This window comes from Dermacentor andersoni, unplaced genomic scaffold (assembly GCF_023375885.2).
Source record: "Dermacentor andersoni unplaced genomic scaffold, qqDerAnde1_hic_scaffold ctg00000042.1, whole genome shotgun sequence".
Classification (NCBI taxonomy): domain Eukaryota; kingdom Metazoa; phylum Arthropoda; class Arachnida; order Ixodida; family Ixodidae; genus Dermacentor; species Dermacentor andersoni.
The window spans coordinates 2,087,795-2,214,872 of NW_027314756.1; the positions used below are offsets into that span (position 1 = coordinate 2,087,795).

At 45.9% G+C, this 127,078-nt stretch overlaps 1 protein-coding gene and 1 long non-coding RNA gene across 5 annotated transcripts; one reads left to right on the plus strand and one right to left on the minus strand.

Moving 5' to 3' along the window:
• Positions 1-25,755: 25,755 nt before the first annotated feature.
• LOC140214415 (uncharacterized) lies at positions 25,756-104,359 on the minus strand. Of its 4 annotated transcripts, none has more exons than XM_072285786.1 (18): positions 103,894-104,359; positions 103,407-103,559; positions 93,903-94,046; positions 88,541-88,598; positions 87,980-88,105; positions 79,959-80,097; positions 74,033-74,216; positions 68,551-68,577; positions 68,242-68,347; positions 61,872-61,901; positions 60,773-60,917; positions 51,334-51,441; positions 49,718-49,881; positions 46,731-47,053; positions 38,957-39,169; positions 37,990-38,081; positions 26,882-27,243; positions 25,756-26,595 (listed from the first exon to the last, which is right to left on the minus strand). In XM_072285786.1, exons 2-18 carry the CDS (start codon positions 103,525-103,527, stop codon positions 26,460-26,462), a joined length of 2,478 nt encoding a protein of 825 aa, XP_072141887.1. In that variant the 5' UTR covers positions 103,528-103,559; positions 103,894-104,359; the 3' UTR covers positions 25,756-26,459. The 4 variants fall into 4 exon arrangements, with proteins under 4 accessions (XP_072141887.1, XP_072141888.1, XP_072141889.1 ...); XM_072285787.1 differs by having other exon boundaries at positions 79,959-80,091; positions 103,894-104,358; XM_072285788.1 differs by lacking the exon at positions 68,551-68,577.
• Positions 104,360-104,917: 558 nt separating this feature from the next.
• On the plus strand, positions 104,918-121,018 carry LOC140214418 (uncharacterized). The gene is made up of 2 exons (XR_011891355.1): positions 104,918-105,334; positions 119,378-121,018. It is a non-coding gene; the product is annotated as an uncharacterized lncRNA (long non-coding RNA).
• Positions 121,019-127,078: the final 6,060 nt, after the last annotated feature.

Sequence of the window (127,078 nt, forward strand, 5' to 3'; positions counted from 1 at the left end):
CGCTTTCACGGTGGTTATGCCGCACTTGTACAGTTATGCATAATTAATGCGTAATACATCTGTGCAAGATAGAGTGGGATGCTGGAAACACCGTACAGAACGATGCGACAGGTGCGTTGTTGGGCGAAACGCTTGATGTGCTGGAGGCCAGCCGAGACAGGATTGGGGGCGAGGGCTTACGGAGTCGTCATCTGTCGGTAGCGCCTCGCTTGCGTAGTATGACGGGTATAACGCGGCGCGCTCCTCATAGGTTTGGCTGTAGGCGCTCAATAAAAACAACACGCGGGCGCCCTCCTGGACATTTATGTAAGTACTCTCGAAACGAGGGAAGTTTATTTACTGTCAAAACAATAATCTTAGGGAAACAGAAAGCACAGAATGGTTTAGAGACGCTATCTCGTACCGCGAACGCCCACTGCGCGTTGGCACCGCGATGGAGTCCCCCGAACCGGCTTATTGCATGAAAGGTAGGCACTCGCTGAGAGCGAACTATGTCGACTGGCTGTGTAACCGAATGGGGCATAACAGAATGAAGCCTCAATGCGTGCAGCGATCGCACTGGTTAATAGCGACCGACTGCGCGTCTGCATGCATGTCCGCGCACAATGTTTCGCTTCGTGTCGTGAGCATTAGGCCGCAGCATATGAGCATTTCACAGTACACGAGCAACCATTGTTGCGTGGGCTATCAGAGCTGCTCAAAAATAATTTTGTTATAACTAGGGACTTCGGGCCCTACGGCAAATTGTGATGTGCCGTCGCGACGATTCAATATTTTTTTTCTTCTAAATTCTTGGAAGCTTCAACATCATTATTTCTCAAGTTGCGCCGCACTGTATGTTTATCGGTCTCCTCAGCGAGCAATTTCCCGCTGCTTCTTTTTTCTTAATCCAGAACATTCATTGATTGGTACGTGCTAACACAAACATGAGCATATGTCATGACTTTTTTTAATGTGCTTTTCACTGTTCCCTTTCCATTGCAGTGAACATGCCAGTATATAGTATCAATAAGTTCATAGACCAAAGCTTCATGACATTAGCCGGGCAGCGCGCGCGGGCTAAAGTATCAGTGCGCGCTTTCTGTTACTCACCGCGAACATCGCAGCCCCGACGTCGTAGCAGAAATCTTCCTCGCGGAAGTGCTTGCTGCACACCTGAGTTGTAGCCGATGGCTGCTTGCCTGTTCTAAGTTTCGCGATCCAAGCTTCGCCCGACTTCTTGTCCTACGGGTACGTCTGAAGGCTGACACCGGGCTCCGTTGTCTGTCATGTTGCACACCTTCAAAGCTATTCCTATTCAATACCTTCCTTCAATACCTATTATAGGGCTTTCAAGTGTTGTCAAGCGAACACCCGAAGTGGGAAAAACCTTTCCACTTTATCAGAACCGCAGCGCAGGTGGGACTTAAAACTTTCCAAAAAAATTTACCACTACCCATCTTCCGCCTCATATACTGTGGGGATCGACGTCCCTTCCCACGCCTGGTGCCTCAGCTCGCGCGTTGTGCTTAGCTCGATCTCCCGGAACTGCCGCCGCCAGGACAACATGGCGGACCCGGCTGGCGTACCGGAGCTAATTTCCTGCACAAACCGTGCATCTCCCTCTTCAGGGGTCGAGTCACCGCGCGAGCATACGTCACCGGGACGAGTATTTACAAATGCTAGTAGGTAAAACGGGGCGTGGCACTTGCGGAGACGACGGACATTTGCGCGCCATGCGCGAGTAGCGGGTGCGAGCGATGAAATGTGGGGACTTTTGCTCTTTGAATATACGACTCTGCCTAGGCCCTCCGGAGGAGTTTCTCAGCGCGTGTTGTATGCATTTGTCCCTAGGCGTGCCGGAAGAAGTCGCGGGGCGTGGTAGTGCTGCACTTAATAGCAAGTTGGCGGCTGGACGTAAATATATTTATTCAATCGTGTTTTTTTACTGATTAGAACAACGTGTCATTATTTATTTATTTATTCATTTCAAAATACTGCAGGCAGCAATGCTGCCCTAGCAGGAGAGGGTTACATCAAGTGCAATGACAAAGATTTCACAAAGGAATCTACATTTGCACAATCAACAACAGACGCTAGCAAACAATTCCACTCTTCGATTGTGAGCGGAAAAAAAGACTTCTGAAACATTTTCCTCCTCGCAAAGTACGGGCGGATAACATCCGAGTGATTAATTCTAGAAGACCTGTGTTGTGAGCGGGAAAGATAAGTTTCGCGCGGGAGACCGATCTTGTTCTGATATATCAAATAAAGCATTTTTAGTCTCGCAATCTTTCGGCGGACACGGAGGGCTTCCAGATTCAGTCGCTGCAACATGTCAGTAACAGATGAAGAAGACCGATAGTCAGATACAATAAATCGGGCAGCGAGGCGCTGAATTCGTTCTACTTGTGCGATATCTTTAACGTAGTATGGGTCCCCTACTGCGGAAGCGTACTCAAGGACTGGTCGAACCAAAGTGCGGTGTGCCTCGAGTTTAACACTTGACGGAGAGTCTTTTAGTTTCCTGCGCAAAAAACAAAGTTTATTGAACGCTGCTGTACAAACAAATGCTTCTTTCATTTTAAGTTGCTTGTGATAGTCCTAGATATTTGACAGACGTTACCGATTGAATAGTTTTATTAGCAATGTGGTACGTATTAGACAGTGGCTTTTTCTTTGTGGTTATTGCCATGGCAACTGTTTTATCAAAATTGATTTACCGTTTCGTTCGCACCAGTCCGCGAGTTTACAGAGGCTATTGTTCAGTAGTGTTTGGCAAGAGGAGCTATTGACAACACTATACATCACGCAGTCGTCAGCGAACAATTTTATTGTAACAGAATTATCGATGTTAGAAGCAATGCCGTTTATATAAATTAAAAACAACAGAGGACCAAGCACTGAACCTTGTGGAACCCCAGACAATACCGGCAGATCAGTAGACCTAACACCCGCACACTCCACAAACTGTGACCGATTACTCACATAAGCCCGCAACCACAATATCAATCTCTCAGGAAGCCCGGCATCCCTTAATCTGTCAATGAGTAAAGTGTGTGGCACACGATCAAAAGCTTTTGACATGTCAAGAAAAACCGCATCTATCTGCCTACAATTATCTAGAGCGGAAGCAAAATCATGTATAACCGAAATTAATTGAGTAGTTGTTGAGACAGTCCTCCGGAAACCATGCTGATACTCAACGAAGAATTTTTTTTATTCAAGGTGTTGAGATATATGGTGAGCTACTACATGTTCCAGCAATTTACAGCATGTGCTTATTAGAGAAATTGGTCTGTAGTTACGAGCTTCTAGCCTGTTTCCCGATTTAAATATGGGAACTACTCTTGCCGTGAGCCCATCTGCGGGTAAGGAGCATTGGTTGAGTGATGCGTTAAACAGAACATAAAGGTAATGGGACACAATCTCTGAGTACCGTACAAGGAAGGCATTCGGTATACCGTCAGCGCCACTTGACTTTTTCATTTTTATATTTAAAAGAAGAGAAAGTATTCCTTCGCGACCAAGAACTAGGTCAGGCATTGAGTTTGCAACGGGCGGTGGGTCAGAGTTTTGCGTTCGTAAATATTGAACATTTGGTATTGTAAACGCTTGGTGAAAAGTAGTGTTAAATTCATTTACAACAAAAGTAAGGTTTGTACACATGTTACCATTAATCTTTAGATAATTCACGCACGGTTGGGAACCTGACAAGTAGCGCCAGAATTTCTCAGGAGATTCCTTCAAGAAAGCTGTAAGATTTTGGCCATAAAATTTACTACGCGCAAGCTTCAATTTAGTAACCAGCTGTTCTTGAAGAGCGGTTAATGCTGACGTAGTTTTACCCTTCCTTTTTCGTTTAATACGTCGCTTTAGATGGATTATGTCCCGACTAATCCATGGGTTCCGACGCTTTGTAATCTTTCTACGCAAAGGAACAAGCCTGTCAATGCATGATGACACTAATTTCTTGAACTCGTTCCAAAGATGAGAAACATCGCCACCATGCTCAAAATCAAAAAGTGAGAGATGCATTGCATCTAGAACAGATTCATCATCTGCAGCAGAAAAGTCATGAAAAGTTGCTACCGAGGGAGGTGTTTTTGTGCTATTGATTTTTAGAGTAACTTGAACAATCTTGTAGTCCGAGATACCAACGGCAGTAATAACTGAGTAATATTCAGGAAAATTTTTCAGAAAAACAAGGTCAAGAATCGATTGCACAGTTGCAGTGGTGCGAGTCGGAATAGTGAGTATTTGTTTCAAGTCATGAAAAAATGAAGAATCGAGAAGTAGGCGTGCATTGTCAGCATCATCGGGCTCCGAGATAGCGAGTACATTCCAGTCTATGCTTGGCAAGTTGAAATCGCCAGTGAGCACCAGCTTGTGATTTGGTTTGAGCATGCGCTCTAGGTAAGCGGCCAGTGCTTCCAGGTATGACACATTGCTTTTTGGTGGCCGGTAAACCACGCCAAACAAGGTAGAAATATTTTTGTAATTGATTTTACACCAGACACTTTCATGGTTTCGAATGCCCTCAAGCTCGACACATTGTACTTCATTTTTTGTTATTATAGCCACGCCCCCTCCTCGTCCTTCGCGATCGCGTCTTATTATTTTGTGGGAAGGCGGTATAATTTCGTAGTTAGGTGTAAGCCACGTTTCAGTTACGGCAAGTATATGAGGGTTGTGAAGAAAAAGAATGTCTTCAAGCTGATTAGACTTATTCGCAAGACTTCTGGCATTAAGCAAAACAATTCGGAGTTCTTTCGTTTCAGGTCAGTTGGATGTCCGTGTAGATCGGGATTTATGAAGCGCGACAACCTGCGAGCTTACTTCGTCCCATTCGTATATATTGTCGTCTACACGTAGACGGTCATAGTCCAGTGAAATTTCTCGCGCCTCATTTTTAAATTGCTTACCCTACCGCCAAAGATGAGAACGCTTAGTCAGCGTAGCCTTACAGTAATCGTGACAGATCGGTATACCTGTGTTCTTGAGCTTAAAGCAATTCTTCAATACAGACACTTTTTAATTGTAGTCAAAGAAATTAAGCAAGACAGGCTGTAGGGGTTGAGGGACAGAAATCCCACCGCTGCCACCAGATGTAGGGGTTGAGGGACGGAAATCCCACCGCTGGCGCCGGTTGTAGGAGTTGGGGACGGAAGTCCCGCCGCTGGCGCCAGTTGTCGGGGTTGAAGGACGGACTTCGGCATGAAAACCAAACTTGGGAGGTTTATTTTACATTATATACAGAGAGGTGAGAGTCAAGTAACAGTCGTACAGTCATTACGGGCCGGCAGCAACTCGGACGCTGCGGCCCGCGGCAAGAAGTTCGAGAGAGGTGAATCAGGGAATGCTCTGGTCTCTCTGGAATGCTTCTTTTAAACCCTTCGAGGACTGGAAGTCGCGTCAAGTTCGGCCAATGGGAGAGCCCGCTCAGATGACGCCACCTTCGGCCAATGGTAGGCACCCGTGCGGTGATGTCACACCCGGCGGCTCCCCGCAGTCTTGCCTTGCTGTGGTGCAATGCTCTCTTCAAAGGCGGAGAAGGGGCACGATTGGGCCCCATTGTCCGAGGCTCACCTGCTCCCGGTGGTACGGCCCCGCTGAGGTGGCAAATGCCCTCTTCAAAGGCGACCGGTGCGACGCTGCCAGGCCTTCCCGGAACATCGCAGCCGTCATGTTTCGGGACCCACTTTCCTTGCAAAAATGCCGGGCGATCCCTTCGTTTTCTGGAAAACTCAAGCATTGAATAGCTACCGCGGCGTACGAACTTGTTGGCACGTGAACTTGTTGGCTCGAGCGATCCTCTGGAATGTGCTGCGATTCGATGTGGTCTGGGGAATTTGAAGCAGGCTCAGGAAACAGCCCCATATCTAACAGCTCGTCCTCGCCCCGGATGTTCTGAATGGCCGGTGAACTCAATTCGCTGGCCATGAGGAACGCCGAAAGAACCTGCAGGGTATTGGTGTCGAGCCTCGTTTGACGAACTTCGGGATCCTGGGCCCTGGAGAACATACGTCAAACAAACAAAACAACACAGCGCTGCACCACGTGCAAGCGCAGGCTCTTCACCCCTGACTCGCCAGGCTATTATTGAGTCAAAATGAACCCTGATCTTTTATTTCCCCAATTTTGACTAAACAGTTCCAACCACCTTTCCAAACCGCTATCCATTTCTCCTCGAATGCCGACAAGACCAGAGTACTATTGTTGTTGCAAAACAAAGGGTCGTTGACGATGCAAACAACAAATGAAAACAGCCGAACATAACTTAAGTGGCCTAACTACACGAACAGCATGTTTCCAATCTATCGCAGTGGCGTACTTATCGCACGTATTGGTGCCACTGAACAATCTGGTCAACCTCACAAGTACGTAATCACAAGCGCACTAGCCTTGTGGTCACTAAACAGAACGCGTACTTGCGTTGTAGGCAAACTTTTCATTTACGCTTACTCACGTTTCTTCCTTTAGTCCCTCTAGGACACGTGACTTAAACGAACAATTAAACTCGCGGGACTTACACACTCCGCAGAACTCTTAAAATGATGCGTCTTCTACTAAATCTTCCCACGCACGCTCACTAAAGAAGTCAGAATACGGCTGCCCTCAACACACACCAGCAACCCAGCCATAAATCTGCTTCCTTCCGTCCACACAGGACACGCGCTAATGGAACTAAGAACGCTTCTCAGTGCAAATCATGCACTCACTGAAAACCTACGCGCTTAACCTTAGAAAATTCAAAAACACTCAAAAAGAAAGAAGGTTAAATACCACACACGCGCATTACGATAGGCCTTTCAACAATAACCTTGACCCTCAGGTTACTCACACACACAAAAAGAAAGCCTATTTACTCATTAACTAACACTCGCGAGACTACATGTTTCATCTTTCAAATCTCCGAGCTTCTCAAACGAAAACACAAACAAAGCTCAAACCTTACATATTGAAAGAAATCCTAGTCTCAAATCGCGAAAACTTTCCGATGCTCAAAATAAAAAACAACACACTTCATTTCTACGGAAGGGCTCTCGGCCTCCCTTTCCAAACGCTTACGTCTGACTCATACTTTGAGTCGTACCCGAGGTGGTCGCGGTTTGAAAGCTACTCTGGCTGCCGAGGAACAACAAAAGGGCTGACTCACTATCAGCTCCCCCAAGACGTTACGGTCTCCTGCCAATTTGCGTCCTGGCGCCCCGCTTTCCTCACAAACTCGATTGACCGCGTCGCTACTCCCCACCTGGTCTCGTCTTGCCACCTTGCGCTTCTTCGTACTGCACGCTGAGCTTTGAAAAGAACTACGGAACGACGAGGAGATTAACTGCCCCGTGCCCTTTGTCCGCGTCCGTGCAGAACATGTTTCGCGGTCCCCCTTTGACCGGTGGCTCGAACGTTTTCGATGCGTCAACATCGTCAGTGACGACCGCACCTTTTTCCTCGCGCCCTGCCCTTTTGGGTTTCTCGCCATCTTTGGCGGCGCTACATTAGTTACCGACTTGCGGTCTTTACCGCGCTTCTTTTTACGACGCTTTCTCTTTGCACTCGCTTTCATGTCGCCTTCTCGTGCCTCGTGCTGGCCGGTACACATTTCGTCGGCCCGGATCGGTCTCTTACCCGCACAGTCTGAGTGATTTACATTTAAATCTACTCTCACTTTGCCTCGACTGGCGGACAGCCCAACCGACTCTGGCACAATGCAGCAGGCTTTACTCGGGTTAGACAAATCGCACTCTTGCGAACTGCCCTCTACTACATTGCCCAGCTCACGCTGTGCATCGGCACACAGCCCGTCGGTATCGATCGCTGTCTCACGCGCACAGTCCGAATGATTAACAACTGAATCATCCCTATCTAGGCTATCTAGACTGGCGGAGAGCCGCACCGATCCCTGAACAATGCAGTTGTTCTCTCGTGAACTACGGAGCTCGCCATCCCGAGAACTACTCTCAACTGCATCGTCCAGTTCGCACTTCACTTCTGCACGCACATCTGGCTCTACATGGGTGCTCGCGTCTGTCGGGTCAGCAGTACCCTTTTCTTCGCTAGCAACCTCGCTAACGTTACAAGCGACGCACACGCGCGGTAACTGTGCCAATTTGTTCGCAGCTGGCCTAGCTGTCTCTACAGTCATCTGTTGGCACAGCACCTCGTCGCTCTCACTCTGGCCTTTAACGGCCTCTGTTGCCACTAAGGCATCGTTAGCAGCTAGCCTTTTCCCTTCACTTATGAATCTGCAGCCAATCTCACAGGTACTACTCTTCTCGTCGGCTTTTGGCGAAAATCCGCTCGATTCTGCCTCATTCTTTCGCTCTGTACTACCTACAGAATTCTCAGACAGCCGTTGTCTCTGTGCCATTAACTGATCACAATACTGTATCTCTTTGATCAGTGCTGCCTTCTCTCTCTCATACTTTTGCTTACGTTCGTGATACTCGCGTTCGCGTTCATTCTCGCGTTCTTGACGCTTACGCCAAAGAGTAAGTTCTTGAAGCTCACGCTTCTGTTCATTCTCGCGCTCTTCACGCTTACACTTACTCTTACTTTCACGACGCTCACGCACACGTTCACGACGCTCACGCTCCCGTGGCTCCTGTATCACTTCCCAAGCAAGCTCAATGCTTTTATCATCATTGCCACTATCTTCAATCGCCTTTATGATAGCTGGCGTCTTCATCCGTTCGTGCGCCTCAACTCCCAAATCGTCGCACACTGTTACGTTTCGTCTACGACGCGCGGTATAGCCGGCGCGGATGCAACGGACGCCGGGGCTTCGTTCAAAGCGGCGGACATTTTGGCCCGTTCGGAGCTGCCGCAAAGCCTCCCCGCCAAGCGCGTCCAGGCGTGTTTCAGTGCCACGTGTCTTCGTGTGTGCGTGTGTGTGTGTGTGCCCACGCTTGTCAAAGCGCGGCAGCCGGGGAGAGGAGCTTCCCAAGTGTGAAGCGAGGAGGTCTGTCCGGCGCCGGCAAGGCGGATGCGTCACTACACTCGTCTCAACTTGTCTCTCAGCTCGTCCGTGCCCCGCCGTCACGTGGTCTCGTCACGAGGCCTTCCTCTTGCCCTCAACTCCGAGAGTATACGAGCAGCTGCCCCCGGACGCCGGGAGAGAGGCTCCGATTTCTTCCGTTGAGTTACGTGCTCTCCCGTCTCTCCACTTCGGTCGACCTGACCGCCCGCTCTTTTGCGATGTTAGAATAAACAAGTTGTTCTGTTACCAGTCGACTCATGCTTTGCCGGGACCTTCGGATGCTTCCAGTTGTGCCCCAGGCCGCCAGGCCAACGCTACCCTTGGGGCTTGCGACCCATTTGCAACAACGGGCGTCAGCGCTGAGATTGCAACAACTCGTGCCAGCGGTGCGATATCCAACAACTGGTGGCAGCGGTGGTATCGCGACAACGGAGGCCAGCAGCGAAGAAATGCGGTTGACTGTATGCTGAGCAGCACAACGACCATCCGGGAGCAGTGCAACGAGCCCTGTGTGATGACTGGTTGCCTGCAGCGGAACGACTGCGCTGAATTCTTGGCTGCGAGGTTTGGTGAGTGCGGGACTTTCTTCTTCTGAGTTTTGCCAGGCTTTTGTTAGTGTCAGAAACAGAGCTGGTAATTGTGGTTGTCGTTGCTGCCGGGTTAGTTTGCGGCAAGACAATAGTAGGCAGTAGAGAAAGCAGCATTCAGAGCAGCCATGGATTTGAAGTCGTTGCGCAAACCGAAATTGCTGGAGCTTGCAAGAGAGTTGGGTCTGGATGTCTCAGACAAACTCAGAAAACCAGAACTGCTAAGGGCTATTCTTGAGTTAGAAGCGGAGGATGACGAGCTGTCGGAATGCCTTGAGACCATTGAGGAGAGGGCAAAAAGACAGGAGCGCAACCTTAAAGAACAGAAAGAGAGACAGGAGCGTGAACTTAAAGAACAGAAAGAGAGACAGGAGCGTGAACTTAAAGAACAGAAAGAGAAAGATGAGCGCGAACGAAAAGAGCAGAAAGAAAAAGAAGAGCGCGACCGTCAACACGCTTTGGAAATGAAGCGTCTCGAGGTAGAGATGGAACGCGCTCGTAATGGAAGTCAGGCACACGGTGCAGGAGAACGAGTATCGTTCAAAATGACTGATCTGATGCGGCCGTTTAAGCTTGGAGAGGACATTGGTTTGTTCCTGGTGAACTTTGAGCGAACGTGCGAGAAGCAGGGGTTCTCTCGGGAAACGTGGCCACAGCGCTTGCTCACTTTGCTACCCGGCGAGGCGGCCGACGTAGTCGCTCGCTTGAATAGAGAGGAGGCAGAGGATTTCGACAAAGTGAAATCGAGTCTGCTAAAAAAGTACAGGCTGTCAGCGGAGGCGTTCCGTCGGAAGTTTCGGGAAAATGAGAAAGGCAGAAGTGAGTCATATACAGAGTTTGCCTACAGGCTAATGTCAAACATGCAGGAGTGGCTCAAAGAAGAGAAAGCGTTTGGTGACCACGAGAAAGTTCTGCAGTGTTTCGGGCTGGAACAGTTTTATAGTCGGTTACCTGAGAACGTGCGGTACTGGGTCTTGGATAGGCCAGACGTTAGTACGGTGGCTAGAGCCGCTGAGCTAGCCGAAGAGTTTGTGACGCGTCGGGCTCGTGGAGCTAAGGACGGTCAAAAGGGTGAATTTGGCTCCAAGTTTGAGAGGCCAAAGTTCACGCCCATGAGAGCAAAGGGGGACACACGTAGTGCGGGTGCGAGTGAAAGCAGTCCGACCGAACGTAAGGAGACGGCGGCAGCCGAAGCCGAACGCAGAAAGCGGTTCGAGACGAGGCAAGTGCGCGTGTGTTATACGTGTCAGAAGCCGGGTCACTTTTCGGCGCAGTGTCCAGAAACAAAAACAAAAGTCGTGTTTTTGTCATTATGCAGCACTGACGAGAACATGAAGCTTCTCGAGCCTTACATGCGAGACCTCCTCGTGAACGGGAAAGAGTGCCGAGTGCTTCGCGATTCCGCAGCTACGATGGATGTAGTTCACCCCTCTTACGTAGAACCCGATATGTTCACGGGCGAGTGCGCATGGATCAAGCAAGCCGTGGAAGCTCATAGCGTGTGTCTGCCCGTAGCAAAAGTGCTTATTGAAGGACCTTTCGGAGCGCTTGAGACGGAGGCCGCAGTGTCATCTATGCTGCCCCCCCAGTACCCGTACCTATTTTCGAACAGGTCCGATCACCTCCTGCGCGAGAAGGGGCTTTTGTTTGGTGAGGCTAGCGTTCAGGCCTTAACCAGATCAAAGGTTCGGGAGCTCGCTGCAAAGGCGGTAGTTGCGGGGCCGACGTTGTCGAACGATGAGAAAGGGTCCGAGGCGCAGCAAGCTGATATTCAGAGCACGCCCGAACTGAATAAAATTGAGCCTGTAGCGTTAAAGGCACCAGATACTGGAGAGGAAATGCCCGACACGGGAAAGTTAGAAGAGCTATCTGCAGATTTGCTCATCGCACCTACGTCAGACGGACTTAATAGGTTGCTAAAAGTCAGCCGGTCGGCTTTGATAGCCGAGCAAAAGAAGGATGGCAGCCTAGAAAACATACGCTGCATTGTCAAGGAAGGTATCGCCAAGAAAAATGCTCGCTTTGTGGAAAGAGGTGGGGTCCTGTACCGGAAGTATCTAGACCGCAGGGGAGTGGAGTTCGATCAGCTGATCGTGCCTCAGTGCTACCGTCAGGATCTGTTGCGCTTGTCGCATGGGGGTTCGTGGTCCGGACACCTAGGAGTTAAGAAAACTAAGGACCGTCTCTTGCAAGAGTACTATTGGCCAGGGTGTTTTCGGGACGCAGACCACTTTGTGAGGACATGTGACACCTGTCAGCGGGTGGGCAAACCAGGGGACAAATCGAGGGCGCCGTTGAAGTTGGTACCTATCATTACGGAGCCTTTCAGACGGCTCGTTATTGATACAGTGGGACCTCTGCCGGTAACAGCCACGGGGTACAGACACATTTTGACTGTGATCTGCCCAGCCACAAAGTTCCCTGAAGCAGTGCCGCTTAAAGAACTCCGCTCAGTTGAGATAGTCAGTGCACTACTGTCCATTTTTGCGCGAGTTGGTTTTCCTGCGGAAATCCAATCAGATCAGGACACAGTGTTTGCTAGCCCTTTGACGACAGCCTTTCTCGAAAGGTGTGGGGTAAATCTGTTAGACAGCTCAGTGTACCACTCACAGTCGAATTCCGTTGAGAAGCTCCACTCCGTCATGAAGCGCGTGTTGAGAGCATTGTGGTTTGAACAACAAACTGACTGGGAGCTGTGTCTGCCTGGGGTGATGTTTGCATTGAGGACCGCGCCGCATGCTGCTACGGGGTTTTCGCCAGCTGAGCTAGTGTACGGTCGCTCGCTGCGATCTCCGCTTCGCATGCTTCGAGACGGATCACTGCCCTCTCCAATGGCTGCAGACCATCTCTTCCACAAATGGCCGCCTCCTGCGCTGGAGCCTCGCTTTGCAACAACATTCCTTTGAGGTGCGTTACAAAAAGGGGAGTCTCAACGGTAACGCCGATGGCTTAAGTCGAAGCCCCTAACGTAGGAATCAGCCTCAGAGTTATTTGTTACTGATGTTTTTCTTCCTGAGGCAGGATTTTTAACATATTGCTTTTGTGTAGTGTTTCAAAGTGATGACGTGCTTTCTAGTGCAATTTTCCAATTTGTGGACGCGTTCTGAGTGCTGCTAGACTACTGTAAGGAACTAGGTAGTGGTATAAAAGGGGAAAGAGCCTGGCAGGACTTGGTGAGGGTTGTTTCGTGCTTGCTGACTGAGCGGTTGAGTTTCGGCGTAGTTCTACCGCTTGCCGGGAACGAGAACAAAAATGTCAACTCTCCCGAAGTCACTTTGCAGTGTCCTGTGTTAACCTGAACGAGAGAACGAGGCCTTCTCTGTGCGCTGCGCTCAAGAAACGCCGAAGGACGACCGACTTCGGTTATGAGCATCATCAAGCGACATCCCTCCGGACAGCGGATGCAGTCCCCTGACCATCGGGATCTCCTTCCCCCGGCGGGGCGGTCTGTTACGTTTCGCCTACGACGCGCGGTATAGCCGGCGCGGATGCAACGGACGCCGGGGCTTCGTTCAAAGCGGCGGACATTTTGGCCCGTTCGGAGCTGCCGCAAAGCCTCCCCGCCAAGCGCGTCCAGGCGTGTTTCAGTGCCACGTGTCTTCGTGTGTGCGTGTGTGTGTGTGTGCCCACGCTTGTCAAAGCGCGGCAGCCGGGGAGAGGAGCTTCCCAAGTGTGAAGCGAGGAGGTCTGTCCGGCGCCGGCAAGGCGGATGCGTCACTACACTCGTCTCAACTTGTCTCTCAGCTCGTCCGTGCCCCGCCGTCACGTGGTCTCGTCACGAGGCCTTCCTCTTGCCCTCAACTCCGAGAGTATAAGAGCAGCTGCCCCCGGACGCCGGGAGAGAGGCTGCGATTTCTTCCGTTGAGTTACGTGCTCTCCCGTCTCTCCACTTCGGTCGACCTGACCGCCCGCTCTTTTGCGATGTTAGAATAAACAAGTTGTTCTGTTACCAGTCGACTCATGCTTTGCCGGGACCTTCGGATGCTTCCAGTTGTGCCCCAGGCCGCCAGGCCAACGCTACCCTTGGGGCTTGCGACCCATTTGCAACAACGGGCGTCAGCGCTGAGATTGCAACAACTCGTGCCAGCGGTGCGATATCCAACAACACCAACAGCAAGTCTAACCTCGTCAACCTTCTAAGATCCATGGCAGCTGTCCAGACAGGTGGTTAGAACTGTTTTCCTTAATTAATTTGTGCAAATACACAATGCATCAAATTCCCGATTCCCAGAACTATCAAAATGAACACACAACATTTCAGTCTGGCGAATCAAAAGGAAAAAAACCACGCGCTCACTTACGGTTGCAGCACCCTGCCATCCGGTTCCCTTGTCCGCTGTTCCCGGTTCCTCCGGACTCCCTGGGTCGAAGGCTCGCTCTTCTTCGCTACTCCCAGTTTCTTCGGACCTCTTTCGACGAAGGCTCTCTCTTCTTCGCTCTTCCCGGTTCCTTGGGATCTCTCTCGACGAAGGTTGATCCGTAGCGCTGCCACCAGCTGTTGCATTCGGAGGCGATCTCACCGCTGCCAACCAGACGTAGGGGTTTGGGGGACGGACATCCCACCGCTGCCACCAGATGTAGGGGTTGAGGGACGGAAATCCCACCGCTGGCGCCGGTTGTAGGAGTTGGGGACGGAAGTCCCGCCGCTGGCGCCAGTTGTCGGGGTTGAAGGACGGACTTCGGGATGAAAACCAAACTTGGGAGGTTTATTTTACATTATATACAGAGAGGTGAGAGTCAAGTAACAGTCGTACAGTCATTACGGGCCGGCAGCAACTCGGACGCTGCGGCCCGCGGCAAGAAGTTCGAGAGAGGTGAATCAGGGAATGCTCTGGTCTCTCTGGAATGCTTCTTTTAAACCCTTCGAGGACTGGAAGTCGCGTCAAGTTCGGCCAATGGGAGAGCCCGCTCAGATGACGCCACCTTCGGCCAATGGTAGACACCCGTGCGGTGATGTCACACCCGGCGGCTCCCCGCAGTCTTGCCTTGCTGTGGTGCAATGCTCTCTTCAAAGGCGGAGAAGGGGCACGATTGGGCCCCATTGTCCGAGGCTCACCTGCTCCCGGTGGTACGGCCCCGCTGAGGTGGCAAATGCCCTCTTCAAAGGCGACCGGTGCGACGCTGCCAGGCCTTCCCGGAACATCGCAGCCGTCATGTTTCGGGACCCACTTTCCTTGCAACAATGCCGGGCGATCCCTTCGTTTTCTGGAAAACTCAAGCATTGAATAGCTACCGCGGCGTACGAACTTGTTGGCACGTGAACTTGTTGGCTCGAGCGATCCTCTGGAATGTGCTGCGATTCGATGTGGTCTGGGGAATTTGAAGTAGGCTCAGGAAACAGCCCCATATCTAACAAGGCCTAGGTTTATCGCTGATTCTACCTATTCTGTGTATCCGTTCGACTGTGTTGGTGGTGACACCTAGTTTTGCACAAAATATGTCATCAAGAACCCGCTTTCTCAAGTCACATTTCGCATTATTTGCGGCGCCTCTAGGACACCAAAGCTAGAACCCGGGCTGGTCCGTGGGTTGGGGCTCGCCGAGGCCTGCGCGTGCCAGGGGAGACTAAGATCGGCTGTCCGCTGTAATAGTTGGGGTCGGGCATGAAATAGATGGTAGCTGGCCTATGCTGTCGTCCGACTCATCCACCCTAAGGACGTTGTTGAAGGGAGGGACTTGTTCTCATTGAGAACGAGGAATATGGGATTTATTTAATGTATCTACATGAGGGTGGAGAACGTTACATTTCATCAGTCTAGCATGACTGAAAAAAAGCACACTGAGCAGCCGCAAAACGGCTGCTTAAAAACACTCTGTCCTCCCTAGATCCCTGGGTGAGGGAAAACGGCCGTTCAACCTTCGACCAATGGGAGCGTCCAAAGTCATCGTAGTCGACCCGCCTTTGAGGGGGAAGGTTCACACACTCACTTCCGCACTTTGGTTTCACTGAGGGGTCTTGACCCGCGCAGGCGCCTCTTGATCCCAGAGCTGACCCTGCAGTCAGTAGCCGCCGCGTCTGTCCATTGACTGTGACGGCCTCTGGGGCCCGTGAGAATGCACCGCAAAACATCCTTTTCCAGGAATTCTCTTGCTCCAAGCAAACCGTGAAGGCGACAGCGAATCGACTAACAATTCTCGGTCCACCGAACGCGGCTAGACACGCCGGCGCCGTTGAGCTGTTGAGGAGGCGCATTGTTGTCCTTAGAAAGCGAGTCGTCGCAGCAGACTGGGAAGGGTTCGGAGGTCGCTTCTCCGAAGATCGCCAGCCCCCGCAGGCCGATCGTAACACCGCTATCGCAGACAGCCAATTTTTTATGCGAACACCCCCTGGCACGCTTCGGCCTCCACGGCCCCAACCCACAGGCCGCCCTGCTTCCAGCTTTGATCCCCCCGGTACCGCTTGGGTGCCCTGGAGATCCTGCGCCGCCTACTTTAATATGACCTCAGGTGCTCTCCTGAGGCTTCCGTTTGCCGGTTACATGTGCCCTCCTGGAGCAGTGCTTGTAAAAATATGCTATCTATCGTCGCGACTAAAAAGCGACCCGCGACTTATACAACACCAGTCAGAACCTTGCCCCTTCAGACACAGCGATCACCAGATGGGGCGTCCACTGCCTAACCGCGCGGGCAGCCAACGGTAAACAAACTTGACCGCACTCCGCAATGCCGGCATGTGTAGGGGACAGACGCATACAACACGCGCTAAGAAACCTCCACCGTTGCGCCTAGGCAGACTCCCATATTCAAGAAGAAAAGGCCCCCAGATTTTCTCTCGCACCCGCTCTTACTCGCGCCTGCGCAAAAACGTCGAGCGCCTTGAGAAACGCCACGCCTCGCTGTACCTAAATCCCCTTAAACGCAGTTTAAGGGCTTTAGCTGTACCTACTAGCAATTGTAAAAACGCCACCGGGACGCGCGCCCTGATTGGCCTCCCGAGTGGCGGCCCTTGGGCGGCCTTTCCACCCGAGCTCGCGCGCGGCGGTAAATAATAGTGAATGGAAAGGCATAAAACATAAAGCACCCTATAGGCACAATTAATTACGGCAATCTTTACAATTCGTGCACGTTCTGTGAAACTAAGCAACAAAACAAAAAGAAACAAAAAATACTTGCCGCCCTGCTCTTTGGCACTCATATTAACCGCTATGGCGCGGTTAAAACGCGTAGGCATAATAAAGAAATCATTATTCTGCGGTCTGCGTTAGCCAAAAATTTCGTTCTGGGGGGCTCACGTAGTTCGGCCTCCTCCTCAAGAGGAAGCTTTAGTTCGGGTGCTCTTATCAAAATACATGCAGAAGGAGAATTCGTTTTTCTCGGCAACACTGCACCAAATTTGACGAGGTTTGTTGCATTTAAAAGAAAAGCTTAAATTCTAGTGACTGTTTCGAATTTTTCATTTAGATTGTCAATTCTTTATTAAAAATTGGCAAAAAACGCAAATTCTCGGAAAATGAAACTCGCAAGTTTAAAACTCTAACTCAACAATAAAAAATGATATGAAAAATGTAAAGCCCATGAAATGAACAAGTTGAAGACAAATATGTTAATGAAACTTCGTCATTCAAGAACCTTGTTTACATTCTTGCACACATGCAACGGCCAGTGAAACATCTCAATGACGCTGTCATTTGCTCCAATGTATTACGCAGGAGCAGCTGTCACCAGTCCTGTATCGCGAGTAATTGCACCGAAATTATAGTCACAACAAAGAGCACGTATAAAATGCAGGAGTTCTGCAAAATATACGAGGGCGAGTCAAATGAAAGTGATCCAATGCGATATATGACAAACGGAGTACTTTATAAGTAGTCTTCATGAGCAACTAGACATTTGTAACGAGTCGCGTGATTGCCGTCTCATAATTATAACTCCTTGGGTTGCTGCTCCAAAAAGTCTGCAACTTACTCTTTCACGTCATCGTCTGACAAGAATCTGGTTCCTTTGAGCAGTTTTTTTCAGTTGCCCCAAAATGTGGAAGTCGCAAGGCGACAGGTCTGAGCTGATTGCGGATATTGCAGCGTTTCCCATGTGAATTCGCCAGTTTTATATTAACCACAAAAGCGACGTGGGGACGGGCATTGTCGCGGAACAAGATGACCCCATTAGTCAATTTTACACGTCGTTTGTTCTCGACTGCGACACGTAGCCGATCCCGCATTTCACAATATCGGAAAGAATTGATAGTCTCAAGATTTAGCAAATTCTATCAGTAATTGCCCCCGACGATTGAAAAAAAAAAGTCAACAGCACCTTTCCAACGGAAATGACGGCCTTTGCTTTCTTTGGGAGTCGTGAATTCGAATGTTTCTACTCTAAGCATTGCCGTCGTGTTTCAGGCTCGTAATGATGGCACCATGATTCCTCCCCGATGACAACTGCAGACAAAAAGTCGTCACCCTCATTGTGATGCCGGATCATATGAGTCAAGGTAGTGCTAAACCTCTCAGTCTTCTGGGGGTGGTTCAAAATCTTGGGCAACCATTGCGCACACAAGGGCCCATAGCCGAGATGTTCATGAATTATGGTGTGAACCGAACCGCGACTGATGTTCACACGCTCGGCCAGTTCATCGATGCTATTCCTCCGTTCTTGTCTAATCAGCTCATCAACCTTTGCAATTGCGTTGGGGGTGATTACACGGTGGCTTTGGCTCGGTCTTTGATCGTCTTTGCAACTTTAACGTACTTCTTTGAACCGTTTGCTCCAACTCTTCACAGTGGCCAATGAAATGCAATGTTCTAGGTACATGGCAGCTATACGACGACTAATTTCTTTTTAGGAAACGCCTTCAGTTGTCAAAAACCTCACGGCATCACGCTGCTAAACTTCTGGAGCGTCCATTACGTCACGCAACCATGTTCAACCCAGTGTATGAGAGCATTAAAGAACATTTATCCTCACACCTGTGTGTCACTTTTGTAAATGAGAGATACCTGTGTGCTACGCGCATGCTTCGCAGATAATGAACCGAACCATTATTGCGCGGGGTGGGTAGACTTACTTTCATTAGACTCGCCCTCGTACATTAGAAATGCTAAGATACAATGGAATACACAAATGCGAAGATACAGTTTGATAAAGGGCAAAAAGTGTCACTGGAAACAAAGTTCGCTGCACGTATACACAAAACCTCGCAACAAGATATTTAAATATACGAATAAGTCTCCAATAAATCTACGTATCTAAGAAAAAGTCACTTTATATAATGCATCAAATAAGGCAAATAAACATGTGCGCAACCACAGATTCACGGAATACTAGATCCCGCCTCCATTCCATCCACTTCCCCCGATGTATCGCCCGCGACGGAAGGCAGCGCGCTTCCTCCACGCTTAGACCGAGCCACCATCGTCGGCCCCCCCATGCTACCCTCCCTCCATGCTTTCACTCGCACATACAGCATGCGGTACGCGGTCCCGATGTTATTGCCCTTGGACTCTATACAGAATGTGAGGGCGACGGCAGGAATGCGTCGGAGTGTCCATATAATTGTTATCTCAATAATATAATAAGAGTATCCGGCAAGTGAAGCGTCCCGTGGCCTATTGCTTTCCTTTCCGCAAAAGAAGAAGTAACAAAATCGAACTTTCACCATGTGACAATTCGCTGCGCCACAAGATTCTTTTTTTTTTTCCTTTTGTGGGGTGGGGGCACCGAAATGAAAAAAAAAAAACGCAAAGGAAAGTATCTTGGCCACAATCGAATGCCTACTTTGGGCCCCTAGTGTGGCTACCGAAGGAATATCGAAGAAAACATGAGACGTTTGGTCTACCGAGAACCATACGCGTACTGCTTGGTATCCTACACCGGCTAGACAAGACTTGCCGGAGATGTTGCTCTCAAGCGAACGCGGTGCAATCTGTCGAGTCCCCACAGTGATGGCGGCAAGCGTCCATTGTTTCTTTCTCGTCTGCTAGCCAGGAAGCATCCAAAACTCTGCTAGGCGAAAATCCATTCGGCCAGAGAAAACCGAACGCGCACCGAAGTGTGTCGCGCAGTGGTCGGGGCAACACGAGAAAAACGCATGCACTCTGGCTGGTTCTGGCAGCCCGCGGGTAGGGTAGCGAGAACCAAAAAATTGAAGAGGCTCAATGTGTCCTCGTGAATAAAAGTCTAAGCAGAAAAAATAAATAAGAACGTAGCTACCTTTGCTGGCTTTAGTGTCTTGACATGGATGCTTTGGAGTAGGCGAAAGAAAACGATATTTTTTTGTGTGAGATGGCGGCACAAATGAACCACCACAACGCTTCGTCTCATCGGACCTCGCTGCGTGCTTTCTCAACTTGTCTGACAGTGCGTTGATTTGGCTTACCTTGTTGTATGTTCTGATGTACCACTTTAGAAAAAGCCAATACACCTTTGGCGGCAAATGTTTATAACAGCATTATACCAAGTTCCGCAATTGAAAATTTAAAGTACAACTTTGGAAATGCCAATGCACCTTTCACATCAAAAGTTTATGAGAACTTTATACCCATAAAGTTTTGGAATTGACATCCATGCGCTCTGTAAATCCCACGGCCTCCGCGAGATGTCGTGGCGAGCCCATTCGCCATAAAACCCCTTAAACTTAGTAAAGTAGAGACACTCTCCTCCTCCGCCTTCACTCCTCGTTTCTCCTCTTTTTGACACTCCCTCCTCAACCATGCCGCCGCCTACACTGCTCGAGCGTAGCAACGGCGCCAGCATGCGCTCCTTGCCACTCCGTAGACGCTCTCCTCAAGCAAAAATGGCGCTGATGCACGGGGCAAGGGCCCACTTGATGCTATTAGGCCAATAGCGACACGGAGTCTGCCTCAATCAGAGCGCACGAGGAGGAGGCGGCGGCATTCTTCAAAGCGTGGCACCACTTTACGAAGTTTAAGGGGCTTTAGTTTGCCATCAAAACGCTCTCGAAACTTTGTGCTCGGATAGGGCTGCCTGCGTTATGAGACTTCGTGTGCATGGATGTTGTGGCGAAATCACGCCCGAGTTCGCAATGTTCGCAGTGAAATGTTTTTTCGAGCGTGAAAAAGACATTTTAGACAAAATCCATAATGATTTCCGGCGCCGGGGGTTGCTTTGGTCGGTGGTGCATGGACAGCACGAAAAAATTTCAGGGAGTGTTTGAAGCTCCATAAGACTACCCCTCTGGCTACGCCCCTGGTGGGAACGGGAGAAGGGGAGGTCCTGCAACACTCCCCCCTCCCCCAGCTACATCAATGTGCCACGTAGAAGTGTGAACATGGAAGTGAACATGGAAGTGTACAGTGTGGGAATACCAACTTCTACGCTCTGTGTGTGTAACAGTGTTCCTTCTTTTATCCATGTCTTTTAGGAGCAATGCTACATGTTCATAGAGGTGCGCAGCGGCGATCAATAGGGCGAAGGTAAAGCATGTGGGAGCCAGGTGGCAGAAGCGTAGTAGAAAGTGACACTACACGCATAAGGCAAATTGCGATGACGTTATGGGCATGTGAATGCAGGTACTACAATGAGACTCTCCGATTATGCAGTCCCGGACTATACCCAGATCGACTGTTCACAAGCCGTCTGTGGCTTCCGGTCTGACCAGCCCCGACAGAAGAACGCGTCACAGTCATGTGATCCAGCTGTCGGGAGGGGAGAGAGAGCACTGTCCGAGGTTCTATTCGAAGGCGCCGTGACCGGAAGTCACTCCCCTGGCTGCCGTTGTTTGCTCTTGGCTACTCGTAGATAGCCCCCTACCCAGTGAATTCATTAGCGTGGCGTCCGAAATGGTGCAGTCTCAGAGGCCACGTCGCCGACACATCCATAGAGCTTGCATAGTGGTATCGCTGCCAGAGGGCATATAACGTGTTAGCAAAGCGCAGTTTCCATCGCGCTCTCGCTCTTCGTGCCCCCTAACTGCTGTATTTAAGCTAGCTCATTGCCTGCGAAAGTTAAGCAGAATTCCCGCACGGACATAAGCAAAATCGCGGTTGTGCCACATCGCTGTTCACGCAGAAAGCACCCGCCGATATCCTGAAAGCTCGCGGGACCATCTACTAAACGCCCGACGCGTGTCTAAGACAGAGCGCGTGTACGCCGTCGACTGATCCTGCATGTCCAAAAGCAAATGCTCGAACTTGGTAACAGAAGGGATCAACATTTATGTCAGCAGCAATCGGCGAAGCTGCGATCGCATACCACCCCAGCTACCGTCATCAAATAGCCACATGCAATATGATATGCTACCTCGCGCACCAGTTTCACTCACCTGAAAAGCGAAATCTAACTGTTTGCTATGCATATAGAAATGAGCATGACAGATTAAGCAAAACACATCAAGAAAAGCAAGCATGTGCGCATGATCACTGTGCTTCTCTCTTAAAAAACACTGCAGCAATTAGACCACTCGTGAAAAACTCGCATGATGGCACACAAAACACAGATATAACAAACCAATAGCCAAGTGCACAATATTTGCTGTCTGGAACGCGCAAAGTACGTAGAAGCACATGGCATCTTTCAGAACATGGCGTCAAACACCGCGCACATCTTTTTAAGAGAGCCGTCGTCTGCTAGCTGCTTGCACTAGTGCGAGCAAAAATCTGCTGAAAGCTCCAGAGTCCGCGACTTCCGGTTCGTGAGAAACGAACGTGATTCTGACAGCTCTCGGACTGGTGGGCAGAGCTTCCGAAGCTGGTAGAGAAAATTGAATGTGGGACAGCCGTCCCAAGCAGCCCGGGACTAATCGATGAGGCCCAATGTCAACAAACACACACTTATGCAACACCGTATTCACCGCTTAAACTTGCCCCATCATGTACTGCATGCTCCCTTTACTCATCAAAAGAAAAAGCACATGTGGCATAACAGTACACACAGCATCAGGCTTGTCAGCTGGTGGATGCGGGTTGAAATCCCTCAATCGCGGGCATGTGCTTATGTTACCCATGAGCGACAGCCTAGGTCTCGGAGACATTTTCTAGTGCGAACGCCAAGACCCCCACACAGCCATCGAGGCAAGGAACCCAGCGACCCACTGACCCACGTCAAACCACGGGGAGACAAAGTTTCTATTTAAATGTACACCAGTGCGCCTTCGAAAAACCACTCCCCATCACTGCAATCTGCTGGCATTCGCTTGCTCAACGGTCAGACTCAAGAGCATAGCGCTCGTGACAATAGTTGCTAGATGTTGCGCTTCCAGGCGGCGCATGTGTTCCTAGAGTTACTGTATATAGCCATGTACAGTAAATATCTGCTTAGGCTTTTTTATGTGGTCCTAGTGATCCATGAGACACCACTTGATGGCGCATGCCGAACTCCCAAATCAACCTATCAGCACAGCACGCTTCAAACGTGGTGGCGCTGATGCTTTACACCAAAAAACTAGTGAAACTATGCACCAACTCAAACCATGAAGGAAGCACCAATGAGATAGGCAGGAAACGATGGACATTTATCAAAGCTACCCTATTTGGGGAGCTTACCTTTGAGTATGGCACAATGTGGCTTGGGCTGCCATTGTACCACCGCCAATCAGAAGATAGAAAGCACAGGTTGCACAGCAACATTTCAGTCACTGTCAAAATACTAAGGATTAACATAGCAACCATGTGGGGACCTTATTATACCCCGATCGTACAGGCAAATTTAGTGACACTTCGAGCAAGGGCATTTCACTGAACAAAGTGTCACTGTGGTGGCACGCTGTCACGCTGAATAATAAAGGGTCCTTTTGCTTTCATGGCAATGTCGATGAGCAGATCAGCATGTACATTATATATTTTTAAGGTGACATTTGCAAGATAACACTAAACACTGCGTTAAATGCAACGTTTAGTGTAAACAGATTCAATGCAACCACAATCCAATACAAGACCGCATTGCACACAAGGCAAGCTGATGAAGAATGGCAATTTCAATTGCAGATGACTGCTTATGGCACAACATCTGAAATCTCAAAAAAATGCAGGTTCAGGACAAGTGCATGGAGAGAGAGAGAGAAATAAATGTTTATTTGTGAACTAAGGAGAGAGAGAAAGATCTCCCCCTTCGCCCTCAGGTGGGCAAAGTACGGAGTATAATTTATTTTTGAAGTACTGCTATTGAGGCCACACCGATGCAGCACAGTGAGTTTGACAAACACACTCGATGGCAAGCATCACTAAACCTTCATCTGACAGCCTGCGAACGACACTAGTACTGGCGAAGTACATTCGCTCAAAGTGACACTAAATTTACATATCTTACTGGGGTATTAGTCACTATACTGAAATTTTTTATTCATCTATATACAGTTAAACCTCGATATAACAAACTTCAATACAACGAAATTCTCGATCTAACAAACTATAACTTCTCATAACCTCTTGTCCATAGAACACCATGTATTTAGAACCTCAATATAACGAAGTGTGTATCAGATTTCAATATAACGAAATTTCACTGCCACCGTAAAGGAATGCCGAGACAATAAATGCAAACTTCCGCGGACTCAGATGGTTGAATGATTGAATCACAAGCGGCTGCTTGCAAATGCACCTCTCAAATCGGGTGCCCCGCAACAAGTGGCCGCCGAAGTGGAGTCTCATCATGTTCCATATAAAGTACAAGTGCGATAAGATCCTATCGCGCCCTGCACACTGTGTGCTTTAGGTGCGAGTGAAAGTGTGCAAGGGTGAGACAAGGTGGTGGGCTTGACAAAGTGCCGCCTTCCCACAGGATCAAAGAGAAAGAGGGGTAAAGAGGGCGAGCACTAGGTAATGCGATCAAGCAGGTGCACGAAGGGGGGGGGGGGGGTAAGTTGGTGTGCGTCTCGTCTTGGCCGTGGCTGCGCATGGCTGAGTGCATACGCAACCGCGCACTTTGCTTTAGAGGTAATCTGGCGTGTAAGCAAAGAGTGGACATGCCAAGACAGCGTGGCATCTTGTAGGCCGTCTTCTCGCGTGTTTAGTATTGGAGGTTGCGCAATCTCAAATTTCAGTGGCCCGTTGCAGCAAGAGGAAGACTAAGCATTCCCTCCCCACTACGGGCGGTTTTCTTGATAGCGTTGTCCCAGTATGGGTGACGCTATCAGCGGCGGCTGAGCACAATGCGATAGCGTTCTCCCAAATTTATCAAAGTGAATTGTTTTCTCATTCAAATTTGCTTTTTTAATTGCCTGATAATTCAGAAAATTCTGCAGCCCCTTTCCATGCCAGAAAAATCGATTGGCGACTGTACTTATTTGCACAAAAGGTCGAATTCTAATACAACTTTTCTATGTAACGAATCAAATGGTCGATCTTACAGACTTGTTATATCAAGGTTTAACTCTATTTCAGTGTCGATTTGCATGTTACCGCGGTAGAATGTTGCAGGCAATGACCACGTGTACTTTCTTCCGCACTGCAAATGCACACTATTTGACAGCATGCTCAGTAGGGCTGGTTAGTACACATCTTGATAAGTAGCAGATGTAACAGCAAAACACAGGATACAGAAGGAACCAAATGGGCAGAACAATGTCAATGTGGTTCCATATCCTATTTCTATTGTCATTCATGAAAACCATGCCCTATCAGTCATGCCACCACCATGCCAGTGGACTCCCAATATGACCAGCAATGCCACAGCATCCTGGATTGAAAATGTGCAGTGTAACAAGTTTTGTTCTGGCTCTGATAAGAATCAATTGATAATTGGCAGACACAGGTCAAAAGAAGGGGAGTGAATACTTGAACATCCAAGTATTTATGCAATGCTATCTACTCTGTGAATGCTTAGCCAGTGTTAACACTTTATGGAGAAGTCCAGTTTTGGATTTGAGTATAGGATTCCTGGCTAAACGCCTTCAGTAAACACTGAATGGCAGGCAGCAAGTGTCATTTGTTGAATTTGAGCAGGAACAGGGATTGAAGAAGTACGACACAATTTTCTCTTGAAAGCATGATCAGAGGAGAAAGACCTCTTTAAAATACCTGGCTGCAGTGATATCACACAATGTAGAGTAAATGCAATGTACACCTCTGTTTCACATCCAACAAGACTCTTCTACAATGAAAGTTCCTAACGAAGCCATAGGCAGCTTTGGCTGAAGCTTGCTTTCAGTGCCTGCTGTTGCTGATGGGCAATAATCTGTGATAAACCTACTGCTGAAAATGTTTTCTTGAATATCCTTATTCTCGGTGCATTTTGCACATTTAGATGCAACAAACATTTCCAGAGACAAAAGTATATTTGTCTCATCCTCAGACTTAAGGCAGCAATCTTGAAAGCCACTGAGCATTCAATGAGCCCAACTTTATTTTATATTGTTTCAAATGACCAGCATGCAAAAGGCATGCCATACAGAGACTTCAAATATCCAGACGTACTACAATTTATTCAGATAGAATTTCAAAAACATTAGTCCTAGTAAAAAAAAAAGTTGGAGGTATCAAGCCAAATGGGAAGAGAAGCAGCCAGTCTTGGCAACCAGAAGATCCCAGTCCTAATTGGTAGGAAGAAAAAAAAAAGGCAAGAGAACAAGGCAATACAAATGCACCAACATAGTGCCCCATAAGTGCCTTGTGTCACTGCAAGGACTGCTTTGCTGAAAATTCAAAGCCACACAAAAGACAAGAAAAATGAGAAGAAAAAGTTGCATGGTCACAGTCGCCCACTTTAGTCCTCCGGGTTGCATCACCGGTCCACCAATCAACACATCTTCTGAGGCAGAGAGGTCTTTTGTCGACAAGTCGTCTGCAAGTGCGCAGCTGTCTGGTGGCAAGTTGTACACTAGCAGTTCTTTTGCTAGCAAATAATTCTTCCAGCCAGGAAAACCATGGGCTTGCATAAAGAGTTGAAACTAGTGTCATGCTTGTGTCAATGAGAGAAAAATAAAAGCTTGCATGGCTGGAGAAGAACAGGGTTGCACACAGCCCGCCCCTCCAGAGCAGGCATAGTCGTCGATGTCCATTTCCTGTCCATCGGTCACAGAGGAACTAGATCTTGGGCAACTTGGCTGCCTTGACTACAGGGTTGTTACGCTGCAGAATGTAGCGCCCCTCTGCCTTGTAGTCATGAGAGCATGCATGTGCCTCAGCATAACGGTGAGTAGCACAAAACGTGCTTCCACACCTGCACAGGAACAAAAGCGCCGATAAATGTAACACCCCTGACGACTGACTTGCAATGCTGCAAGGATCAACTTCAGAGCCCAGTGACATTCAACCCCACACCATCAATATTAACAAAAGTGATCACACTGTTCGACACAAAGCACACAAGACTTGTGGAAGGTACATCTCTTAAAAGCTAGCTGCGCAGGAAATGCTTTGATTGGCACAATCAGAACGTCTCATGCAGTCAATCCTTGCTCTACAGTTTCTCAGCAGCTCAAATTGTGCGCCCCTTTGACGCTCACCTGCAAACATAAGTGGATGCCAGTCCAGTCTTCTTGTTGCACCAGGAGCACCGCTTGCCCTTCTTCTTGGCCTTGCCAGGGGATGGGTGCAGCGGGTCCACTGGCATGTCATCAGTCTTGGACTCTGAGGTGCTGCTTGAGTCATCGTCCAGCTGGATTGGCAGGAGTTCGCTTCCATTTCCAGCACTCAGCTCGGCAGAGGACACAGTGCCCACGTCCACGGACAGTGCCACATTGCTGCCGCTGCCACTGGCGGTCCCAGTTATGCTGGCAGATGTCTCAGCTGACATAGAGCCAGCTGCCCCAGCTGCACTAACTGCCGAAGAGCTCCCTTCGGCAGGCATTGCAGCCACACTGGCACCCTGCAAATGGATGGAGAAACCAGCTAGAATGAAGAAGCACAGCGATGCACTAGATGTTGCCTATATGCTAGCCTCCAGATTGGCAACAGTTGCTTCTACCTCAGCTGATAACCTTAGGGTGTGCTTGGGAGGGCATCCCAGAAAATGGAGGAAGCTCCAGTACCCGACTGCATGAGCAAATGGCATTCTGCAGCTGAACACAAGGTCACAGGTTCGATTCCTCACCAAAGCTGTCATATGATAGGGCAGAATGCGAATACTCTCGTGTACTTATAGGTTCAAGCAGCACATTAACAAAACACAGGTAGCTGAAACTAAACCTCAGCCCCCCACTACAGCACCACTCATTAGCTGCTGTGTTGCTTTGCGGCATTAAACCACACGAAACACTCAATCAAATGCATTACTTTGAAAATCGTTGACATGGCCCACTCTCAACTGAGTCTTCCTTGTCATTTTGACCTGAATAGGCTACTTTGAATTGTAAGTGGATTGAGACAGGTCTGGAGTTTAGCATTCCAAGGTGAAACAGGGTCCATTGGAGATGCCATAGTGGAGGGCTTCAGATTAATTCTGACCACCTGGGGGTCATTCAACATGCAACTAATGCGTGGTACAGAAACATTCTTACATTCCACCCTCACTGGAACTTGATCAGAATCATTAACAACACCCTTACCTGAATGAGTAGGCTAGTTTGTGAAAATTGATTTGCCAACAACAACAACAAAAAGAAAGTCGAACTGCTTTAGAAAAAAGACAACTCCTGTGCATATGGAAAAAAAATTGGCTGAAGGCTTAGCTTGGTTAAGCCTGGAAGATTGTGAAAGCAATACCCTTGGCTGCGCCTTGGTTCGGCTGATGGTGTGGACATAGTTGCCCTTTGTTAAACTTATGGCTATACATGTACATCATCCAACATAGCGCAAGGCAGCGCGCCGACCACTGCGAGGAGCCGAGCTGTAGCCCCATTTATCCTCCTAGCGTGACGTCACACCAGCAAGCGCCCTCTCTCGGTAGCGCCGCAACAGCGGCGCGCAAGGCTTTGCCTCAACCATCGATGCCGCGAGCTGGGGCCCCGTCTCTCGGTCTGGCGTGACGTCACACGGTCACGTGACGCGCAGCTGTGTAAGGAGGCGCCACGACCACCGATGGGCCGAAAGTGCGAGCAGTATTGCTTTCGCAATAAAAAAACTGTCTGCAGTTTTGTAGTGTGTAGTTTCGGTAGTGTGCTAATAATAGCTAGAGCTTGCTTTTCACTAAAACTGAGACATACCTGACAACCTGTGAACCTTAAAATCATTAAGATCATGTGGGCACGACACCGATTAATAAAGAGGCGGAGGAGCAGGGGCAATAGCAGGCATTTATTTTTAAATCTTGACCCGAGTGCACATGTTTTCTGTGGCACATGTGGCTTTTATTAAAGATGATTTACCTTTATATGCAACACGCAAGCAGCAACAAACTTGGCACAGCAAATATTGACAAGTAACACCATTGCTAGCAACTTTGGTGTCATCGATTTCCCCTACGACAAGTACAAGTGGTTAAACATTACCCTCCCCTCTAGCCATGGCATTCCCCCTCAACTCTTACACTGTGCGGGAATCGCTATGTCCCACCTCCTCCGTGCGGTGACACAAGTGTTGTCTACTTGCAGTTGATTTGAACCGAGTGTTCTGCCTCTTTCCTGCATGGTTTTTCTCACTAAGCATGGCCAGGGAAATTTAAAATTAACTGCGCGTGGTGGATGGAGACGCGGCAGCACTAGCACAATGTTTGCTGGCTTACGCTATGCGAAGCAAAAAGAGACAGATGCTACCGCAGGTGTTCGTCGCATTGCTGCAAACACATATGCCATGTCCAAACTATACAAAGTTGCCGTTTCTGCATGAATATCTAATAATACCTATGTTCACGATTGTCTCTATGTTAGTCGTTAAATTTCTTTGTAGCCGACCGCAGAAAGAGAAAGCGCTCCCTACTAACTTGTGAATGTGGTGAAATTGGCTATATACAATGTTTCCTCTACTCTAGAAATAAAAAAAAAAAAAAAAAATCAGCGGGCAAAGAAAGGCAAGAAAGAATGTACATCAACAACGGGAATCGAACCCACACTTTCCCTGCATGGGAGGCGGAGACGGTACCACTACACTACTTTTTTTTTTTCTTTATTACCTCATCGTCACTGACATCAACATAAAATACTGTATACCAATAAAAGTTTTCAGCTGAGACTTTGTAAAGCATGGTCAATTGCCTTCGCAATGCCTTTCTTTCCCAACTTCAGCTTGTTAGGATATTTTTCTGCTGTCATTCTGGGCAAATTACGTGCACTTTTTTCCCGATAAAACAGGTAAAAAAATTGTGTGCGTGTTAAAATTAAAGTACGACCCTAAATCTGCATTACCATATCGCCATCAGTATTTCAACATGGCCGCCTCGCACGCGCTTTGAGCCTAGCTGCCGTAGCTTCCTCCATGTGCTGTAGTATGTGTTCTTAGGTTAGTGCACCATCCGTCTTCCCGGTGTTCCCATTTTCCATGTTTGCTCTATCAGCATGGAAGTGCCTACTGCAAAGACATGCCGAGTTCATCACGATGCCCAATTAAATGGAATGTAATTGTGTATGGAGACGGACAGAAATGGGGCCGCATCACAGGCGTTTGGAGTTCCCAAAACTTGCATGCAGGACTGGTACAAACAGGAGAAGCTTTCTACTCCGGCGGCTGCTACGTGCGGCGCGAACGCGCAGTCCCTATCTTAAAGTGATCTGAGACAGAGACGAAGTCTACACATCTAGGCACACTGCGCCATCTTCTCGTCGCTTAGTGCGCATTAAAGCGAGACGCCGCCCAAAGGTCAATTCGCTCACCCCTGCTACCACACTTCCCCACTCCAGCATTTTGATAAAAAGTTTCCGCGGTCATTGCATGAGGCGTGTTCATGTTTGCTTATGCACGCGAGACACCATGATTGCCGATTTAATTAGCAAACGAATGTTTAAAAGTTTATACGGCCAATGAAACAACTATCCTCACTCTTCGTATAGCAGTCTACTAATTTGCTATCGTAATCGATGCTTCACCTTTCGGGTGAAGCTGCAACTTTTTTTATTTATTGCAACTTTAGTGCATTGGTAGTAAATCTTTGTTTTTCCAAATGAGAGGAAGTTGTATTCCTGTATGAAAGAATGAGGTGCATGCACGGTACTGTAAAGGACTTTTTTTTTTCTTTTAGGTCCCGGCAAACGGGTGCGCGTTACAATCGAGGGCACGTTAGAATCGAGTAAATACAGTACATATAAGACTTGGCTCTCTCACAAATGTGGAACCTGTGGTTACCACTAAAAGCTCCTTTATTTTCACAATTGCAAGTGATCGCTGTGATGACCAAGGAGGTTAGCGTTGACATTGACGTGCAGCGCTGATGCCTTGTACAGCGTGCAGTCAGAGTAGTTTACTACCTGCACAGACCTGCAGCACAAAATGAGTAATACAGCGCTGGTACCATTCACGTTCCTGCAGCCAAAGAAGAAAGTGCTGTTCCTATTTTCATGCAAGAATCCCTCCATGCCCCATTGGTTGCTATTGCCAGAGCTGTAGCAGACAATCCGCATTCTCAGGCAGTAGTGGGCCATTTGTTTGAAGAAACACTTAGATTTATTGTGTTTGTGTATTTGTTGTTAAGGGTACCTAAGTAACTATGCATAGGTGTGCTATTAAGAATAAGCTTAATGCAGCAGCATCTTTCAAAGCATTCCCAATGAAGTAATGTGGGTAACGAATTGGATCCCTTGCCAGAGTCACATCACTTGCCAACGCCCGTAGCATAGAGAGGGGCAGCTGAAAACGCAAGGGAGTGGCGCCGCTGCAATCATTAGCGATGCACATTATTAAACCCTTATTAAACGGTTTAGACGGAGCGCTTACATCTGTCTTAATGATCAGAAGGACCTACCCTACCAACTCAGCACGTTTCCACACAATCGTTCGGGGTCCCTTTAGAATCACATTATCATTTGTAAAATCGCAAAAGAAGCCCAAATTCATAAACTTTACGAAAAATTCAAGAGAGTTGGCAGGTATGGACAATGTAGCGTTACAAGCACTGTATGTATTTTGACGTGCTGAATTTATAGATTGTTTTTCACAGATCACACAGCCAAAACCAGCAATAACAAAATCCCAAGGCAACAAAATTCTCTCCACAATGAAATATTTTTGGATCCTCGGCGAATAGCCCATGGGAATCGGAGCATTTTGTTTCTCGTGACAACGAAACTTGTTTTACAGCAATCCCTTAACAAAATTTTCTGAAAGGGCAGTCCAAAAATAACCTACTTGCGTAACATAACACTAACTGTATCCATAAACTGCTCAAATGAATTCGTTGTGCCCTTAAATTGCGTAAACTACCACCACGGCACACTTGCATGGCCATCGCCATTGTTTACAAAAAAAAAAAGAGAGAAAAAAAAAGAAACTGCAGTGGAGCTATTAGTGGAGCAGCTGCACCTCGCATCGGGCGACAGTGATGATGGTGATGGTTTGCCCCTTGGAACGGGTCTGGACCAAAAATGCAATACATATTAGTATTCAAATTACAAAAAAAAAAGACAGGAACCGAAGGTGACCTCGCAGTGGGCACATTTTATTATAATCCTGTGTGCCATCACAGCATGTGCTAACCTGGAGCAAAACGCCTGCATAGCATGCCGACTCATCCACACATGAAGGCTCGGATAGCCCCAGTGATGCTTTATGCTTTGTGTGCCGCCGCACATGGTCGTGTGTGTGCAGTGTGGTCGATCCGTGTGGTTGGTGCCATGGTGCGTCAGTTGTGTTTGTGGTGATTGGACCATCTGCTTTGCCAGCCTGGACCAGCTAAGATGCCGTCACCAGCTAAAAAGCAGAAATTTATGACACTACAGAATAAGGCTGCGATTATTGCCCAGGATGAAACTGGCAGCAAGTAAATGGAGATCACCGACGAATTTGGAATTGCGTGCAGCTTGATTTCTACAATTCTGAAAAATAAGGCCTCCATTCTCGGCACGCTCGGAAATGGTGCGAGTGCAAAAAACAAACTAATGACGGCTGCGGTGTTCCCAGATGTCGAAAAGGCAGTGTTTGCTTGGTTTTGTGAACAGCATGCGAACAAAGTGGTATTGTCTGGCAGAGTGCTTCATCAGAAGGCGCTGGACTTCACGTGGATGCTCGGACACAATAATTTTAAGGCAAGCCCTAGCTGGTTAAGCCGTTTCAAAGCACGCCATGACATAGCGGCCAAAGTCATTTCCGGGGAGGCAGCAGCCATCGACACTGCGGCAACATCATCGTGGCTGCTGACCAACAAAGAAGCACTGGACCAGTACAAGCCCTTTGACATTTACAATGCGGATGAGACGGCCTTACTGTACGAGATGCTTCCATCGAACACCCTGGACTTATAAGGCCAGAAATGCCACAGGGGAAAACACAGCAAGCGGCGTGCACCAATTATGTTGCGTGCTAACATAGACAGCACAGACAAACGGCCACTGCTTATAATTGGCAGAAGCAAGAAGCCCCGCTGCTTCAAGGGAAATCGTAGACTGCCTGTACAATACACCGCGAACATGAAGTCATGGATGATCCGGGCCATATTTGGTGGCTGACCCGAGGCCTTCGATGTTGACATGCGGAAGGCAGGCAGGTCGGTCTGCCTTTTTTTGGATAATTGCAGTGCCCATCACGATGACGTGGCGCTCAGAAATGTATGCTTGTTTTTTTTTTCCCCATCAAACTGCACTACTGTGCTGCAGCCGCTCGATCAAGGAGTCATTTGGAGCGTCAAGTGTGCCTACAGAAAGAAATTGATTCAGTGTCTGCTGCTGAACCTCCAGCTCAAGCGTCCCACTGATGTGGACATATTCATGGCGCTCGAGATGATGGCCGCTGCATCAGTTGCAACATGTCCACCCATGATAGCAAATTGTTTTAAACACGCCAGCTTCATTGCCACTCAGCAGGCATCATGTGCTGCTCCAGCGGTACCAGAAGATGATTTGGCCGAATGCACTCTACGACAGTGCTGATGGCACAGTGCCGCTATCACTGACCCACGCATGGGGTGAACTTTGTGCCGTGGCAAACGGAGTTCCAGATGGTCTCAGCGTCGATGAGTTCATCCGCGCAGATGAAGAAGTTGTCGAGCACGAAGAGATGACTGTTGAGGCCATCATAGGTAACGTGTGCGAAGCCGACAATACCCACGACCACCACAAACCAAATCGAGAGAAGACGACGAACCCGTGGTTTGTGCGGAACGCCTTCAACACAATTCGTTTCGTTTTTGAAGAGCACAATTACGATGTGGCAATGGATCACTTCTTGAAGTGCAAATTCAGAGCTGTCAAATTGCTGTAAGGCAAGGCTCGGCAAAGTGAGCTTACTGACTTTGTGGCCCAATTGCAACATGTCAATTCTGGACGATTGATAGCTCTGGCAATTAGAGTTGAGTGACACAGGTCAAATTTTGTAAATTGTAAATTGCAAACTATAAAAAAAATTTCGCTCCCAAGGGTTTTATTGTCCTTTCATTCAAACTCATGTAGAGCTTCCGCTTTTGCTTTAGTGGACACTTAGTTCGGTACCATTCTGCTACATTAATATTTTTTATATTTTTACAATTTGGCAAATGTGTCACCTAATTAAGATGAAATTCTGAATGCCGTAGAGGTAAATAATGACCATGAAGAAGACACAAGGAATGTAAGTTTTACTCATATTCCCATCTCAAATGAAAAGAAAGTTTGAAGAGCAAGGTTTCAAGCCATTCAACAACTCAAAATGATTGCAGTGCCACTAAGGCTGGTGCACATTCAGTGGACATTTACCATTTCTACTGGCACCAGCTGTAGCTGCGTCACTCGGCATCAATGCACAGCGGGGCAACAAGCCAGATCCAGTACCAGTGCTGAAATGTAATATCTCGCCAGCCAACGGAGAAATGCAGCATGTCCAGATATGTTCAGACTTGAAGCCTTGCTCCGCGTCGACCCCAAGTGACGCTACGTCAGCCAATGCCAACATAGATGCTGAATGTGCATGGGGCTTTAGCGTGCCGTACATCACAACCACATAAAGCACTTAGTGCAACGAGTAAAGAACCTTGCCAACAATGACGAATGGACCTACACTAAAACCCTGTTAACTCAAAACTAAAAACCGGAAGAAATTTCTAGATATGCGGAGTTTCGAGACGAGCGAAATTACAAGAATAGAAGCCCACTGGCCCCGCAAAGAGCCTTTCCAAAATGCCACCAGTAATATAATTCTCGGCCACTTTCGCATGCATCAGCTCCAGACACCTCTATGGCACCTCTCATCAGGCTCTCATCGGCACCTCTCTATGGCATCTCTCATCAGCACCTCTATGGGCAAAGGGTTAGTGGCCCTGTCCCAATACGATGTATGTGCTTTGCACCAAGTCAAGCTGACTGATCCTAATGCAATATTTGACTCCAGTCATCCATGTGTAAACTGTTCCAGACATCTAAAAAGCTGATGCTGCTACTTTCCGCATCACAATGAATTCCGGACAATATAACTTCAAAAGCTGAAACTATAGAAGAGTGCCATTGTCACACCATTAGCAGACACCCAGGAGTGACACAGCACTTAGGCCTCGCCTTTGTGCAAACATGAAATGAGCGTCCTTATCAAGCTGTGAACTCGCTGAAATGCTGTGGGCTCGCATGCTGGCTTCCCTTGACGCAGTGCTTGGTTCGATCATGCCTGCTCTAATGTGCCGACCACCTCCCTCAACGTCATGTTTAATCTGCTGAGACCACACTGATATGTCACTGACAGCACCCTAAATGAGAGGGGAAAAAATAGACCGACTCCCGGAACTCCCGGCTCACCGCTGCAAGTGGCACAAGCAGCCGAGCAAGCTCACGTGAGCAGTGATAGAAATGAATTAATATGTGGTGTTTATTGGCGCAAGGGTCAGATATGGCCAAAGAGCGCCACTGCCGTGGTAATGAGTTCACCGTGTAGTTATGAGTTATATGACGATGTCGCGTGACTGTAAAGGGGCCTTAAAAATAGTCGCTATAAAGTGCGTAAAATCTACCTGTAATAAGATTATGGCGATGACATATGACGTGTACTATGAGCATTAAGATGCATTGCAAAAGAATGATACAATGTATAAATTAAGTCAGATTCTAAAGTTGGCTACAGCATTACTGCTTCATTAGAGCTCTTGAAACACAAGGGCCTAGAAGCATGCGCTATGCAAAACAATTGCAACAAACGGTGATTTGACAGTCAAATAACGTACTGGTTCTTGGAGACTCCATCGTAAGTGATACCCATAGAAGAACCCTTGCTTTAGGTCCCAAACACTGTTTTAAGCCTAACATAAAACCCATTGACATATTAAGCATACCGCGCTGCATAACCAGGTTCGACCCGGAAAAAGTACGCTCGCGCTGTATTTCAGATTGCATTGCTAGCATTAACCAATCAAATTCTAATTTTAATACGTCTGACCCTGTCCGACCGTTAGTTAATTACCTTGTGGAGCATAAACTTAGCCCAGTAATATCTGACAAGGAAGGTTATTTCGTAATTATGCCAGATGACATGTTTTCAGAAAAAGCGATTTCAGCCATAGAAAAGAATTTACAGCTAGTAAAACTCAAGCCTTTGGCAGTTAAGCAAAGTGCAGTTGACCTCTTGTCAAGACATATTCTTGATAGGCTCGTCTGTAATGTCAAGAAAGCTAAATCCCTCACCTTAGAACTGTTTTTCTCGGTGAACACCCATAAGCAAGAAATTCCTTTTCGCGCTATAGTGTCAGGGAAAGGGACGTGGCAGGTCTGTGTCGCTAGTTACCTACAGAACTGCTTAGCTTCGCTAGTTTTTTCAGACCCCTTTTGCTTGCGTAATTCTCAGGCACTAGTTCAGTATTTGAGAGAGGAAAATCCTGGTGATTGTACAGCTTTTAGTATGGAGATCGAAGACCTGTATTATTCCTTGTCGCATGACGGGTTGCTAAATTCCGTAAATGAGTGCATTAAAGAACAAGTGCAAGAGTCGGCTTTTATTGACAGATGCGGTGTTTCCACAGGAGCTTTTCTAGAAATTCTTTGCATGTACTTGAAGTCGACGCTGATTGGGTGGAGAGATGGCGTTTTTCTGCAGAAATCAGGCATTTGTATAGGCTCAAAGGTTGCCCCTATTCTTAGCGATATTTGCCTGAGTAAGGTTGACAACTGCTTAGAGAAAGCCTTAGGTGATAGCGTTATCAAGATATTTTCGTTACGTTGATGATTACCTGATTTTCTGCAATAGGGAAGAATTCGATTCCGCTGCTACCTCAGTAAGTGAGCAATTTGAACTTTATGGAGGAGGATTAAAGTTTACCAAGGAAGTTCCTCAGCAACGCGTAATTCAGTTTCTTGACATTTCCTTGGTCTTCGAACAAAATCATGTTTGTTGGCAGTACTCCCCAAGATCTTCGAAGCCGTTGCTAAACTTTCAATCCAAGCATTCCAATGTAGTAAAAAATGTATTTGCCATGTCGTGCCTTAAGTCTTCTCTCACCAGATCCTGCATGCACAAAATGAGCGCCAGTTTTAATGCGCAGGTCCGGCGCCTATTAGAAGCAGGTTATCCTAGTGTAGCAGTGGCCACTGTGGCTGAGCACCTAAAGAAGTCGGTTTCGAGAGGGACGGACGTGATTACAGAAAGCAGTAATAGCAAAAAAAAAAAAAAAAGAGTAGTGGCTATTCCGTATATTCATTCAGCGTCGCACAGGCTTAAAAAAGTTGCAAGTAGATATGACGTTAATGTTGCTTTCACTGCTCCCAATAAGCTAGGTAAGGTATGCGCTGCCGTACAAAGAAAAAAGGAGCAGGTAAAAGGCAAGAAAAGAACAGATATTTGTCCAGTGAAGCACAATAAGAACAACAGTTTTACTGACTGTCGTATGGGTGTGGTTTATAAAGTTCCCCTTAGCTGTGGCCAGTTCTACGTAGGGCAAACGGGACGGGTATCAATCAGAGGCTAATGGAACATAAAAGGTCGTTAACCGGTGGATCACCTTCTAATCTTTTCCTACATTGCCAAGATTGTAACTGCACGCCAGAGTTGGATGAATGCACAATATTGTACAGGCATAAGAATGAAGATGCGCGTCTTATGGTAGAGGCATGGCATATCTATAATGGTGGAAGTGCATGCGTGAGTTAGCCTTCGATTACTTTACATAAGGAAGAGATTAAGTACTTTAACAGTTATCTCTCACGTAGACCGGCACTTGTACCCGACTGACACGTGGTGCTACCATTCCTGAGCTTGCGCAGGTGAGTTTTGTGTCTTCTTTCTTTTTTCGCCTCAGTGCTCCCTTCAGTTGATAGTCGGCATTCGTGTTGTCCACTTCTCTACTCTTGTGTCCTGTCTGCACGCCTCACCTCTTTTTCGCATAATGAATCCTCAATAACTAGCTCAGCTTTCAGTCATTCTAAAAAAAAAAAAAAAAGATCACCACATCACTGCTGCAGAGTTTCATTTTTCTTCACCAAGCAAGAATGCCAAAATACTGTGTGTTTATAGAGTTCCTTGTCCCATGCCTGTTTTCCCCCTCTGACTCCCTACATCATGGTACTGGTATGTCTAGCGATTTTACTAAACCCCCTATTTTAAAATGCTAATCTGCATTAAAAAAAGAATGTCAAAGAGCACTTACAGCGACAGAAGATCCAGAGGCATCTGTCGAAGATCCAGCAGACCTCTCGGGGCTCCCATTTGAAGGGCCATTAGATGTCGGCATGGTGTTATCTGCGCACAAGTGGATGTGGTCAAGGGAAGAAAAACTCCTGGTATGCCTTTTTCCTGCAGTACAGACGACGTACAGTACAGTACAGTACTGTACAGACGTAAATTACAGAAATCGTAGACTGCCAAAACTTTCTTTTTCCCCTCCTAGCTGCCTTCCTCTAACAGTTGTTCCCAGCCACCAAGGTACCAAGAACGGTGGGTCAGCAGTCAAATGATTTCAGAATAATACAAGGGGCAGGGTACTATACAACAAAAAGGCAGGAGAGCTCCAACAATTAAAAAAAAATTAATTCTGTGGCTTTATGAGCTAAAACCATGATCTGATTATGAGGCCAGCTGTTACGAGGGACTCTGGATTAATTCTGACCAACTGGGGTTCTTTCATGTACACCCAATGCATGGTACGTAAGCGTTTTTGCATTCTGCCCCCATGCTCCAACAATTCAAAACAGTAAAATAGACTCAATTTATGTGTTCCGATGCTTTAGTGCAAATAAAAATTTTTGCCAAACTAAGCTGATGCTAGGTTACAGGCTATTGCATAACACTTCTGGAACCCAGAATTTGAATTTGTTGCATGTCTCACGACTACAGCAAGGTGCATTTTGGAGCTTGTTGGTGCATATGTAAGGGAAGGTTTTCTGTGCAAACAAGGGAAGTACACCAGAAACAAGAACACAAGCCATATATGTATACCTTAGAACATGCGCAGAGCATCATCAAACCAGGCTCCCGCGTAATGATAAAAAGCATTAATCCAAAAACTTATTTTCATAGTTAAGCAGTGACCCTTTTGCCTTTCTTATGAATAAAAGATGCCCCCTGTACCTGTTGATCTGCATAACAATAAAATTCAGTACGCCCCTTGCACTCACTTGGTGGTGGTGTCTTTCGATCATCCCCATCGTTATCAGCTGCCAGACGTGCCCAGCGCGACAGACTGTTGTTCAACTCCTGTTCTAGGTTCCACAGCTCCTGCTGCACGACACGCTTCAGCAGTGGGGCCACACGAAGCCGATTCGGCGACGGCACTGTGGTGCGACGTCCACCATCGCCCAATGCCCAGCGGATGCCCTCAGCACTTCCAGCTGAGGAATACAAAAGCAATAAAGTACTGCAAGACTGCTTCCAGCATTGAGGGATATGCTAAAATAAATTATCTCATGCAGCTTGGTAGATTTTGTTTCTGAAATAGCCAACAAGCAACTTTCACAGGGAGTATAAGTTACCTTTCGGCACAGCACAAATTCATAAGACATTGCTCAATTCGAAAAATGGCTCCACCTGATGCCACAAACTATGACAGCAACTGGGGACACGACTAGTGTTCAAGAGGAATGAACAAGGCGATTGTCATCCTTCAGAACAGATTTCTGCTTTGTATGTCATCCTTATTGTGTTTTTTGAAGAGTTCTTCATAAGGAGTACTGCATCAAGCTAACCCAATTTTATGTTTGCCATTAGCATATCTTTAATTCACCTCTACAAAAGCAGCAATTTCATTATACTTCCAAGCAGCATAGAGGCCAAAAGCCCTAATGCCTTCCAAAGCATTTATTTGGTCACCACTAAGAGACATCCAAACATAATCATAGCCCAAGCTTACAGCAGCTGGAACAGCTTGCACTTGTTTCCATCAAATTAGGTCCCAAAGCTGCAGCTGGTCTATGAAAGGTGCCAAAGCAGAAATGCACGCACCACAGCTGGGCAACCAACTCTCAACTTTCTGCTCGGAAGCATAGAACTATGCAAAACCAGCAATGAAACTGCCCATGCCAGCAGCAGCACCATAACACAGAGCCTACTGGGTAGAGGAAACAGTTTTCAGTAGCACACGCTGCAATTTTATGTCAACAAATTCAGTACTCCTCTTGAAGCATAGTGTGTCCAGCTTCTGACCTGGCTTGGCACCAGCGTGCTGGAACAAGAGAGAGCATGCGCACCTCGGAACACACAGGACCATAGACAGCGCTGGGCTGGACACGTCGAGTGTTAGCAAGCATTAACAAGTGCACATCTGTTATAGCTCAATATTTCCTGTCATTCTCACAGCCTTCCTACTGGAACGTATCAGCATGTTTCAGTTACACACTCAAACTGTCGTGGCACCTCCTGGCCAGCGACGGTTCTGTATAGCCACTAAGCCACCCTAGTGTGTCAATGTCACTAAACACCTGGCTTAGCTGACGGTACACCATTTTACAACCACAAGAATGCAAACCACTGGTGGACAGCAGTGGCAACTCTAAGGAGCCGAGGCAAAGATGAGGAAAAACAACTGTCTCTCAGGATCCATTCAAGTTCCCCTGGAGTCTTCCACAAATAGCAAAGCAGATGTCAACAAACCCATAGAACACCGAACCTAGGACTCCGTTAAAGAGCCCAGTTGCTTGAGCATGTCTGTAGTCTGCATGTCTGAAAAAAAATTGAAGAAACACTCCGCCACAGTTTCGGCACAGACAGTTTCTTCTGCATGGATCGACTGCTGTAGTGGAAAGCCAATGATATGCTCCTGGTTACTTCGTTTTTATGTCTGCTATATCGTCCAATTTTGTTTGCGCTGCCTTTCTTAATTCTGTTTCCTAACTCACACCTTTAAATCTGATGTTTTACTAGTTAATACACTTACTAACGGTGGGCGAATAGAGATTTTTGAGACCAAACTGAGTACGAATTGAATAATGCCAAAAGCAAATTGAATATCACATACTTTTCGAGTAGTTTTCGAACAAGAAATAGCCATTATCGCAATTAATATAATGTGATGTTCACATCCCAGTATTCTTAAGGTTAGCAAGTTTTGGTCATTACAAGATACGTTATGAACTGTTGCTTATTAAATGCATAAATGGAGCATTAGAGGCAAACAAGTACTTTCTTCACATGCACAGGGCTCTTCAAAGAGTGCAAATGATAGCTGTACAGCCTATAAAGTATGGCTACCTAAGTGACGTAGATAACTTTTTTATTTAAAGTGCCCAGCAAAAATTTTGATTAATCAAGAATTTGAGAAAAACCCTGCATCAAAAGCTATTAATTAAAAGCTAGAATCATGACTGATTAATCATTAATCGAATAAAAGATTAATTCACCATCCCTAATATAAGGACTACAGAAATTCCAGACTCCTTATAGTGCGCTGTGCGATAATTTGGACTCTGACTGCACACCACTGAGCCGAGCAAAAATAGTACTACAGTCGAATCTCGTTAATTCGAACACTCTTAATTCGAACATTCAGTTTATTCAAACTGACGCCGTGGTCCCGTCAAAGTTATGAGTATTACAACGGGTGAAAATGGCAGGTAATTCCAACGCGCGAGCATTTGCGACGGTTAATTCGAACATATTGTGCTTCGACAATGCTCTCAGTAGCACACCAAATCACAAGTGGATCAGCGTTCCTCTGACCCCACCATAGAGAAGAGGTTAGGAAAGACTCCTCAACATCGCGCACCAAGAAGAAAAAAAACCATGGCAGAAATTTGTGCGCAGGCGTGTGCAGGCGCGCATCACCGAGTACTTCTGTTAAGTGACGAGTTTGTGACTTCTGTTAGTGTTGCGGCACTGCCATGTAACCCATAGTCAACGTATAAGAACGCCTGAAATTTCGGACACAAAAAAACCTTTGCCATCCGATTTTCCGGACTTTGAGCCATGACTGCAGGTCCGAAATGGCATTAATCGAAGCCACCACCACCACCATTTCGATTAGCGCGCCGCCTTGAGCCGGCGCTCTCACACGCAGATCCACTGGCAGCCGTAGCCACACTGCAGCAACGCTAGGCCTAGCTACTTCCGACATTCGCTACCAATCTTCTTGCAGTTCGGCCCCGTATTTCTCATTCAAACAATTTGCTACTGTTAGAAATGGCGCTGACTCCACCTTTGCGATTCTCGCCAATGGTTTCAGAGTGCAGAAACCATGACGTGTCGCATAATGCTGGTTCCCAGTCAACTTCGCCCCAATACAGCAGTCTTACGCGGTCAAGCATACCAAAAGTTCGAAGGGGCAATTGTCACAGGACATGGTGTGTTTCCTTTAATTATGCACGCATGCATCCACCGTCTATCACGGTACGAGCACTGATCCGCCTAATAACAGACTGTCATTTGTAAATACGTGTGAATAAATCTTGTTAAACTTCCCACTGACGTGTTAGCTCGGTGCACATGCGCCACCGCAGGAAAGTCCTCCATTAAATTAGCTTCCTTTAATTCGAGCAAATTTTTGGGCCCCTTCGAGTTCGAATTATCAAGATTCAACTGCATTTTAATTTTGAGACGTTGCCAATTTGGTCATCAGTGCCTCCGCGAAACAAACTAGCAAAACCTAGTTGATCTAGTAGCAATCAATGAGAATTTGGTGCATGCATTGACAGTACTTTCACCTATCTGTAGCAACAGCATGACTATAGTCGAGGATAAGGGCTGCAATTTTGTATCACTGCCTTCCATTTGATTCTATGCCACTCTTATCACCCACCATTCATGACCAACTGATACTGTTAACGCATGCAGAGCGTCACTCTGACCACTTACGGAGTGAAAAAAGCGTGAAAAGGAATAGCACACAGTAAAAGCTCGTTAATTCAGAAATTGTTAATTTGAAAATTTGGATAATTCGAATTAGCCACCGCGGTCCATCTAACAATATATTGAAAGCAATGTGCAACGCATTCCGTTAATTCGCAGTGAAATCTGCCCCGCCATCGATAATTCAAACTCCGCGCCATCCTGGGTAGGGTGAGTGCTAGTATGCGGGAGTACATTGGCATTGCGGTGGCCCTTTGTTTAGGGCTGAGTGGAGAGCGATACATATGCGCTTGGCCAGGCATGGTCAACTCCTCTGTTCTAGGTCGATTCTCTCCCTCTCTCAAGACCTTCAAGGTAAAAATGCAAACCCGGCGCCGATTTTTTTTTCTCTCTCTTTTCATGTTACATCTTAGAGGCTATTTGCTGAGAAGGCTTAGAGGCTATCTGCTATAAAGCAACACTAGGTAATGTCTAAACATGGCAGCCGTGACGTTTATGGGCGCTTGCAGAACCAAAAAGCATAGCCTTTGAGATTCATAGCTGTTACTCAAAAGGAAAGTATCGCTGGTACATATGTTTGGATGCCACCTATACGTAATGTGGAACTCGGCAGCGTGCAGCCGGTGCAGCTGCGAGAGTATACAACGGAGACCAATGTCATAACAGATTGTGGGGCTTTTCGCGAGTGCATTTTAGAGTGCAGCTCTTGTTCGTGCAGGGAGAGTTAGACGGTGCAAAGGCGCATTTATAATCCGATGTTTTCGGCGTAAGTCGCTTGCAGCCAGTTACGCTACGCTGCTTGTTCTGCGCCAGTCGAAATGCTGTCCCCTTTATACTTTTCAGAGCGCGCAGAACAATCCCCAACCTGCGTGCCGCTTTGAATGGCTGTCTGCGACCGCTGGTGAAGCCGCTTAGGCACCTTTCTTCCCCGCACGATGCATTGTGGGTCGGCGCAGTCAGTGCAACGAACACGCGCATGGAGCAAGAGCCATCTTGACGTCAGGCACATCAAACCGTGTTGGCTGCGTCTAGTTATGTTGAACTATAGAAATTGCTGTTCTCATCAACGTGACATAGCATGTGCACACACGTGCTCATGTTAGGCCGGACTATATGCGCGCCTTAACCAAGTGGTTTGTTCTCCAACTTTCATTACTTCGAATTTTGTATTTAAATTTTTGTAGTATCACCGTGGAATTTGAATTAACGAGCTTTTACTGTACAGTAAAACCTGGTTAATTCGACCCTCAATATATTTGGAAAATCAGATAATTTAGACTCGTCCTTTGGTCCTGGCAGGAGTATGCATTATCTAACGCAATGAAACTCGTTAATTCAGACGTATTTGGCTGCACATCAGTTAATTCGGACAACTCTCAGAGCTCGGTGAGTGCTGGAGCTTCGCAAAAGAGCAACGCAAAAGAGCAGAAATGGCGTTAGCGCATTGCTAGTCCCTATCACCATAGTCATTAGTGGAAAGCGCACGAGAATGATACAGTAAAACCTCATTAAACCGTACCCGCTTAAACAGTAGTTTCGTTTTAAAAGTCGTAAAGTCAAATTCCCGACACAGTGTTCATTGAACATAACGCATTTTGTACCTGCATAAACCGTACCAGCTTATTGCATACGTATCGGTCAACACATGGTGTTTCCACTTTTGGTCGCACAAACACGGCAGTGCGTCGTCCCCATTGGCCGGCCCGGCAGAACAACAAGCCTCGGAGAACCGAACAACGGCCTCCAAGCACTCTGTGCGTTTGCAACTGAAGCCAGATTAACGTCAACATCATTTCAGTACCGTGCCAGAGAGCGTTGTGGTGTCATGCAAGCTAGGACTCTCGTCATGCCGAAGCTCAGGTAAAAAACACTGGGTGCCCAGCATAGCAGAAAAATTAGACATTGTTCATGCTATCAAAGTGGCATGAATAAGTCGGCGCTGGCATGCGACAGGGATCTACTATTGACTATGGTGTGCGGCCTTTCGAAGGTGAAGTTGCTCGGCAGCGCTGCTGCGACCGCGGAGAGATATCGGCTCCGAGATTCTACTTTTCGCCAATGGCTAGCTGCTGAAGTGCCGCCTAATGACAGTGATGAGGATGACACGGAATGCGACAGCACAGGCGATTCAGGCCCGACAGTGGCAGAAGTTGCGCGTTACGTGAGCCTCATGAATGCAATCATCGGGACGAGAACCGCACCCCGCAATGAAAAAGGCACCCCGCGACTTGTGCAGCGCTACCGTGCCAGTGCACAGAGAATATGCAACGGCAACAAGGAATATGCCGTGTGCGTGTTTGCCGAGAAGAGGGGGCTGACTGAAAATATGGTTCGCAGCTTCAGTAAGTTTGAGACCACTGTCGTCGCTGCTTGGCTGCCGCGGCATCAAACAAAATAATGAACTTTTGTCGCGGGACATGAATAAATACTGCATGTTTTTTACCTTTCATTGCAATCTCCCCAAGTTCCGTTTTTGACAGGTAAATGGACAATCTCGTTAAGCAGTACTACCGTTTAGTACATACTTTTTCCGAGCTCCGGCCAACTACGGTTTAACGAGGTTTCACTGTAGCAACACCAGAATGCTAAGTGCCTATTTGTGCCTTTAAAGCCTTTATTCTCGCTCGTTTACTGCCACGCACAGCACCGCGTTGGCCACATGCCTTCATGATTGCACAGTTGCCATACATGATAGCATCGATTGCGGCCGCAGTTTTCTCCGTGACAGTTGCAGCAAAGAGTAGTTTCGTTTTGACTCTGTATGCATGTCAGTCGCATGCCTTCATAACTGTGCAGTCGCCATCCATGATCGCGTCGATAGCAACTGCAGTTTCGTCCGGAATTGAAGCAAACGGTAGTTTGCTTCAATTCCAAACCAAAACCAAACGGTTTTGACTCTGTGCGTGCATCAGCCGCGCACCTTCAGCACCCGATGGTCACATGAGCAGCGGCCGCAGCTTCGTCCACAGCGGTTGTAGCAAGTAGTACTTTCGTTTTGACAAGCTTTCGAAGATAAAGAGCATCGGCTACATCATTATGGACAGCGACCAGCTCACCGACGAAAAAATAATCGGGATGTGCCCACGGCAGTAGACAGCCCGTCTCAGACGAAGACACACGCCACGGCCATGCTGCGAAGGAAGTCGCAAGGCATTCACCGCTGCAAGCGCTAATCAGCCACGAGATGACGAAAAGTGCAGCTTCCGCACTGCTTTTGTAGAAAATATAAACGTGATTGGCCCATTCACTCAGTAAATAAAAGCGTGTTGACATAGTAGGCATTTGTTTATTGTTTTCTTGATACCCTAATTCAACATTCGGTTAATTCAGACATTTCTTTCGATCCCGCGAAATCCAAATTAACGAGGTTTTACTGCATAAGATATTGCTAGGAAATCACAGCCACAAAATGGCTAGACCAAAGGCAAGCACACGCACATGCAGCATTGCACTAACAAACTTGGGCCGTATGCTTGGACGATCACTTTCAAAGACACTTTCATTTTCACAATATTTCGCGTGACTAGCATTGGACGGATGCATCAATGAGGAGCAATGCTTTCATACCGTGACAAGAGGGCATGCTTGACATTTTGCCAAGAATGACATCACTAGCTGACACCAATGTCTATGACGTTAGTTATGCGAAACTGAAGTAATCTCCGAAAGTGACAATCTGAGAGAGTACGGCATACCTTCCTTGGCCATTTGTGCAATAAAAGGTCACTTATTTTTTGGCAGAATCATGCATTTCGGATTCCCAATTATTCGGACTTACTGGAGGTCCCCATCAAGTGCGAATTATCGGTCGGCGAATGTAGCAGTAAACATTTTAAAAGAAGGTGTACGATGTATTGGAAACCCCAGTCCTGCTGAATGAAAGAAATACATGGAAAGTGCTATTTTTGTTGTGAAAGAAAACACCATTTGACGCCGTTTGCACTCAAGAAGCCATTAAGAAAGTGGCAAGACATCTTTAACAAGGTGGGCCCATCATAAGCCAAAAAGTGGTGCGTAGCTAATGACAACCTGAGGTCGTCAAGATCCCTTACAGGTTTAAGCTGCACACTTTCCAAAGCTGACACAACACACGGTCATTGCTATTTCGCTTACCTGATGGAGGAGGGGGTTTCCGTGCAGCAGCCAGGTCATGGCGGCAGGCATCCACAGCAGTTAGAGGCATCTCGGGAAGCGTGGCTGATGAGATTGGACGCGATGGCTTGGGGCTAGTTGGCAGTGGGCTGGATGGGACAGTAGCAAGCGGTGGGGGTTTCATGGGCAGAGAGGTAGGCAGGGCAGATTCCCCAGCCATCTTGGCACTTGCAGCTGCCGATGAAGTCTTTGCATTGCAGGCATGGCCTTTGTCGGGAGTGCATGGCGAGGACACAATGGGACGGGTCGCTTTGGTACGCTGGATGACCGATACACGCACGAAACTGCAAACAAATAAAATCTCAGTTCAGAACTAAACATTGCCATACTTGCTCTAAAGTGAACTTTAACTGCATGGTGCAGTAATTCACATTAGCGGGGGTTAACGAGGTTTTACTGTATTATCGAAGTCTGGCAAGTGTTCATGATACACATTATATGCACATAAAAAGTCCTTTCCCCTCTTGGCAGACCTAAAATTGACCCTCGCATCATATTCAGGCTTTCACAATGTGTCAGTCAAACCAGCTATGAAACTTCAATTCAGAAACCATCCACTGAAACAGCATCTTCACAGAACAAAATCCATGAAAGCGTTCTGCCATCAGCATCAGACAAGTTCCAGAATTTGTTTAAAACTCTGGGCATCTCCAAATGCCAGCAATTCTGTTATGCTGCATCAGTGCCGGGATGTAGAGACCTACCGTATTTACTCGCATAATGATCGCACTTTTTTTGTCAAAAAAATTGACGCAAAGTCGGGGGTGCGATCAACGCGGGTTAAAATTTTAGCAAAAAAATTTTTTGAGCACCGAAGACGCAAAAGGGCAAGTTTCGGGTGAGAATTCTTATGATGGCTATGGTAAACATAGCCAAACATAAAAGTTGAGTAAGGCTTACCTTTATAATAAACGCACACATTACATAGGCACTACATGAATTGCACATTGCGCTTTTATTTTTCTAATTGAATAAAGGGTGCCTCACTTTACTGAGAGTCTGAATCTTCACAGTTATCGCTGTCAGCTTCAATGTCGGAACCGGCAGTGTCGTCGCTGGGGGCATCTTCGGAGCCCCACAGAAAGTCATCTTCTGTCCCGTCCAGTGCGTTGGATATTCCGGTCTTCTTAAAGCTCTTCGCCACTAGCTCGTCGGAGACACCACTCCACGCTTCGACGATCCACGAGCAAAGCACCTCCAAGGACGGTCTTCTGATTTTGCCGCTCGGCGTGAAATCATGTTCGCCTGCCGCCATCCACTCTGCGTACAATAGTCGAACGTTGTCCTTGAACGGTTTGTTCAGGGAAACATCCAGAGGCTGTAGCAGTGACGTGAGACCTCCAGGGATGACTGCAATTTCCGTGCGTCGCTCCTTCAGCTCGGCTCGAACGCTATCCACAAGATGGCCTCGGAAGCTGTCCAGCACAAGAAGCGAAGGAAGCAGAAGCGCTCCTGGTCTTCGTCCCCAAACAGTCTTGATCCAGTCGACCATAAGTTCCACTGTCATCCATCCTTTAACTTGAGCGCGGATGTGGATGCCACGGGGGAAGTTTCCCTTCGGAATAGTCTTCCGTTTGAATATGACGTATGGTGGAAGCCTCCGCCCGTCTGCCGTCACTGCAAGCATTACAGTACATCGCAGTTTCTCAGCACCCGATGTCCTTACGAGGACGCTCCGAGCACCCATCTCGTTGACTGTCGTGTTTCGGGGCATGTCGAAGGTCAACAGAGTTTGGTCAGCGTTCCCTATTTGCGATAAGAGGAAGCCATTCTTCTCGCGGATCCTCATAACGAAGTGATGGAAGTCGACCACCTTTTCTTCATACGCGGATGGGAGCCGCTGGCACAACGACGTCCGCCGCCTCAGTGAAAGTCTATTTCGTCGCATGAAACGAGTCGTCCAGCCGGAGCTAGCGCCGAAATCCTTTGCGACGATTCCCAGCTTCCTCGCAACAGCACGCGCCTGTATCTGTATCATTTCCAATGATACAGCGCAACCATCGTTGCGCAGGTCCTCCACGTAATTAAGGACCGCCTCCTCAACTTGAGGGAACTTGCCGGTTTTGGGTCCGCGGAAAGCCCGGCGCGTCCTATCGGTAGCCATCAGCTGCTCACGCTGTTTTTTCCAATAGCGTATTCTGATTTCGTCGACGCCGAAATGCCTGCCGGCAGCACGGTTGCCGTGCTCCAGCGCGTAGTGAACAGCTTTAAGTTTAAACGCGGCCGTAAAACTCGCATAGCGTCCCATGGTGAAACGGCACCAACACAGAAAAACCAAACACAAAGGCCGCCTTGCAAAATGCAGCAAACGCAGTGACCGGCGAAACGTGTCGGAACGCGTTTGCTGCGGGATGACAACACGTCAACCAACAGGCGGCTGCCGCTGTAACAGTGCGGGACATCAAAACAAAAATGGCGACTGACTGAGCAAGCTGAACGCGATTTTTTTTTTTTTCGCGTGAGTACATTACGTGCATTGAAACAGTTTTTTCCGTATCAGTAATGAATAAGATCATTAAATTGGCAACGATGATAAAGCGAACAAATAATAAAGCCAAAGCAAGTTTAGTTGTAGATCTTTTTTTATTCTTGAAGTGCTGAAAGTGATGAAGGGAATGAAATGGGGCATCTGCTTAAGAATCTGTTTGGTGCGTGCAGTCCGCTCGGTAACATTTGAAGAGTCGTTTTCGCAGCATTCGGCAGATAGTGAGCGCGATCATCATTAGCTAGATTTGGCCCACGACATATCGCTGCGACAAGTTCAGGGTGCGATCATTACGAGGGAAATAAAAAAAATCGAATTTTGACGACAAAATTAAGGGGTGCGATCATTACGCGAGTGCGATCATTATGCGAGTAAATACGGTATGTGTGGCTGCTTCCATCAGCTATGTTGAAAAGATCAACCTTGGCATAGCCAAGAGAAACCACAATTGAGAAAAACTAACCGTGCCGGAGCGGTCCGGGGCCGGCCACAGTCAGCCCAGTCCAGCTCGAGTGGCTCTAGCATTGATGCCACAGCAGAAGCCAGGTCTTGACCAGGCTGCCGTTCGCAGTCAGGAGGCAGGCATGGCAGGCAACCTTGCTCCTGACGGCCCACAGGGGGCAGCACCTGCAACCAGCAGCACACATCCCTGATCACCAAGCCCCTCTCTCGATGTCTTTAGCAGAATAGAGGCACACGCATGCGACGAGTTGAGACCTTCGCAAAAGGTGTGTCAGCAAAAAGCAACACAACAGCCTAATCTAGTATTGTGATTCGTGTACACATGGTCTCGTCTGTACATATGCAACTGCCACAGCACGTGCACATTCAGATCCTCGGGCAAATTCTGGCGCTGTCTAATGAAGCATTCGTCACAATTATGGGCATCTTTACAAGCTTGAACACTTGTGTAGGTGGGCCCACACAAGTGTACACCATTGTTGTGTTGAAGCATCTTAGCTGCAGTCACATCATGCATCTTCACTGTGACTGCCATCTTTATTTTTCTGGGTTGCTGGCGGTCCCTCCCTACCTCATTTACACTGATGCAAGGACAACATCTGGCACAAACTACGAGGGCAAACAAAAATACCTTTTTCCAGGCATTTATTGACAATTTCACTTTCTTGTTGCCAAAATTGCAGTGTTTGCAATTCGACATTGCAGAGCAGAAAGACAGGACAGTAAACAATGTCTAACAACACAGGCACAATGTGCAAGAACCTCTGTTGTCCACCCTCACTGCATTTCATTTTTGCAATGTCCACTGCGATGTAAAAACACCAACTAGACTGGCAAAACACTACTCAGTGAACCTGTCGTCATATTGTCACCAGTTAGTGCTATTGTTCAATGGCCAAATGTGCCAGGGACAAAAATGTTAATTCTACTTGCCTGTTCAATATCAGCGCACTCAGCCAAGCTTTTCTTGGCTGACCGACGACGGTTTAAAATGCCTTACCACGAAGTCGATGTGACGAGATTGATCAATCGGTGCAGTACAGAAGAAATAAAAATCTACTAAACCACACCCCTCTAAACCAGAGAATAACGCATGACAGAGCTTGTAAAAAGTCTAAGAAAGTGCAAACATGAACCGTACATTAGTGCTAAACACAATATCCAGCCATGCATGTGTGGTGTATCATGCTCAGCTTTTGAAGGGCAACTGCTGAGCACCTACATGCATATCGCGGCTTAAAAGCACATGGCAAGGTCCATACCACTGCCCCCGGCACCAGTAATGGAGAGTTCCAAGTTGCATAAACAAGCTGAACAATACTACTTCAAAAATAAGCTACAAGCACAATTCTATTACTTTTTGAATGAGAAAAACTGATTTAAACAATCATAGAAGGAAGCTACAAAGGAAACCTACACAGGTTTCTCAGATATGGGTTTCTCTTGACAATTTTTCCCTTTCATTAACTTCTATCCATCTTGTGAGCTTTAGCAGAACTGACTCAGATTTTCTATTACGGTACTTTTGTGCACCCCTCCATACATTATGTCTCCAAAGTTGGACTCTTACTGGCACAGTCATCAGTTGTACAAGTGAAAACCCTCAACAGTGCCCACCTTATAGTAGCGCCCAGGCTCAGCAGTGCAGGCAGTGCCTTCTTCGGGCAGTGAGGCACAACGGGATGATGATGGACCCATTGGCCCAAGAGTGGCCAGCAAGAGAACCTGCAGCATGGTGCACACAACTTTAGTTTCAAAGCTCAGGGCTGCTAAAGAGATTTTACTATAAAGTGATGAAAAAAAGAAAAGAAAAAAGCATTATGCAGATCCCACACACAGGTTCAAATCAATGTGAAGTGAAGCTTTAGTGATTGAGGGGTTAATTAAATGCTATAACAAACAAATGTGATGCATGCAATGGTGTACATTTTATCTTATGCAACATGTAACCTCATACAATGTTTATGTTTACGCAACACATAGATCACTAACCTTATACAATGTTTTTGTTATGCATTACACTGTTCAGAAGCTATAATGAAATGCAAACACCAAGCCTGGTGAATACACACAGAGACATAGACGTAATGTCGCAAGGACTAAGGCGATGCATGATATTTGTCGAGGGAACATTGGTGATAAGCGGTGTATGACATAGAGAAGTATGACATATATCTAAATTTATTTTCTGCATCTCTTGTGCCACCCTGGTACATACCCATTCCAGAAGATAGAACAAGTAGCCCAAATATTTAAGAAAATCACAGACCCCCTTGAATAACATACATTACTCCATTAAAAGGCAGAGCTGCCAACCTTAGAACTCAATAACTACTAGAGATGTGGATAGCACAGGTGTCCGTTTCTTCCCGCGTACTCACGTCATCGCATTCGCACATTGCGGATGCGTCGAGAGCCGGCATAGACACGGGAGAGGCACACTACACGCTCCCCAGTTATCCCTCTCTCGTGACGCACTCCCTTCCCCCACTCGTGAGAAAGATCTGAGGCACGAGGACATACCATATTTACTTGATTCTAATGCGCACCCATTTTTCATGACCAAAAAAAAAAAAAAAAAAAAAAAAAAGAGTACAATATCACGCACCACATGCTTTCATACAGACATACTATTTTCTCTCATTTGGAAAAAACAGATTTACAGTCGCCGACCGATTTTCCGGACTCCAAAAATTCGGACATGCCCGATTATTCGGTCAGCTTCGCGGCACCGCCATTCTTCCCATAGACCATAATGTATAACAACTGCCGAAATTTTGGACACCTTGCAACCTCTCGTCTGATTTTTCGGACACTCCTTGAGCCAACTCGATCGAGGGCATCATGCACCGACTCTGACCGGCGCATAGTTCGACTTGCTGAACGCCATTTTTGTTTTGAACGGAGCCTCCTTGCTGTCCCACGAAGTGGCGCTACTGGAAATCCCCGCTCATCATCATCGTTTCTGCCTGGTTCGAAAGAGCGGCCGTACAGCAGTTCCGGTTTCAGCTTAGTAAGCCATGTCAAGACAATCCAGCAGCTGATTTGTTTGTCTCGCGCGCGACGCTGCGAGCAGGTCGCGTTTTTCGTTTGTGCGACTGGTGTCGGCTCGGTGGTGTTTGCTTTGTGTGCTGTGTCGAGGTTCCGGTGATCCAACGCGGCATACGGAAACATCGCGTCAAGTGTCTAATGGCACCGACAGTGCCCGCGCAGACTGCGCTGGGGAATGTCGGCAAGCGGGTGCCGGGAGGCCTAAGATTTGTCGCCTTCCGATGTGCTCCCTACTGACGCGGAAAACGTTCTGCCGAAACCTGCGCAGTGGCTGCATTGCGATTCCGGACACCGTCTCATTTGACAGTTTCACAGGTGCTGACACTGCTGTACTGACATGCGCAGAACTTGACGATGGCGAGATCATTCGTCAGGTTTCTGCTGCACCGCCGGACGATGACTCCGAGTCGGAAGATGACGCACCATGTGCTACGCTGCCGTCGCATGCGGAGCGTGCACAAGCAGTGACTGTGCTTTCAGCTGCCTATAGTGACCGTACGACCCTCTCCGAGATTCAGGCTTATCTGATTGCGCGTAAACGGAACAGCGTGCAATGGCGCACTCACGATTTCTTCAAGCCTACTGCCGAGCCCGAATAAGTGCGTGGAAATAAAGGATTTCATTTTTTTTTTCTTAATCCGCTTTTTCGGACACCTGTTTATTCGGACATTTCCGCAGTCCCCGTGAGGTCCGAATAAACGGTCAGCGACTGTATTCCCAATACGCTAAAGTTGCGATGAATAAAAACACAAATGGAAACGGCATACCTTGCCGCCAAGATTTTCACTATGCTGGTACGAGTCGCGTGGGGCAATAAATATCACTGGTCGTTGCTACCAGACAACTCCCTTATCACTATCAACAGACCAAGGCACTTCATCCTTGGTGCCGTCCATGGCATTTGAAATCCCGCACCTTTTAAAGGCCTTTTTGACCATGGCAGACAGGATCATGCACCATGCATCTTTCACCCATCCAGCAAGTCCTGCAGCAAGGCATGCTTCATTCTATTGGAGGGCATCAATACTGGGCAGCCACTGACAAGCCATTTGGTGTAGAGTGCCCGAATTCTATCTTTCACTGGCTAATTCAAACAAACATCGAGCGGCTGGAGTTGCGATGTCATGCCACCGGGTATCATGACCAGGTCGGTGTTGCATGTAGCCAGCTTGTCCTTAACGCGCTGGTCAAGGTGGCACCTGAACGCATCAAGCCAAAGCATTCCACGGAGACCCAAACTGCCACTGGGTTTCTTTCGCCAGACGTTATCTATCCAGTCTGAGACGAAGTCCATGGTCATCCAACCTTTTTTATTTGCGCGCACAATCACACCACTCGGAAACACGATTCCTTTCAGGAGCGTCTTCCGTCTGAAGATACGGGGGCAGCTTGTGCCCATGCGCAGTTCAACAAAGCATTGCAGCGACTAGTTTTTTCGTGGCCGCAAGATAAAACGCGCACTTGCTTTGCCCCCTTCTTTTCAATGGTTGTGGTGGCAGGCATGTCGAAGTAGAGCGGCGTCTGATCGGAATTTCCAATCTGCCCGAGTGGTAGCCACTTCTATGGCACAACTTCAAAACTTACCGCAGAAAAGTATGCAATTTCTCTTCCTATTCTTCAGGCAATTTTTGGCATATCCCTGTCCGCCTTCGAAAAGAAAAGCCTTTTCTTTTCATAAAATTTGATAGCCTGCACCTGCTCGATTTGAAGCCGCTGCGCATTAGCCCTTTATGTAGGGCTAACTCCATCGCCCGTACATTGAGCAATCGGTCATCACAGGCCGCTGTGCCACTTGCTGCTCTTGCACGTATTCCGCGAGCAGCTCTTTTATTTCGGCAAAGTGGCCCTGCTTCGGTCCACTGAAACCCTTCCTTGTTGCTTTGCTGGCGAAAATATTCCCGCACCAAGTTTCGGGAACTCCGAACGCCCGCAATGTGGCCCCATTTCCGTCCGTCTCACCACACAGGATAACTTTCCTTTTAAATGCGGCATGATGGTGGACTCAGCGTGTCTTCACAGCCGGCGCTTCCATGCTGCTGATTGAGTAAACGCAGAAAACGGGAAGACAGACGATAGACTAGACTGCACCAGCGCCTGGTTACACCTAGAACATGGAGGTATGCATATTGTTGTGAATCAGCATGCGCCGTTGACACGTGTTTGTTTTGTTAGATTCACCGTCCATGCCTCTTGTGAATCAGCAGTGGCTGCGCTGACGTCACAAGATAAAGACTATAAAAGCTACACTAACCTTTAATAAAGTGTTCGTTCTTTGCCAACTGCTTCTCGAGTTACTTCAGTGGCGATGAGGCTGCCCACCACCGGGCCGTGCCTGCTCAATGGCGGCCCACGCCGGACCACCGGGTTTCGACGAAACGGAAGACAGTTGGGACGCCTACCAGGTGCGTCTGCAGTCCTACTTTGAAGCTTACGATATCGTCGACTCGAAGAAACGACGAGCCCTACTAACGGCAGCCTTAAGCACGGCAACAGTCGGCATAATAACGATACGGTGCGCGCCGGCGAAGATTCAAGACCTTACCTACGAGAAGCTGCCTGAACTGCTGGCAGAACACTTTGCGCCACAGGGCAACGAAATAGCGGAGTCCTACAAGTTCTTCACCAGATGCCAGCGTCCCGACGAGGCAACGAAGGACTTCATTGTGGAAATTCTGAAGAAGGCCTGCAGTTGCAACTTTGGCGAGGCACGGGACAGGATGCTACGAGACACTTGTTTGTGGTCTACGTGATGCCGGCATTCGTTGGAAGCTTTTGGCCAGACCTTCGCTGACGCTGAAAGAAGCCGAAGATATAGCGTTAGCAGCAGAGATGGCAGCTCTCAACATTGATCACATGGAGAGGACACAGGATTATGGCGACGTCCATGCCGTGAGGAGCAAGGTGCAAGGTCAACCGTATTACCAGAACACTCATCCGAGCACTTCTCGACCAAGCGAAGACGTCGTTTGCCCGTGCTGTGGCAGCAATAAGCACAAGGCAGCAAAGTGCAAGTTTCGCCGGGCGGAGTGTTTACGCTGCCGACGTAAAGGGCACCTAGCTAAGATATGTGTATGGAAACAAGGGGTGGCCCTTTGTGAGGAGCATTCTTCAGAGAGCGACGGCAACGAACTTTGTCTACTGAGTTTGTACACTACGTCGGTAAATTTGGTCAAGCCTGTGGTTCGCACCTTCTGCTGACAATGCAAGTGGACACCGGATCGCCTGTCTCCATCATTACGTGGAAAACATACTGCAAGCAACGGCATGCCTAGCCTGCGCTCCGCGAGACGTCCTTGCAGTTGTCCTGCTTTCTTGGCAAGCTTCCCGTGAGGGGTCAGCTGAAACTTCCGGTCTCGTACGCGGGAAAGACCCTAGATGCAACTCTAACCGTACTGCAATGCGATGGCCCAAACTTGTGCGGGCGAGATGTCATCAGCGCATTTGAGCGTAGCGGAAGGCCCGTCTTCAGCATTCTCGGCGAGGAAACCTCCGGTGAGCAAGATGTCCCTGACAGTACTTTGGTTAGCGCACTCTTAGAGGAGTTCGGCGATTTGTTTACGCCAGGTCTAGGGCTAATTGATGGCCCCGCAGTCCATTTGCGGTTGCGGGAAAATGCGATGCGGCGGTTCTGCAAAGCACGTTCTGTGCCGTATGCAATGCGGGAGCAAGTGTCAAATGAAATAGACAGGCTTGTTAAGCATGGCATTCTCTCACCTGTCGACAGTGCAGAGTGGGCCACGCCTTTGGTTCCCGTTATCAAAAAGAATGGTTCCATTCGGTTGTGTGGCGATTTTAAGGTGACCGCAAATGCTGCATGTGTCGTGGAGCAGTACCCATTTTTAAAAATAAGGGATATCTTTGCAAACCTAAACGGTGGTGAAGTATTTAGCACCATTGACTTGAAGGATGCTTACAGTCACTTGCCGCTTGACAAGGAAACGAAGAAGATATTGGTCGTAAACACTCCGAAAGGCCTGTTTTGCTTTAATAGGCTTCCTTTTGGTGTAGCCGCTGCTCCTGCGATTTTTCAGAGACGTATGGACGGCATCCTGCAAGGCATTCCGGGCATTCAAGTGTATTTGGACGATGTGGTAGTCGCGGAGAAACGCGGCAACTGCGAGACACTGCGTGAAGTTTTCAGACGTTTCCGGCAACACGGTGTCAAGCTGAATCTGCAGAAATGCAAGTTCCGACAAGCAGAAGTTGAATTTCTGGGACATCGTATAAATACAAACGGATTGTTACCTAAGATGGACAACATTGCTGCAATATTGAAAATGCCGAAGCCAAGCGGTGTTGCGGAACTACGGGCGTTTTTGGGCTTCGTGACCTACTACTACCACTAATTTCTGGGAAACTTGGCTACTGTTCTAGAGCCGCTGCATGAAGTGCTAAGAAAGAACACACGCTGGCAGTGGGGAGCGAGACAAGATAACGTGTTCCGAGCAACAAAGCGGCTGCTAGAGGAAGCTAAGTTCTTGGCGCACTACGATCCAAGTAAGCCGCTTATCTTGGAAACCGATGCGTCGTCGTGTGGCGTCGGCGCAGTGCTATATCACAGAGTGGGCAAGATCGACCAATTGGGTTCCGGTCGCGAACACTTTGAGCTGCTGAGCGTAATTACGCGCAAATTGAAAGAGAGGCATTGGCAGTTGTCTTCGGGGTTACAAAGTTCCGGGAATATCTGCTCGGGAATCATTCATTTCATGCTTGTTACAGATCACAAACCTCTTCTGAGCCTTTTCAGCCCTGACAAGCCCGTTACCGCCATGGCCGCTGCCCGGATTCAGTGTTGGTCCCTCTTGCTAAGCGCCTACAACTACAAAATTCAGTTCAAGCCAGGAAAGACGTTGATTCCTGCAGACACCCTCAGCCGTTTACCGGTGCGGCAGGAGCATAACAACACCAAGGCTGCAGAAGTTGACGCTCGTGAGTATCTTCTTCTGACCGATCACCTCAATACCTGTCCTCTGTCGGCGAGTGACTTGGCTAAAATGACTGTTGACGACAGCGACCTCGTGCAAGTCCGCGATTACATTCAGAATGGCTGGCCACGGTACTTGCAACCGGCTCAGGAGCCGTTACGCGTGTACATGCACAGGAAAGATGAACTGACGTGCAGCCACGGAATTGTGTACTGGGGCCATCGAGCGGTTGTTCCAACAAGTGCGCGGCAGTCAATGCTGCGTATGCTGCATGATGCACATCAAGGGATAACGGCTATGAAGAACCTGGCACGTTCTGTTTTCTGGTACCCATGGCTCGATCGGGACATTGAGAAGCTGGTCAACGCGTGTCCAACATGCATAGAATGGGGCAGCATGCCTTCTGCCCGACAAACCGTGCCTTGGCCGGACACAGAGGAGCCATGGTCTAGGGTCCATGTCGATTTTGCGGGTCCTGTGGGAGGTAACATGTTGTTGATCGTGGTTGATTCCCATACAAAATGGATCGAGGTTACCGCCATGAAGACCGCCAGTTCGGCAAAGACGATTGAAGCACTGCAGACTATGTTCAGCCGGTTCGGTTTGCCGAGGACCCTGGTGACTGACAACGGGCTGCAGTTTACTAGCAAAGAGTTCAGGGCATTTATGAAGCGCAATGGCATCGCTCATTTGCGGACAGCTCCCTACAAACCGCAGTCTTATGGCCTGGCGAAAAGAGCAGTACGGACTGTCAAACAGGGGTTAAACAAAAACACACGCGGCAGTTTGCAAGCTCGGCTGGACCACATTCTTTCGCATTATCGGCGCACTCCCTTGCCAAATAGGCAAACCCCAGCTTCTGTGCTTCTCGGATATCAGCCACGTTCTTTATTGCACAACGTCGTGTCACGACCATTCCCTTCTGCAGGTGCGTGCAACAGTGGCCCACCGCTGAGCAAAGACGTCTGGTTCAAGAACTACGTAGTGGGTGACAAATGAAAACCAGGCGCGGTAGAGTCCACTGAAGGCTCGCGAATGGAAACGGTAAAGACTGCAGATGGGGAGCAACATCGCCGCCACCTCGACCAGCTAAAAACCAGGAGGACCAGCGTGAGAGGAGAAGCGGTGGAACCCGAGGCCCCCATACAAGTACCAATGACTAAAGGCAGCCAGAACGCAGCGGCAGACCCGCAATCTCAAGGACATGACAGCAGTCACAGTCAGGCTCAAGTAGGCACCGACATTCGAACACTGTCAGACTGGCGGGCCGAAGCAGAGGTTGCTATCAGCGAGCCGCAAGTGACTGACCGGGCTGAAGTGACACTGCGTAGGTCGAAGCGGATGCCCCGGCCCCCGAACCGCTTCACTCCTTAAGGGGGAAGAATTGTTGTGAATCAGCATGCGCCGCTGACACGTGTTTGTTTTGTTAGATTCACCGGCCATGCCTCTTGTGAATCGGCAGTGGCTGCGGTGACGTCACAAGATAAAGACTATAAAAGCTACACTAACCTTTAATAAAGCGTTCGTTCTTTGTCAACTGCTTCTCGAGTTACTTCACATATGGAGGAAGCTACGGTAGCTAGGCTAGAAGCGCATACGAAGCGGCCATTTTCAAATGCCGACGGTGATATGGTAACGCGGATTTAGGGTCGTACTCGATTCCAACGCGCATGCAATGTTTGGACCCGTTTTAACGGAAAAAAGGTGCACGTTAGATCCGAGTAAATACGGTACCCCTTGCAAAGGTGAAAAGTAAACAGATGGCACAACTAGCCCTTTATGCTAGCATTTGCCTTGCTTATGCTTTCCTGCAGTTGTCAACGTACTTTCATTTATTTTGAAGAGAATATGCAAACATTGTAACAACGTGCAAAATATTTTAGAGACAGCATGCATGATACTTGTCATGGTCATCTCTGTGCTGAATTCAAACAAGAAACAAGGCAGTTTACATGAGAAACATTTGTATGTGTGCACCTTCTGTATTCTGTATCTTTCAAATACTGTGAACACTTAAACCAAGACTTATGGCATAAGTGAATATAACGAACAGTAATTTATATGTTGCTTCTCTCAGTAGCACTGAAATCGGCACATGGGCAGTGTGGCTGTTGAGTTGGTTTCTCCGTTGAACTTTGACATGACAGCGCTTGACACACGTGACAGCGCTTGGTGAATGGTGGCACAAGTAGGGCATGGAAAACAGATATGCAGCTTTGGCTCCCCAAGGGAGCCTATACAGTAACTCTAGCTTATTCTGCAAACATGTCACTGCACTTCCAACCTGTCAGACTGAAAATAATGCAATGACCTCCTCAGGTCCAGTGTCCATCTTTAAAGACATCGTCTAGATCCTTCTCTCTATTAAGCTAGAAAAGATCAGATAAAGGTTCTGGTAAAACACAAAGCTATGTGCCAGTGGAAGTATGCATAATGTGTCTAATCTAAGCTTATGCAAATATTCTCTACGCTACGTTACCGTCAATGTGATGTCCCTATTTCCCAACATGAAGCTGGTAAGTTGTGTATGCAAGGCATCACTGAGAGGGAGACTAACTAGCAGCCACACAATGTTAAAAACTTGCTAGAACTGCTACTGTGGAAACAGTGCCCAAAATTAACCCACACTATGTGATCCGAGCATGCAGTCATTATGAAAGTCGTATTCAGTCAATAATTGAGGCCAAAGATGGTTTGACAGCTTTAGAAAACAGTGGCAAAAGAAACAGTGTAAAAAATTTGGAACAAGCATTTCGATTCTTTGCTGAAATATTGTTGCCATATTTTAATCTGATGTTAAGTCTTTAAGTACCTCACGCACCCGGTACAGGACACAGCCCTCTGCCAGCAATCTCCAATTAGCCGTCTTGTGTCAGCTGACTGTCCTATGTCTGCAAATTTTCAAATTTCATCACCACATGATCTCCTCCTCCTTGACCTCATAGTTGAATACAACTGTAGGGCTTAGTAAAAGAAAGAAAGCCTCTCATGGCATGTTTCCTTTCTTCTTTTCTTGGCAGTCTATCCACACTAACACTAGAAAAAAAAAAATCTATGAAAATGCAGGTATGTGCACTCACTTTACGGCAGCGTCCCTGGAAGCCAGCACCAGCCCGACTGTGCAGGACCCCAGCACTCCGTTCAGTGCGTTTGGGCAATGCCCCAGATGCTTCAGCTCTGGCAACAGCTGCTGGTAGATGGTGGGTCACATGACCACCGCCGCTGCTGCAAGCATAACAGGCACATCAGCATGCCTCTCCAAACAACCTGGCTATTTGTTCACAAACTTATCGTGCACAGCCATAAACACTTCAGCGTAAGGCTGCAATTTAACTCTGCAGGGACAAGTTGCAACAAGTAGGATTGACAACCACCTTGCTTCAGCTGCTACCATTTCAAAAGGTCATGATTAGCATTTGATATACATATTCATACATTCTTTTAGATGGGAAGGAAAGCTTTCACCAGCACTATTCACAGTGTTGACATATTGTCGATGTTCTTGTTTCTTTGTGCTTTTTTTGATAAGAGGGCCACATCCATTACTGTCAACTTATGCGAAGTATTTTGTTGCAGATTAGCTGGTTCATGCTGAACAAACTCTGCACTCTGTCCTACCTCTCATTTTGGCATTATTTATACACTTTGCACAGTACCTTACTTGTTCATTATGCCAAAGTTTCACTAACAAAAGCTGGGCTATAATTATTATGTTAGTGCAATTGAATGCCCATGACACCACTGTCAAACCTGAGAATAAGCCGCAATATTGTAGCGATGCCTTTTCCGCTGCTATTCCTTTTCGCACTTCGTCAGTTGTCAGAGCCCCACTCCACCAGCACTATACATTGGATCAGGCAGGCGTGAACGGTGGATGATAAGAGTGGCACAGAATCAAGCAGAAGGCATCACTACAAAACTGCAGTTTAGGACTGCAACGCACTGCAATAAGAGGCCACATAAGCACAAATACAGGAGCAGCTGCATTTTTGCTGATGTGGCTCAGTGGGCATGCACCACTGCAATGAACTCTGCACTACTACCAAGCTTCCTCGTAGGCACACGCTCAACAACCTAGATTTTAGAGGCTGGCTTTCCTGCACAGCTAAGTCATTGCGCTTGCATAGTAATGAAGGGTGAAAGGAAATAAAGATGTTGCATTACACTTCAAGCACTTACAAATATGACGGCAAAAGGTGCTTTCTTGGGCTGGTAAATTCAAACAAACAAAGAAAGAAACAACTTGCATTATATTCATGCAAACACAATGCTAACAATTCGGTAAACTGAGTTTACCAATAAATACAAGTGCGCGAATACTGATTTTTGAAACTTAATTGAATAGTGCCAGAAGCGAATCGAATATCATAGCTTATGAATAATGAACAGCTGTTATCACACTTACTATAAAATGATGTTCACATCCTAGTATTCTTAAAGTTAGCAAGTTTCTGTCATACATAATGAAGCGTTGCTTATTATAAAAGCACAATTGAAGCATAAGGAGCAAACAAGTAGTTTCTTCACATGCACTGGACTCTTCAGAGTGTAAATGATCGCTGCATAAGCTGTAAAGTATGGCTACCTAAGCGATGTAGCCAGTTTCACTATGCATGTTACGACGTTTTACGTCTACATTATGCCCACGGGGTGAAAATTTATCATACTTTTGCTTAAATTTTATGTTTAATTGGGCGCAGTTGATGTTCTGAAATATTTGAAAAGTATTCAAAATATCTTAAAAGTATCGAAAAATATTTGCATTTACAAATAGAGACTATTTGATTCAAAGATAGAATTGAATAGGACACTATTCAATTCATTATTCAGAAGTTTCAAATATCCGTGCACCCCTACAAACTAATTAGTATACCATAAGCAACAGTACTAAAGTTTACAGGCCACAACATGCATGACACTAACACACCAGTGCTTCTGCCAACTTCTAGCACTAAAACCATCTGGGAGGCGAGGGCTGCAGTTGTGGTCCCCCTCTCAAGCTGCAATGCCTTGGCAATGCAACGAAAGCTCCACTAAAAGGCCAATGGTCTGCCTCAGCCACACACTGTAGATTCTACTCTTTGACAATACTACTTCAAATACCATAGAGTTTCTTATAATTACCTAGAGGAAAAATTAGGCATGCATTGCTATTGTAGGCATGGGAATACTGGGAAGTAGTCAATATGGACTGACATCTTTCTTAGAGAGCCAGGGCACTTTGAAGACATCTGTATACACTGGTTCACATTTTTTTTAACTAAAGCATCACGTAAAATGCTGTCTTTTCTTACGTAAGAACACTTTAAGCCATGACAACCAAATGCTGGGTTGTACTACTATATCAAACAAACAAAACAGTACTGGTGGTGCTTTAAAGTTGGAGAAAGAACTACGAGGGCAGCGCTCACTGTGCATCAGTTTATATTGTCCGTTTTCTTCGCCTACGTGTTACAAAAGTAAAAGACTTGTGATGACTTCATTGTAAGGTAACTATTTGCGTGTTCAAGACAAGCCTGTCGCACCAAAATCCCAGCGTCCCAACGGTGCCACAGTTCCACAGTGGTACCAGATTTCCCTTTTCTATGCCATTCCGATTCTGTAAATATATTATGTTCTTGAGTGGTTTATGGTAAGAATTAATGCAGGAATTTTAGAAAAGCTGCTCTTGAGGGTAGCTTTCCCTCAATGCATGCCATATAATGGGATAACTGGAACCAGCTGAGAATGTCTTGTCAGTGGGTTGGCACACAATGCCGGGCACACAAAAGCGATACCACAGAGGCGCAGGTGGCAGGTTTTGAGTGTTCACGCACTGCCACTTACGTGCACAAAACACATAGTCATCGTTGCTGTCTCTCTCTCATCGTCATCTGAAGCCATCTCGTACTCACAAAAAAAGAAAGCCACCCTCCGAGACAAACTTTAGGTCTTCAGCAATGCTGCTCTTGGAACTACTCCAAGAAGGAGCTATTTCTTTTTTAGACACACCACCGCCACTAGCATTTCTCATGGGTGCCGCCATTTTTAAATCACCATTGCCAGACTAAACACATGGTTAACGTGCAAAACATGTTTTTTTCCAGACTCCTCCAGCCCTCTAGTGTTGAAAACTGAAACCAAAGCCAATTATAGACCATAACTCGTCCTTGGCGGTGGTAGCAGCACAATATCGGGCTGAACGAGCGTGTGCCATTGGCAACGTTGGTACAACCTCCCACACGAGTACAGCTCAGGATTGGGGGTTAAAGGAGAACAGACAGAAAATTTTTGTACAATTTTTTCTTTTCTGTTAAAATTATCGTGGACCCCACAATCCCGGTACAATGCCTCAATACCTCGAACTTGCAATGAATCATGAATGCAAAAAGCACGCCAAGTTTCTTGGCGTATGGTTTGTTTACAACTAATCTGTGTACACCACGAAAATTGCGAAGGTGGGGTCATATGGCATCACTGATGCATGGGTTGGTGCATTAGCTGAAGCCGCACTGTGATCGCTCTGTCAAAAGCAGTAGGCGATGCAATAATAGGGAAGAGAATGTGAGAAGGACGAAGGGCACTGCAAGCTCTAGCAAAAGCAACAGCCAATCCCCCATAGTGGTTATAAGCCACAATTTCAGAGGACAACAACAGTACGGGGCCAAGCTTATTATCCCATGTGGAAGGCGGAGAAGCGCAGAGTGAGAGAGCAAAGACTGGTTTATGCAGTGTGCATCCAACTTTCGGCGACCACTGCTTCATATTTTCATGATGTACAGAAGTAACTTGTAAACTAACCCTAAGCCAAGAAGCTGTGCTCCACTTCGCAAGCATTTTGAAACAGTCACCTTAAAGGAAAGCATAATGCGAGTATTTTTTTTTTTTTCACGCTCGAGGAAATCTGGCATGACACTAGTTATGGGGTCAACAGCTATCTGATCATCATCATCATCATCATCAGCCTGGTTATGCCCACTGCAGGGCAAAGGCCTCTCCCATACTTCTCCAACTACCCCGGTCATGTACTAATTGTGGCCATGTTGTCCCTGCAAACTTCTTAATCTCATCCGCCCACCTAACTTTCTGCCGGCCTCTACTACGCTTTCCTTCCCTTGGAATCCATTCCGTAACTCTTAATGACCATCGGTTATCTTCCCTCCTCATTACGTGTCCTGCCCATGCCCATTTCTTTTTCTTGATTTCAACTAAGATATCATTAACTTGCGTTTGTTCCCTCACCCAATCTGCTCTTTTCTTATCCCTTAACGTTACACCTATCATTCTTCTTTCCATAGCTCGTTGCGTCATCCTTAATTTAAGTAGAACCCTTTTCGTAAGCCTCCAGGTTTCTGCCCCGTACGTGAGTACTGGCAAGACACAGCTGTTATAAACTTTTCTCTTGAGGGATAATGGCAACCTGCTGTTCATGATCTGAGAATGCCTGCCAAACGCACCCCAGCCCATTCTTATTCTTCTGATTATTTCAGTCTCATGATCCGGATCCGCAGTCACTACCTGTCCTAAGTAGATGTATTCCCTTACCACTTCCAGTGCCTCACTACCTATTGTAAACTGCTGTTCCCTTCCGAGACTGTTAAACATTACTTTAGTTTTCTGCAGATTAATTTTTAGACCCACCCTTCTACTTTGCCTTTTCAGATCAGTGAGCATGCATTGCAGTTGGCCCCCTGAGTTACTAAGCAAGGCAATATCATCAGCGAATCGCAAGTTACTAAGGTATTCTCCATTAACTCTTATCCCCAATTCTTTCCAATCCAGGTCTCTGAATACCTCTTGTAAACACGCTGTGAATAGCATCGGAGAGATCGTATCTCCCTGCCTGACGCCTTTCTTTATTGGGATTTTATTGCTTTCTTTATGAAGGACTACGGTGGCTGTGGAGCCTCTATAGATATCTTTCAGTATTTTTACGTACGGCTCGTCTACACCCTGATTCCGCAATGCCTCCATGACTGCCAAGGTTTCGACTGAATCAAACGCTTTCTCGTAATCAATGAAAGCTATATATAAAGGTTGGTTATATTCCGCACATTTTTCTATCACCTGATTGATAGTGTGAATATGGTCTATTGTTGAGTAACCTTTACGGAATCCTGCCTGGTCCTTTGGTTGACGGAAGTCTAAGGTGTTCCCGATTCTATTTGCAATTACCTTAGTAAATACTTTGTAGGCAACGGACAGTAAACTGATCGGTCTATAATTTTTCAAGTCTTTGGCGTCCCCTTTCTTATGGATTAGGATTATGTTAGCGTTCTTCCAGGATTCCGGTACGCTCGAAGTCCTGAGGCATTGCGTATACAGGGTGGCCAGTTTCTCTAGAACAATCTGCCCACCATCCTTCAACAAATCTGCTGTTACCTGATCCTCCCCAGCTGCCTTCCCCCTTTGCATAGCTCCCAAGGCTTTCTTTACTTCTTCCGGTGTTACCTGTGGGATTTCGAATTCCTCTAGACTATTCTCTCTTCCATGATCGTCGTGGGTGCCACTGGTACTGTATAAATCTCTATAGAACTCCTCAGCCACTTGAACTATCTCATCCATATTCGTAATAATATTGCCGGCTTTGTCTCTTAACGCATACATCTGATTCTTGCCAATACCTAGTTTCTTCTTCACTGCTTTTAGGCTTCCTCCGTTCCTGAGCGCATGTTCAATTCTATCCATGTTATACTTCCTTATGTCAGCTGTCTTACGCTTGTTGATTAACTTCGAAAGTTCTGCCAGTTCTATTCTAGCTGTAGGGTTAGAGGCTTTCATACCTTGGCGTTTCTTGATCAGATCTTTCGTCTCCTGCGATAGCTTACTGGTATCCTGTCTAACGCAGTTACCACCGACTTCTATTGCACACTCCTTAATGATGCCCACAAGATTGTCGTTCATTGCTTCAACACTAAGGTCCTCTTCCTGAGTTAAAGCCGAATACCTGTTCTGTAGCTTGATCTGGAATTCCTCTATTTTCCCTCTTACCACTAGCTCATTGATCGACTTCTTATGTACCAGTTGCTTCCGTTCCCTCCTCAGGTCTAGGCTAATTTGAGTTCTTACCATCCTATGGTCACTGCAGCGCACCTAAAGGGGATAGAACATTTTTCAGTCAGTGCTCCTTTAAGCATATTGTTGGAATAGTTGGAAACCCTGAAGCACCCACAGCGACTACATAAATGTATTTCGATATCTGCACTCTTCACATTATAGACATTACAGGAGGAAAAGGAGGTGTCACACTTTCAAATAGTTTTAACAGATAAACTGATCAAAAAAAGAAAAAAAACTGTAGACAAGCTTGGTCTTCACTGAAAGCTACAACAATAAAGAGCCATGCACTAGGGCACTGTGGTTTCAAAAATACAAGGCAAATATAATATGTTCAGCTTCTCTTTTGTTTTGGTTTGAACGCATTTCGAAAGGTGCACAGAGAAAAAAATTGGTTAACACAGATTGAGCATGTTGGTAAAGCCCTAAGACTAAAAACCAGTGCAAATGGATGCAGACAGAAAAGAAAAGCAAAACATCTTGTTAAGCAACACTGCTGTTGCCAACTTCACCTGCTGACTTCACCCTTTCAAATTATATCAAAGCAAACTGCGAAAGACTTGGCAGTATTTCTAAAGTACTTCCAATATACTTGCATGTAATTCTTGCTAGCTTAAAAAGGACTACAGTCTCAAACAGTGAATGCATGGAATAAATAATTCCATAGGTACCACCTAGCCAAAAATATGTTAGTCCCAAATGGCCCAGCACTGCTGCTGATGATGAGGCAAAAACAAGGCAAGCCCTATGTGAATGGTCAAATAGTAGCCAAAACATCAGCGAAATTGCTGTAGTGTGGTAGGCTTCACAACATGGCAAAGAGTGCAAACTGGGCTAGGTGATGGCTATTGCAAGGCCGCTGTGTTCCATGAATGTGCAGCTCACTACTACATGCCACAATGGTCTGGTCACAAAAGACGATGACATGCCCAGTGCGCTGACCGTGCATGAGCAGTGGAATCTGCAAAATCAGGCTTCCGCCTGATTGAGCAGGATTGGCTACAACACAAGTTGTGGACACCAGGCAGCAGCGTCTGTCTGGTTTTTATTCTCCCACAAATTATAACATTTATTAGCACATAAAGCATAAGCCGCTACCCAGGAGATCAGACCTCGCACCTGTACAATCAAGAGGCAAGTACACAGTTGCAAACACACATCACTGTAGTGAACATCCAATGGATTCACTTGGCTCACGGAGGAAGAAAAAACTACTGGGAGAGAGCACTAAGTCCGGCAGTTAGCCTTGGCAAGGCACCCTTCTCTAACAGAACCCCTCCTTTCCTTCGCTGCCCACTTGCACACTGGCACTCGGGAAATGGGCCCTACAAGGTTGCCGGATCTTTCAAGGCATTGTCTGGTTTGTGGTAGCTCTTTAGTGACACTGACGTCACAATCAGTCCTCACCACCTCATACTCTCTGCATGCTCGAAGGGGCATTTCTCATTTTCTCAGTTTTGGTCTTGCACAAAATAGGCTGGAGTAGCAAATAGTTGGAGTACCAGCAGCTCACCTCTGGAGGGATGACGGAGACCTCCAGTGGCGAGGAGTAATACGGCTGCAGCCAGATGACGCTGTCTGCAGCTGGGGAAGCACCGTGCTGCCCAAAGCCTTCTCAGCTGCACCATAGAAGTGGAGGGCTGTCAGTGCAATACACATCCTGGACAAACAGTGCTTGCAACCAAGTTCTCTCCGCTCTGATTTAGTACCAACTGCTTTGTTCTCACCTGCACTGACGAACCATCTGAGACACTCACTTTTCATGCAGCACTGTCTGTAGCAGTCGAACAAAAATTAACGCTTACCATGCATTTGCACTTACCTTTCTTCTTTCCAAAAACTGGCACATCTGCAACAGTAAGGATGGCTTGAACACATTCACAGGAAAGTTACAAAAATAAAAAAATACATATCTGTAAAATACTACCGTTTTTTTTTTTTCCACATTTGCACACTTCCAGCCAAGACTGCCCTCAATTGCAACAACAGTTGCTGCTGCATTTGAGCGTAGTCGAGTTGGATGCAGTATCAGCATAACTGAACATTATTTTACATACATCACTTAGCTGTGCCCCCTCCCACTTGCAGAAGGCCCTGAGTCAACCATTGGATGATACCACTTAAACATTTTTTCAACAGAAATAATGTGCTCGCTTGCTCTTCCCACTAAAACAAGTTATTCATACTGATTGTATACAAACAAAAGCATGGATGAAAAATGAGGCCTAAGTCTTCAGTGAGTCAGTCAGCCGTGAAACTACAGTTTGACTGCTGAAGCAGTAAAAAAAATATACAGCAGGTATGCTTCAAGATGTGCAATGCACACACTGACAGCACTTAAATAAGTCACAATGATAAAGGATTGTTAGCTCAACCCTAATTCAGAAGTAATTCAAATTTCATGCCCAATTCCAGCAAGCATGTGCATTGTGCACCCCTGTGATGTAAAATCCTTGCAAATTTAGAGCCATTTTTCTCAGCTAATCCCTGGAAACACAGCGAGTGTGCAGCACCACAAAATCTACAGTAGTGATGACATTGAACTGGAGGCAAAATAATGTAATGCTAGTATCCAACAAACAAATTGACAGACACTTCACAAATGTACCAACAATGGGTTTGTTGGTCAGTCACACTGAAGTGGGATGAAGTGTGGCACAACATGGGGACAAGGACACAAGACTGAAAGAGTGATACACTCACAGACAAGCATTTTGTGTCGTTCTTTCAATCTTGCTTCTAGTTTCCATGTTGTGGTTATATATTGCTTCATTCTAGGCTTCTCGAAGTCCCAGCCCCTATTGCAATTACGATGGCCCTGCAGCAATCATGACAGCTGCTTTGTCCTGTAAGCTTGGTGTGTATCCAAGGGTGTGGCTACAAAGCCCCTTTGTGGGTCACACTTGGACAGAACTTTCTGTGGCAATGCAACCAATGCCATGGAGTTGTACGAGGTTCCCTGCTCAGCATTGTCCTCAGGCACAATTCACTGGTTGCAAAATAACACAGAAGCTATACACCCCATTTCTCACTCCCAGCATCATCAAACCTCAATTTGACAAAGTTTGCACCAGTAACATGCATCTGAAGCACTTCCTCCATCACCACCAAGCTTTCTTGCACCAACCTCTGTCAGAAATTACAACGTACTAATTTGCCAAACTTTCTGTCGCTCAGCTTCACACATCACAGACACACTGAAACTGCTAATAATTGCTGCTGCATGCATGCTTTCTGGCCTGTGTAAAAGCTATTAGACTTAGCTTTCAAGAACAAACAAGATGTAACGACAATGACAAAAGAAAACCTACATTTCCTCTGATAAAAATGTTTGTGCAAGCTCTTCACAATGCCTTAATAACATTTACAATGTTGAGACCATACTAAGGTGTGTGACTACTCATAACACTGACATTAAAGAATTTTAAGTGTGTCCGGTATTCTGCCAAAAGTGGGTGGATTGCCGGGTGTGCAAAGGCATAAACGTGAGCAACTGGAGTAGTGACACTACCTGGTGGCATCACCCCTCCAGCCGCTTACATTTACACCCCCGCTCACCTGGCGATCCACCCAAACCTCCCGCGTTTGCCAGAATATGGTGTAAATTTTCGGCAGCAGCATAATTGTGTTCCTGCCAAATATGCACACCAGCAGCAATGTAGAATACACTTGGTAACTGCAGTAATAGCTCTGTGTTTGTCTGGTTGAGCTCTGTGCCACCAGGTGACACCACTTCAGGTACTCATGTTTACACTCCTGCTCACCTGGCAATCCACCCAAATTGCTTGTGTTTGCCAGAATACCAGGCACGCTAAAACTCTTTATTCCCTTTTCATTGTCATGCAGTGCTTGCAGTACTTGACACACCAGACTCTCCTCCTCGAAGCATGTGCAATGTGATGCATCTCATCACACCTGCATTTTCACTGTCAAACATAGCATTTCAATACTTGGCTGTAATGCTAAGCATTTCAATGCAAGCTGTAAAATTACATTCAGGCACTTTACGTGCCAACACCACAATCTGATTATGAGGCACCGTTAGCGTGAACATGCAAGCATGTGGCTCATGCTCAGCATAGCGCCAGGCGCAGGAAGCTGCGCAAAGCAAGCACATGCGTGAAATGCCGAAAAGGCACCACACGTCGGGTGTCGTCAGCTGCGGAACCACCTCTTCACTTCACCCGCGCACACAGCCACCTGGCCATGTGATCGCCCATCATGGGGAAACATTTTCACACACTGCCACTCATGAGACATGGAAAGCATATAAGTATGCACTTCTACCACAGTGGCGCCGTGGGAGCTTATTATTATTCGCCAGTGGCAGCTTTGCACAACCACTCACATCTCCGTCAATCCATGAACCGACCATGACGGAGGCAGGCATCACCGAGCTATGCCATGTACAGCAGTGTCAAAAACAACGGGCCCGCAGCAAGACCCCTTGGCATTATGTTACGCTCCGTCCGCAAAATTAATGCTTTGTGGTCTATCGTGCAATAAGGACTAAACGCAAAGCTGGCATCGGCTAAAAGGGGCTTCGTAGTGTCCAGATGGCTGGCTAGAGAAGTGGAACTTTTCCCCTCCAAATCACATTCAGTGCAACAATGGCACATAACATGCACAACAGAAGTGAAGGGGTAGTTCGCTCACAGACGATGCACGGCATGTGCCACCTTTGCAGTGTTCCGGGCATGAGCGTGGTTCTCGCCACCTGGTGCTGCACTGAGCATGAGCTACACATTCGCATGTTCCCTCTAATAGTGGATCGACCTGAACAGGAGCGTTTTTGCATTTCACCCCCACTGAGATGCCGCCGCTGCAGCCAGGATCGAAAAATGCAAGGCCGCAGCCCACTGTTATATCACTTAAATAGACCTACTACGGTGCAGTGATTAGAGCATTTGGCTCACAAATGGAAAATAACACATTTAAATCCCAACAATTTGAGACTATATTTTTCCCCGCTTCGAGGTACTTTTGATGATTCACTCAGTGATGCACAGAATTTTTACGTGACACATTTTTAAGTCCAAACTTTTAAGACCAAATTTGAAGTTATCTGAAATTCCCTTGATGCAAAGTAGCGAAGCTCGCAAATGCTGTCCATGCCAGTTTTCCTCCTTTTCTGCCTTCCTGGATGCAAGCACAGTCGAACCCAGATATATTGAACTCGAAGACAATCGCACTGCAGAATGGTCTTTCATATGCTGATCACAACGCTAACCCTAAAAGCATGTGTCACCCGGACCAAAGACCGCAGTGCACCTAGCGCATGTCAAAGTGCTTGTTGCACATTTTTATTCGGAAAAGGTAGGAATAGACACACTGCACAAGCAAACTAGCCTTTATGGATATGCACCTTCCCGCCATCAGTGCACTTGCACTGCAAATCGTGTGCGAATGTGCCCCACCATGTTCGTTACAGTACGAACAATAGGCAGATCGTCATACGTGGGCTACCAGGCGGACTGTCAGGGTGGGTTTCATTTAAGCATCCCATGCCCTGCACTGCGTATCGGACCGGGAGAACTTTCGTTTTCTTGAAGCAGAGTAGCGATCTGCTCCTGCCGACAATGACCGCAGTTTTGCACAAGCCATCCATATGAACAGCGAGCAAAACAGAGCACCCTGCTGCTCATTTTTCCTTCATGGCATATATTGCCCTTCAGATTCAATCTCCTGTTTGACAGCACCTGCCAAAACAGTGCCATTTGAAATTCATCAGCATTAAATATTCCCGACGACACAAGAAGTGATAGTGTCTGCGTTAGGAAAAGTGCACTTGCAGGGGTGCAGTGCAGAATTCTATATATCGAATGTGGTGGTGAAGGAGAGTTCGATGTACTGTCGGCCAAAAAAGTGAACGGACCACGGCTTAGGTGGCCGGAGCGGCTGCGGGGCCACACCGGGGCGCTGCTATCTCGCTCCGCGCGCTGACAACGAGAGTGCCCCGGGTGACGCCAGACTTCGCCCTCACTCTCACGCCAGGCCTTATCACACTTGATAAATTTCTAGTGCGCCGTTTGGCTGCTCTGGTGCTGACGGTTGCGACGAAGGAGACTGTGCATTGCCAATAGTCTAGAACATGGCGCTGTCACACAGTAACGGATGGCAGCAGGGCATCAACCGCGGCACTGAGAAAGAACGACCGCTGCTCAATTTTAGGCAACGTAACGCAAGTAGCCACAATGACAGCTACGGTGATGCGCGCTCTTTCACGCCAGCGTGATAAGTTTCAGGCGCCAAGCTTTACTGAGGGCACGGCTTTTCTGTGGAAATTACTTTCCCGGCATTGTCTCCAGCAGTGCGTTTAATATTTATATCAGCGAGGCCTCTGAAAACTGCTTTAATTAGCTACTACAATGCGTAGGCCGTTATGAAACTTTACAAAAGTATGGCCACGAAGAGATAATTGGGACGACGAATCGGAATAACTAGTCAGTCATGAAAGTTTATTAACGGAAGCATTCCATGGCTTGAAGGGGTCTTCAGTGCGATGAAAAGTTGCCACCGACCGTGATGACTTGGCTTACTCGCCTTGGCATCGAGAGTGCCGCCGCTATAGCTTCGGACGTCCGTGCAGCGCTTCCCGCTCTCTAGCACGTCAACGTGAAAGAGCACGCGTCACCGAAGCCACCGTTGCAGCTACTTGCGCGATGTTGCCAAAAATCGAGCAGTGGTGGACGTCGACGACATGCACTAATATGAAAGACAAGGTGAATATCAGCAAAACAACAATCAGAACGGGTCTTCGTTCCCTCTCAGTGCCGTGGTTTGATGCCCTGCGGCCGCCCGCTACTGCGCGAGATAGTCATGTGCTGGACTACTGGCGATGCACGGTCCACGCTTCATCGCGACCGTCAGCAGCAGAGCAACCGAACGGTGCACTAGAAATTTATCAAGCATGATGAGGCCCCGCGTGAGAGTGAGGGCGAAGTCTGGCGTCACCCGGGGCACTCTCGTCGTCAGAGCGCGGAGCGAGATAGCAGCGCCCCGATGTGGCCCTGCAGCTGCTCCGACCACCTAAGCCGTGGTCCATTTACTTTTTTGGCCGATAGTACATGTAGTACATTGCTATAATTTTGCAAGGAATCTTTAAGGGGATTTTACAACTGTTCGATATAGGCAATAATCTTATATAACCAAGTTTGATATATCCGGGATCAACTGTAGCAGTGCAGCACCAGGAGCTTTGCAAGTACGCCAGATAGGGATGAGTGCACAAATGAAGACACAGGCACAGAAGACACGGGCACAGAAAAGGACAAGCACATGTGTGGCACCTGCTGCCTACTTACTAGATGGTGGGAGAGGGCTTCGTGGCATGATCGGCCGAGGCGCCCGATCCACAGCATCCTCATCCCGCTTCGCTGGAGGTCGGGCCTTCGGCGGCTCGAGCGGTGGCAGGAGAGCCTTTGGTGCCGTGGCGATAGCCTTAGTGCCTTCTTCTGTAGCCAGGTCAATGAACACAGGCTGACCCTCCTAAAGATGACAAGGAAACATTACTTTTATGCTGCAAATAACAGACCCTAGCAAGTGTACAATCATCTGGCGTTGCAGCACGTGACTTGCGGTTGGTGGTGCTATCTTCCTACATGCCTGTGCATTGTATCGACATAGCTTCAGCTGGCATTTGCAGCTATACAGCACCCGCAATACGAGCACCACACATCAGGACGTTTCCTTTAACAGCGAACCACACTGTACATCCGGGAGCACTCTTGCAGCATGCTTTATGTTCGGCTAGTTAAACATGAGCGCTCTGAACACTTTTGCATTTTTTTTTATTTAGCGTGTCACACTATAGATAAGGGCACCTTCGTGCCAACAATGCAACAAAGATAACGAGAGTTCCAGTCATGTGAAGGCTGCGACCTCTGTTATTGGCACAATGTCGTGTGAACAATCGTAAAATAGTCTGTCTTTTCACTTCTAGTGTGCAGTTACTGCTCTGGCGTCACAGTCAAGGGTGTCACAGAAAACAGATGTATTGATAAGACAGGGGAAATTTTCAGGTGACAGGTGAGCTTTCTGCTCCTGCAGCAAGGGTTAAGTGTGGATCTCTAGGAAAGGTGTTAAACCTGCAGTAGACTTAATCAGGCTAATGATGAGAAATATTCTTTAAATTTCCCCTACATTACAGTTGAGTCTCATAACAGCCATATATCCAACACAAAAATACTTTCATTATATCTTGTACTCATTATAAGCATATTTATTCATTATATCTGATAATTTGTTATATCAGTTCATTGTACTGAGGATCAAGTGTACTATGCATGTGGCATGATGTGCTACGTTCTTTGTCCCCAATCATACTGATCTTTGCTGTTTATGTGTAAGCAGTGTGTAACTGTGGTATGTCCATTGTTGCAGAACCATTGTGTAGGCACCTGCTCTTTGCACCTACAATATATGAAAGGGAACCATGGTGGCCAGAGAAATTCTTGGCAAATAGGCAGCTGGGTCTCTAAAGACAAGACAAAAGTAACACAACCAGTCAAAAGAAAAAGCCCAAGACACGTCTAATTGTACATTATACATGAATGCATTTTACAATCTTATGCAGAAAAATAAAACACGACCACCATCAACTGCCATGCTTCCTTAAAGCTAAACAACGGTAGTAGGTTGCTTCTAGGTTACGCTCCTCTTTCTGACATGAATACTCTTGGTCCAGGCAACTTGAAAATTAAGCCACCGTCAAAGGACTCATAGATAAGAGAAACTAGACGAAATTACTTTTTCCGGGGGGGGGGGGGGGGGGGAGGAGGGGGGGTCGAAATCAGCAAGTTTAAATTCACTTACAGAGTACTAGTAAGAACAGGCCACTACGTCCAACACGCTTATGTGGCGGGAGTGCCTCCTGCATTCTAGACATTTCACTGCCCACAGAGGTGACTAATGATGGATACTCAGTCCAGTAACAAAGGCAAGACAAGAGAGCCTGTCTTCACCTGAGGCCTGGATGAAAACAAGCTCCACTTGTTTCACTTTTGCACCAGACTCGTTCACTTCCGATTTTTACACAACTTCTCAGACACTTTTGAAACTCAGCGAATCAACACATAGTACGATCAATATGTATTAACACACAACACCAGGACACACATACTGGTAGCAGTAGGCGACAACTTTCGAAACCAACAAGTACTACTACTGACTGATACCAAAACTGCACAAAATGTGTACGTTGACCATTTAATTTGGTATGTTGATACATAACATGCAGATGCTTAACAGTTCTTTTGGGTACAGTGGGTACAGTGAACACATACCAGAAATCAGGATGGTGCAAAAAGTCATTCTATTTTATTCTGCTGGCAGCCCAAAAAGCTCACTTATGCACATTTATGCCTCGTTTTGCACTTGAAGTATACTTGAATCTTTTAGCAACCATGCATTTAGTATTCACCTTTGAATGTGGCAAGTTACAAGCAACCGAACTGTGCAACATCAGCAGTATATAGTGCAACGTGAGCTTTTTCCCTTCTGCCCTCCTGGCAAGCACACAAGATTACCAATAGTTATCAGCCACAGGCTGGTATACTGTACCAGTATGGCAGGGTTCTCCCGAGCAATTTTTGAGGGGTGAACATCTCGCAACCAGGGGCAATACCACGATTAAGCCTTTTTTTTTCCCCAGATATGAGCTTCCGTCACTTTGAACTGCACTCACCAATTTTGCACTTTGGACATTATAACAGAACTATTGTGAGCCAGCCATGCATCCTACCGCAATCACCAAACTTCGTCAGGACAAGGAAATGCACAGCTTGCTGTTCACTAATGATGCACCAAGAATTCGAATCTGCATAAGCCAATACGAGCACTTCTGTGTCCCCGTGGCAGTAGTAATGAATTGTGACGCTAGTTTTTGCCCTTTTCATTCACTTCCCTTGCTTTTATGTTTCTATGACAAAATAGGGTGATGCAGCTATCCAAAGATCTCTGATCTCTTTATGATGGTTCCAAAATGACGGCTTTGCATCAATGAAAGGTCCTGTGCTCCACGGTGCTATGGCACCTCCCGACACACAATTTTCTACCTTATTTTTGTCTACAGGACGCTAGAAAAGTGTGAATTTGTCAATTTTTACATCACTTTTCTAATATTCCCTCACGTGATAGAGATACAACACAATTGAGGATTGCGGTGGGGGGGGGGGGATGGTAATTTCGATCAGAGTGGTGGGCAGGAAACCGGAATGGTGGGCAACATTTCCACTGCTTCCCACCGTAGGGAGAACCCTGCAGTATGGTATGGCAATAACCAGCAACATGTTCACAATCCTAAACATTATAGTTAGCATATGTGGACATGACGTCTGGAAAGTAATTCAAGACAGACTACTACAACGATGCTGTCAATGATCATAACTTACATAAACACCCCCCTTTCAATTTGGCTTCGATTTAGATAAAACCACCTCACTGTCAAAGCTTACAGATGAACTATAACTTGCGAGTGCCAGGACCTTGCCCTATTGTGGAAAATAGAACCAGTACTTTCATAATTCACAACAGCAATATTTGTAATACAATACAGTCAACTTTCATTAATTCGACCCTGATGGGACCGGCAGAATTGATAAAATTATCCAGCTGGTCAAATTAAGCAGGATGCACAAAAACCTTTTGGCACAATTTGGCAGTATTTTCCAAATTCTAACACACCCAGAATCAAATGCGTGCCCACTTTCTATGTGTCCAATGCAGCAAACTAATATAGATATGGCATTAAAGCTACTAAACGATGTAGTGTGAGTTATACATATACCAGATTTCCCAGAAAAAAGAGAATGGCCAGGGGTCCAATATGTGCTGCACAATAGCAGCTGGTTTTCCAGATTAAGTTTCGCCGCATTACATCCGTGCTATGCGGTAAAGCATTCGAACATCACAAAGGTGGTTTTGGTATCAAAGGTAAATACTCTGCAGATATCTCTCTGGTTCAGAACAACTGGATTGAAGAACAAAGAACTCATACCTGAAGAAGGAGCCAGTTGGGCTCTGAAATGTTGGGCTTTTAAAATTGAAATAAATTTTGGTTGGAGTTTCCTTGTTCTTTAAGTCGGTTTTGTTATCGTGTCCATTGGCACCACGCAGGCAATTTTCGGCCCAATTTACTTGAGAAAAAAAACATGTGCTAGCATTGGGTAAATACCATAAACAACATTGTGGGCTACGATTCTTGCTTGAAATCTTCCTAGGGCAGGCCGAAAATAAACATTTTTGACAGAAGATTCTTGACGTGTTCAGTGCATTCACTGTCCCCTAAGCCCCACCGACACTGCCTGTGGTCTCTACTGGGGACACTCAGGGGTCAGGCACGTGTGTGCTAACTAGTCAAGTTTGATATATTTGGCGAAGGCAAAGTTCAAGATCAAAATAACGAAAGCTTGGGCCCACAGAAATGCATGAGCACCGGCCAGGACCTTCAGCCAAGATCGAATTAGTTAAAAAATGTAAGTAACCACAGTCAAATTAATGAATGTCTACTGTATTCGCAGTTCTCGTTCAAAAAGTTTAACAATCCCCTGTAAGTGGCAGTGCCACATTCTCCACAGGGCATGGTGGTATGGTATGAATGGTTGTGAGGTGCATGGTTGGTTGCCTGCAGTAATATAGTTCATGTGGGCACCCAATCAGCTTGTAAACGCGCTCTGCAGACCAGTTGCCTCAGAAGTTCTCTCACAATTGTCCATGCTACTTGCCGCTGCTTCTAGGCTTCGGCTTTGTGGCAATGATAAATGAATGAGCGGAAGGCTGTCAACCTGTCCTTCTTTAAGCAGGCTCCTCTGTGATGGTCGTTAGCTGCGGCTGGAGCTTCTTCAGCCGACGCACAGCCACTGCAGCTTTGACGTTACAATATAGCAGCTGCGGACTGCGTGAACGAGGGTTTTTGCCCATCAGAAAAGGATTTTGGCAGCCCCATACCGTAAGACTCTGGCAATCCCATGCTGCAAGACTCTGGCAATCCCATGCTGCAAGACTCTGGCAATCCCATGCTGCAAGAGTCTGGCAATCCCATGCTGCAAGAGTCTGGCAATCCCATGCTGCAAGAGTCTGGCAATCCCATGCTGCAAGAGTCTGGCAATCCCATGCCGCCAACTTGCCCGAGCACCAGGCTGGGAGCATGCTTGTACCTATCTTACCAGTAGGTGCTCGCTGGCAGCACTCGTCTGCTTCTCACGGCAGCAGCAGATGCTAGACTATTTCACCAAAGCTGTGGTAAGGACAAGGGGTGCCCAGAGACCCTCACAAATCGCTGTAAGACCCCCTTTCGAGATGAGAACCCATATAAATGACTGAGCTCCAGGTTGTGGTACGCCTCTAGCCATTACTGGCGACCACGGGATTCGAACTCAGTGCCTTCCACATACAAGGTGGGAGCTCTACCATTTCACCACCACAGTCATGACCCAGTAGGTGGAACGCCCAGTTCAGCTGCGAGAGGTGCATGGTTCCATCCCCACCACCACCCCTGACAGGTGTCCGGCTTTCCAGGGGTGTGTTTCTTGGGAGAGATTAGTACTGAACACGATGCTTACTGTGCGAGAACGTACAGCAAGAATGAAGACAAACAAAACATCCCCACCCTGCTTATTTTGGACACAGTCTAACTCTGGAAGTAGGCGACAGGCTGCTGCCTTCTACAGCAACATATGCCCACAAAGAGGCATTCACGTGCAGTACTATGTGCAATTACAAGCAACAGAACTGGCTAGAAGACACAGTCGACATACAACTCGGCCAACCACAATTCAACTCTTCGCAAGAATAAGAGATGCATCAATATGAAAATGGTATTGATGTGCAGTTCCTGAAGAGCCAAGCACCCGAGGAACTATTTTGCATGCATATCGGGAGGCTTCCTTGGCACATTAAGATTCTTAATATATACAGTCATACCTCGTTTTAACGAAGTCACACTTGACACAAACATACCTTCATTATATCCAATATTTGTTATAAGCATGCATTCAACCATTGCTATTGTCAGTGAAATTTTTTTATTTTTTTCCAGTTATGCCAATAAACCCAATATTTTGTTACATTTGACAGCCCTATATTGAAGCGCAACTATAGTGGGCTTTCCAAGACTCAGAAGTGTAGCGACTCCTGTCCCATGGCAATTCATCAAACAGAATTCTGTGGTAGCATCTCTCCAGCACCCAACTACCCAAACAATAGACCTATCAGAAATGGGCGAATATTCACCTTGCGCAGCCGGCAGTAACGCATCTTCCTCTGCAGCTGCTCCAGCTTCTGGCGGGTGATCTGGTTCTCTCTGTGCCGGCGGCTCTCGGAGGCGCTGTCCTCATCGCTCAGCTCCCGAGGCGTGTTGTCCTCACTGCACCTTGCCAGTCACGCATGCACTTAGGGTGCGCACCAGTTCTCCCAGCCAGAGAGTGCACAGCAAAGTGGGTGGGGGGAGGCCACGCTAAAGTCGCTCCGATCCCCTTCGCAGGCGGCAGAAACGCATGGGTAGTATGCAGGGTCGTTGCAGGCTTCCCATGCGTCTCTTTATCTGTCCAAGACAATACCAATGGCACCTTAGAAGCAAAATTTTCCTTTTGCCAATAAGCACCTTGTCATCATAGCCAACTTGCCTGTCATTTGCAAGCATCATGGACTGCTTATCTGTGGAAGCAAGTCTCCCTTTTGCAATTTTATTTTAATCATGAAAGTCTTAATAACCATGGCTCAGAAAGTTCTCAAATAGCCACAACGCAGGAATATGAAGAGCTTGCTGAATATTTTTACCATTCCTGCCTGCTTGAACAACACTGACATCTTAGAAAATATAGAGTTTCTAAAGTTGAAATATAGAAGCATTGTACATTTACAGCATTACTGATTGGCTGACCAGAAAAGATATAATTCCTGCAATAAATGAAAAACTACAAACTTCCTTAAGGTAAGCAGATTTTGTTTAAAATGCTCAACATACCCCTTTTAATGAAGCAATGTAGCCATTTTTATGGCTACATTTATAGCCATCTTTAGACAACCATGCAGTAGGCATCGGCACCAATGCAGAAAAGTTCACCTAGCTTGCACACTTCAACAGTGGCAAGGAAACTATGTAATTAACAAGTGTAACTAAGGGGCTAGACATTGGCCCTCCATATTCTGCTGGCATTTTGCAAGCGATCCCACCTGACTAGCACTGGCTGCTACAATTGCTGTTAGCAGTGGTTAATACAAGCACACTATTAAGATGTGAAGAAAATAGCATTTGGAGTAACAGAATGGTGTCCATTGTTACATAGACACTTACTGAGATTAAGTTCAACTACACTTACATCCTACCACTTAGGATCAGTTACGTGGGGAGATTAATCCCTAGGCATACATTTAAGCTTTCAAAGGAAAACTCTGCAGCGCAGCTGGTGGTATGCCGCAACATTGGTTGAGCTTAACCGGTGTTGCCATTTCAGCATAGAATTTTGAAGACTAGGTTTAAAGGCAAATACAAAGTGAAGGGAACATAATGAAAGAGGTATTGCACAGTCCCTCTGATCTATTCAACCACTATCTTATAAGCTCGAGGAAGAACAAATATACTTTGCACTTTTGGCATGTGCATTGCTGCTAATGGCTCAGCTATGCTGCATTGACATCTAAATGCAAGAAGCCTGTAGGTCAACGTTTGCCACTATAGTGTGTGGGGATGCGCGACTCTCGCGCGTCCCCTGATGTTTTTCCCGCATAGCGCATCCCCTGATATGCTGTTTTCCCGCACGGCTCGCGTGGCCTGGCGCCCGCGGCGCTCGGAGTGGTACAAGCGCGGTGCGAGAGATGGCGCGACCGTCGCGGCGCGGCGGGGTTACTCGGGCGCCGAGGGACAAGGCGCTGGCTTTTTCCCGGCGGGCCGGCGAACAGCGTGGACATTCCGCGCGCGCTGCGACCATGCTTCTGCGAGACCGCCTCGCGTGGCCGCCTTCGAACGCGCCTCCGTTGGCGTGACCGAACACGCGAACGACCAGGCGTTGGGATCCAGCATGGGGCGAACATATTCGCTCGCAATGCAGTCGCGGTAAGTCGGACTTCTAGATTTGTCGCACGCCCATCGGCATGTTTTGGGGATAGCAACTCGGCTAGCAGGCATTGATCTATGAAAGGTGCAATAAATGCCCTTGTGATTGTTTGCACTACTGTGTTGTCGTTCCTTTGCCCCAAGAGTACGGAGGAGAACCCCGTATCTCCCACATCTGGCTGCCCAACGTGGACCTCTTGGGGCATCGGACGATAGATTTAACAGTTTTGCTTCGTTCGAGACCTTTGTTTGAACCGAAGCGTAGGGCTAGCGTGGATTTTGATCGCTAGCGTTGGCGGCGTGCTTTCTTGAGCGAGGCGGCGGTGGCTGTAGTGTGTTTGAACACGTCAACATGCTAAGCCTTTTCGCAAGTGTTTTCTTTAATGACATTCGTCAGTACGAGAGCCACGTGGTCTGCATCCTGGGAGAGCGAGGCTGAGCGCCCGCGGAGCAGTGGCAAGCCTGAAGCGAGTGAGTACGGAAGCCTCGTGGGTGGTCCGAATTTCTTATGTAAATAGCTTCTTCTATCTCTTTGACTCTGATGAAGTCGCGGCTCTGGGAGGCGGGTGGCCGCGGGCCACGGGTGCCACGACGGGCTGACTGGTATTGCGGCCTGGCACCGGGCGCTCCGACACCGTCTGGGACGGTGGGCGCCGTCAACTCGGATGCTGTGTGCACCGAGCGGAGTAGGACCACCTCACAGAGCTAACGTCTCCTCGCGGCTGCCTGTTTTGCGCTCATTTTGAGTGTTGTTTTTGGATGTCGGTTGTTGTCAGAGTAGCGACGCTTTAGGCCTAAGGCTTTACGAAGCTGCCTGTCGCACGTGGAGGGACACAACCTGGTGGACCGTGGCGTTGAGGTGTTGCAAGTTGCTTCCCTCATTCTAGTTAGCCTCGCACGAATTGAAATTACTCGTTCGACTCAAGAAAGCGAGCTTCCTTCAAGTGAACTTAGCAACTGAGTAGCTGCCCGATCTTTTGCTAGCAGAGTTGAACATCGTACCACGTGGGCGATGCGCATGCAGAATTTCTGTCCCTTGCACTACTGTAGTGTTTGCCGAGTGTGTTTAGTTTACGCAGCGTGATTGGAGTCACCCCTGGTTTGCCGTCACCTGCACATCGTCTGCGCTGCTGCCACGGACTACGATCGAGTCACCCCGGGCGATGGTGATGCTGTGGCCAGTTACTTCGGCGGCCTCCTGCATCCAGCTCACAACCCTCGGCGGCGGACAAAGGAGCCAGCGGTCACCGACAGCTACGGCGGCTCTTGCCAGCAGGGCGCGTCGGCGCAAGCGACGCTTGCTCGTACCGACTACTGCGTCGTCGTCTCCGAAGTCCTGGCCTGGGATCGTGCCGTCGAGTCGCAAAGCTGCTGCTGTGACCGGCGGACGCCAGCGGTGTACCCCAAGGACAGTCGGCTCGCATGTTATGGACAGCGTGTGGACATTTCCCCGGCACGGCCACTGTTGCATGTACCATCTTGTTCGCGAAGCACGGGTTAATGTTAGACCGTGTGACATGTTTCGCCGGAATAAGAAGTGATTTAAGGTTGGGGGGATGTGGGGATGCGCGACTCTCGCGCGTCCCCTGATGTTTTTCCCGCATAGCGCATCCCCTGATATGCTGTTTTCCCGCACGGCTCGCGTGGCCTGGCGCCCGCGGCGCTCGGAGTGGTACAAGCGCGGTGCGAGAGATGGCGCGACCATCGCAGCGCGACCGTCGCGGCGCGGCGGGGTTACTCGGGTGCCGAGGGACAAGGCGCTAGCTTTTTCCCGGCGGGCCGGCGAACAGCGTGGACATTCCGCGCGCGCTGCGACCATGGTTCTGCGAGACCGCCTCGCGTGGCCGCCTTCGAACGCGCCTCCGTTGGCGTGACCGAACACGCGAACGACCAGGCGTTGGGATCCAGCATGGGGCGAACATATTCGCTCGCAATGCGGTCGCAGTAAGTCGGACTTCTAGATTTGTCGCGCGCCCATCGGCATGTTTTGGGGATAGCAACTCGGCTAGCAGGCATTTATCTATGAAAGGTGCAATAAATGCCCTTGTGATTGTTTGCACTACTGTGTTGTCGTTCCTTTGCCCCAAGAGTACGGAGGAGAACCCCGTATCTCCCACAGGTGCCATTGAGGAAATGCAGTATTGCTACATTTTAATACATCTGGCTTGGTAATGGGTTCACCACACTCACCAGGCCCATTATATATACCTACTACTTTCACAAGAACTGAAGTCCTCATCTCATAGGTTCAGTGTTAGAAGGCGGTCACCAGATAGCCAGGTGTCAGGAATTGGGTGAATTGGTTCTAGTTCCATGAGGCAGTGGTGGCACTGTCACACAACTTAGACATATTCTCATATTTTACACGAAATCATTTTCTGCAAGAGAAGTAATGAGAGTCAGCGCCCCTAATTTTAGGTTAAGTTGAAATCTTTTACACGGTGTTAACCAAACAAGTAAAGGTGCTGCAGGTATCAAAGCCTCAGTCTTGAATTAACTGCATTAAGACTGGCATTCAAATATGCACATGTGTATGGCTGTATTAAATATATAACAATTACCATTCATTGCAAAATCTGCTCACCATTTGTTATACCTAAAGGCATTCCCAAGCAAAAGCAGGGTTTTTGTTATTTAGGTCCGCTACCAAGCAACGCTCAAGTCAAAAGTCAGAATAATGATTGTTGTATAATTTATTCAACCTTAGACAGCAGTACCAATGGAAGATTAATATATTGAAAGAAAGTAGATCCTCCTTGTCCTGCCAAAAGTGATAAGCAGTAATGATGAATAAGAAAATGGCTTTTTGTCTAATCAGGTGCATTGGAGAGTTTGGACATTATCAATACAACCAACCAATTGGCTCTGAGAAACAGAGTGCACAACAGTGGCTGCTGACATAGACCATAACACAGTATTCCCAATTGTTTTCAGATATTTTGTAAGTAATATTCACTATAAATGTGGGGGAAAAAACATAGTAAACAGAGGTTGACACATCAGAACCTAGTCCTACTGACCTTTTTGTACAGAAAGATAGACAAAAACAAAAATGTAGTCCTAAAAAGGCACACACTTTCTTGCTCATAACAGACAAGAAGCCAAAAGATGTCATCTGAACTCTTTTGCTTATTAGTAATTGCAATACAAACATATATTTTCATACTGAACATCAAACCCCCAAACTAAAATAGCGCACACATTTTGCTCTATTCTAGGCCAAGGCCACTGTAGTGGACACAGAAGTACATGACAATGTTGCTATTGACAGTCTAGTCAAGCTTAGTAATCGTACTAGTACAGCTTGCCAGAACTTGCATTGTGGATTCCCTGTCATGCACATCTTGATGCGTCTTACCAGTTTGCACAACGCACAGAGTAAGCAAAAAATTATCTTAAAGCGAAGCTGTTAAGGGAAGCTTTGCAGCCGTTTTTGTATGGCATTGTGTTCTGTATCAACCAGGAATGCAAGTTGCATTTGAGGCCCAAATTGTTGCTTTGAAATGTAATTACAGTCGAACCTGAATATATCGAACCCACATATACCAAATTATTGTATGTAACGAACAGCAGTAAAATCCTCTCCATAGTTTCTGTATAAAACTTTTTTTTATATATAGCGAACTTTTTTGCAATCTCCTTCAGATTCGATATATTCAGATTCGACTGTATCAATGTATAAAATAATACTTACTTTGCATACACATCACATGAATATTTAACACCTTCCTTGCACATTCTTTCTTTTCAGCCAGTAAATCATAAATTTTGCTTCAAGTTTTATTTTACTGGCTTCACATTGGAAATAAGTTAGGAGTTTGTATGGCTGTGGTGGTAATAAGCAGCAAGCAATGCAGTTGGCATGGGAGCCCCGAAGTAGCCATATAACCAGGGCATTGTTGATGAATCATCAATAAGAACAACCAGCAAACAGACCCATAGTACCTCAGACGAAGGGTGCGAGAATTCACTTATGCAGTTTGCTTTTTTTTATGTACAAGTGCTTCATACATCTTCGAAGGATTCTTTATCTGCCGAAATTTGCTACGAACTGCACGCTGCTAGCCACACTACTGCACTTAGCATGTGAAAGTGCACCTCAGGCACGATTTCTCTCACGATTAGTGCAGTTTATTGTGATCTGCAACAGAGAAGTACAGTTGCCGGCACAAAGACTGACCCACATAGTTTGCGATTTCAAAGTTCAGCATAGCAGACAGACATAAGAGTTTGTGCTGTCCTTTTAGTTCCTGCAGTGTACTTATTTTCAATGCTCAACTTTTCAAAGAACTAATCCTCACCGCTCAGCTTTCTGTCATTTGAAGTTTCATGGCCCACATAGTGGGGCCTTTCACATGTATACCATGTGCTTTGGCTTCATCTTTACAGATTTTATGGAGCACCAAGCTGTTCATTACATCTAAATTCCCGGTGAATCCAGTGCTGCATTCACCTCTTGCACATATTCTGTGAAGACCTGAGAATCTTGCACAAAGTAGTTATCACTGCCTGCCTGAAAATAGCCGTGTCACTATTGCAATGGGGGCACAACCTTCTCCAAAAGTTCGCTGACAAAGAAAAACTGGTTCCACTTGGCTGCTCAAGGTGATCATCTATGAAACTAGGATTAATGCATCTCACCCTCAGCACTTGCACCCCACGGGGTGAGAGGCCTAGCTCAACATTCATATGTTGGTTCTACCATGCAGATGTAACACGACTAGATGTAAGCAATGCAACACCAACTAGACCAATAAATTACAAAACTGAAGAACAAAGTGATGAACACACCACAGTCAAATACCAAGTAAAAGATCCAAAATGGATGCATGTCGTCACAGGATCGCTAGCGCCACACTACAAAGGTGACATTTCAATTCCATAAACAACTACAAAGCAGGAAACCCTACGTCTCGCCATTGTTTACAGAAATAATGGCGAGACATAGGGTTGCTTGCTGACGCCCACAAGGTGCAGGTAGATTTGTTAAAGGAAAAGTTGCCATACACCCTTTCGGTTCACATTCCAGTGCTTTTAGTTGATTAACTCTTTCCCTACTGTGCCCATTAGGCAGGCATCACTGGCCCGTTAACAATGGTTTCCAACGCCATTTTCGAGACCTTCAGTGTCCCTTATGGACACACTGCGCCAGCTGACATATAGTAGGAGAACTAAACTTTTTCTTATGGAGTTAGCTTTTTTTCCGGCTTGGCTGCGATTTTTGAGTCGGCTCTTAACACACGCACATGCTTGTCAGAGTTGAAAGCGAAAATGACTGCCTATGAAAGCAGTGTGCATGCTCCGAAACATCGCAGATCTTGCGATTCCGCTGCGTCTGTGGCTAATTTTATTGACTGCTCAAGCAACAGCAAGTAAGAGGATGCTGCTTTTTCAGCTGACCGATTCTGAGAGCAATTTTTTCAGTGCAAGTAGTTTTCAAGGATAAATTTTGATTCCTTAGCAGACAGTGACCATTAGATAGCAAAACATTTTGTATATTTTCAAAATTTTTGATCATGTTTCCTTTTTATATACAAGCGTATCTTTACAAGTTTTGTAATTTTATTCTGCAATCTTGTTATTGGCAATTTCTATTTTCTTAAGAGATAAATCTGGTTAATAAATGTATGCCTGAGAAGCAGGTTCATTCTGCTTTGCTTTCGTGTACTGCATAAAATTTTCAGTGCAACAGTTTCTTCAAAAAAAAAAGAAAAAAAAAAAGAAATTAGTGTAACCTACGAAAAAAAAAAAACGGCCATTTCACCCACGGTAGGGAAAGAGTGAAATTGCCCTCACACTGCCAATCATAAACGAAACAGTTGGCTCAGAAGGTAGAGCAAATACCCTGGAAAGGCAGCAATACCTTGCTCTGTGCTCAGAGCAGAACTCATTTTATCAACCACGCAGCTTTTCACGAAAGCCCTTGTGGGTTTGCTTTGTACCTTCACACTACTATATCGCCCTTTCATTTGCGAAAATACAGTGTCCTCTTTGTTCCACAGGGCCATCAGTCCCATGACATCTAGCTGCACTTTACGAGCTTACTAGCAGTTTAGAGTTGCAGCCCTTGAAGAGCAGTTTCAATTCAAATACAGAATTTCCAAGAAAGCTCTGCAGCATCAGCACCCGTATTAGCGGCTGTTAATGCCTTCCCGAGCTCGAGTGCTTGTCAACAAGATCAGCAGCATGCAGTCTTCACCTGAGCAGCCCCGAAGGCGACCTAGGAGCGCTGTCCAGTACAGTGTACAAATGCACCTTGTCCCCGTCTCGCATCACGACCAGGCGCACTGCCCGCACTCGAGGGACATTCAGGCTCATCTCCTCGCTACACAGCGACAACAGGTGCAGGGGAGCAAGAACGTAGTGTAAGACAAAGGTCTACTAAATTTTTTCACTCTCACAAAATGCAAATACAAATTAACTTTTCTGTCACGCTGACACTGCAATCATTCCAAAGCTGCAGAAGATTACTTCTAATCACTGCTGCAACACTAATGAGCAATGTTTAGTCCATAGATCCTCTACAAAGAAGCTCTAGGGCGGCTTAGTGTCAGCTTTACAAGAGTACACAATAATACGCCTGCTAACCTGGCTGTACAGGCAGCGACACAACCACAATGCCATATAGATGAAGTTAATTCATTTGACACTGCCACAAGCTAAACTTCACCGTCTTCTTCAGTACAGCTGCACCACAACAATGGCGCCAGTCACTCTAATTTTGGCAGTCATACACTCGCTATGAAAAGCATACACCCACCCTTTGCTGTCTAGATACTTGGCCACATCATTCAGGGTTGGCCGCTCATCCAGGTAGGCTGCACACAGGGCACAAACAGATGCCAATAAGAGCTCTGTCCAAGAATATGTACTCAAAGTCAACTGGAATTGTAACAATTAATTTTTTTATTCTTTTCGAAACCTTCCTCAATGGCTTGGGTGCCCCCATGCCACTGTTATCACTGTAATCAGTGACCTAGAGTAACAGATTAAGGAAAACATGAATGAAAAGTGGAATGTATAGTTACACAATATCGCCTCAGCTCAACAAAGTATGGCATAAAAATATGCTAAAAAAGCAGTCTGAAACTGAGGCAAATACGGACCAATAGAATGTCCACTTGAGACTTTGGCATAGTTATGTTGCAGCACGCTATCATTTCAGGTTGCAACAAATCCAGAACAAAATGGTAGTTACCACAATACATACGTGTAATGAAACGTCCCAGAACAAGCACATGGGCTGCTGCAACAGACATCGCAGCGACAACTCTGGGTTAGTCCTAAGAAGTGTACCAACACCTTGAAACAAAAGTGCTTATGCTCTGCTCTTACCAAGGAACAAAACAATGTTGAACTCCTGATCTGAAGGTGACACACACACAACAGCAGCAACTTTTACAGAATGAGAGATCCCTTACTCAATGTGTGCAATATCATCAAACCTTGTCATAACGAGATGGGCTATAACTAACAGATATAATGAAGTAATCATAATTCCCATAAAAACCTATGCTTTTCATATCTTGTTTGAGCAAAGCAATAATTTCCTGCAAATAGATAAAACAAACCTTTTTCAGTCTGGATTGAAAATTTACGTCTAAGGCATCAAATCCAGAGAAGAGCTTTAGTAATCGAGAAATTCAGTAAATTTTTGAGACTCCCCTGGGACATTCAAATACCAGCCCGATGACATAGAAACTCAATATAATTCTGTCACTAATACTCCACCACTCATAATAAAAATATTATTGCATTGCATTATAAGACGGAAGGAAGAAAATGCTACTTGTCTACATTTATTTGATGCTCAGAAAAGAACTATTTGACAATACCCTTGACAAGAATGTGGGTGGTCAAAAGGTTTCAATTTTGCTCAACGCTGCACTGCCAGTGCTTTCGTGTTTCAGTAGCTTTTGCGGGCTCGCGAAACTCGCACAAACTACTGTATTCACTCGCATAATGATCGCACCCCTGAATTTTGTCGTCAAAATTTGATTTTTTTCTTTCCCGTGTAATGATCGCATCCTGAACTTGTTGCAGTGATATGTCGTATGCCAAGTCTAGCTAATGATGATCGCGCTTACCATTTGTCGAATGCTGTCAAATGCTATGCGAATGACTCTTGACGACATACCAAGTGGTCTGCGTGCGCCAAACATTCTTAAGAGGAAGCTTTAGCTCGGGTGCTCCTATCTAAATACATGTAAAAGGAGAATTCGTTTTTCTCTGCAACCACTGCACTAAATTTGACGGGGTTTGCTGCATTTAAAAGAAAAGCTTAAAATCTAGTGACTGTTGGTTTCGAATTTTTGATTTAGGTCGTCAAATTTTTATAAAAATTTGGCAAAAATCGCAGATTTTCAGAAAACGAAACTATCAAGTTTACAACTCCGTAACTCAGCAAGAAAACACGATATCGCAATTCTGTGAATTGTACCTGATAGCACATCTAAAGCGGACAAAATTGATATGTTACACATGAACCTCAAAAAATGGAGTAATGTGTAATTACAACTTTTGCAGAACCTTCGTAAACAACGTAACAAATTCACGTAAGATGTAAACTGACATATCAAATTTGTCCGCTTTGAATGGTCTAATGGATGCCGTTTACAGAATCGCGATATCTGTTCTTGATGCAGAGCTATTAGCTTATAAACTTCGTGCTTCTATATTTTTCAAACGTCTGAACTTTTGAAAATCCTTTTAACAAAATTCAAGCCCTAAATCAAAATTCCGCTTCCAACAGTCACTAGAATTTAACTTTCTCTCTCAAATGCAACAAATTTCATTAAAATCGGTCCAGGGGTTATCTCAGAAAAACGTTTTTGCGTTTTTACATGTATTTGAATAGGCTGCGTCGGAGTTGGGCCCGAGCTAAAGCTTCCTCTTAAGCAGATGCCCCATTCCCCCCCCCCCCCCCTTCCATTCATCACTTTCAGCACTTCCATGAAAAAAAAGCGCTACAACCAAACTTGTTTTGGCTTTATTACTTGTAGGCATAATGGTTTTGGCCAACAACAACAACAAAAAAAGCGCCTTTCGATTCTTCTCGTATGCATTCGTGGGCACGCAACAAATCGCGAGCGGCCACGATAGTGGCCACGTTTACACTGATACGTTAAAAGTGTACCCTATTCATACGCCGACGCTTGTAACACAGCTAAGATATTCGCCCACCGTTAGCGGAATTGTGCCATATTAGGATAGTAGTAAAGAAAAATGCCGCAGTTTCCGTAGCATGCCCGCCATGTGTTTCTATGTCAGTGGCAGCTAAGCACGCCCATCTCTGTTTCTGTCCCTTCAAAGTGGACATGGCTATGTTATTGTCGCAAACTTGCCGATATTAACAACATTACTCATTACTGATACGGAAGAAACTGTTTCAATGCGCATAATGCACCCATGAGAAGAACAGATTGTGTTCGGCTTGCTCCGCCGGCCGCCATTTTTGTTTTGGTGTCCCGCACTATTACAGCACAATTGTACAGCGGCAGCCGCCTGCTTGACCTGTTGTCATCCCGCAGCAAATGCGGGATGAAAAAAAAATTTCTTTTCGCGGGAAATTTAACCCGCGCAAGATCGCACCCCTGAATTTGTGTCAATTCTTTTGACAAAAAAGTGCCATCATTATGCGAGTAAATACAGTACAAGTAGCAGAGAATGCCACGTCCATGTGACGTCGTGTGATGCCCGAATGGTCCACACCACTTGACCAAAAAGTGGCAGCTACAGCGGCGAAACCAACACTCTCTGTCTGGGCTCAGTTTCTGGTCACACTGTTGCATTTTGCACAAAAACCGTAGTGCAGTCTGTCAGGCACTGTTTTACTCACCCACCGCAGTACGCAACCGGGCTAGAGGGGGGATGCATGCACTAGAGGGGGATTAGTGCACATGCGTCTCCCCCTCTAGCCCAGTTGTGGGCAGCAAAAGGAAGTGATGGCATATGTAACGTCAACTGCCCACTCAGGGGCAGGCGATTTTAATTGCGATAGAGGTATATAGACCCTTCAAACATGATTTTCCCTTAAACTTGGTCTTTTCTTGGCACAAAACAAATGCTGCAAGGTTTCTGGAATAGTATTTTAACAGTCCACAATAACTTGACATCTGCTTTTAGTGTCCCTTAAGTTCAAATATGGCTGCGCATGACTGAAGAAGCCATCTCCCACACTCTCCTGCACCCTATACACATCATGCTATGCCTTGGTCAAAGGTCATGTACTACACCATAACAAAACACGGACAGCGGAGTACGTGGCTTGCACTGCATGTAGAAAGGATGCTTCAGTAATGCTGTTCCATCTAACCGTGGCCGCGATAAATTGCTGCACTTGCATATTCAAAGGATTCTTTACATACTGGGACTGTACTTGAGAATGATCCATTTCGTTTTTCACTCTTTTCACAGTCATTAGCTCAGACACTATCGTCGAGATCTGTTACTCGGCAAGCCAAACAGAAGATGAAATGGATTGTTACAAAATATTACTTTGGCTTGGCTTTTCATGCAAGGCCCTCATCGCCTTAATGGTCATCACTGGATACCAGCATTAAGAAGAGCTTTTTTGTTCAGAAAAGTTTGCACTAGAACAGCAGCGAGCGTTGTACAAAATCTGAAGATCGCAACTCTCCACTGGCATGCTCCTGAAAAGATGCAAGACCCGTTATGTCGCCGCCACTTCTGCACACGATGGCAGCAAAAATGAATTAGCCTAGGCAGCGTATTAGAGACCGCAGTCAAATGCTCATATCTTTTACAGTCGTTCGTAGACGTGCTGCAGGTCTTTGGCACAGCTTACCCTATGATTATACCAACAGCTCACACCCCCCGCCCTCCCTGCCCCCACCTCTGTGGGAAATGTTGGCCGCATGCACTAACAAACGTTATGATGAAGTAATGGGTAAAATGAAGTAAATTCGCCTCCTCCTTCGGTTCTATTATAGTGAAGTTTTATTGCAAATAGAATAGTGATGGTCTTCCACCAGTTGTTAGGATGGCTAAGAGCTGTTACATCATGCTCTGACAGCACAAAAACAAGAGAATCAAGAACAGACGTCTCTTCACTTTTTTTTAAAGCCTCTTGCAATATTCTGCCTGTTTCTACAGAAAAACACAGCAAGCATGCATAGGCTGCAAGCATGCGTAGGCTGCACACACTGCTGTCACTAGCATTATACTGAAAAATAACTGTCCAAAGAGCGAATAAAATGTGACAAAGACAACAAAATTATATTTGAGCTTACGTTTTTTCCCGACATTTGCTTCAAGGAGAATAAAAGGCAGGTTGCAGCACAAGTAAAAATTAACAATCATGACCCTAACTAGAAGCAATGACACGCCAGGAACCACTACCCTCAATTTTGCAATAGCACCAGTTATTACAACAGTTAGACAAGCTCATTAACATTAGCATTGCAGTGCTAGTGGTAAAGAAGGCACCTTTTATTACTTAGTCATTACAAGCATCACAAGCATAGCAGATTTCTCCTATTATTTTAGTTCAACAATAACTGCGTTTTAATTGTTAAAGCCAAAAAAGTACGTAAGTAAATGCTTCACTGATAAGCACACGATGTAACAGCAAACTAGCATTGTTTTCTGCAAGGATCAAAGTGTGAAAAACTATAACAGAACTAGAATATAACAAAGAATCATTGTGAATCCACAGAGGTATACAGCCTGATAAGTACTATTATGTAGCATTACAAAAGGAACCCTGCAATATTTTTTCCTTAATGAAGACTAGCCCTGCACAACACAATTTGCACCTCCTTCAACCTCTTTGTCAAACATGCACAGAGATCGAAACTATTCACAACAATGAATCAACATGTTAACAGACGTAAGCACAAGGCGTGGTCTTTTCTCGCATTCAGAGCCACTTACATATATCACAAGGAAGGCAATTGATCATCGTCCCCACAGAGTACAAGTGTATGTGCCTGGAGAGGCTACACAAGTGTCCCAGCAATGCAACATAAGCCAATGCATTTCGGCATGGTTTAAAAAAAAGGGCACAAACATTTAAATGGCTATACAACTGTTTCCAACAACGCAGAGTAGGCAAAATGATTTTGGCAAATGAAGTTATTCCAACAGGGACAGCAACACACCTTTGCGGGTGTTGATGGGGCCTCCTCGCATACCCAGCACGAGCTTGATGGTGGCTCCATCAGTGATGTTGCATTCATGCAGGGATGAGTCATCTGGCAGCTCTTGGCACTGCCAGATCAGGTGCTGCTGGGACACTGGGATACCTGCAAGAACAGAAAACAGGTCTCTCAGCCAGGCAAAAATCTTGTGCCCCTAATGCTGCATAGGGGTTTCTTTGAAGGGACACTAAACAGAAAAATAGGTTCACCTGTATTGGAGAGTTACCCTTCCGCAATACCAAAACCCCCACTCTTACCGTGAAAGGCTTCACAAGCCGAAACAGACGCAAGAACGAAAGATGGGTGGCGATGCCACCTTGAAGTTCCCGCCCGAACTCGCCATGTCAGATTTTGACGGCATTTGCTCAAGCCTAGATTTCTGGAGTACAGGACGAACTACATTATATGCTCTAAAAGAGCCAAAGACTGAACTTAAACAAGTTTCTTTAAGAATTTTTATTGTGCCACAATGGCCTACAAGTAGGAGAGAAAACCTCTGAAAGTGTGACATCACACTGACAAACCAGCGCTGGTGTTTCAACAAAATTTACAAAATGGAAGTTCAGCCTTAATTTTCTCTTCTGTAATCAACCTCCTTATCAGAAATAAACCAAAATATAGCTATGAAGGAATACCTTGTCAGTCTAAACTGATTGCATGCATTTCTTTCTTTTCCTTGAAAAAAAAAATCATCATCAGCAGCAGCAGCAGCCTATTTTATGTCCACTGCAGGATGAAGACCTCTCCTTGCGTTCTCCAATTACCCCTGTCCTGCGCCAACCAATTCCATCTAGCGCACCGTGAATTTCCTAATTTCATTGCTCCACCTACTCTTCTACCGTCCTTGACTGCGTTTCCCTTTTCTTGGTACCCATTCTGTAACACTAATGGTTCAACGGTTATCTAACCTGCACATTACATGACCAGCCAAGCTCCATATTTTTCTCTTAATGTCAATTAGAATATCGGCTATACCCGTTTGCTCTCCGATCCAAGCCACTCTATTTCCATCTCTTAACATTACGCCCAGCAGCCTTCGTTCCATCACTCTTTGCACGGTCCTTAACTTGTCAAGCTTCTTTGTCAGTCTCCAAGTTTCTGCCTCATATGTCACCGCTGGTAAAATGCACTGATTGTACACCTTCCTTTTCAATGATAATGGTAAGCTTCCAGTCAGGAGCTGGCAATGTTTTCCGTATGCGCCCCAACCCATCTTTATTCTTCTGTGAATTTCCTTCTCATGATCAGGGTTCCCTGTGTGTAAATGACCTAGGTAAACATGCTCCTTCACTGACTCTTGAAGCTGACAGGCAATTTTGAACTCTTGTTCCCTTGCCAGGTTATTGAGCATTATCTTTGTCTTCTGCATATTAACCTTCAACCTCACTCTTACATTTTCTCTGTTAAGCTGTCCAACCATTTGTTGCAATTCGTCTGCAGTGTTGCTGAATAAAACAATGTCATCGGCAAACCAAAGGTTGCCGAGAAATTCGCCGTCAATCCTTACTCCTAAGCTTTCCCAGTTTAACAGCTTGAACACTTTTTCCAAACACACCGTGAATAGCATTGGAGAGATTGCGTCTCCCTGTCTGACCCCTTTCTTTATAGGTATCTTCCTACTTTTCAGGTGCAGAATTAAGGTAGCCGTGGAATCTCTGTAAATATTTTCCCAAGGTATTTACGTACGCGGTCTGTACTCCTTGATTACGTAAAGCCTCTACGACTGCTGGTATCTCTACTGAATCAAATGCCTTTTCCTAATCTATGAAAGCCATATAGAGAGGCTTATTGTACTCTGCGGATTTCTCGATTACCTGATTAATGACATGGATGTGATCCATTGTAGAGTATCCTTCCAAGGCCCTTCTGACTTCATCACTAGTTATAGGAGGAGTTTCTGTATCCTGTTCAATACCATTTCTAACGGAGGTATCCTGACTCATCTGGTTACTGTATGGTCAGCATAGAATTATTCTGCGGCTTTTACTATACCTTCGAGATTACTGGTAATGTTACCTTGCTTACCTTGCAGTGCATACATCTTGGTTTGTCCTATGCCAAAATGACAACCCCCCCCCCCCCCCCAAAAAAAAATACTGGTAAGCATCGAAGTATTTTAAATAATTGGCCATAATACCCGTTTCTATGAGCCAGTTTCAGTTTCAGCACCCAGGTGATGGATGCATGCTGGAATATATTAGCTTGTTCTATGTCTGCAATCGCTGAGACAGCCACACACGAGCATAGCAAGAAATGCACACAGCAATTTTGGTTATGTTTTTCATGAGCAGTGGCATCCAACCTAGACTTGCTGTTACATGACATTAGCAAAGTTTGCTGTGTCATGATGTCACAATAATATTGCCGATGTCAAGTTTGGAGTTTTTAGACCAGCTTTAGCATCAAATTAAAATACCTTACAAGTGTTTTCCGTGCTTTTCAACAGCTAAGTGCCAAATTTTTGTTGGCAAAAAGCATGTGGTGCAGTTTCTACAACTTCATAAATATTTGGGAGTACTCCTGTAATTTACAGGGTCACCAAGGAGAAAAGTTAGGCAAGATTAGTACAATACACTTCTATAATTATAGAATTAAAGTGCATCAGTCTTTCTGCCAGTGCACATAGTTCTGTTTTCATTTAGTGGATTCCTTCTTAGCTTCTTTTCTCAACTGGAGATAAAGTCGAACATCACAAACACGTTACAAAGGTTCGTCATAGGCAAGTTTGGGTATCGAAATATTTCCAGCGCACAAGCCTATCTGTTGAAGCCGGGTTCGACTGCATTTCTCAATACTCTCCATAACTTTAGTATTGAATGTATTGTATTTAAATCTATACTTTAAATGCTCATTCATTAATTTCTGTAAATGACTTATGCTCAAAGTAAAAAGTACTTAATTGTTCAAGAGGACAGTCAACTATACTGGGTTATTTGCATTTGCATGGTGCACGCCTAGACCTTTTTAAGGTTTGGCACAAGTTTGGCTGAAACAACCCTTGAATACACCTTTACATTGAGAGTGCCGCGGGTGTCTCCGTAATGCACTCAGGACTGCAGTGATCCTGAGTGAGCACCTGCTAAAAAGCTTGTAGGACAGCGGCAGCAAGTATACTTTATACCAAATCGCAATAGTCCTGCAAGGGGTTCTCTCATCCTGATTTTAAGTAAGGTCTACAGAAAGATCTGTTGAATAAAATCTTTACACAAACAACGTTCAAATAGAGACGCATTCAAGCTTAATATTTTCACCAGTTATAACATGCAATTTCCTTTTTCTTCCCGACAAGCTGCCTGCTTCCAAGGAAAACTAGTCAACCTATATATATATTCCGGACAGGCCGCCATTGGAATCTGAACCTGGCAACGTTTAACGCTAGAACATTATCTAGTGAGGAGAGTCTAGCCATGCTATTGGAGGAATTAGAGGGCAGTAAATGGGATATAATAGGGCTCAGTGAAGTTAGGAGGACAAATGAAGCATATACAGTGCTAAAAAGCGGGCACGTCCTGTGCTACCGGGGCTTAGCTGAGAGACGAAAACTAGGAGTCGGATTCCCGATTAATAAGAATATAGCTGGTAACGTACAGGAATTCTATAGCATTAACGAGAGGGTGGCATGTCTTGTTATGAACCTTAATAAGAGGTACAAATTGAAGGTCGTACAGGTGTACACCCCTACATCTAGTCATGATGACGAAGATGTCTAAAGCTTCTATGAAGATGTGGAATCGGCGATGGGTAAGGTCAAAACGAAAGACACTGTATTGATGGGCGACTTCAATGCCAAGGTAGGCAAGAAGCAGGCTGGAGACAAGGCAGTGGGGGAATATGGCATAGGCACTAGGAATAGCAGGGGAGAGTTATTAGTAGACTTTGCAGAACAGAATAAGATGCGGATAATGAATGCCTTCTTCCGCAAGCGGGATAGGCGAAAGTGGACGTGGAGGAGCCCGAATGACGGGACTAGAAATGAAATAGACTTTATACTCTGTGCTAACCCTGGCATCATACAAGATGTGAACGTGCTCGACACGGTGCGCTGCAGTGACCATAGGATGGTAAGAACTCGAATTAACCTAGACTTGAGGAGGCAGCGGAAGAAACTGGTACATAAGAAGCCGATCAATGAGTTAGTGGTAAGAGGGAAAATACAGGAATTCCGGATCAAGCTGCAGAACAGGTATTCGGCTTTAACTCAGGAAGAGGACCTTAGTGTTGAAGCAATGAACGACAATCTTGTGGGCATCATTAAGGAGTGTGCAATAGAGGTCGGCGGTAACTCCGTTAGACAGGATGTCAGTAAGCTATCGCAGGAGACGAAAGATCTGATCAAGAAACGCCAATGTATGAAAGCCTCTAACCCTACAGCTAGAATAGAACTGGCAGAACTTTCCAAGTTAATCAACAAGCGTAAGACAGCTGACATAAGGAAGTATAATATGGATAGAATTGAACATGCTCTCAGGAACAGAGGAAGCTTAAAAGCAGTGAAGAAGAAACTAGGAATAGGCAAGAATCAGATATATGCGTTAACAGACAAAGCCGGCAATATCATTACTAATATGGATGAGATCGTTCAAGTGGCTGAGGAGTTCTATAGAGATTTATACAGTACCAGTAGCACCCACGACGATAATGGAAGAGAGAATAGTCTAGAGGAATTTGAAATCCCACAAGTAACGCCGAAAGAAGTAAAGAAAGCCTTGGGAGCTATGCAAAGCGGGAAGGTAGCTGGGGAGGATCAGGTAACAGCAGATTTATTGAAGGATGGTGGGCAGATTGTTCTAGAAACAAAATTGGAGGACGCTTAAGCTTTGCCTTCAAGAGTGGAACGCGATAATGTTATCACAGCCCGTTCGCACCACCTACTCAAACGCGCTACACCAGCCAAATGTCGAGATCGGCACAGATAGCCAGGCCCCGACGCACCATGAAGGCGGACGCGATCATGGGGCGAGTGGCACGCTACGTGTCGGGGCAGCGCTGTACATTGCGAGGAGGGGGTCTTCTGTGTTTGCCGCAAGACGGCTCTGCGTGTGCGCAGAGCGCAGAAGAAATGTAGCGGAAACGTACTTCGCTACTCGTGAAGCTGCGACTTCTGTAAGTTACATGGTCATAATTACCGATATACACCGCAGTATAACTTTCTACGGCACATTTCTAAGGCAACACCGCATGCACTAGAGGCGATTTTGTCCCGTTTCGAAGGAACGAACTAGTGGCTGAGTGGTAGCGTCTCCGTCTCACACTCCGGAGACCCTGGTTCGATTCCCACCAGCCCATCTTGCAAGATGCTTTTTTATTTATGAAGTGCCTTCTGGGATTTATCGCTCACGTCCAACGTTGCCGACGCCGACGACACCGGCTTTTCTGCGACACGAGCTTCTTAACGCTGTCGCGTTAAAACTGGCCACCCGGTATACGCAATGCCTCACGACTTCAAGCGTACCGGAATCTTGGAAAAACACTAACATAATCCTAATCTATCAGAAAGGGGACGCCAAAGACTTGAAAAATTATAGACCGATCAGCTCACTGTCCGTTGCCTACAAAGTATTTACTACGGTAATTGCAAACAGAATCAGGAACACCTTAGACTTCCGTCAACCAAAGGACCAGGCAGGATTCCGTAAAGGATACTTAACAATAGACCATATTCACACTATCAATCAGGTGATAGAGAAATGTGCGGAATATAACCAACCCTTATATATAGCTTCCATTGATTACGAAAAAGCGTTTGATTCAGTCGAAACCTCAGCAGTCATGGAGGCATTGTGGAATCAGGGTGTAGACGTGCTGTATGTAAAAATACTGAAAGATATCTATAGCGGCTCCACAGCCACCGTAGTCCTCCATAAAGAAAGCAACAAAATCCCAATAAAGAAAGGAGTCAGGCAGGGAGATACGATCTCTCCAATGCTATTCACACAGTGTTTACAGGAGGTATTCAGAGACCTGGATTGGGAAGAATTGGGGATAAGAGTTAATGGAGAATACCTTAGTAACTTGCGATTCACTGATGATATTGCCTTGCTTAGTAACTCTGGGGACCAATTGCAATGCATGCTCACTGATCTGAAAAGGCAAAGTAGAAGGGTGGGTCTAAAAATTAATCTGCAGAAAACTAAAGTAATGTTTAACAGTCTCGGAAGAGAACAGCAGTTTACGATAGGTAGCAAGGCACTGGAAGTGGTAAGGGAATACGTCTACTTAGGGCAGGTAGTGACTGCGGATCCGGATCATGAGACTGAAATAATCAGAGGAATAAGGATGGGCTGGGGTGCGTTTGGCAGGCATTCTCAGAGCATGAACAGCAGGTTGCCATTATCACTCAAGAGAAAAGTATATAACAGCTGTGTCTTACCAGTACTCACGTACGGTGCAGAAACCTGGAGGTTTACGAAAAGGGTTCTACTTAATTTGAGGAAGACGCAAAGAGCTATGGAAAGAAGAATGATAGGTGTAACGTTAAGGGATAAGAAAAGAGCAGATTGGGTGAGGGAACAAACGCGAGTTAATGATATCTTAGTTGAAATCAAGAAAAAGAAATGGGCATGGGCAGGACATGTAATGAGGAGGGAAGATAACCGATGGTCATTAAGGGTTACGGACTGCATTCCAAGAGAAGGGAAGCATAGCAGGGGGCGGCAGAAAGTTAGGTGGGCGGATGAGACGAAGAAGTTTGCAGGGACAACATGGCCACAATTAGTACATGACCGGGGTAGTTGGAGAAGTACGGGAGAGGCCTTTGCCCTGCAGTGGGCGTAACCAGGCTGATGATGATGATGATGATATACATATTCAATGCTTTACTCTGGCAAGGCAATGCACCAATGTTGGTGATTGCATGGAGCAGAAACACGAGATGCAACTGACAAAGGGGCCAGCACAATGGCTCTTAAAACAACTGCTTCATTTCATTCATGCAGCCTAGACAATAAAAATCAATGCTACTTCAAACCAGCATGTCCCTTAATTGCACAAGTTCTTCACGTGATAAGCCCAACAACTGTCAGCAATTGCCAACACAGAAGCTTGCATCATGGGTCCCTCATCATACACTGATGAAACATTACCTACCACTGTCCGCTGCTTTCTCATATCAGTAAGATAAAAGAAGCCCTTCAGCTTCAATGAAACAAAAAAAAAAGAGGAAAGAAAAATTGCCATCCTTCCCTCTCATTTTCAGAAACAGTGGTAACCTTTGAACAGTGGATCTCCAACAGGAAGCCATGCATTATGCTTGCCGATTGCTGTGTCAAAACAAGTCGACATGCCCTGCAATGTCATCTACCGTAGGCAAGTGTTAAAAACGCCGTGATTTAAACAGAAAGAAGCAACACAGATAGGAAAAAGACAGCAGACATCACAATAAAGAGTACGTAATTACCACTGCATGAACTGAGAGCTTCATACAAATTTTCCCAATTTGTAAAAACCTGATAACCATATAAGGATACCATCGTGTTAAGCAGAAATTGACAAGCACATTCATTAACCCTTCTACTCGCAGAATAAAAGAAATCTACAAAAATGGGCATAGCAGGGGAAATTAAAATTCTCTTTCCTTTAGACATTCAGACTAGCAAAACGCACAAGGCCTAATGCCATAAATATTAAACATCCTTCATGGAAATGACCTCGTTGGACATACACCAACAAGACTTCTTTAGAACATGCTCTTGCTGCTGAATTCTGCTATGTTTCGTTGTTTGGTTATTACTTCAAGGATACTTAATGCACTTGCAAAAATTTATCTGGAGGTTTTGCAACAGCCCCAGTAAAGCCTTCAAAGTAGAGACAGGCTGCAAAATGAGACACGATAAAGCAGCACTGGCATCTGCATAACCAGAAGTGACAGCTATAATGACTGTCATGACACACAAGTGGACTTGATCTAAGAATAATTACTTGAACAGATTACAAACACCACTTGCGCAAGTTTATTTGAAAAGAAAATCGTACTTGGATGCAAGCATTCCAACAATGAGCACCGTTCAAAGCAATTGTTAACAAAGAAGAATCAGAGTCCGTATGTTAACATGTTAACTATGCTATTTTTATATGCTAATACATCCTTCTGCACAAGTAATGAATTTCTTCACTCGAGATCCCGATAGCGGTAGCAGTGCGACATGCACCATTCGTCTGCGTTCCAATTTTTCGCAAACGTTAACAAATGTTACTGTTTCACCCTGTAAATGCTGGTTCACAGAAAAACTCTCTGGTATCGTACGCGCTTATTAGCCAGGAAGGCGGCATTTTAGTCCCGCGGTTCTTTCAATGGCAACGACGTGGAACCAAGTCACGAGGCCAGCCTGACGGCGGAAGTTCGCTGCGAGCGTGTGCTGCCGCGTGACAGTTTTAAACACAGTGGGCAGGCTGGGAAATGGATGCAGTAGATGAGTACTTGCAATGGGTACTTGGCGTTGCGTTTTCCACGCTCCAAGCAAGAACGTGCGGCCAAAAAGAAAACAACCCACCGCCACGCACGCCCACGTTACGTTCCGGGCCAGGCGGAAAAGGAAAAAAAAAGCACGTCCAAACATAATAACACGGCCAGTGCAGACGCTGCTTGGCGTTCCGAGGTGAACGATCGTGACGCACGTGTCACCCATCCGATGCTACTATTGCAACGATCGTCCTAGACTTCAATTCGAAAGGCTTTTTACTTTTTTTTAATAACGGGGACCTAAAACAAGCGGCGACAGACGCAAACCTGCGTAACCACCAATGCGGCATCAGACAAGAGCCGACATTTGTTTGCGATAACATCACGCGCAGTAGCCAACCCACGCGCGACGCAAGGGGCCCCGTCGTTCGAACGCTTCGGCACGAGCCGTGTACGTGGCACGGGCTGGACGTTGTTCTACGCCCTCTCAACATATATTCGCTTCACGGTACCGCATGAATAAACGCCAACACGTTTGCCGACCAGCCCAGAAGGCCTACACTTTTCTGCGCCTGAAAAAGACAAGCCTCCCTGGTTTCGATACCGCTCGTGCGGCGCCGGGATTATAGATCAGGCCAATGCACAAAGCGCAACGTATCACTAATCAAAGCTGCCGTTTCGAACCAAAGTGTTCTGCCACTTCGAATAAAAATATCAACAGGCCTTTCCTGGTGTCCCGCGTCCGGTGTGCCGAATGCCGGCTCGGGTTTCCCCAGACACACACACAGACGCGGAAAGAACGCGTTCTAGGTGGTTGGTCTCCATCTCTGTAATGCGCAGTTGACATTTATTGGAGGGCATAAACGAAAATCTGCCGCCGTGCCGCTAAGAAAACAGGAAAAGCAAGCCCAAATTGGGAAGTACTAGACAATCGGCCGCAGTTCGCGTCGTGATCGCATACTGCCTGGGCGCGTTCCAGAACGCCGCCGCATCGAGGCAGCCTGAATGCGGCGCAGTTCTGACGCCAAGTGTAAGAAAAACATAGCGGAAGGTGGCTAAATACGCACCTTCGAGTCTTGATATCCTCGACTTGATCGAAACCACAGTGTCCGCAGGTGAGACGAGTAGCTCAAAGGCGGTGCCGTGCAGCGTCTCAATGAACACCTCGATCACGTCGCTGCTCGCCATGGTCGTCGTCTTCCAAGTGACGGCGGTAGCACCTGCGGATGGCACGAGGTGGTTTCGAACGCACGCGCTCGCGTTCGCCGCACGTTCCCCCTTGCGAGCGGCGTCCGTCGAACGTCACCCACGGGTGCTGAAGAGCACCAGGGGGGACAAAGACGCCGCCGCTAAACTAAAAACCCTTTCGTGGCGGCGTCGCGTGCGAACGACTAGACGCCGTCACGTAAGCCTTCGCGGCTGACCGCTCCGAGCACTTTAGGCACGGGGCGCCCGCCCGAAAAAGGCTTTACATGATCCTTGTCGGCAGCATTTACACTTGACACGCCACGAACGAGCTCGCAACTGAGCGAAAAAGAAGAAGGAACCGCTCACCAGCAACAAATGTGCGAGCGGCACAGGGGCGCCTCCAACCTTGAACTTCGGTCTCTTCTTTCGCCGTGAACCGGCACTCCCCAAAATCATAAACGCTGCCCACGACGAATGAAAAACGACGGGCGATTTAAGAAATCGGTGGGAACCTATGAGGGAGTGAGTTGTACGAATGCTAATGCACGAGTGACCCGAGAGCGTCGATGCGCATTCCGTAGCTAGGATGGGCTCGCTGTCATCCGATGAAGCACCGCCACCACGAAGTGAACGAAGACAGCCGCTGTTGCTACCTCCATCGGGTAGGGCAGCTGCTTCGCGCGCACTCGAACAATCGCACGCGCCCCAGTTCACCAACGTCCCGATCAGTAGCGACTACACGCGTCCTAGGCACATTGATATACACTTGGCTGACTTGCCTGCCTCAAAATAAAAGGAGGCCAGGAGGATTCACTAAACACCCGACCCGAAGACGAGTCACCACCCAAAACCCGGTTGCCCACGGCAACCTGAATTTAGTCCAAAATGTCTCTAACCTGCAAAGCAAACGCTGTTTGATGAACGCCTACTGCTAAAAAAGCAGAACCAATAAAAAGTTTTAACTTAGCTTACAAAATTAATTGCCCCATCTATCGGTTGTTCAAAAATAACTTACAAGTATTTCAGAAAAGTCAAAACATATTTATAACTAGCTAATCGACGTTAGGCGGCGCAGCTGTACGTTAAATGTGCAAACTGATTTGCAAAAAAAATGCGTACGTTTGAAGGGAAGTTGCGCAGCTCGTACCATTAAAAACTGACAGTGATTGCTTTGTCATTTAAAACAGACACAATTAATTCACACTGGCTTTTTATGGTAAATTGTTCGCTTTGATATTGTGTTGTATGTACTTCTTAGTGCCCGGTACAGCATCGTGTAGCCGTGTAGTCTCTAAAGCAGTAGCTGCATCTGTACGCATCTAGCAACCATGTGCTAAAATAAGCGCGAATTGCAAAAGCGCGAAAGCTGAATTTTCTTTCTTTTTTTTTTTTTGGCCGCCGTTCCTGCGACCCGGTCGACGGAGTGGAAAGGGGGGGTAAGCGTTATAGTGCCCTGGTCGTTCGAACGCTTAGGGCCCGAAAGCGTTAGGTTCACCCAAATAGACGCTAAATAATGATTTGGCTTGGCTCCGTATATTATTTTTAAATAGGTGCCGCTAAAGTGATGGACGCGACGAGAGCTCCATTCTGCCCGTGCGGACTTCGGCCGTGCCCCTGGCTGCTCGTGTTTTTCACTAGATTTGTGGAAGGTAATGTGGTTTGTCTGCATGTCGTCGCCGCTTTTTCCTGTTTGAAGTAGACAAGTAAAACTCTTGCTTGGGCTAGTTGGTTCATGGTAAACTGATCAACGAGACAAGTTCCTCGAGATGAGATAGGAGACAACATGAAGTCATAGGTGAAGTTTTCTGTAAGTGTGTCGTTTAAATAGGTTGTGGTTTGGCCCTTGTGCTATGTGCGTCAGTGAAATTTGCCTGTGCCCGTGTTCATGTTGCCCAGCAGCCTTTTAGAAGGTGATTATGTGGTTTCTGCGCAGGACGTTGCCGCTATTGTTAGTTTCTACGGGGTCGCTGTGTCCTGCGAAGGCACGCAGATGCGAATGGAACTTTTCCGCCTGCTTCGTAGATAGCGATATGTCTCTCGAAGTCAGCTCCACAGCAAACAGTGCACATAAAGCGTCTAGTTTATGTGGTTTATGAATGGGTGCTAGCGTGAACTTCTGTGTGTGTAACTAAATCTTCGTGCTGTGTGCCCATCGCTTGCACATCGGGCCGCCGGCAACGGATGTGCTATAGTATGCTTCACCGTAATGTACCATACTTGTAGCGCATTGAAGCACTCGGTTCACAGTGGTCCCACCGCAATACATCTGTGTAATGCGGTGAATGATACACATTGTCTTGCGGTTTACGGGAAGGGAGAATGTGCAAACTGCAAGCGCAACTACTCATCTCTCTGAGGACTAATACTGTGATTGCTACTACATTGATTTGTTGGAGGTGTCTGATATGCTAAGGCTTGTTACAAAGACTATTGTGCTTGTAGAAACGTAGTAAGAGTCTCACGCGCCGTCTCTGGCCACAGTACGAGCACATAGGGCCATGACCCCAAAACAAGGGGCCGAAATTGCTTCAGCGAGCATCAGAAGCAGCTCATAATGGCTTCCAGTGTGTGTATAAGTAAGGAACGCGTACCAGAGACTGGTTTACGGTCTCATCATTCGCGGTGCGTAACATAGGTGAAAGAAGTGCTCAAATCTCCAAAGCCGCGCCCGAGATAATTTTTTACACCTGTGAGTGGTGCGCCTAAAACAGCGGGTGCGCGCGTGCACAATAAGGAACACGCATTAGCAGTAACAGTCGCCCCCTTTCACTTTATGATCACCGCCTAGCACGGATGTACTGCGGCGAAGCTGACTTAAGGGAGTCGAATTATGCAACGTTTCTTTACTGTTAGTAAGGTACTGTACTGATTTAGTCATTGAGGATCCATGTATTGTAAACTAGAATGAAAGCTTAACAGCACATTTTCATTGATGCTGTTCAATATTGTAAAGAATTTCTGTTGAACTGGCAGCATAGGCTTGCCACCTTTTATTTCTGTAAAATTCATGGTCATCAAAATTTCCATTGCATGATTTTACGCTTTTAAAATAGCCTTGTGTTTTTTCCGAGTTAACCTTATTTGGTGCTACATCTGGTAAAGTATAAGGGAAACTAAGTGTGGTAAATGCCAAAGAAATCGCATACATTTTTCTTGTTTGCTCTTGTGGAAGCACCATATTGTTGACATTATAAGGCATACTGTCAATAACATATTGTTTACAAGCTGAACACTTTGCATTTCCAGCCTAATTTAACTCTTTAGGCAATTCTGCAGGACCAGTTTTGGAACAACACAATCGCAGTTCTGTAATATAATCAAAACATTTGCAGTGCCCGGTTTATTTTGTAATGGTTTTACTTATTACATTGATGAAGGCCAAAAATAGCAGTTTTGTATGGTCCATCATAAATTAGTGTAGGCATTTTTATTGGCAGTGTTAAGTGAACAAAATCTTGTCATGTGCTGCAGTAATTGGTATCAGTGATTCATTCGTTTGCTTTATCTCTAGACAATAATGGTCAAATAGATGTAATATTTTTAGATTTCAGAAAAGCCTTCGATTAGGTTCCGCACGACAAATTAATCTTCAAACTTAGAATTATTGGCATACCTGTCATTTTCATAAACTGGATTATTGCTTACCTGAGCAAACGCACTCACTTTGTTACAATTGGTGAACATAGCTCGGCCACTCTCCCAGTCATATCAGGGGTGCCAGAAGGTGGTGCCTTGGGGCCTTTACTGTCTCTAATGTATATAAATGACATTGTTAAAACCATAACTCCCAGTGTGCAAATTAGACTGTTTGCCGATGATTGTATTTTATACAGTGATGTAAATTGTCAGAATGATCAGACTGTCCTCTAAAAGGATTTAAATAACATAATGAAGTGGTGTAATGAATGGGGTATGTTTATTAATGCTGATAAATTCGTATTTCTTCGTATTACTCTTAAAAAAGAACCACTAACTTATACGCTAGGTTCTTCATCTCTGCGTGAGACTAACAATTACAAATACATAGGTGTTACTTTGACTTCCACATTGTCGTGGAACATGCACATTAATGATATTTGTTCTGCTTTCCGCAAACCCTGTTTCCTAAGACACAAACTGAAAAATGCCCCGCCTAATGTGAAATTACTGTTTTTTTTACTTTCAATAGACCAAAGTTAGAGTATGCATGTATATCATGGGATCCTTACGCTAAGTCAAATATTGTGAGTCTTGAAAAAATGCAAAGAGAGGCAGTTAGGTTTATATTTCATAAATTCGTAAGACTGGACTCTCCCTCTAAAATTATGACAGAAAATTCCATACCCACTCTTGAATCACTCCGAATGATGCTAAGGCTTGAATTCCTTTCCCTTCTTCTCAACAAGCTTGAAATTAAACCATCGACTCACATAACACCTGCACTAACACGGCACACAAGACAGCATCATCCGGACTCACTAACACCCTATTATGTTTGAACTGACACGTTTAAATTTTCTTTTTTTTTTTTCCAGAACAATATCAGACTGGAATGACAGTTTACAGATAGAGTGTGACTAAAAATTGTATAAATTTGTATTCGCTTGTCCCTAATTTGTTCTCTTTTGTTTGTATGCATTCTATTGCCCCTCTGCTTGGACTGAAAGGTCTGTAGTAGGTACTAAATAAATAAATAAAATACTGATCTTCCTTTACTTATGCAGCTGTACTTGTTTTTTTTTTAATGTTGATCTCATTAAATTTACATCAGTAGATTATTGGCATCAGTACAGGTTTCAGAAAGTTATATCACTTAAAAAAGTACAGTACTTAATATTTGGGAAAGCTTGTCTAATATAAAGAGCCAATGAAATACTTTGGTATTTCCTTAGACATTACAAAGCATTTCATTGAATGAATGAATGAATGAATGAATGAGGGTTTTTTATTGACAAAATACAGTACAAGGGAATATTATACAGGAGGAGGTCCCGACGTCAAAGACTAATGGGACCTCCTGTACAGCGTATAAGTAAAAATATAAACACTTGCAACAAATAATGTAAAAAATAAAAAAAAATAGGAAACATAGTATTGGTTGTATTAATTTGTATTAGCAGCACTAATACAAATTAGCTACAAACATCCTAGTAAAGAAGTATAATAATTATGACATTTGACTAATTATGCCATTATGAAAGTAAATGGATAATGAAACACAACCAAGCAAACTTTTATTTGTGTAGCATAAGTTTTAACAAAATGTACATTTGGAAGGGAGGAATGAAAAAAAAAAAAAGACAAGTGGTTGCAGATGATAAAATGTGGTCTTTTAGTTCTAGTTAATGATATACATGATTTAATTGTAGGAGGTAGTGTGTTCAAGAAGGAAATGGGCAAAAAATGGATACTCTGCTAACCATAATTTGTGCGTACCTTGGGAAGAATAATAATATTGTTTAGTGCAAATCGCCTAAGATTAGTATTCATTAGACAAGAGGTATCAGCCTGTTCCAGTGAGCATTACCTAGTTGTTGGCATAAAAATGTACCAAGATTAAGGTTAATAAGTTCATCTACGGTAAGAATGTTGTAATTACGTAATAACTGTTTGGAATTGAAATGGTTCAAATTAAATGTAATTCTAACAGCCTAGTTTTGTAATACTTGTAATGATTCTAAGTGGGTAAGTGTTTTGTGGTTCAATGCATACCGAGCTTTTAAAAGTGTCCTTATTTCATATGTTGCCTTCTGCCTAATGTTTGCTATGTGTTGATAAAATTTAAGGTTAGAATCAAGTTCTACACCCAAATAGTTACAGGAAGTACTATAATCAAGGGTTCGATGAAAGTTCGTCTGGTCAGGCATGGAAATGAAGGGGATCACGCTCATTTGACCAAGTCTGATGTATAATCCGACGTTTCGGAACTGCGTACGGGTTCCTTGTTTACTGAGTTGGACAGGAAATCATCATCAGTTATGTAGCCAGCACGTGATGTAATAAGCGTGCGTAAATGGCAGGCATAGTCCCTGGTGTCCGGTTCACCATAGCTGGCGTCGATTGAATGATTAGCGATTCTATCAGCCGCCGGGATGACATGTTCTTTTCTTTGGCAACAATATTAGCATTGTCCCAGTCAATCTTGTGACTGTGTTCTTGCGCATACTCAGCAATGGCGTTCGTCGTGTGACTATTATTTCTTACATCACATTTATGGTCCTTGAGGCATCTGGAGACCTTCCCTGTTTCACCAATATATACTTTGTGGCAATCAGCGCATGGTATCTTATACACGACCGCTGGGAATGATTCAACAGGTAACCTGTCTTTCACATTCATTAGCTGGTTCCGAAGCTTGCTGGTTGGGATGTGGGCAATGCGCAAGTTGTATGTTGAAAATACGCGTGACAGTGCCTCGCTGATTCCTCGGCCGTAAGGGATGGCTGCACGTGCACAGATTGTCGTGTTGTTCTCCGAGCTTGGCTGTCATATCCGCTTCTCGGTCCTGCATATGGAACAATTAGGGTAGCCGTTGCGGGTTAGCTCACGGTGGATCGTCCGTAATTTCTTTTTCAGTGCATTGTCGCCTGAGGAGACGCGTATGGCGCATGTTATCAAGGACAACACTACGGACGTCTTGTGGCCGACAGGATAACAGGAATTAAACCTGAGGTAACAACCTTTGTGCGCAGGCTTCCTGTATACTCAGAAGGCGAGAGCGCCCCCATCCCGACGAATCAGTACATCCAATAAAGGCAACAAGTTGTCCCTCTCGTGTCCAGCGGTGAATTGTATGTGTGCATTTTGGGCAGTCAGGCAGTCCAGGAAGCGTTGTATGTCTTGCTTCTTCAAAATACAGAAGCAGTCATTTTACGTAGCGATAAAAAACTTTAGGGGCCGGGTTGAATGTGGCCAGCACCTTTCCTTCCAAGGCTTCCATTACTATATTGGCCGTGGTAACCAATATTGGCGCTCCATCACCATGCCATGCGTTTGCTGATAAAGGCTGCCACCATAAGAAAAATTATTGCTTAGACAAAACCACAGCAGTTCGGGGACATCGAAGGACATGCAACCAGGAAGACCACTCTCTGCTTCTAGGGCTTCTTATCACATGGCTATTGCCAAATTCACTGGGACACTAGTGAAAAGCGATGTGACGTCGAACGAGACCATGGCGTCATCTTCACTCAGCGTGATGTCCTTTACCTTTTTCTTTATGAGTCGTGTATAAAATACTATGCGCTGATTGCCACATAAAATATATTGGTGAAACAGGGAAGTTCTCCAGACGCCTCAAGGACCATAAACGTGACGTAAGAAATAATAGTCACATGACGAATGCCATTGCCGAGCATGTGCAGGAACATAGCCACAAGATTGACTGGGACAATGCCACTGTTGTTGCCAAAGAAAAGAACATGTCATCCCGGTGGCTGCTAGAATCGCTAATCATTCAATCGACGCCAGCTACGATGAACCGGACACGCCGGACACACCGGACGCATGTTTGTTACGTCACGTGCTGGCTACATAAGTGACGACGATTTTCTGTTCAACTCAAGCAACACGTGCCCGGTTCCGAAATGCGGGTTATACATCAGACTTGGTCAGTGACCGTGATCCCCTTCAGGAAGTACTATGTGCAATAAGATTATTACCAAGTTAAAATGAAGGAATGAATGCGGATGAGCGTTGGTGGGACAAGACTAAAATTTAGTTTTAGACAAGTTTATATTGAGCTGGTTAATACTGCACGAATTTAACACGTTGTTTAAGTCAGTATTAAGTTTCGAAACTAGGTTCCCTACACAAATGTCAGGGTTATAGATGTGTCATATGTGTAAAGAATGTAGTAAGAAGAAAGCAGGCAATTAGGCAGGTTGTTACAGTTCATTCTGTCAAACATGACACAGGGCATGTTTCTAAGTTTATTCATAACTATTTAACGAACTGCAGAATGTTTCTTTAAACGTGAGGACCAGTCTACACCCTTTGGGTGCTGTACATTGTTGGCACATGCATATATTGTGGTGTAAAGGTTGTATCAGGCTGAATGGTATATCCAGTGATGCAGCACCAAAATTTGCAAAACCAAAATTTTTGGTATAGTTGAAAAACTAACTAAAAAATATTATAGTTTGAAAATAACGAATGTCAAAGGAAACCCCAAGAATATGGTTCGTCCATAAATTATGCAAGAATACTTCAAAGAAAAAAAAGGAAATCTGCAATTAGGTTCATTGGGCAAAAAGAAATAAAACTTCTTGCATCTTAGGTGTTTGTACCATGCAGTAAAGCAGCTCCCTAATGTCATGCACAAGTAAATTGCCTTTGCAGTAAAAAACCTTAGACTTTTGTTTGATGACTCTGCACAGCACTTCTCATAGTTTCTACTCTTTTGTGGCTTCCATCACCAGTCTTGAAGTTCTGAGGCCATTAGTGGTTGGTCACTGTTAGTGACGAGTCATAACATCTGTGGATGAGTTCGATTCTGCATTAAAACTGGTCAAAATGTGGCCTTCTCTGAAGTGGTGGCATTTCGTGGTAGTACTTGCAATGCACAAGGAAAATAATGAACTTGTTTACAACACTGTATATATAGTGAAAGAAGTTGTCTGCCACCTGCTTATGCATCACGTCAAAACAGTGCAAAATGTAATCGGTGCTATTTATCGACGACCAGTCCAGCATTATAGTTGACACTTTACTCATTTCTTGTAACCAGGATGTGTTGGCAGTGTCAGCAGTAATCATTCTGTGTACTAAACATCTTTCCTTTCCCTGCAAATATGAAAATATTGTGCAGATCTGCGGTAATTACAGTTTGCATGCTTTCTTAACAGATCAGGCAAAAAGCAAAGTTCATGTCCCTTTAGCTATTACACAAACACTACTGCATGTTCTTGCAGTTGCATCAAAAATTCCAATTTGACAAAAAAAAGAAGACAATATCAGAACTGATTATTTATTATGTTAGCCTATTTCTTAAGCTAATATATTATGTTATGTGCTTGCCAATCCATTTGTAGATGCAATAATTGGGTTGTAAAATTATTCATTGCATTATTCAAGTTATTCTGAAGTTATAGCGAGTGGGGCTACACTAATCCAGGTACAACCAAATTAAGAAGGCCCACTAAGCTTGAACAAAGACACTCCCTCACCAGAACAGGAATTGGCCTCCCTGGTGTAGTATTCGGCCACAACCTCCCTAATGATATCTTCGATTAACCAATGGCCCTCAGTCCCCAATAGCTGCGGAGCACCTGACCAAGGCAGCGGTCAGACTTGCAACGCAGCAGAGGGTGCTAAGAGTCTCTGGGTCTGGACAGGCTGCCCATGGAAACTGACCCTTGCAACGTTTAACACCCGAACCCACTCGAGTGAGGCTAGCTTAGCAGGACTCTTCAAAGAACTATCAGACATTGTTTGGGATATTATCGGCCTTAGTGAGATTAGAAGAGCTGGTGAGGCTTACACATTGCTGAATAACGGCCATGTCCTCTGCTATAGAGGTCTCCCAGATAAGAAGCAACACAGGGTAGGACCTAATCCATAAGGACAAAGCAGGTAACATTGACGAATTCTACAGCATCAACGAGAGGGTAGCAGTAGTCGTAATCAGACTAAATAAGAGGTAAAGATTAAAGGTAGTACAAGCCTACACTCCAACGTCCAGTCACGAAGATGAGGAAGTAGATAAGTTTTATGAGGATGTTGAATTAGCGATGAGAAAAGTGCAAATGCGGTATACAGTAGTAATGGGTGACTTCAATGCAAGAGCGGGGAAAAAGCAGGCGGGTGAACAGGCAGTTGGCAACTACGGTGTCGATTCTAGAAACACTAGAGGAGAGATGCTGGTAGAATTCGCAGAAAGGAATAAGCTGAGAATAATGAACACCTTTTTCAGGAAGCATAGCCACAGAAAGGAGACCTGGAAAAGCCCTAATGGTGAAACAAGAAATGAAATTTATTTCATACTTTCTGCTGATCCCAGCATAGTGCAGGATGTAGAAGTGATAGGTAGGGTAAAGTGCAGTGATTTTAGGTTAGTGAGGGCCAGTATTCACCTCAATTTGAACAGAGAAAGAGTAAAATTGGTCAAGAAAAAACAGGTCAACTTAGAGGCAGTAAGGGTAAAAGCAGACAAATTTAGGCTGGCACTTGCAAACAAATATGCAGCCTTAGAACAGAGTGACGATGATCATGACATAGAGGTAATGAAGGAAACTGTACTGAGGCTGGCTTCAGAGGCAGCAATTGAAGTGGGAGGCAAGGCACCAAGGCAACCAGTAGGCAAGCTCTCCCAAGTAACAAAGGACCTAATAAAGAAACGAAAAGAATGAAAGTGTCCAACTCAAGAGATGAGACAGAATGCTCGAAACTATCAATACTGATCAGCAAGGCGAAAATAAGTGATATTCAAAATTATAACGTGAGAAAGACTGAAGAAGCCGTAAAAAATGGACGCACCCTGAAATCAGTGAGAAGAAAACTTGGCATAGGACAAACCAAGATGAATGCACTGAAAGATAAGCAGGATAATATCATCAGCAATTTCGAAGGTATAATAAAAGCATCGGAAGAATTCTATATGACCTGTACAGTACCTAGAGGGCTCAGGAGTACTTTATTCGAAACAGTGAACAGTATACGGAAACTCCTCCTATATAACAGAAACTCCTCCTAGAGATGAGGTCAGAAGGGCCTTGCAAGGCATGAAATGGGGAAAAGCGGCAGGAGAGGATGGAATAACAGTCGATTTAATCAAAGATGGAGGACACACAATGCTTGGAAAACTGGCGGCTCTCTATACGAAGTGTCTATCGACTGCAAGGGTCCCAGAAAACTGGAAGAATGCAAACATTATACTAATCCACAAAAAGGGCGACGTTAAAAAAACTGAAAAATTATAGGCCCATTAGTTTACTCCCAGTATTATATAAAATATTTACCAAAATGATCTCCAATAGAGTAAGGGCAACATTGGACTTTAGTCAACCAAGGGAGCAGACTGGCGTCAGGAAAGGATACTCTACATTGGATCACATCCATGTCATTAATCAGGTTATCGAGAAATCCGCAGAGTACAATAAGCCTCTCTATATGGCTTTCATAGATTACGAAAAAGCATTTGATTCAGTAGAGATACCACCAGTCATAGAGGCATTGCATAATCAAGGAGTACAGACCGCTTATGTAAATACCATGGAAATTATCTACAGATTGCACAGCCACCTTAATTCTACACAAGAAAAGTAGGAAGATACCTATGAAGAAAGGGGTCAGCCAAGTAGACACAATCTCTCCAATGCTATTCACTGCGTGCTCGGAAGAAGTATTCAAGCTATTAAACTGGGAAGGTTTAGGAGTAAGGATCGACGGCGAATACCTCAGCAACCTTCGGTTTGCCGATGACATTGTTCTATTCAGCAACACTGCGGACGAGTTACAATAAATGGTTGAAGACCTTAATAGGGGGAGTATAAGAGTGGGGCTGAAGAATAATATGCAGAAGACAAAGATAATGATAAATAACCGGGCAAGGGAACGAGATTTCAAGATCGCAAGTCAGCCTCTAGAGTCTGTGAAGTACGTTTACCTAAGTCAACTAATCACAGGGAACCCTGACCATGAGAAGGAAATTCACAAAAGAATAAAATTGGATTGGATTGCATACGGCAGACATTGTGAGCTCCTGACTGGAAGCTTACCGTTATCATTGAAAAGGAAGGTACACAATCAGTGCATTTTACCAGTGCTGACATATGGCGCAGAGACTTGGAGACTGACAAAAAAGCTTGAGAACAAGTTAAGGACCGCACAATGAGCGATGGAACGAAGACTGCTAGGCATAACTTTAAGAGATAGAAAGAGAGCAGTTTGGATCAGAGAGCAAACAGGTATAGACGATATTCTAACAGACATTAAGAGAAAAAAATGGTGCTGGGCATGTCATCTAATGTGCAGATTAGATAACCGTTGGACCATTAGGGTGACAGAAAGGGTACCAAGAGAAGGGAAGCGCTGTAGAGTACGGCAGAATACTAGGTTGGGGGGGGGGGGGGGGGTGCGGCGGAATTGGGAAATTTGCGGGTGCTGGTTTGAATAGGTTGGTGCAGGACAGGGCTATTGGAGATCGCAGGGAGAGGCCTTCGTCCTGCAGTGGACATAAAATAGGCTGCGGCTGATGATAATGAATTAGAATATAGGTTGGCCCATGTCTTTTTTAGAAAAACAAAAAGCAAACATGAAACATCTTCCTTTAGCGTAAGCTCAACTACTAAAGCTCACTAGTCAATGCCACAAGCGCCATCCTCATCAGAACTGCCAGACAAGTTGTCCTCTTCAGATGCTTCGCAAGGGTCCTTGGCACCCTAAACGACGTCGTCCTCAATGCCATCAAGTGTGTTGGATATTCAGCGTTTTATGCCAGTATGGATAGTCTAAAGACTACTTTACAATAGGCACGATGGAGGAACTGTGTTAGCTTGGTACTTTGCTAACATAAATAGGTTGATGATGACGATGATGAATTTGAATAGTCATGGTAACAAACAAGTATGAAATTCCACAAGAATTGACGTTTTATTTGTTTTGTTCATTTATCTAAATATCCCATCCCCCCTGTGTTTTCCTGCTTAAGTAGCTTGTCAACCTTGTTTTTGATTAAGGGCTGTTATGTGATGTCATAACCTTAAAATTGGAGAAACACACACCACATACACAGAATGTGAACTAGCAACACTTTATCTCGGACAGTTTGTTGATGCACATCTATTTGCACATTGTAAGAAAATGACAACCAGAGTGAAGATCGAAGTGCAAGTACATTACACATCCACATTCCTTTTGCATCTCCAGGTTCAATCAGTAGAATATTCAGCAATTATTTTTACTGCATTTCCTGCAAGAATTGAATTTCTTTAGGAGATATAGCTATTGATGGTGTTCTTACACATTCTCTTGCACTTGCCATGGCGTACACCTCACTTATAATTCCAATCTATTCTGCACATGTGGTCATTTAGTTTTTTCGAACTGTGATGTGCATTGTGACAGATGCTATGCTAGGTTACTTGTTATATTTACTAGGTTATGTTTTGGCGGTTATTTTGATGCTTTCTTAAAGGTGTTTAATACACTTCTTGGTCTGTCCAATGTACTTTCTTCCGCAGGTTAAAGGGATTTTGTAAATATAACTTCTTTTTTTACCATTTACTAACTTCCACATGTGGTTCACACTGCCATTGCTGTTGATGACTTCATTCATTGCGACCATTCACCATTTTATTTATTCCTATTAGGTTATCCCAGGCACAGAACACTATATAAACTTCGTGCTTAGTGATTATCTTTTTTAGCTTGTGCAAAACTTTGTGCGCACAGCAGCACTATAGGTCACAATTTATTTGAATCATTATCCTCAGTATTTCTCCTACCATTTATTGTGCTTAACAGTCTTCTGGCTATTGCCACAATCAAGCTGCTTATCAATCTTTCCACCTGAGCACTAAGGCTTTGTGTAGGCTTATAGAGACAATATTTCTTTATACTTTGTGTTAAGCATGACATCACTAGGCCTCTTTTAACAGGCTTTGAGTATGCAGAATCGTATCTCATGAGTGCCTTTCCTCCTTTACTTAAATACATCCAACATGTGTTTTAAAAGTACATGCAGATTTTAATATTCAAAAACTTCAGACTACTCAGGTGGCAAGTCATATGTGATGTCTAGCACGGTGAACAAACCCCTGAACTGCTGCAACATTGTTGTCACATGAATACACTTCATGTTTTTAAAAAATAAGCATAGCCAAAAATCTGCAACAAACCTAAGGCAAGCCTTAACATGCCATTTAACAGTGGCATTAATACTTAGACACCCTTTGTTTTAAAAAGCTTACGTAGTTTTGGGGCTAGGCAAGAGCCAGTACAAATTCCATCTTGTTGTACATATACACAATTTCCGTATTCAGGAATCATTGATCCTAGATAAATTCAAAGCAGTTCCGGAAAACAATGTACACTAGTGCCTTGTTTTTGTAGTCTTTGCCCCCCCCCCCCCTCCACCCCCAATCGGCACAGTTTATCTTTCACATATATCAAAAAGGGAAGAATAGGTGCAATTTCATCTGGAATAAGTGCCAAGCACCAATTTTCACAGAATAGCGCATTGAAAAGAAAAATAATGACTGGAGGCACTTTGACACTCATAGCAGGCTCACATTACAGCCTGGGCCTGCCGAGTGCTCTGCTCTTGAGGTAGGAGTATATGTTGTAGTCTACAGATAAAAGATTTTGTGGGTAGATGAGCTTTGCAGGGTAGGTAACTTACATATGTGGAAAAGTGCCATTCTGTGAAATTATGCCATGAAATTATACAGATAGTGTGAGCCTCCGTATTAATGATGGCCATCTTACATGGTGCCATGTCACAGGGCGTTTTTGTACTTTTATGTAGAAATTGTTTATAAGGGTAAATGTGCTCAACAGCATGAAGCTATACAACATATACAGGCTGTTTCACGTAACTTGTGCTACACCTTAAAGATATGCAAATGCCACATAGCTGGACCAAACCAAGACATGTTGTTTGCTGTCACTTGGAGACACTCAGATTAATTTTCTCATTCTGTCCAATTAGATAATTAGTCGTAATTAACCAACTTCTCAATTATTATGATTAGATGAAAAGTGTTAATGAGAAAATTGTAGAGCAACATGAGGAACTCCCAATACAGCTTTCTGTTGCTCAATATATGCCACATAAAAGTGGTTTTCCGAGTGTGAAAGAAGCCTGTGAATACACACAAGGTAGCTCGAGTGACCACTCACGCAGCAACTTTGCGTGTATTCGTGGGCTTCTTTCATGCCCAGAAAACCAGTCATGTAGCACATATTGAGCCAACAAAAAGCTGTATCAGGAGTTTCTCATGTCGCTGTACAGTTTTCTCATTGTCACTTTTCATTGAATTATAATAATTGAGAAGTTGATGGATTAAGACTAATTATCTAATTAGCCAGAGATATGAGTCTCTCCAAGTGACAGCAAACATCATCTTGGTTTGGTCCAGCTACGTCACATTTGCATATCTTTAAGGTTTGGCACAAGTTTGTGAAACACCCTGCATAACCAACCACACTGTTTGGCTAAAGCCTCCTGGATTCTGCACTATGGTATCTGTATGAATGCGACTTTGGCATATGTAGTTAAGGCAACGTAGCATGAACTCTCATAGAAGTCTCTTCTGTGCCATTGACACTTAAACATAGATGACTGACATACACATTATGTTTACAAGGTGCGACAACAATAAAGTGCTTCTCTTTTCCTATTCGTAGAAACACACCTGTACTGTTTTCTCTCTAGAAGCTGCATATGAGGACAGGAACGGCATATGTTATTGTGTTCATAATACACTAAGATGAGATAGCAGTTCACAGTTCTGCTATGGCAGAACGAATGGCGTAGTTCTACTTGTCATTGCAGGAAGATAGTACTGACGGAATCTAAAGACTGACTTATCAGTGTATGTTAACTTCCGTGTAATATAAACACTTACAAAATTTTTGTTGCTGTTGTGTGTCATGTGTTGTCGACAAGTACTTTGTCTACACTGTGTGTCAGCCTGCAAAATACGAAGCCTATTGGTCACCTCTAGCGCGTCAGTAGGAACAGATTTAATGAATGCCGTCTAGATACATGGTGGTCAGCAGCACTATATGTAGCACATGTAGCAAAGACGCCCGGAAGAAAAAAAGGCCAGCTAGCTTGGCTGAACTTCTAGTTCACGGGCCTCTTCTATGATGCTCTAACAGCTTAGTACTGTCTACTGGCTTGGTCCGGTTGCTTGTGATGGCTCAGGGATGTTCCAGCATAAGTCAACCCACCTGAATCTCCGGCGAAGGCATGGTGCTCTCAACTCGCCCTTTGTACTTTGATGGCCTGGTGTCCCTATTGGCCTGATGGTCTAGGATCCTCGAGCCCCTTCCCAAGTTCCTGAGTTTGCTGTTGGCTCCCACTCTGGTGCTTTACCCACTCGAGTCTGTGTGCCACAATGGAGCCCTGCCCTCAACAGTTGTTGATGGCTATGCGCAGAACAACCATAGACGCAACAGTGGCAACAATTGTAGGATGTTTCCCCTTTCATGCGTTTATCTCACAAAAACAACTGTCTCCATAAGTGTCGTAGTTATCTGTATGTGAAAGGCTTGTTAATGTAACAGTAGAGATCGTAGTGTGCATATTCTCAGACTGCCGTGTCGGTTACTGTAATGATCCTGGGTCCACCATCCGTCACACAGAAAAAGCGAAGAGGAAAAATTAAGTGTCATGTTTCATTGAAATGTAGAATCAATGAGCAAAAGGCAAATGAAAGCAGACAAAAAAATAAAAAGAAAGCTTGCCACAGGTGAAAGCCACAGCTACTCTTCTGCATTACACTTGCGAGGTTCAACCAATTAAAGGGACACTAATGATCAGTAAATGCGAAATCAGTTTAGGCTGATAAAGCGTTCTTTCAAAACATTACTTTCTTTAAATGGCCCCTAAGTCACTTCTGATAATTCTAAACATCTTAAATAAACATGCACATTGCGTATAGTATACAGTGACAATAACTTTCATAAAGATGTCATCGCTACATAAAATAAAAAGAACAATTCCGTGCTCTTCAATTAGATTTTTCAGCTGCTTTTTCGAATGTTATGAAGCCAGCAGGGTCTTGCATATATCACCAGGTTCCTGGATCTGATGTCACCAAATGTCATATCAAAAGTTGTCAGTTGATCAGACAGCTAGGTAAAATAGCACTGTGACAAGAGCTGGCTGTATATCCTGAGAAGGGTGGAGGCTCGCCTTTCTGTGCCACTGCACCTTTTGTGAAACTACCATTCAGTCAGCATTTCATGGGGGGTGATTATTGGCATATAACAGTGGAGCCATGAAGAACTTTCCTAGATGGTCAAAATTAATCCAGAGTCCTACTACGGTGCACGTCATAATGATATCGTGGTTTTGGCATATGAAAACCCAGAACAAGAAATCTGAAATTTTTCTACACACAAAACCTCAGCATTTTCACACTTAAATTTTGTCCAAATGGTTTTGATAACTCCATTTGGACCATTTGGCAATTCAGATTGAACCAAATGGTCCTGCTGGATATTTCATCTGGCCCAATTTGAAATGAGGGAATGAAGCAGTTGGCCGTTCTAACTGGTCCAAATAGTCCTGTTGGTGATAACAGTTGGCCCCCCAATTGGAAATTGGCATTTCTATTCGGACCCATTGATATTTCCAAATAGTTTCAATTGTTGTTGTTTTTTACTGGGTTTCCTCTATGTTGATGTTACCCATAGCTTTCGCTGCATTGCATGGAGATGATGAGAGTATGTTGTGAGGAGAGAGGAGGGTAATGAAGGTGCCCGTGCCCTCTTTCATCCAACACCTGTAACTTTGCTGTCGCAGCATCACTAAAATAAAATTCCTGCAGCTGCTTGTTTATTGCAGACTGGTCTATGTATAAAATTTCAAACTGAGGGAGGTTGGGGTGTTTTAATATCATAGTAAAAGATTGATTATGAGAAAGAAAATGCAAGTTAAAGCTCAATGTCTTGAATTCATGCAGAGAGTGAAGTGCATGTGTGTCAGTTTTATGTCACAGATTACAAAGTATTGTGTTTTCGCTGTTGTGGCTTAGCAAAACTCCTTGAAACTTGCTATGTTGTCTTTGCTTACAACACTATAACCGATCTTGGCCAATGAAAAATGAGCTAGTCCTGAGCAAACACCATCGTCACAGTGAGGTGGTGCAGGAACTCCAAGGTGGCGTCACCACCAGTGTTATTGTTTTCGCCTTTCTTTTTTCTTGTTTACCGAACTTCTCATGGTAAAGTGGCATTTTTTTATTGTATAATGATGATTTACCAATACAGTTCAAGCAATTTTTCTTTCTGTATTTTCCCTTTAAGCTACTGCAATGATCGTCTGGTACAATTTGCTGGGTGTTAATGTATGTGTAAATGATAGCCCTGAAAGTGTCAGCCAATGTTTTAAAGGGTTTATATGAGTGTGAAGTTCAGAGCCCCTTTCTCCTTAGAAGAGTGATGGTTTGGGCTAGTTGGTTTTCCATTTTAGGTTGTGTGGTACAGCATGAAGCAGGGACAAGGGACGCAAGAAAAACGACAAGTGCTTTAAACTTACTTGTCCCCGTTTTTCTTGCGTCCCTTGTCCCTGCCTCACGCTGTACCACACAACCTAAAATGGAAAACCAACTAGCCCACACCGTCACCCTAATAAGTTACATTTCTAGTTCTTCGGGCACCCTTTTCATCGCAAGCGCTTGTCCTCGTTTTTTTTTTTTGCGTCCCTTGTTCCTGCCTTGTGCTGTACCACATAACCCTTTTCCATTGCAGACTGCTATTAAGCAAACCAGCTACAGCAGACTTATGGTGGGAGTACACAAACTAAGGATAAAGAGCTGCTACTACAAGATACATTCTCAGCATGTGAATGCAGTCTCCCCAGGCCATTCCCTTCAATATGCCTAAAAACCTTCCTTGCACTGGATCTCCTGTAGTTCCTACACAGCTGTCCCATGTGAACGTATTTTCTCACAGTCCAGGTGGTATGATACACGAGTATCTCTACCCATATCATATGAACACCACTGGAGTTGTGCAGGCACTTGAGCAAGTTAGAGTAGTAGCCTGTGGCATGCGCATGTAGGGCTTCAAGTTCACAAACAGGTCCTTCGCTGCTCATGTTGTAAACAGCCACGACCACTGCCAACATCCCCTGCAGTGGTCCATGCCTGTGACACACCTGCACGAGGTGTTGACAGAGGCACTTTAGTACTGCCAGTGCTGCCATGGTGGTCTGAATGCACACTCCTACTCCTAAAGGAACAGAAAGCTGAATTTTATAATGAACATGACATTCTGCTAACAAAGTGTTCTTTATGGAAGCCACCCAACACTGATGTTCCTACTGCTGCATTCGTGTAATATGTCAGGTGCCGCAGCACTTCACCTGATCAATTACAATATCTCCTACTTTATGTCTGCATAAGTAATCTCGCAGATTGCCCGTCTCAGTGCACAAAAACATTACTATTGAGTAGACCACATATTTAATGTAACAAGACTCCAGTAAAGCATTGGCAACACTAAGAAGTGTTCTTCAAAATGTTAGTACTTGGTGTCATAACAATAAAGTGGTTGTCAAAGCTGTTGTAGTGGATGACAGAGTGACAGAGACGGCCCAAGAGCAAACGCACAACACATTTATTTCAGAGACAACGAACTATATATAAAGGCTGCTTGCCTTTGACATAACACAAAAGAACGAATCATGTTTGACACATGTTAGCACAGCACTTCCAAGCATTTCATATCACTTCTCCCTCCCTTTTAAAACTGCAGTCTTTGCACGGGTCTTCGTTCTGGGGTAGAATAGACCTCCGTAAGACTGGCGGACTTAGGGGACAGAGAGCCTGTTCAGCTGGAAGGGATGTTGGAGGTGTTGAAGGAACAGGCACGGCACCAGTTGGTTCTGTAGTGGCCAGACTGGACTGGCCTTCTCGTGTTGATGTCGGCCGATTCTTGTAGTCCGGGCTGGGTTAAGCGAGTTGGGAGCCTCCACTTTTGGGGCCATGGGTGATAGAAGCACCCGACGGAAAATTTGGTCCAAGTGACGTCTGGCTAGGCCATCTGGAGTGTCAACCGTTACCAGCAGTGAACCCTCAGTGCTCTTGACGATGCCTGGATGCCAACGCCTCCCTTGGCCAAAGTTGTGCACCCACACCTGGTCCCTGTACTGGAATCTGGGAGGCTGCGAGTAACTTCAAGGTAGAGAAGGGACACAAGTATCCAAGCGTGAACGAATTTGGTAGTTCAACATTTCTGAAGGAGACTTGCCGCACGGTAGTGGGGTACGTCGATAGCCTAACAGCACTTGCGCCAGTTTTGTTTCGAGATCATTCACCATCGAGTACTTGAGAAGGCCATCCTTTATTGTCTGAACCGCGCGCTCTGCGAGACCGTTAGATTGTGGGTGGTACAGCACACTGTGAAGATAAGTTATGTTGTTGGCAGTTATGAACTAAGAAAACTGCTGACTTGCGAACTGAGGCCAGTTATCTGATACAACGGTTTGCGGCAAGCCAAAATGAGCTAACAATTCGCAAAGCCGTGCGATTGTGACTTCTGTGGTCGGCTGACCTGACGGGAAATGCCTCGATCCATTTAGTATGCAAGTCGACGACTATCAACAGCATGCGTCCCTCTATTGGTCCGGCATAATCAATGTGAGGCCGTGACCACTTGGTCGCCATTTCTGGCCAAAAGATAGGAACCTGGTGATGAGGCATTGGCTGCGCTTGTACACGAGATGCACAAACGTGCAAGGCTTTCTGTCTCACCATTCAACCCAGGCCACCAGAACAGCACCCAAGCCAGTCTTTTCATCGCAGATGCACCCTGGCGTGGTCGATGTAGCTCAGCAAGCATTGAGACTCGTGCTTTGCGGGGTATGACGATGTGGTGACCCCAGTAGAGCAGGCCTTCTACGCTTGACAGCTCCAGTCTTCTGCAAAAATAAGGTTGAAGGTGACTGTGGCATGGTGACAAGCGCTTAGGCCATCCATTAAGTACAAAGTGCTGCACCATGCTGAGGTATCCATCTGCATTCGTCAACACCCGTATGGCACCCACTGGCACGAACGAGCTGTCAAGGTTCTCTGAAGACTGCATGTATTCTGGTAAGGTGCCCGAACGACAAGCATCTGGTATCGGCATAGGCAAGCGACTGAGTGCGGCTTGCCCGTACATTGGGGGCACAGCTTAATCTTCTCGTTGAAGTCCCACTAGTGGTTGATGGTCCGCGACCAATACAAACTCGCGGCCCACCAGGTAGTCTCGAAACTTTGTCACTCCAAACACCAGTGCAAGAGCTTTATTCTCAAGCTGAAAATAATTCTTTTCGGCATGTGTTAACGTGCGTGAACGGAAGGCAATGGGCTTATCCAATTTCCCAATTTGGTGCGAGATTACGGCACCTATACCCGAGAGTGACGCATCACATTCCAAGCGCATGTGTTGGTTGGGATCGAAATGCGTCAGAACAGATGAACTCAGAAGGGTTTGTTTAGCCTTGAGATATTAATTTTCCTGCACCGTTCCCCACTGCCATTTATGCTCTTTTTCAAGCAGAAAATACAACCCGGCCAACATTGACATGTGTGGCAAGAACTGGTGATAAGTCCACAGACCCAAAAACGAGTGCAGTTCACTCACATTTGTAGGCTGTGGTGAGTCCCGTATTGCTGCTAGGTTCTTCTCAAGCAGATGCAAGCTGTCTTTGTCGATGCGATGGCCCAGGCAGACGATGGCATCTTTGCAAAAGTGTCATTTTTTTGGCCTTCAGCCTGGTACCATTCTCTTGAAGCCTGCGCAACACGTCCTGAAGCGCTAAGCCATTACCGGCTTGACGTTCCGCTATCAATACATCGTCCAAATACACCTGCACGGCTGGAAGGTCGGCCAGGACCGTTTCCATGCACCGCTGAAAAATTGCGGGAGCAGAGGCAACTCCAAAGGGAAGACAGTTATAGCAGAACAACCCCTTGTGACTGTTTATCACGGTCAACTTCCTCGCCTCCTCATCCAAAGGGAGTTGGCTATATGCATCCTTAAGGGCCAGTGTTGTGAAAAACGATCCCCCATGTAGCGACATGAAAATGTCTTCAATGTTTGGTAAAGGGTACTGCTCAGTTATGCAGGCAGCATTGATTGTGGTATTGAAAGCGCTGCAGATGCGCAGGGATCCATCTTTCTTCAGTACTGGTACGATTGGTGCCACCCACTCAGAATGTGCTATGGGTGATAATATGCCTTGCTCCACTGAACGGTCCAGCTCCCTTTCCACTTTTTCCCGAAGAGCATAAGGGATTGACCGCGCCTTGTGGAACTTCGATTGGGCGCTTTCTCGAATGTGGAATTTCACAGGTGGCCCCTAAATGTTTCCAAGCCCTGGCTCAGAAAGGGCAGAAAACTCAGTCCTGAGGCTGTCGGGATCTGCTGATGTCGACTAAACCGTAGAGAGAAAACCGGATGGCAGAAGCAAAAACGCCTGGATGAAGTCCCTTCTGCAAAGGCTGGGACCTGAACAGTTTATAACAATCAGTGTGGCAGGTACAGCCTTCCCCGCAAAATGGCTTGAAGGTGCAGTTCACCAACAATGAGTAGCTTGCCCAAGTAACAGCTGAGCGTGTGTTTGCATTTCTATTTCGATACATCTCCTGCAGAATGATAGAAAATGGTGATCCCGTGTCAATAATCATGTTCAAGGGCACGCCACCCCAGCGGATAACTCTGCGGAATGCCTGGAGCAAACATTTCTTTTCTCGTCATTCCTGCAATGTGAAGACTGTTGAAATATCACTTTCCTCCGTTTCTGGTACAGCGCTCTCATAATGAACTGCATTAGCGACACCATTGCGCATACGACTAGCCCGGAGCCCCGACTGGTAGCGGCATTTCCTTGTGAAATGACCAGTCTTCCGACAGTGAAAACACTGCTCTCTTTTGTGTGGACAGTCGCTTGCTTCGTGATCGTAGTTCCTCCAGCATGTGCAATCAATATGGCTTTGCTTATCTTCGGTGAAGGTCTGATATCGGCGCAATTTTCTCACTACACTGCACAACGCTGCCTCATTATCAGGTCTGGTCACGGTGCTTACTTCCAGTGCGGCTGTCTCTGCCGCTGTGGCAAGCGTTTCAGATTGGGCAAGTGTGAGCTCAGTTCTTTCAAGCAGCGTCTACTGCACCGCACAATTTCAGATGCCACAAACAATGCGGTCCCGTAACATGCGGTCCAAGCTGGTGCCGAAGTTACACTCAACAACGTAGTCCCGGACAGATTCATTTGCAGCCTGGTCCCTATGGCAACCTCATTACACTTTGGTGCATAGTGGTCATTTACGAAGGTAAGTGCTTCCTTGTAACTCAGGCCACTTACTTTCCGGGGGGGCGCAGTGTCCAGCAAGAATGCGTACAGTCTTTGTTGACAGTGTCGAAACCAAGAGCGCCTTTTTCTTATCATCTGTCTTAATATAATTCACTTCAAAGAATGTCTCCAGTCGAGTAAAGTAAATCTCCCACTTATCTTGATTTTCGTAGAAACTTGGGGTACCGAGGTTCGTAGCCAGGGCCATGACCGCCGACACTCCGTAGACTCTATTACTTCCAGCACTCACCAGGACTCCCAGCGCTACCGAGACGCCACTGATGGTGCCGGGGGCTCCGTGGGGTGGTCACCCTCGTCGCCACTGTTGTAGCGGGTGACAGAGTGACGGAGACGGCCCAAGAGCAAATACACAATACGCTTATTTCAGAGGCAATGAACTATATATAAAGGCTGCTTGCCTATGAAGTAACACAAAAGAACGAATCATGCTTGACATGTTAGCACAGCACTTCCAAGCATATCAAAAGCAAAACTTTTTATCTTTATTTTGTGGTCCAAAATGCATTGCAGCATATGTCCCATTAATACAAATTATGC

What these genes read in the sequence shown, in the direction of transcription:
- LOC140214415 (XM_072285786.1), bottom strand. Translation starts at nt 103,527, where the DNA reads ATGGCGAGCAGCGACGTGATCGAGGTGTTCATTGAGACGCTGCACGGC. An exon ending in GAGGATATCAAGACTCGAAG is followed by an intron (nt 94,047 to 103,406) that starts GTGCGTATTTAG and finishes CTGTTCTTGCAG; the next exon opens with GTATCCCAGTGTCCCAGCAG. An exon ending in AAGTATCTAGACAGCAAAGG is followed by an intron (nt 88,106 to 88,540) that starts GTGGGTGTATGC and finishes GTCGCTGTGTAG; the next exon opens with CGAGGAGATGAGCCTGAATG.